The 140,194-nt window shown below is 46.6% G+C and overlaps 12 protein-coding genes and 1 pseudogene across 15 annotated transcripts; 3 read left to right on the plus strand and 10 right to left on the minus strand.

Annotated features, from left to right (window-relative positions):
- Positions 1-52,121: 52,121 nt before the first annotated feature.
- Positions 52,122-52,900, plus strand: LOC136511069 (ethylene-responsive transcription factor CRF3-like; annotated as a pseudogene).
- Positions 52,901-53,452: 552 nt separating this feature from the next.
- LOC136512367 (uncharacterized) lies at positions 53,453-65,286 on the minus strand. Of its 3 annotated transcripts, XM_066506331.1 has the most exons (8): positions 64,900-65,286; positions 61,992-62,169; positions 61,826-61,933; positions 61,056-61,168; positions 57,283-57,496; positions 56,795-57,114; positions 56,002-56,701; positions 53,453-55,760 (listed from the first exon to the last, which is right to left on the minus strand). In XM_066506331.1, exon 8 carries the CDS (start codon positions 55,737-55,739, stop codon positions 53,766-53,768), a length of 1,974 nt encoding a protein of 657 aa, XP_066362428.1. In that variant the 5' UTR covers positions 55,740-55,760; positions 56,002-56,701; positions 56,795-57,114; positions 57,283-57,496; positions 61,056-61,168; positions 61,826-61,933; positions 61,992-62,169; positions 64,900-65,286; the 3' UTR covers positions 53,453-53,765. The 3 variants fall into 3 exon arrangements, 1 of the variants encoding a protein (XP_066362428.1); XR_010773075.1 differs by lacking the exons at positions 53,453-55,760; positions 56,002-56,701; positions 56,795-57,114; ... (2 more) ...; positions 61,826-61,933; positions 61,992-62,169 and adding exons at positions 63,012-63,726; positions 64,415-64,642 and having other exon boundaries at positions 64,900-64,914; XR_010773076.1 differs by lacking the exons at positions 53,453-55,760; positions 56,002-56,701; positions 56,795-57,114; ... (3 more) ...; positions 61,992-62,169; positions 64,900-65,286 and adding exons at positions 63,012-63,726; positions 64,415-64,642; positions 64,819-64,833.
- A 1,109-nt stretch (positions 65,287-66,395) lies between these two features.
- LOC136513749 (uncharacterized) lies at positions 66,396-69,093 on the minus strand. Of its 2 annotated transcripts, XM_066507714.1 has the most exons (4): positions 68,217-69,093; positions 67,905-68,117; positions 67,302-67,358; positions 66,396-67,046 (listed from the first exon to the last, which is right to left on the minus strand). In XM_066507714.1, exons 1-4 carry the CDS (start codon positions 68,352-68,354, stop codon positions 66,720-66,722), a joined length of 735 nt encoding a protein of 244 aa, XP_066363811.1. In that variant the 5' UTR covers positions 68,355-69,093; the 3' UTR covers positions 66,396-66,719. The 2 variants fall into 2 exon arrangements, with proteins under 2 accessions (XP_066363811.1, XP_066363812.1); XM_066507715.1 differs by lacking the exon at positions 67,302-67,358.
- A 142-nt stretch (positions 69,094-69,235) lies between these two features.
- LOC136513748 (vacuolar protein sorting 38-like) lies at positions 69,236-72,870 on the minus strand. The gene is made up of 6 exons (XM_066507713.1): positions 72,168-72,870; positions 71,851-72,057; positions 71,583-71,748; positions 70,679-70,878; positions 69,793-70,020; positions 69,236-69,669 (listed from the first exon to the last, which is right to left on the minus strand). The coding sequence occupies exons 1-6, from the start codon at positions 72,348-72,350 to the stop codon at positions 69,556-69,558; spliced, it is 1,098 nt and encodes a 365-aa protein (XP_066363810.1). The 5' UTR covers positions 72,351-72,870; the 3' UTR covers positions 69,236-69,555.
- A 431-nt stretch (positions 72,871-73,301) lies between these two features.
- LOC136513747 (histone-lysine N-methyltransferase, H3 lysine-9 specific SUVH1-like) lies at positions 73,302-82,578 on the minus strand. Its single transcript, XM_066507712.1, has 3 exons — positions 82,439-82,578; positions 79,315-81,391; positions 73,302-73,654 (listed from the first exon to the last, which is right to left on the minus strand). Exon 2 carries the CDS (start codon positions 81,369-81,371, stop codon positions 79,368-79,370), a length of 2,004 nt encoding a protein of 667 aa, XP_066363809.1. The 5' UTR covers positions 81,372-81,391; positions 82,439-82,578; the 3' UTR covers positions 73,302-73,654; positions 79,315-79,367.
- LOC136511070 (uncharacterized) lies at positions 74,643-75,754 on the plus strand. Its single transcript, XM_066505293.1, has 2 exons — positions 74,643-75,416; positions 75,467-75,754. The coding sequence occupies exons 1-2, from the start codon at positions 74,643-74,645 to the stop codon at positions 75,752-75,754; spliced, it is 1,062 nt and encodes a 353-aa protein (XP_066361390.1).
- LOC136511071 (uncharacterized mitochondrial protein AtMg00810-like) lies at positions 76,330-77,340 on the plus strand. Its single transcript, XM_066505294.1, has one exon. The coding sequence runs from the start codon at positions 76,330-76,332 to the stop codon at positions 77,338-77,340; it is 1,011 nt and encodes a 336-aa protein (XP_066361391.1).
- Positions 82,579-89,764: 7,186 nt separating the features above from the next.
- On the minus strand, positions 89,765-90,918 carry LOC136512866 (uncharacterized). The gene is made up of 3 exons (XM_066506880.1): positions 90,479-90,918; positions 90,231-90,347; positions 89,765-90,137 (listed from the first exon to the last, which is right to left on the minus strand). The coding sequence occupies exons 1-3, from the start codon at positions 90,842-90,844 to the stop codon at positions 90,069-90,071; spliced, it is 552 nt and encodes a 183-aa protein (XP_066362977.1). The 5' UTR covers positions 90,845-90,918; the 3' UTR covers positions 89,765-90,068.
- Positions 90,919-91,030: 112 nt separating this feature from the next.
- LOC136512865 (probable calcium-binding protein CML9) lies at positions 91,031-92,558 on the minus strand. Its single transcript, XM_066506879.1, has 2 exons — positions 91,889-92,558; positions 91,031-91,772 (listed from the first exon to the last, which is right to left on the minus strand). The coding sequence occupies exons 1-2, from the start codon at positions 92,178-92,180 to the stop codon at positions 91,390-91,392; spliced, it is 675 nt and encodes a 224-aa protein (XP_066362976.1). The 5' UTR covers positions 92,181-92,558; the 3' UTR covers positions 91,031-91,389.
- Positions 92,559-94,892: 2,334 nt separating this feature from the next.
- On the minus strand, positions 94,893-97,399 carry LOC136512456 (calmodulin-1). The gene is made up of 2 exons (XM_066506414.1): positions 97,180-97,399; positions 94,893-95,635 (listed from the first exon to the last, which is right to left on the minus strand). Exons 1-2 carry the CDS (start codon positions 97,253-97,255, stop codon positions 95,262-95,264), a joined length of 450 nt encoding a protein of 149 aa, XP_066362511.1. The 5' UTR covers positions 97,256-97,399; the 3' UTR covers positions 94,893-95,261.
- Positions 97,400-101,017: 3,618 nt separating this feature from the next.
- LOC136513932 (non-specific lipid transfer protein GPI-anchored 4-like) lies at positions 101,018-102,749 on the minus strand. Its single transcript, XM_066507908.1, has 2 exons — positions 101,244-102,749; positions 101,018-101,125 (listed from the first exon to the last, which is right to left on the minus strand). Exons 1-2 carry the CDS (start codon positions 101,899-101,901, stop codon positions 101,043-101,045), a joined length of 741 nt encoding a protein of 246 aa, XP_066364005.1. The 5' UTR covers positions 101,902-102,749; the 3' UTR covers positions 101,018-101,042.
- Positions 102,750-103,285: 536 nt separating this feature from the next.
- On the minus strand, positions 103,286-106,477 carry LOC136513933 (SNF1-related protein kinase regulatory subunit beta-1-like). Its single transcript, XM_066507909.1, has 4 exons — positions 105,998-106,477; positions 104,208-104,392; positions 103,947-104,109; positions 103,286-103,778 (listed from the first exon to the last, which is right to left on the minus strand). The coding sequence occupies exons 1-4, from the start codon at positions 106,184-106,186 to the stop codon at positions 103,461-103,463; spliced, it is 855 nt and encodes a 284-aa protein (XP_066364006.1). The 5' UTR covers positions 106,187-106,477; the 3' UTR covers positions 103,286-103,460.
- Positions 106,478-116,604: 10,127 nt separating this feature from the next.
- On the minus strand, positions 116,605-117,879 carry LOC136514244 (leucine-rich repeat protein 1-like). Its single transcript, XM_066508227.1, has 6 exons — positions 117,662-117,879; positions 117,401-117,472; positions 117,141-117,284; positions 116,962-117,033; positions 116,763-116,834; positions 116,605-116,662 (listed from the first exon to the last, which is right to left on the minus strand). Exons 1-6 carry the CDS (start codon positions 117,877-117,879, stop codon positions 116,605-116,607), a joined length of 636 nt encoding a protein of 211 aa, XP_066364324.1.
- Positions 117,880-140,194: the final 22,315 nt, after the last annotated feature.

Raw genomic sequence — 140,194 nt, forward strand, 5'->3', positions numbered from 1 at the left:
CCAAGGCTTGACGGTCGTACTGCTCATCCAGAGCGAGTAGGTATGTGGTCAAGTGCACCATGGTGGGACTGTCCTCTTACACATCTCATCCTTGCAAAGCCTCCATGCCTGCCGATTCTTGTCCAAAGGAGGAAAGAACCGCATGGGGGTACGGGCAATGGGCTCCTCATAGATCTGGTAGAGGTACTGCAAGGCTTTGTGAGCCACAACCTAGTAGGTGTCGACGAAGCGAAACCCGGTTGCAGTCACACTCCAGGCTTCAGTGAGGTCGGGGAACTCCTCACTCTTCCCGATGTAGACGGTAACCTCACACCGCTCAGTGCCATGCTCCTCATACTCATGGCCCTCATACTCAGGGTGATCATTGACTCTGAGCTTTTGTAGGGTGGCATGCAAGATTCTGGGAAAACCCTCAATGTTCAGGCAGTAGGTACTAACCCAGGCTCCTACCATCTCTGGTGGTGGTTGCAAGGAAGGCTAAGCAAAAAGCTAGCTCAAGGAAAAGCTAAGCGAGCTAAAGTGCACCGAGTGGTGGTACCAATGGATAAGCTAGGCTCTACTTATAAAGGCAGAGCGTTCAGTGGTCCTAGCGCGGTTCACTAGGGTTCCTACACGAGATCACTACGGTGGATCGACCAAATTTCGCGTGTTGGAGGCGAGCAACGTGTGATGCCATTACTGACTAGTACGACTGCAGGGCAAGGGTCCGACAAGAGCATAGAAAGGGGTATAGGGAGACATGGGTCAGACCGGCATGAACCACAGGCGAATGCGGAGCACGAAGCCATAGTGCGGACTAACTCTAGAACAGGAACGAGTCATTCATGCACAATACGACGTGCGTGACACCTATGGATGGCGTATCTACCAGCAATACGAGCGCTACAATGCACAATTGGAATATGCATGAATGCATGTCCTATACGTCCTTTCACTATTGCCAACATATAGGGCAACCGTTCTCAGATGTTTGGCACATCGTTCTCTCCCTGTAACTAGTCGATACTATCGAACTATGCTCGAGTCAGTGTACCTGTAGAAACTTGATTAAGTCTACCTAAGCCCGCAGAGTGCCATCTATCCTGGATACATAACCATAGTAATAGGGCTACTTATATAACTTCGCATACAAACGTCCTAACTTTTTGAAAGAAATTTGTTGTCAAATTTTAGTTTAGAAAAGGTTTTCGAAGCCTTATTTCCTCATTTGCGCTCTGATACCACCTGTGGCAGAACCGCCTAATCTAATGCCTCATAGGAGTGCTTGTCTTCCATTAGACACTAAGCACTCGAGGGAGAACACTAAATTACTCGATTCCGTCAGGCACACCCCAGGGGAGAACCCAAAAATCCACATTTTTGCCATCAGGATCACAAATGAGAGAATAAAGCTTACCTCATTCTTAACCATTTCTTACATCACTTTTAATACAACATCAGAGTATAATATTTATTAATATAACAACGGAATGAAATCATGTTATCAGAGTTATAAACAATTTAATTGAACAGCAGAATAGAAACATGTGAACAGAGTTACAGCGGAAATAAACATCTATTAATGACATAATAAAGTATTGATATATATAGACTACGGCAACAGATTATGAAACTTTCATTTATAAAAGTATTTGGTGAGAGTTATAAATAACAACTACGATCGCAGCGTAAAGGAAATCCTCTCTGAGCCCACTAGGAGAAAATCCACACACAAAGGTCAGCTCAAGCCTCCACCTGCTACCTGCAACAGGGGGAATAAAACCCTGAGTACTCAATTGTACTCAGCAAGACTTACCCGACAGGAGAAAAGAAATGACTCCAAGGATATGCAAGGCTATCTGGTTTGTGGGTTGCATTTGCAGGAAGCATTACTAAATGTGTGTCCTTATATTTGATTTTTATTAATAGCCACATTGGTTCATTAACTAACCATTCTATGTAAGCACCTGTGCTACTTTCAAGCAGGTGGTAAGCAATCAGATTTCCTTTGTCCATCTTCCATCTTTCATCTTTCAGTTCTTACTACGATGCTAAACCGTGGACAAGCCGTACCGGATCGTCCGGCGATTCGCGAATCAATGCCCCCAGCTGGGTACCCCAAAAACACATGCCCCGCTTGTACCCCAGGTACAAGCAGGACCAACCCATCACTCTCTTGTCTCGGGTGTCTAGGTCCCCGTCCAAACTGGGACTCTAAGCCCCCGCCCCTGAGTCCTAGACTCAGTGCGGTGCAAGGACCTCAAGTGAACGAGCTAGTTTTAACGATGACCGTACTTAGGCTATATATCCATATTTTCGCATAAGACGTTTTTTTAACAATTCTTTTAGTTATATAAACCAATGGTGTTTCTTTATTTTATCCTATCGTTAATGTTTACTCGCAGTAGGACATTATTATCTAATTAGCAACTAGTTATTTCGAAGCTACAAAATTTATGGTGACTAGCTAATATTGCTAAGGATCTAGTGTAGAAATTTCAGATCCAATGCTATTACCAATTTACCCCGGAAAATCCCTACAAGTTTATATTTTACAATATTAAGTATCCCATTTTAATTATATAGATCCTAAAAACATCATCAAATTATGTGAACGAATTACACTAATAGGTAGGTTATGATTTTAGCCTAACAAAACTAGTCTGACATTTTTATGATTTTTCTACACTTCATTCTCAATTTTAGAAAGGCACTAAATTAACAAAACTAAAACAAAGCAACAAGGCTAGGCCCGGGCGGCCAACTCGGCCCGCAGGCGCGCGCGTGGCCCAACACAGCGCGGCGGCCCAGCAGTTGCGCGCGCGACCCGTTAGCCAGGCGCGGCCCAGCGGTGCGTGGCCCAGGCGCGCTAGCAACCGACCGGCCCACCGCGCGGCAGCGAGCGGCCCGGACACGGCGCCAACAAGCCGGCCCAGCAGCTGGTAAAGCTCAGTGCGCGGCTCGTTTTGCAGAAAACCCCTTATTCAATTTGCTAATCGCCAAACCCTATTTGTACTATTCATTCGAGTCTTGTATTTTTGTAGTAAACATCCTGTGTATTTCTATTTCTTGGATTTCTTACCCTCTTCTACCTTCACAAAGCAGAGCACGACATAGGACATCGACCGGCGGCGGCAATGGCGCATTGGGGCCGGGGACGGCACGACGGTGGTGAACCACCCATCGGCGAACCGCACCAGGACCTACGCGGCCTTGGGCGAACCGCGGCAAGAGCCAAACCGGCCCTCGGTAGTCCGCCCACGTGAGGTGGAGCCGTGCGGACTCGGCGCGCACACGCGGCCCGACGCTCTGTGGACGAAACACGCTCGCGTGCGGTGGAGAAGACGGCACGACGACGACGCAGCAGGCGCTAGGAAGGAACAGCGCGCTCGGCACGGATGGGACGAGGCGCTGTGGCTGCGGAGCTGGGACGGCAGCGGGACCATGGTTCGGCACGGACGCGGAGCTCGGACGCGCTGCAGTTCCGGTGATGGGTGCTCGAGGCTGCAATGGTGCACACGGAGGCGGAGCAGCAACATGGGCTTTGAGCGCGGACGGTGCTCTAGGCGCAGCGTGGAGCTCGCGTGGAGGTGGGGGCGGCACGGACGCCAGCGAGGTGCTGCGGCTGCGGAGCTGGGTTGGCGGCTCCTACGTGGGACCAAGGGGCTGGCGCGACCATTGCGCAGCGAGGTCCACGGCACCGGCGAATAGACCAGGGCCGGGCGCAGCAACACGGCAGGGCTTGCCCTCGCGTGCAGTGTCCGGCACCAGAGCAGCGACGAGTGGAGCGGGGAAAAAAGGCGGTGGCGCTGCTGCTGTTGGGAGCGAGGACATGCGCGCAGCACCGTTGAGCTGTGGCGCGCAGAGGCAGCGAGGGCGCAGCATGGCTCGGGCGATGATGCTGCGGGTCGCAGCGAGGCGGAGTCTCGCGGCGGCAACAACAACAAGGCGGGCCGGGCGAATGACGGTGAGGCAGCCTTGGCAGCTATAAACGAGACAAGCAAAGGTGGACAGAGACGGACATGACTTGACTGCTGCTTGTACACGTATTACTATGTGACTCGTCTCTTTGTGTGTGGGGGGGGGTCCATCATCCTTTCAGGTGCAGTGCAGGGAGTTGAACTTTGATCCTTTCCTGGAGCATGCACGGTAGTTTGGCTCAACAGGCAGTGACAGAGAAATTGTGGGACTGGCCCCATGTTCTGCTTCACAGTTCACAATGGAGAGTGATGACGAGCCAGCGCTGGCTACAGCTTCAGTTAGATGGTGCTCCTGGTTCAAAGCACTCGGTGGTGAATACGAGGAGCAGAGGCAGTCAGACAAGACAGAGACAACGTTGCAGCGGAGAAAAGAAACAAAAGGCAAGCAAGAGAGGAGTCAACTAGCACAGTCCAACAGATAGGGACGTTTACAACTACACAAGGAGTGCGTTAGCCCTTTAATCATTCTTTTTTTTCAGAGTTATCATGTGTGTGTGTATATATATATATAACGGTTTATTTGCAACGCCTAGGCACAGGAAAATTTTAGCAAAGCTCCAATTTAAATTTGATTCAAAAGCTATATATATGTATATCGTTCTATTTATTAATATGTTTTATTTTATTTATAAAAGTGGCTGTTCTTGCTTAATCTAACCGAACAGCCCGCTCGCTAGTATCGTCGTTCGACATTCCCAATTATTTCTACGCACTGCGTAATTTAACTTAAGCGTTTATTCGAGTCCACGAAACTAAACCACACAGGATTCGCTTATCGCTTTCCGTACGTTTTAAATCATAAATCCGATAAACTAATTACGAAAAATTTTCTTAGGCCCTAATCGCGGTGCTAAATAAGATCGTAACACCAGGGTGTTACATGCGTGGCGGTGAAAGGGAGCTGGGCCTCATGCGCGGGATGGGCCAGAGGAAGGAGGGTGCGAGCTGGGTTGCTGCAACTCTGAGTTGGGCCAGTGGCATGAGTGGGCTAGCGAGAGGCTGGCTGGGCCACAGGAAAGGGAGGCTAGTTGGGCTGGATGAAAAGGGGAAAAGAAAATGGGTTTTTCCTTTTTGGCTTAAAGAATTTGGGGAGGAATTCAAAGGGATTTGAGATGGATTCAAAGAGGAAATTTGAGAGGAATTCAATGAGAGGAGGAGAAGGGATTTTTCTCCAATCCTTGCTAGGAAAAAGATAGGAGGTTTTTCCCCATTTCACTAAGTTGATTAGAGAGGAAAAAGGAAAAGGAACTTTTCCATTTATATGAATTAGGTCTCAGGGAATTTGAAAGGGAATTCAAAGGGGAATTCAAGAAGGGATTGAAAGGAATTTCGCTATGGATTTGTGCACCCCAAACTCCAAACAAGACTCAACTCAAAACCAACTCAAGAAAACATGGGCACTCTCCAACAATAATATCTATATGTGTGCACCAATTTATTAGTCATCTCTCCTTGGTTGACTTAGGTTTGACCTAGCGACTACATGTTCCACACATTTGCAGGAAAAAAATTAAAAAGTTCATATTTTTGGTTACACAAAAACCCGGGTTATTACAGTCTACCATCTTATAGGAATCTCATCCCTGAGATTTAGGGGTTGCTACTCTTGAAGGATGGCTCGAGGGGTTCATCTAAGGTGGATGGCTTTTACCGGATGTCCTACATGCATTAACGCATCGGGTTTTGCAAAGAAGCTTTTTTGGGGAAACGTTTTGATTGAAGAGCTTTTTTGGAAAATAGTTTGCATAAAACTTTTTGAATAGAGAGAGTTATTTTTATAAAAGAGGGTGAAGGTACTTTTGCATGATTAGATTGGTTTTCAAAAAAGGTCGTTCCTCAAAAGAGCTTTTGAAACTCATGCAAATAGAGTTCGAAATTCATTTTGAAATCATTTTGTTTGTAAATCAAGGTTTTTGGAAAACATGTTTAACTACCCGTTGAACACATTTTCATGCACCAAAATTTTTGTAAAGCAAGTTCAAATGTCATTTGGGAAAGTTCCTTTTTCTTTAATCAACGGTTTTCTTTTGGAAGTAGTTCTCTTTTTTAAATGAAATCCCTTTTTCTTTGAAAAATGATTTTTCAAAATGGGTGGCGACATTGGAAATAGTTTCATTTCAAAATGAAATCCATTTTGCAAGATAGGGAAGCAACTTGAAATAGTTTCCAATTAAAAACAAAATCCCTTTTGAAGTCGGTTTTTGAATTTTGGGAAAACCAAAAACTTTTATCAATTTGCAAAGCATTTTGAAGAAGCTTTGAAAATAAGTTATCATAAACCACTTTTTGAAAAACACTATTTGAAAGAAGAGCTTTTCTCAAAATTTTCAAGGACACACAAGAAGGGTTTGAAACATCTTTTCAAATAGCATTTTGAAATAGGAGCAAGGTTTTCAAAACGTTTGAAACAGGCCAAGAGTTTTGACGGTGAAGAAGTTAAGGGAAGAATTTTTTTTTTCTGAATCCCACTTTTTAAAAGTATTTTTTTTCAAAAAAGGGTTTGTTTTGGCAAAGTTTTGGGTTTTGAAATCTCTTTGTTAAAACAAGATAGGGTATTTGAATGGAGATTTTTGAAATCCAAACTTCCTTTGTTTTAAGTAAAACTATTTTCAAATGGTTGGGCTAGATGAAAAGGGGAAAAAGAAAATGGATTTTTCCTTTTTGGCTTAAAGAATTTGGGGAGGAATTTAAAGGGATTTGAGATGGATTCAATGAGGAAATTTGAGAGGAATTCAATGAGAGGAGGAGAAGGGATTTTTCTCCAATCCTTGCTAGGGAAAAGATAGGAGGTTTTTCCCTATTTCACTAAGTTGATTAGAGAGGAAAAAGGAAAAGGAACTTTTCCATTTATATGAATTAGGTCTTAGAGAATTTGAAAGGGAATTCAAAGGGGAATTCAAGAAGGGATTGAAAGGAATTTCGCTATAGATTTGTGTACCCCAAACTCCAAACAAGACTCAACTCAAAACCAACTCAAGAACACGGGCACTCTCCTACAATCATATCTATATGTGTGCACCAATTTATTAGTCATCTCTCTTTGGTTGACTTAGGTTTGACCTAGCAACTACATGTTCCACACATTTGCAGGAAAAAATTTAAAAAGTATGTATTTTTGGTTGCACAAAAGCCTGGGTTGTTACATTAAGCATGTAAGTTTTTGTTGACTTGTTATTGTCATGGTGAGCGATATGGTTTTTTAAGTTCAAGTTGTCCCATCTATGGTTTGCAGACTGATTTTGCTTGTGGCACATACATGTTTGAAGAATAGTATGTGGAGTACTTGGTCGCCCAAGGCCATCTTCCTCGCGATTGTAGTTAGATCAGAGGGCGAGACGACATGGCGCTGGAGGTGGTGAAGGCTAAAAATGGCATGGTGAAGGCCTACCAAGGAGTTGAGGCTTGCCAAGATCTGTTGCATAGTGTTGCCATTCATCTGAAAGATTCAGAGGCAATGCTCAAGGCTCTAGTTGCTAGCCACACCACTTTGAACAACAAGATTGATAAGATAGGAGAGTGGATGCTTGTAGTTGTTGCTGCAAACCTTTTCGTTTTAGTGTTAGTTCTATTAGTGTTGTCGGTTAAGTGAAGATGGTAGCAGCCTAACATGTATCCAGCTATTTATAAGACTTTGTTTATGTACCTGTTTCTAGCTAGTTGATAAATGTGCAACTTGCCATATGAGATACATAACTGATGTACATAACAGTGGATAAATGTGCATATCACATTACATAAGTCTGACTTTGACATAACTGATGTCCATAACAAGTGATAAATGTGCATATCACATTACATAACAGTAGGCATTACCGAGTTCATTCCTGCTTCTAGATAAATGTTGCATTACACAAAAGAAGTCATAACTGATATCATAGGTCCATTATCAGTTTCTTCTTGCTCACCCTCTTGTTGGAAACATCTTCTGCAATGGTCATAGTCTTGCTTGTTTCCACTGTAGTAGTCTTCGTTTTCTTGTTGGTCTTCCTTGTCTTGGTTGTGATCAGCTTCTTCATCTTCTTACTCCACGACAAGCCTTCAGGTGCATCCATGAACGCCCTTTTGCAGCTATTAGGAAGTAGAAACAAGGCTAAATATTCAGAACACAAAGAAGTAATAATTCTGAGAAAAATGAAGTCATTGATCATGTTAGGCAGATCTTTTATGTCATCCTGCTTGACAGTGTCTTCCTAATATCTTGTTTTTCCATTATCATTTGCCTTATCCTATCCAACAGTGGGATTACAGGAAGTGACTTCTCATTCCTAATCCAACTATTGAATGTTTTCTACTATGTTGTTAGTAACATAGTCACACTTGCTTGCATGAGAAAACTTCCATCTAGCCCATAAGTGTCTATGGTTGTCTTCTATCCACTTCATAGCCCTTGGTGAAGCTGTCTGCATTATGTTGTAATGATGCTCATGATGTCCTTGGTGGTAAGCCCTGCTTGCTAGCCACAGGTGCTTCTTGAACATAGCCCCTCTATACCTCTTATTGAAATTCTTCACAAGATGCATCATGCACTCTCTATGCTCAACTCCATTGTAGAAAATACAAGTCACTCCCTTGTCAATACCTTTGCCAACATCTATGCAAATTACTAGTCTAGGAGGAGATCCAATGGCAACCTTTAGCTGCTAAAAAATCATGTCCAATTTTTAGCAGATTCAGACTCAAAGACACCATAAGCTACTAGAAAAATCTAGTTGTGTCCATCAACAACTGATGCTAAAGCTAACTGTCCTCTCCACCTTCTAGTTAGAGGTGTTGAGTCAACACCAAGGAAAGGTCTGCACCCATTTAAGAACCCATCAACCCAACTCTTGAAAGCCACAAACATCCTTGTGAACCTCATCTTCTTACCCTCTTTTGCCCAATCAATTTCCACAAAGCTTCCTGGATTCGTTCTCTCCACCTCAGCCTTGAATCTGAAAGCATCTTCAAAATTGTCATCCCATTTACCCTGTATGTCTTTGAGAGCCATCTATTTTCCATCCCACACAACATAGTACGATAGTTGGATGATGTACTTTGTAACACCTCTGGTGTGACGAGCTTGTTTAGCACCGCGATTTAGGCCTAAGTAAAAATTTTCGAAATGAGTTTCTCGGATTTTTATTTAAAACATACTTGAAGCGATAAATGAATCCTATGTAACTCCGTTTTGTGGACTCAAATAAACGCCCAAGTTAAATCACTTAGTGCGTAAAAGTATTTAAAATGTCCGATAACGATTCTAGCAAGTAAATGGCGAATGACTTGTTCTGTTGGATTGAGCATAACAACAATTTTTATAAACCAAATAAAATATAGCTTGTAATTCATACTTAGATAAAAGTTTGACGTATAAGTTTAGTAGATAAAAATGCTATTTTTGGCGTTTGAATCCCAGCAAAATTTCCTAAATCTGAGTTTCGTGTTTTGGTACGATTTGTTGCATCAAAGTGTGTACTTGAGCCTTCGTCGCATTAGTAAGTTGTTTTTGATTCGTTTTTAAATGCGTGCGTGCCGTCGTTCAGCCAGCCGGCTGCTGCCACTATCCTTCACTCTTCCTCTCCTTCGCTAACGTCTTGTCTGAATTTTAATGGAAGCACTTGGCTCTATTGTGTCCACGCTCCCGCTATGCGCCACCATCCAACTGCTGATTCCATCACTTCACCCTATAGCACATTGTATGCTTCTGCTGCCTTTGCTTGCCTGTGTGCCTCTGTGGTTTGTCTTGCCTGCCTCTACTGGCTGTCATGATTGAGTTATGGACTAGCAAGCGAATTGATCGACGGGACGTCTCCCTGCCGCTGCTATCTGCCTCTATGCCGAGGTCGAGCTGCTGCTGCTGTCGTGTACCCTTTGTTTCTTCTTCTATAGCCGAGGAGCCAAGCTTAGCTCGCCCTCCCCGCTCACTCTCTCAGACACTCTCTCTCTGTCGGTTTGTTCCCCATCTCATGCGAGTGCATTCCACGGTTCCACAGCGCTGCTCCTCCCTGTTCCTCCACGTAGCACCATCGTCCCTCCTCCTCTTCTTCCCTGCATCGTGCGCCACTCCATCTCTGCTACAGCGCCATCGCCGTGGTGCTCCAAGCTGGCTGAGACTGTGCTGTTTCCCTGCTCTCTCTTCGTGCCTGCTTCGCCATGGCCACGTCACCGCTACCGCTATGGCCTCTTCCATCGCAGACCACCGCGTGCAAGCGTGCCTCTTCGCCTCGATCCATGTTGTGTACCGCACCGGAGCTGCCGTTTCCCATTCCCTAGAGACAGTCGTGCCACCGAGCCCCTAGAGCATCGTCGCCTTGGCCTACTCCTCGACCACCGCCGCACCTGTCTGACTCCATGACCCGCCCAGCTGGATGCAACCGGTGACGGTTTTCCTGTGGCTCCTCCCATGCCCCGCGTGCCGACGCCTCCATCGCTGCCAGGCCGCACCTTGTGCGCACCACTCTTCTACACCAGCGCTCCCCACTAACATCCGCATCGACCGCCTGCTGCTGATGCCACCGTGGGATACCGCTCCACTGCACCGCCTGTAACACCCTCGGTGTAATATTGTACTATTTTTGCTAAAACACTGCATGAGCATCATACTTGTCTATGGATGTATGTAATATAGGGTATAAAGTAATGTACATAACATGAAACAAATGCTACATTTCATGTCACTTTATATCGCTTAGGGTTCTAAGAAAATTTTTATCGAACAAAAGTGCAATAGAACGCTTATGCGAGATTTTGATATAGTTCATAGTGCAAACTTCATAGGTGACAGTGAATACCCATGGTCGGGTACGAGAGTCACTAGCTAGCTTAGTGGGTAGCTTAGAAACCAAAAGTGACACGAATCCAAACGAAAGACGTAGTCGTTTCTTAAGTCGGAGAGGTGTCGATGATGCAAAGTTTGGGCATTTTTAGAGGAGGATCGGGTTAAGTCATGGCAAGGTGTTTTAGCTTAGATTGATAGCCCTATATACCCTCTGGAGCATAGACCAACTGGTTTGGCATTTGGAGCATCGGGTTCGAGTTTTGAGCCACTTTAAAAAGCATGCATGTCACCTATTTTGAATGGGATCCAGCGCTAGCCGCGGTCACCACCGCTACTTGGCCTGGTGCCGCTGTTGGCCCACCCAGCGTGCACCAACGCACCAGTCACATCCTCACTACCACCCTGTGCAAGCACATCACGCGCGTGGTCCTTGCACCGCTGGCCACGGTCGCCCGCTTCCACACGCTGGCGTGCGGTTCACACCGCTGCTGCTGACGCGCCATGTTTGGGACGCCGCCCACGCCCTGTCTTGCGCTGGCCAGACGTGACATCGGGTCCCATGCTGTAGCTCGGGCAGACGTATCTGCTCGGTACTCACCACACACGCAAGCGCACTACGCCCGGGTCCTGGTAGCTCTACCTCGTCGTCGCGTCACTCGATACCCGGTCATGGTACGCGCCGTCCATCGCCATGCCTGGCACTGCTCCCGTTGACTCACCGTGGATACACACACATGGGATGGCTGCATGCTTCGCCAGCGCGTCTGTGTCCGCTACCACGCTATGCCACGACCTCCCCTACCCTACCAGTCTCTACAGTGACAGCGCCAAACCGGCAAGCCTAACTTTCCCTGCTCCTCTATCATCGGGCCGCGCCGTGATAGCACGCCACGTCGGCCAAAGCAGTGAGCTTGCGTATACCTTGGGATGGAGTGAGTACTCAGCCACACGTCGAAAGCGTCCACTACTGTTGTCGGCCATTGCCAAGCCTTAATTGGACGGTTCTGCCATCGTCGACCATTTTAAGACCTGTAGCAGCGCCGGGAAATTCCTCTTACCCACATCCACGCTGTCTAATTCCTTGGCACTAAAGCTTCGCCCTATTCCACTCTACCATGTGCGCACCCTAGTTCACACTGTTGCGGCCTACCCAGCGCTGCCACCATAGTTGCACCATCGCTGCCGTCGCAAAGCCCGCCGGGTGCATGTGGCCAGGTCCACTTGAGCAGCCTCCGGTCAAGGCACCACAGCCGGTAAGCTCAGGGTGAGTCTCTGTTGCCTATCCGTGAGTTGGTTCGCGCTGTCAATGTTGTGGCTCACGGGAACGCATCTATCGTTGCAGGGGAAGGACCATCACTAGGGAGGGAGCTCAGGACAGTGCCCCTATTCACCATATCGCCTCCAATCGCTGCGCGTTGACATCAAGGTGACCATCGGCTCCTTAGATAGGAAATGGAGGGTCGGGTGGGGCCAGCGTAGCCGCCTAGTGCCTATGCAGTCACGCCGATGCACGCACGGGTGTTGTGGGACATCGCTGGGGTGAAGAAGAGAAAGGAGAGGGTGGTAGATGTAAAACCTGTGACTCAGCATAATAGTCCTCGGGTTAGTTGTGCGAATAGGGGAAATAGCGGGGGCTTCTTCGCTAATGCGCCAGACGCGCGCGGCTCCACTATGGGCCACATCGTGCGACGCAGTGTGGGCCGCACCGGTGGTTGCATGTGCGTGCGGGCGGGAAGTCGGGTTGGGCCGAGCCGATGCTAGCGTGGGCCATGAAATAGAAAGCAATTTCATCTTTCCAGTGAATTTGTTAATGCTTATTCAATTTAGTTTTTAAGCTAAACTTTGATAGTTTATAGTAAATCTTGTAGATGTCCAAAAATAGTGAAACCAAGTTTGTTAGGTTCACAAAAATACCATCTACCTGTTAGTATAATTAGATTACAGTTAGCTGTGACAAGGGTTGGATCATAAATTCAAACTAAAGAGCTTAGTATTATGTAGATTAATATTTGTAGGAATTTTTGTGGTAGATTGGTGATAGGTATAGCTTTGAAAATTTTACAGTAGGCTCACTGGATTATTAGGTGATTGCTGTAAATTTTATAGCCCTAGGGTAGGTTGATAAGTAGAGTAGCTATTATCCTTGCTTTATTGTATATAGCGTAAATCAACATTAGGAGTAAGGATAGCTGTAGTTGCTATAATAATGAATACCATACTTCATACTTGTTATGGGTAGCAATAGATAATTTAGTACCATGGTCGATAGCACTAGCATAGTAGTTAGATAGAGGTATTTTATTTTAAGAGCCGTTGTTGCTAGATTGCTTAGTATTGCATCATTATTTCATGCATGTAGATCACGAGCTAGTAGAATTCGTGCCCGTCGACGAACAGGAGTATGACGAGGTGATCAAGGAGTACGAGGAGGAGATCCTCATGTAGGAGGGAGCCCCAAAGCCTGTTGGTGCTAACATTACTGACCCGTTGCCTGCCCAAGGCAAGCCCCAGTGCATAACCCCTATTTTAATGATCACTGAATATATATATATGGGATGTGCATTTAAGTTACAGACATTTTATGGAAACTACATGCATAAATATATCTACCCATGAGTCCTACTAGTATAGGTCGAGCAGCTGCTATGCTCAGGATATCGGTAGCGTGAGTAACCTGCCGTTACTCATAAATAGGTTATAAAATATGATCACTCATGATAAAATAGTGGAAAGGAAAATGGTGACCGGGTAGGGATATGATTTGGGTATTGGTGGGTGTAAGGGGTTGTGCCCTACGGCCAATAGGGCATAGCTCGGTTACACTTTTCCCCTATCTAAGTCGATTAAGGGCCGGTCGTTGCATAAGGCATCATGGGCAAGTCACAAATCTATTGTCCCGAGCACATACTTGGGTATGGGCGCAGGGAAGACTTATTGCTCTCTTGTCATGGATCTGGCTCTTTTTAGACCGACTGATTGGAGGCGGAGATGGTGGAGGTCCTTGCACCGCACTGAGTCCGGGACTTAGGAGTGGGGGCTTGGAGTCCAAGTTCGGATGAGGACCTGGACACCTAGGACAGGAGGGTGATGGGTTGGTCCAGCTTGTGCCTAGGGTACAAGCGGGGTGTGTGTTTTTGGGGCACCCAGCTAGGCACATTGGTTTGTGAATCGCCATCGAGTCGGAACGACTTGCTTCGTGTTTAGCACCATAGTAAGAACTGAAAGTTAATAGAAGAAGAAATGGAAATTGCTTGCTCAACACTTGCTTGAAAGTCGAACAGGTGCTTATATAGACTGGTTAGATGATAACTCAATATGGCTGATAATAATAACATAAATAAGGACTCACTATTAGTATTGTTTTCTGCCAAAAGAAACCAGCAAACCATAAAGCTTATCATATTCCTTGGAGTTAGGAAATTATTCCCACTAGTCGGATAAGTCTTGCGAGTACATTGTGTGCTCAGGGTTTATTTACCCCTGTTGCAGGTAATGCATGAGAAGTACCCTTGTGTGGAGGATTCTTCTGGTGGGCTCAGCTGGATCCTCGTTTCTATCGCTAGATGTTTATTTTAAATTCCATTGTTTATCATTCCGCACTCTAACATTTGGTATTGTAATAATGTAATTTTAAGAAACTCTAATGTATGAAATGGACAAGTATTGTAACTCGTTCTCATTATTGGATCCTTGGGAAAAATGTGGATCTTTCGGGTTCTCCCTTAGGGTGTGCCCGACGGATACCACCCGCTGTAGATTGCTTTCGGGTGCTTAGTGTCTGGTGGAAGACAAGCACCTCCGTCAGCGTGTTATTTTGGGTGGTTCTATCACACCGCCCCAGCCAAGGCCACGCCTCATCCGATCGGTGCCGTAGGGCTGGCCCTCGCCAGCCACCATGCCGCAGCCCTTGGATGCCGTCAGCCACCGGTCACCGCGCCTGTCCCATGCCTCCTCTGCTTTTGAGGATGAATGGTAAGGATTGAAGTAGAAAAATTGTATAGGTTTTTTATTGCGAAATACATGACCCAAGTGAACAGTGCTGAGGTTCTGCGGGGTGATTTGTTAGAAGCTCGGGGGCCTCATCGCAAATATGCCATCGCCGGACCGCGTGGGCTAGATTGCTGGGATGCAGTCTGCCTTCCACCTAGGCCACCGCGCCTTTGCCACGCGTTGTGCTTCTGCGGGCCGCGTCTGCTGTAGGTCGGTTTGGTGGCCGCTGCCCTTTTAGATTTCTAAAGCAATTGTTAATTTAGTTTCATAAATAAACTTGTAAAATTCATAGTAAATCATAGAAAAATCATAAAAATGCCAAATCAATTTTGTTAGTCTCCTAAAATCATATTCTATTTGTTAGTATAATTTGTTCACCTTGTCTTAAGATGTTTCTAGGGTTGCTCTAATTGATTTCGAATGCTTAATATTATGGAAATGTAAACTTGTAGGAATTTTTGTGGTAAAATGATGATAGTGTTGACTCTGAGAGTTTTATAGTAAATTACTAATGTTATTAGCTGCTCACTGTGATTTTTGTAGCTCTAGAATAATTAGTTTGCTAAATAGATAATGATGCCTATTACGGATAAAGATTAAATTGATAGAGTAGAATAAAGAAACAACTTGGGTTTATATAACTAAAATAATTGTTGGGAAATAACGTCTTACTAGTATTACAGGATCGTGTAGATTGCTATGCTACAGGACTTCGATAGAAGTCGAGTGATGGCTGTCACTCGCGAGAGATAGGAAATATATTATTGAATTATTATCACTTGGAATATATAAAAATGGTGGAAAGGAAAATGGTGATCGGGCAGGGATATGGTTTGGGTATTGGTGGGTGTAAGAGGTTGTGTAGCCGTGGACGTGGGGCATGGCTTCGTTACACTGATTTCCCTATCTGTGTCGATTAAGAACCGGCCATTGCATAAGGCTCTAGGCAAGTCACAGACTTATTATCCCGAGCACATACTTAGGTATGGGCACTTGGAAGACTTGTTGCTCTCTTGTCATGGATCAGGCTCTTTCTGGACCGACTGTTAGGGCTTTGTTTTGGTGGAGGAGGTCCTTGCACCGCACTGAGTCCGGGACTTAGGGGCAGGGGCTTGGAGTCCCAGTTTGGATGGGGACCTAGACACCCAGGACAAGAGGGTGATGGGTTGGTCCTACTTGTGCCTTGAGTACAAGTGGGGCGTGTGTTTTCAGGGTACCCAGCTGGGGGCATTGATTCGTGAATCGTCGGGCGATCCGGTATGACTTGTTTTTGGGCCTAGCACCATTGAAAGGTCCTTGTTTGGTTTTGGTAATTGAGTGACAACTTAGGTGGACTAATTGTGTTTATGTGAGATACACAGGTGATTAGTCCATAGGTACATGTGTGTGAGCAACATATGCCATGAAGGTGAAAATGGCTTGGAGATGTTGCAAAGCTCACACATGCGATGATAAAGGAGCTTAAATGCACATGAGACATGACATTGAGTCATGTGATCAAGGTGGAGAAGATCAAGACAAGACTTGGCTTGATGGATCGGTTGCAAGCGTGAAGGGCAAGTCGAAGGCTTTGGAGTGATGGACCGCGTGGCGGTGAAGCTTGAGCAAGACTTGGCGCCGATGGACGATGGCAACGGTGAAGAGCAAGTAAAGTCAAGATCGATGAACCAATATGATCACGTGATGATATGAAGTGGATCATATCATTGTTGATCGTGTTGGTGCATGTGTTGCATCGACGTTGGAGGAGATGGAATGGAATGCGCAAGGCAAAGGTATAACCTAGGGCATTTCATTTCACTGGTCATAGTTGTGTAGAGAAGTTTATGACCGGGTTTAGGATAGATGGCCATACTATCAAGAGGGGCAAACATGTTTGCATATTGGTCATCTAGTGCCACTTGAGTGATCTAACTTTGCATTGTCGTTAGGATCGAATGGCGTGGCAAGTTGAGTGGCTAACATCCTTTGGGAAATGATTGTGAAAATGCTAACACACATACACATGGTGGTGTACACTTGGTGGTGTTGGTACATTTACAAAGGAGGTGGTGTTTGCCAGTGTCCGATGCAAGCTCGGCAGGATTCGGCGCTTTTAGGAAAATGGAATGCCTATTTTCTATTGCGTTGGATGCAAATTCTTGGTGGTTAGCTCATTGGAGCAAGGGTGAAGAAGTTAGAAGTGAAAACGAGTTGGTCGCGAAGATGCTGGCGTCGGTCAACTGATCGGACGCTGGATCCGAATGCACCAGACACTGGCAGGCTGCGTCCGGTCAGGCTGACGTATGATGACGTAGAAGCTGGAGTGTGACCGGACGCTGGCTGCGTCCGATCAAGTGTGACCGGACGCGTCCGGTCGAGGTCGGTACTTTACTGGAAATGACCGGACGCTGGGGGTTCAGCGTCCGGTCAGTTGAAAGCTGCTGCGTCCGGTCAGGTCAAGTGACCGTTGGAATCGGGACATGTGGCCGTCTGCGGGCGACCGGACGCTGAGGTCCAGCGTCCGGTCAACACGACCGGAGCGTCCGGTTAGCCCGACCGTTGCCCAGTGAAGGGGTAACGGCTAGTTTAGCCCTTGGGGCTATAAATAGAAGTGGCCTTCAGCCATGGCTGGGGTGGAGCACCTTGGGGGACTTTGTGTCCATGCTTGAGAGTGCTTAGGAGCCCTCCATCTCACACATACTTGATAGCGATCATCCAATTGTGTGAGTGAGCGATTCTAGTGCGATTGCATCATGAGGTTACATTGAGTGGCACTAGGTGATCGAGTTGCAAGTCGGTGGTGCTTGTTACTCTTGGAGGTTGCCACCTCCTAGACGGCTTAGTGGTGGTCTCCATCGAAGCACGCAAGAAGCTTGTGCGGCGCTCCAGAGAAGTGCTTGTGAGGGGCATTGTGCTCGCCCCGCGGGAGCCGCGAAGAGCAACTCTAGTAAAGCGTGTCACTGAGCTACCCTCACTCAAGGGGTAGGTTCTTGCGGCGCCCGACGTGCGGGCTTAGCGGGTGATGCTAATTAGCCGCCGAACCACCAAGTGAGCGGTCGACACAACGGGGACTAGCGTGTTGGCAAACACGTGAACCTCGGGAGAAAAATCATCGTGTCAACCTTTGTTCTTCCCGTTGGTTTGCATCCCCGTTACACAAGCTTGCAATTACTTTCATATACATTGAGCTTGTGTTGTTGCTTTAGTAATTAGTTAGTTTGTGTAGCTTGCTAATTATCTTCTTGCTTGTGTAGCATAGAAGTGGCTCCCTTGCGTGGCTAATTTGGTTTTAGTAACCTTGTTAGTCACATTGCTTAGTTTTTGTAGCTAAGTATTTGTGCTCTCTAATTAGGCATTGGTTGCCTTGTTATTGAGCATTGCTAGTGAGCTTTGTTAGCTTTGTGCTTTTGCTTACTAGCATGTGTAGGAGCTCTCTTGTTGCTTAAAATACTAGTGGCGTAGATTTGTGTAACCTTGCTCCTAGAATTGTTTAGGAGAGCTCTAACTAGCTCGGCACCTTTGTTGCATAATTGTTATCTTTGCAAGGTGCTAGTGAACATATATAGTGGGGTATAGTCTTGGCTAGACCAATAGTTTTAATTCCGCATTTATATCGGTTAGCCGACGTGATTAAGTTTAGAAAAGACTATTCACCCCCCCCCCCCCCTCTAGTCCGCCATCTCGACCCTTCAACCGTAGTAAGGACTGAAAGATGAAAGTTGGAAAAAGGAAATCTGATTGCTTACCACCTGCTTGAGAGTAGCACATGTGCTTACATAGAATGGTTAGTTAATGAACCAATACGGCTATTAATAAAAATCGAATATAAGGACGCACGATTAGTAATGCTTTCGGCAAATGCAATAAACCCATAAGCCAGATAGCCTTGCATGTCCTTGGAGTCTTTTCTTTCCTCCTATCGGGTAAGTCTTGCTGAGTACAATTGAGTACTTAGGGTTTTATTGCCCCTGTTGCAGGTGATAGGTGGATGCTAGAGCTGACTCTTGTGTGTGGATTCCTCCTGGTGGGCTCAGAGGGGATTCCTTTACCTTTTGATCGTAGTTTTTATTTATAACTCTTACTAAATGTTTTTATAAAGGAAAGTTTTATAATCTGTTGTCATAGTTTACATATCAATGTTTCATCATGCCATGAATAGATAATTATTTCCACTGTAATTTTGATTACATGTTTATATTCCGCTGTTACATTAAATTGTTCGTAACTCTGATAATATGATTACATTCCGCTGTTATAATAATAACTATTATACTCTGATGTTGTATTAAAAGTGATGTAAGAAGTGGTTAAGAATGGTGTAAGCTTTATTCTCTCATTTGTGATCCTGATGGAAAAATATGGATTTTTGGGTTCTCCCACGGGGTGTGCCTGATGGAACTATGTAATTTAGTGTTCTCCCTTGAGTGTTTAGTGTCTAATGGAAGATGAGTGCTCTTGGGAGGTATTATATTAGGTGGTTTTGCCACTGGTGGTATCAGAGCGCAAATGAGGAAATAAGGCTTCAAAAACCTTTTCTAAACTAAAATTTGACAACCTATTTTTTTCAAAAAAGTTAGGACGTTTGTATGCGAAGTTATATAAGTAGCTCTATTACTATGGTTATGTATCCTAGATAGATGGCACTTTACTGACTTAGGTAGGTTTAATCAATTTTTCTGCAAGTACACTGATCCGAGCATAGTTCGATAGTATCGACTAGCTATAGGGAGAGAACGATATGCCAAAAATCTAAGAACGGTTGCCCTATATGTTGGCAACAGTGAAAGGACATATAGGATGTGCATTCATGAATATCCTATTTGTGCATTATAGTGTCGTATTATTTGTAGATATGCCATCCATGGGGGTCACGCGTGTCGTGTTGTGCACGACTGCCTCATTCCTGTCTGGAGTTAGGTCTGCACTATGGCTTTGTGTTTCACATTCGCCCGTGGTTCATGCCTGTCATGACCCACATCTCCCCGTACCCCTTTTTCTGCGCTCCTGATGGACCCTTGCCCTGCAGTCGTACTAGTCAGTAATGACATCGCACATCGCTCGCCTCGAACGTGTGGAAATTTGGTTGATTCATCATAGTGATTTCACGCGGGAACCCTAGTGGACCGCGCCAGAACCACTGAATGCTCTGCCTTTATAAGCGGAGCCTGGCTTAGCCATTGGTACCACCACTCGGCGACTTTAGCTCACTTAGCTTTTCCTTTGAGCCAGCTTTTTGCTCAGCCTTCCTCACAACCACCGCCAGAAATGGTAGGAGCCTAGGTTAGTAGTTACTGCCTGAACGTTGAGGGTTTCCCTAGAATCCTGCATGCCACCCTACAAAAGCTCAGAGTCAAAGATTGTCCCGAGTATGAGGGCCATGAGTATGAGGAGCATGGCACCGAGCGGTGTGAGGTTACCGTCTACATCGGAAAGAGTGAGGAGTTCCACGACCTCACTGAAGCCTGGAGTGTGACCATAATCGGGTTTAGCTTCATCGACACCTACCAGGTTGTGGCCCGCAAAGCCTTGTAGTACCTCTACCAAATCTATGAGGAGCCCATTGCCCATACCCCCATGAGGTTCTTTCCACCTTTGGACAAGAATCGGTGGGCATGGAGGGCTCGCATGGAGACTTTACAAGGGTAGGATGCGTAAGAGGACAATCCAACCATGGTGCACTTGACCACATACCTGCTTGCTCTAGATGAGCAGTATGACCGGCAAGCCTTTGAACTAAGGATCTACCTCCGGTGGGTGAAGGAAGCCGAGATCTTCAACCAGATGCTCTAGATGCAGCTTGCCAAAGCGCATGCCAGTGCCACAGCTGCTGAGAGCCAGGAGACTGCCATGTCAGAAGCTCTGAAGGAGGCTAAAGACTAGCATGTTCATCAGCTGTGTGTGGCCTATCATGTCACCAGGGCCAAGTGGAGGACGCTGGCTGCTGAAAGATAGGATGCCCCAATCTTGGAAGGGATCCCTATCCATCCACCAGAAAGAAGGAGAACCGGTGTTATAGTGCCGCCAGCACCTTCACCCTTGGAAGTATCAAAAGTAGAGCCCTTGGTTCCTCTCACTCAGCCAGTGCCCCGAGAAGATGCAGATCCATCGCCAGGGCAGTAGAAGAATCCATCGAGCCCGAGAATGAAGATGCATCGTTATAGCCTTATAGGGTAGATTAGTTGTCGTGGGATGCTGTACCCATAGTAGTAGTGTTGTTCGTCGTTGTCTTCGGTATTGTACTCTTGCCGTTGTTCGTCGTCCATAGTTACTGAGATTGTCTGACCATAGGGAATGATGTGTCGTGAATGGGAGACTGGATGCTTGTATGATGTACCCGTGTAAGACCATTGGAATACACATTTTATTTATTTGGATGGGTTTATTGCGTTCATCTACCCTAAGTCTCGTTAGACGTGCTCCAAGTTTTCAAGGGCGATGTTAAGCGGGTTACAAGAGAAGTTGACATTCAGATGCCAGCAAATCAGCCATGATTGGATATTATTAGACACTGTATCGACTAATTGTGGATGTCCCAGCAGAAAACTTGAATCTCTTTAAAACAAATCCATCGTTGGATTTGAATTTCTTGTCCCTTGTTGTGAAGGGAACATTTGTTGTTTGAATTTTCCCTTGCAATACTCCCCTTATTCTGTGGTCTATGACCCCATCGCCTTCATGGCGTGTAAGTTGGTAATAGTTGCCTGGTTAAAAGCTTATGGTGCCGCGATGAAACTGAGGGCTCCTAGTGGAACAGCTACCACATGGTGACGCCGCTCGACACACGCTAGTATCGAGGTTATTGACCAAGTACCTTTACCAAGTTACACCGCCATATCGCTTTTGCTACAAAAAAAATATTCCCCTTTAAAATATTCGGGTGTTCAAACGAGAAATCCAAGAGGAGGTGAGGAAGAATGTATGACATGGTCTCAGTCTACATGAAAGGCGGACGTGGTCGAGTAAAAGAAAGAAAAAGAAGAGCAGTAAAGAAAGTTAGCAGTGGATAGTCGAGAGTAATTGAAAAGTCCAAGTGGATGTCATGTCCCAAGCCATGTGTTTAGTTGACCGCACTTCGCATGCTGGGTCATTTCGCTGCATGCCTTGCGAACGTTGTCTGTATCAGGCCTTTAGCTCCCTGTTCTCGCGTGGTCATAGCATCATGCCGCACTCGTTGTCCATGTGCACTGTGCACTTTTTCTTTTCCCCAGCATTTGGTCGGCTCTTAACTCTCACGCCTCGTCCCTCATACCAGACCCCCCCTTCCCTCTCCTTCCTTTCTTCTTTTGGTAACACGACCGCTCGCACACCTACCTCATCGAGCAGACCCCCCCCCCTCTTCTCCTTTATTTCCCCTCTGCCGCTCACGTAGGAAGCGCACCATGCTCGACCTTATCTCCACAGCATGAACCATCTGTGTATCTCATCCCCGCCGCATCCACATCCGGCGTGTTGCTCCCCACCTTTGTTCGCCTCTATAAGATACCCTTGGTCCTTGCTCTTCTTCTTCACCTCCATTTCCCCCGCATTCGGAGTAGAGCTAAGAGATTCAGTCGTCCTCCGAGGATCTAGGTTCGTCAGTCTGAGGTGATGGTGTAATCTGAGAAGAAGAAAGGATCTGATTTCGAAGAAGTTCCAGTTCACTTGGTTAGTTTGGTCTTAGGGTTCACAATGTTTGAGTTCTAGGAGTCCTGTTTCTAGATCTATTGGTGCAACGCCATGTTTTGGATAATCATTATCTTGTTGTTTCTCCATTGCCCTCGTCTATCTCGCCTTCTGGATTAAGTCTCGGTTCTACCAGGTCGCTCTTAACCATGTATCTCTAAATCTCTGTGTGATTTAGTATTCGAAATCATGCAATCTTTCATGTAATCCCTGATCTACGAAATGTAATTGTGTTTTCCCCTCTTCTGGTTCTTGCTTCGAATCTTGGAAAGAGAATCTTTTTAAGGGGGGTTGGTTGTAACACCTCTGGTGTTACGAGCTCGTTTAGCACCGCGATTTAGGCCTAAGTAAAAATTTTCGAAACGAGTTTCTTGGATTTTTATTTAAAACATACTTGAAGCAATAAGCGAATCCTATGTAACTCAGTTTTGTGGACTCAAATAAACACCCAAGTTAAATCACTTAGTGCATAAAAGTATTTAAAATGTCTGATAACGATTCTAGCAAGTAAATGGCGAATGGCTTGTTCTGTTGGATTGAGCATAAAAACAATTTTTATAAACCAAATAAAATATAGCTTGTAATTCATACTTAGATAAAAGTTTGAAGTACAAATTTAGTAGATAAAAATGTTATTTTTGGCGTTTGAATCCTAGCAAAATTTCCTAAATCTGAGTTTCATGTTTTGGTATGATTTGTTGCATCAAAGTGTGTACTTGGGCCTTCGTCGCATTAGTAAGTTGTTTTTAGTTCGTTTTTAAATGCGTGTGTGTCGTCGTTCCAGCCAGCTGGCTGCTGCCACTGTCCTTCACTCTTCCTCTCGTTCGCTAACGTCTTGTCTAAATTTTAATGGAAGCACTTGGCTCTATCGTGTCCATGCTCCCGCTATGCGCCACCGTCCAACTGCTGATTCCGTCGCTTCATCCTACAGCACATTGTATGCCTCTGCTGCCTTTGCCTACCTTGCGTGCCTCTGTGGTTTGTCTTGCCTTCCTCTGCTAGCTGTCGTGGTTGAGTTATGGACTAGCAAGCAAACTGATCAATAGGATGTCTCCCTGCCACTGCTATCTACATCTATGTCGAGGTCGAACTACTGCTACTGTCGTGTACCCTTCATTTCTTCGTCTATAGCCGAGGAGCCCAACTCAGCTCACCCTCCCCACTCACTCTCTCTCTCCGTCAATTTCTTCCCTATCTCATGCGAGCGCATCCCATAGTTCCGCAGTGCTGCTCCTCCCTGTTCCTCCGCATAGCACTAGCGTCCCTCCTCCTCTTCTTCCCTGCGTCACGCGCCGCTCCATCTTTGCTACAGCACCATCACCGTGGTGCTCCAAGTTGGCTGAGCCCGCGCTGTTTCTCCGCTCTCTCTTCTTGCCTGCTTCACCATGGCCACGTCACTGCTGCCATCGTGGCCTCTTCCATCACCGACCACCATGCGCGAGCGCGCCCCTTTGCCTTGGTCTGCGTTGTGTACCGCGCCGGAGCTGCCGTTTTCCCTTCCCCAGAGACAGCCACGCCACTGAGCCCCTGGAGCACCGTTGCCTTGGCCTGCTCCTTGGCCACCGCCGCACCTGTCTGACTCCACGACCCGCTCAGCTGGATGCCGCTGGTGACGGTTTTCCTGTGGCTCCTCCCGTGCCCCGCATGCCGGCACCTCCACCACCGCCAGGCCACACCTCATGCGCATCGCTCTTCCACACCGGCGCTCCCCGCTGACGTCCGTGTTGGCCGCATGCTGCTGATGCCACCGTAGGATTCTGCTCCATCGCACCGCCCTAGCCAGGGCCACGCATAATTCGGTTGATGCCATAGGGCCGGCCCTCGCCAACCACCGTGTCGCAGCCCCCGGATGCTGTCAGCCGCCGGTTGCCATGCCCGTCCCATGCCTCCTCTGCTTTTGAGGATGAAGGGTAAGGATTGAGGTAGAAAAATTGTACCGGGCTTTTATTGTGAAATACGTGACCCAAGTGAACAGTGCTGAGGTTCTACGGGGTGATTTGTTAGAAGCTCGAGGGCCTCGTCGCAAATATGTCATCACCGAACCGCGTGGGCTGCATTGTTGGGCTACGGTCTGCCTTCCGCCTGGGCCACCGCGCGCTGTGCTTCAACGGGCCGCGTCTGCTGTGGGTCGGTTTGGTGGTCGCTGCCCTTTTAGATTTCTAAAGGAATTGTTAATTTAGTTTATTAAATAAACTTGTAAAATTCATAGTAAATCATAGAAAAATCATAAAAATACCAAACCAATTTTGTTAGTCTTCAAAAATCATGATCTATTTGTTAGTATAATTTGTTCACCTAGTTTTAAGATGTTTCTAGGGTTGCTCTAAGTGATTTAGAATGCTTAATATTATGGAAATGTAAACTTGTAGGAATTTTTGTGGTAAAATGATGATAGTGTTGACTCTAAGAGTTTTACAGTAAATTACTAATGTTATTAGCTGCTCACTGTAATTTTTGTAGCTCTGGAATAATTAGTTTGCTAAATAGATAATGATGCCCTATTGCGGATAAAGATTAAATTGATAGAGTAGAATAAAGAAACAACTTGGGTTTATATAACTAAAATAATTATTGGGAAATAACGTCTTCTTCGACAACATAGATATGTAGCCTAAGTATGGTTGTTGTCAGAACTAGTTTGTTAGCTCGAGTGGCGTAAATCGTATTTTACGAGTCACGGTTGCAGTCGATTAATTATGTTTTTGCATTGCATCGCATTGCATATCGTATAGGTATGATGATGGATCAATGGATCAATTAAAGGATGATTGGAAATCCAAAGATGGTGTAATGGTATTCTCTCTAGGAGATGATACAATGGGTTTTCTATTCAGTTGATGGTGGATGATCTGAAGATGCAGATACTAACTTTTTAATATATCTTACCCAGGCAAACCCCGGTACATAACCCCTACTTTTCTGTAGTTTAAATTATATTTGTGCATTAAGTTTTAAGGAGTTGAATGAAACCCACTTGCATATATATATCTTTATCCTATGAGTCTTACTAGTATCATAGGATCGTGTAGATTGCTATGCTACAAGACTCCAGTAGAAGTCGAGTGATGGTGCCACTCGCGAGAGATAGGAAATATATTATTGAATTATTATCACTTGGAATATATAAAAATGGTGGAAAGGAAAATGGTGACCGGACAGGGATATGGTTTTGGTATTGGTGGGTGTAAGAGGTTGTGTCTCCATGGACGCGGGGCATGGCTTGGTTACACTGATTTCCCTGTCTGCGTCGATTAAGGACCGGCCATTGCATAAGGCTCTAGGAAAGTCACAGACTTATTATCCCAAGCACATACTTGGGTATGGGCGCTTGGAAGACTTGTTGCTCTCTTGTTGTGGATCTGGCTCTTTTCGAACTGACTGTTAGTGTTTTGTTTTGGTGGAGGAGGTCCTTGCACCGCACTGAGTCTAGGACTCAGGAGCGGGGGCTTGGAGTCCTAGTTTGGATGGGAACCTAGACACCTAGGATAGGAGGGTGATGGGTTGGTCCTGCTTGTGCCTTGGGTACAAGTGGGGTGTGTGTTTTTTGATACCCAACTGGGGGCATTGATTCACTAATCGCCAGGTGATCCGGTACGGCTTGTTTTTGGGCCTAGCACCGTAGTAAGGACTAAAACATGAAAGATAGAAAAAGGAAATCTGATTGCTTACCACCTGCTTGAAAAGTAGCACAGGTGCTTACATAGAATGGTTAGTTAATGAACCAATGCGGCTATTAATAAAAATCGAATATAAGGATGCACGCTTAGTAATGCTTCCTACAAATGCAATAAACCCACAAGCCAGATAGTCTTGCATATCCTTGGAGTCTTTTCTTTCCTCCTATTGGGTAAGTCTTGTTGAGTACAATTAAGTACTTAGGGTTTTATTCCCCCTGTTGTAGGTGACAGGTGGATGCTAGAGCTGACTCTTGTATGTGGATTCCTCCTGGTGGGCTCAAAGGGGATTTCTTTACGCTTCGATCGTAGTTTTTATTTATAACACTTACTAAATGTTTTTATAAAGGAAAGTTTTATAATCTGCTATCATAGTTTACATATCAATGTTTCATCATGCCATGAATATATAATTATTTCTGTTGTAATTCTGATTACATGTTTATATTCCGCTATTACATTCAATTGTTCATAACTCTGATAATATGATTACATTCCGCTATTATAATAATAACTATTATACTCTGATGTTGTATTAAAAGTGATGTAAGAAGTGGTTAAGAATGTTGTAAGCTTTGTTCTCTCATTTGTGATCCTGATGGAAAAATGTGGATTTTTTGGTTCTCCCTCGGGGTGTGCCCGACGAAACTGCATAATTTAGTGTTCTCCCTTGAGTGCTTAGTGTCTAATGGAAGACTAGTGCTCCTGGGAGGCATTAGATTAGGCAGTTCTGCCACATACTTCTTCTCTAAATCTTTCTTAAGTTCTGCTACTCCTTTTGTTGGTTCATCCCTCAGGATGTCAATAACCCTGTCCCTCACCTATGCATTGCTAGCCATGTAGTTGTGGTTGAGTTTCGCTATGCTGGCACAAATATGTTTGTCATACATCCTCTTTATCTGCATGAAAAGACGTACACAACATTCATATATCACAAAAAAATACAACATCATACATGTGAGCTAAGAACTGCAAGTTATAGACCTGCCAAGTCCTACCATCCTGCAGTTGAGAAGCATGCATTCTCCACTTGCACCTCTTCTTCTTGCTCTTGGATAACTTGCAGAACCCTATGTACCTTGTGGACTCACTGTAAGGAGCTACAATTTCAAACTCGTAAGCACCGCAAATTGCCTAATAACCCTCTTAAAGGTGTCCCCATCCTCAAATGTGACACCAAGGGCTATAGTGGGGTTCTCAAAGTTAGTTACAAGCTCAGAAACCTCACACCTAGCTTCATCATCAACAAACAAAACATCATGTTCAATAGAGTCATAGTCAATAGGTTCTGCATATTGGACACCATGCTCTTGGTCAGACATGTACTGGTTCTCATCATTTATGCCAACATATTCCTCATCAGCTTCATCCCATGGTTCATCATCATTAACAACCTTTTTGGTGCCCTTTCCCTTCTTTGCTTCAGCAGAGTCAGCATCACTATCTGCCACACTAAGTGACTGAACATCCTACCCATCATCACCACTATGACCGTCATCTCCACCAGCATCACCACTATGAGCATCATCTCCACCAACTAAGGTAGTACCAACATCAACACGTCCGGTATGCCGACCAGACACGTCCGGTATTGACGACCGGAGCGTCCGGTGCTGCGTCCGGTGCAGTGTGACCGGAGCGTCCGATCAACGCACAGTCAGCCCGTTTTTGAGCCAACGGCTCTATTTGACGGGGGCTTCTATTTAAAGCCCCTTGGCCGGCTCAAGCCACAACTCTTGCACATTTTCATTAACATAGCAACCTTGTGAGCTTAGCCAAAGCCCTCCCACTCATCTCCATCATTGATGCATCATCTTTGAGAGATTGGGAGAGAATCCAAGTGCATTGCTTGAGTGATTACATCTAGAGGCACTTGGTATTCGTGTTGCGCTGTGGATTTCGCTTGTTACTCTTGGTGGTTGCCACCACCTAGACGGCTCGGTGCAGCGGTGGAGGATCGGCACGAGTTGGTGATTGTTCGTGTCCATCTCCGGTGATTGTGAGGGGAGTTGTACCTTCCCCGGCGGAGCGTCGAAAGGTAACTCTAGTAAATTGCTCGTGTCATTGAGTTACCTCACTTGTGGGCCGGTTCTTGTGGTGTCCAATTGTGTGGATGAGGTTTGTGAAACACCTCTTAGCCGTCGAACCACCAAGTGTTGGTCGACACAACGAGGACTAGCGTGTTGGCAAGCACGTGAATCTTGGAAGAAAAATCGATTGTCTCTTGTTATTTGTATTCTCCTGGTGATTGGCTTAATCTTCATCTTGTGATTGGTTCATCCCCTACACGGCGGTATAATCACCCTACTCACTTATTTATATTCTTGCAAACTAGTTGATACAAGCTCTTTAGTGTAATTAGAATTGAGAGCTTGCTTTATTTTTACATTCATCTAGTTGAGCTCTTAGTGAGTAGCTACATAGCAAGTTTGGGTGCCTAAGTAATCATTGCAACTAGAATTGTTGGATAGGTGGCTTGCAACCCTTGTAGAGCTAGAGCAAGTTTGCATTACGCTATTTGTCATACTAATCAAATTGCTCTAGTTGATTTGTAGATTTTTAAATAGGCTATTCACCCCCCTCTAGCCATATTAGGACCTTTCAAGTGGTATTAGAGCCGTGGTCACCGTTTGATTGAAGGCTTAACAACCTCAGTGTCAAATTATGGCTTAAGTTGTGTTCAACCATGTGGGGGGCAAACCACCATTTTTTGATGGCACATGCTATGATTATTGGAAGAGAAAGATGAGGATGTATCTTGGTTCAATCAATGATCAAGTATGGGAAGTGACCGAGAATGACCATGCTATCATTGATCCTGATGATCCAACCAACCAAGATAAGATCAACAAGTAATGCAATACAATGGCTCTCAACACCATATACAATGCCATTGATTCCAAGGTGTTTGAGCAAATCAAGGATTGTGAAAGAGCAAATGAGGTGTGGAAGAGATTGGAGGAAACATATGAGGGCACACCGGCGGTGAAGAGTACCAAGTTGTACATCCTCAAGGACAAGTTGACAAGTTTCAAGATGAAGGATGATGAGAGCATTCCGGAGATGTTCCATTGGCTACAAGTAATTATCAATGACTTGAAGGCTTTGGGAGAAAAGATCAAGGATGATGATGTCTCCCATCGATTCTTGATGTGCTTACCTCCAAGATTTGAGATGTTGACATTGCTCATCATAAGAGGAGGATTGAAGGATATTACCCCTAACCAAGTACTAGGTGATGTCATAACACAAGAGACATACCGTGTGGAAAGGGAGAGGGTGACAAGGATGACAAGAAGGAAGAAGAAGACAAGAAGAAGAAAAGCATAGCATTCAAGGCTAGCTCATCATCATCAAAGAACAAGGGCAAGTCCAAGAAAGAATCAAGTGATGATGATGATCTTAGTGATATTGATGATGAAGCTATGGCTCTCTTTGTGCGCAAGATGGGAAAATTCATGAAAAAGAAGGGCTATGGTGTAAGAAAGAGAAGAGATCACACCAAGAAGAAATAGTATGTGAGAAGATGCTACAATTGCAAAAGCCCCGATCATGTAGTAGCAAATTGTCTATACAATAGTGACAACAATGAGGATGAGAAGAAGAAGCACAAGGAGGATAAGAAAGAAAAGAAGGAGAAGAGAATGACCTTCCAAAAGAAGAAGAAGGGTGGAGGCTATGTGGTCACATGGGATAGTGATGGCTCTTCAGATAGTGATAGCTCTAGTGATGATGACAAGAAATCTATCAAGAGAGCACTAGCAAGCATCGCCATCAACAACAAGCCCTCCATCTTCGACACTCTATCAACATGCCTCATGGCAAAACCTACCAAGGTAAAATATGATGTGAGTAATGATGATGAATGTGAAAGTGATGCTTGTAGGAGTGATGATGATGATGAGGAGTACTCCAAGGAGGAGCTTATAGACATGTGTGAGCTCAATGACACTCATGAGAGGCTAATGGAAGCCCATGAGAAGCTTGGTAAAGCTCACTCTAAGCTTGAAAAGGCTCACTCCTCTCTTATTGAGCAAGTCAAAGTGGAGGAAGCCAAGAAGGAGCAAGTGATCATAACATGTGATGTGGGACTAACATGTGATCTTATTGATGAATCTTTTCATGAACCCATTATTGTTGCTCCTACTAACACTTCTTGTAGTACTACTACTTCCACTTCACCCTTGAGTGATGGTCTCACTTGTGATGCCTCACTTATGGTGGAAAATGAAACCCTCAAGAAGGAGGTGAACGAGCTCACTCGTGCCTTAGGCAATGCCTATGGTGGAGAAGCCCACTTGCTAAAGTGCTTGGGTAGCCAAAGATTTTCTTTCAATAAAGAGGGATTACGCTATACCCCCAAGAAAGGCAAGGTGGCCTTTGTCACTCCCAAAGCTAGCTTTGTGAAGGGCAATGGTCGATTTTGCAATAGATGCAAGCAAGTTGGGCATATAGAGCAAAATTGCAAGACTAACAAGAACAAGCTACCTAATGTATCCTTAATTAAATTTGATTCTTGTTACATGCTTTATAAGGGTACCAATTGTGTGAAGGCTAAGTTCATTAGTACACCAATTGTGGATCTAAAGAAGAAGGCCATTTGGGTACCAAAGACCTTGGTAACTAACCTACAAGGACCCAAGCAAGTTTGGGTACCTAAAAGAAATTGATCTTCTTTTGTAGGTCAATTATAAAGTCGGAGGAAGGCATTGGGTGCTTGATACTGGGTGCACACAACACATGACCGGTGATCCAAGAATGTTTAATTCAATCAATGAAAGCAAGAGCAATGGGATTGATAGTATCACATTTGGTGACAATGTTAAAGGCAAGGTCAAAGGGCTTGGTAAGATTGCAATATCCAATGACTTGAGCATTTTCAATGTGCTACTAGTAGAGAGCTTAAACTTCAACTTATTGTCGGTAGCTCAATTGTGTGATCTTGGTTTCAAGTGCATATTTGGTGTGGATGATGTAGAGATCATAAGTGTAGATGGCTCTAACTTAATATTCAAAGGATTTAGATATGAGAATCTATACTTAGTTGATTTCAATGCTAGAGAAGCTCAATTGTCAACATGTTTGATCACTAAGTCTAGCATGGGTTGGTTATGGCATAGAAGGCTTGGTCATGTTGGAATGAAACAATTGAACAAATTGATTAAGCATGACTTAGTTAGAGGCTTGAAAGATGTCACATTTGAGAAGGATAAGCTATGTAGTGCATGTCAAGCCAGAAAGCAAGTTGGTAATACACATCCTAAGAAAAGCATGATGAGTACATCCAAGGCATTTAAGTTGATGCATATGGACTTGTTTGGACCAACCACATACACTAGCATTGGTGAAAACAAATATGGATTTATGATTGTGGATGATTTCACTAGATACACATGGGTGTTCTTTCTTGGTGACAAGAGTGATGTGTTTGCAATATTCAAATCATTTGTCAAGGGCATTCACAATGAGTTTGAAACAACCATCAAGAAAGTTAGAAGTGACAATGGTAGTGAATTCAAGAACACTAGAATTGATGAGTTATGTGATGAATTTAGAATTAGACATCAATTCTCGGCCAAGTATACTCCTCAATCAAATGGGCTAGTTGAAAGAAAGAATAAAACCTTGATTGATATGGCAAGATCAATGTTGAGTGAGTACAATGTGAGTCATTCATTTTGGGCCGAAGCAATCAACATGGCTTGCTACTATAGCAACCGACTCTATTGTCATCCCATAATGGAGAAAACACCTTATGAGCTATTGAATGGAAGAAAGCCCAACATAGCATACTTCCGGGTTTTTTATTGTAAATGCTATATATTGAAGAAAGACACTAGATTGAGCAAGTTTGAAAAGAAATGTGATGAAGGTTTTTTGCTTGGTTACTCCACTACTAGCAAGGCTTATAGAGTTTGGAATTTGGCTAGTGGTACTCTTGAGGAGGTTCATGATGTGGAGTTTGATGAAACAAATGGTTCCCAAGAGGAAGATGAGAATCTAGATGATGTAAGAGGCACTCAATTGGTCAATGCAATGAAGAATATAGACATTGATGAGTTAAGGCCTAGAGAGGTGATTGATATTGAAGATGACAAGAATCAAGTGCTCTCTAACTCAAATGTGCAAGCTAGTGGTTCTCATGATCAAATCCAAGCAAGCACTAGTAATGGAAATGTGCAAGATCAACAAATGGCTAGTTCATCATCTCAACCAAGTGATCAATCAAATGCTAGCAATCAAGTGCAAGTGCTTCAACCAACCAATATTGCAAGAGATCATCCCTTGGACACTATCATTGGTGATATTTCAAGAGGTGTGCAAACAAGATCAAGATTGGCTTCATTTTGTGAGCATTTCTCATTTGTGTCATCCATTGAACCTAAGAAGATAGATTAAGCTTTGAAGGATATTGATTGGATAAATGCTATGCATGAAGAGCTAAACAACTTCACAAGAAACCAAGTATGGGATTTAGTTGAGAGGCCTAAGGATCATAATATGATTGGAACTAAGTGGGTCTTTCGGAACAAGCAAGATCAAGATGAGATAGTAATAAGGAACAAAGCAAGATCAGTGGCTCAATGTTATACTCAAGTTGAAGGTCTTGACTTTGGAGAAACATATGCCCCGGTTACAAGATTGGAAGTAATTAGGATCTTGCTAGCTTATGCTTGTGCCCACAACATCAAGTTGTACCAAATGGATGTGAAAAGTGCATTTCTAAATGGGTACATCAATGAGCTTGTGTATGTTGAGCAACCACCCGGTTTTGAAGATGAGAAGAAACTCAACCATGTCTATAAGTTGAGAAAGGCTTTGTATGGATTGAAACAAGCAACTAGGTATGAGAGATTGAGGGATTTCCTACTCTCTAAGGGATTCAAGATGGGAAAGGTTGACACCACTCTCTTCACCAAGAAGCTTGGAAATGACTTGTTTGTGATGCAAATCTATGTTGATGATATCACCTTTGGATCAACAAATCAAGAATTTTATGAGGAGTTTGGGAAAATGATAGATAATGAGTTTGAAATGTCCATGATTGGAGAACTTAGTTACTTCCTTGGTCTTCAAATCGAGCAAATGAAGAATGGCACATTTGTGAGTCAAGGCAAGTATATCAAGGACATGCTCAAGAAGTTTGAAATAGAGGAGAGTAAAGCTATTAGTACACCAATAGGGACAAGTGGAAGCTTGGATAGTGATGCTAGTGGCAACATAGTGGATCAAAAGATGTATCGGTCTATGATTGGAAGCCTACTCTATGTGACCGCATTAAGGCCGGATGTGATGTTTAGTGTATGTATGTATGCTAGATTTCAAGCCTCACCAAGAGAAAGTCATTTGAAGGCAACTAAGAGAATATTGAGGTACTTGAAGCATACACAATATGTTGGATTATGGTATCCCAAAGGAGCAAGATTTGAGTTGATTGGATATTCGGATTCCGATTATGCGGGATGCAAAGTTGAGAGAAAGAGCACATCAGGCATATGTCAACTATTGGGAAGATCACTTGTGTCTTGGTCATCAAAGAAGCAAAATAGTGTAGCACTTTCAACCGCCGAAGTGGAGTACATTTCGGTCGGTAGTTGTTGTGCTCAATTACTTTGGATGAAGGCTACCTTGAGTGACTTTGGAATCAAGTTCAAGCAAGTGCCATTGCTATGTGACAATGAAAGTGTCGTAAAGCTCACCAACAACCCGGTTCAACACTCAAGAACAAAGCATATAGATGTTCATCATCACTTCATAAGAGATCACCAACAAAAGGGGATATTTGCATAGAGAGTGGGCACTAAAGATCAACTTGCCGACATATTCACCAAGCCACTTGATGAGAAGAGGTTTTGAAAGCTAAGGAATGAATTGAATATACTTGACTTCTCCAATATGTGTTGATGCACCCCCATTATATGACATGTCTCTCCTTCGAGCAATCCAAGGTAAAAGTTGATTGGCATGGCATACATCCTTGCTAAGGACATGATTAGTGCATCTAGACATATTTCACATTTGAATAGGCTTATTCATGAAAATCAAATGAATTTGATGCTTGTATGGTACCACTATTACTTGTATGTTTGAAATGATCTAGTGGTAGCATATGACATGTTTATGGGTTTGCAAACCTAGTGTTTGATTTAGAAAATGAGCTATAAGTGTTTAACTCAACATGGTACAAGATAACCCTTAATTAGAGGTATGAAGAAGCTTGTCCTTGGATTAAACCGATTTAAATATCTTTTGCAAATAATCTAGATTGAACCAAATTGGGAAAATGATCCTCATTTCACATGGTTTCACCCCAACATATCTATAATTTGAGGACACCTTTTGTGCAAATTGTTGACATTAATAATCCTACCATATCTATACTTTAAGCCTTTGTAGTCATTGATGACAAAGGAGGAGAAATAGTGTACAAAGATAGTGAAACAAAGGGGGAGAGATAATATATGACAAACGAAGGGGATCAATTAAAATTTTGAGCATACAAATAAGGGGAGCAAGCTCATAAACTTGTATGGTGCATTTGAATGAGCATTACATATGTTTGCTTGCATGGCATAAGTTCTAATTTCAAATATCCATGCTTGTGTGGTGTATGCTAGTTGTAGGTTTGAATGTTGAAATGAAAAACTAGCATGCATAGGCTAAAGTAACTAGACCTATGTTCACTCTATGGAAACTAGATCCTTGCTTGTAATATTGATCTCATGAGGTATTCTAGTTTTTGGTGTATGTCTAGTTACTAATGGTGCTAAGAATGGTATATTGGTGCACTTCAATTAGTATCACGCTTCAAAGGTCCATCTCTTATACCTTAGCATCATTTGGTAGAAATTGCCTCCTATATTTCCTATCTAAGCATATATGCAAGCTTCAATCCAAACTCTTAGCACATATGTAGGAGGAGCAATTGCTATCATATGGAGTTCATGAAACTTGCACATATCCTTTACACATGGTAAATATGCTTGGACAAGCAACATGGATTCAAATGAACTTTAATTCATATCTTTGTATAAGGATTGTCATCAATTACCAAAAGGGGGAGGTTGAAAGCTCTAGTTTGATTTTGGATAATTGATGAAACCCTAAGTGCTAACCTAGTTTATCAAGATGGTTATGAGATAGGTAGCACTACTCCAAGTGATGAAGCAATGACGAAGATCATGACAATGGTGATGGCATGGTGATGATCAAATGCTCAAACATGGAAAAGAAGAAAGAGAAAAACAAAAGGCTCAAGGCAAAGGTATAAAATATAGGAGCTATTTTATTTTAGTGATCAAGACACTTAGTGAGTGTGATCACATTAAGGATAGATAGCCGTACTATTAAGAGGAGTGAAACTCGTATCGAAATGCGGTTATCAAAGTGTCACTAGATGCTCTAATATGCATTTAGGATCTAGTGGAGTGCTAACATCCTTGAAAATATTTGTGAAAATATGCTAACACATGTGCACAAGGTGATACACTTGGTGGTTGGCACATTTGAGCAAGGGTGAAGGAGATTGAGTCGAAAAGGAGTTAGTCGCGCTGGTTACAGAGTGACCGGACGCGTCCGGTATGTGACCGGACACGTCCGGTATTTTGGCGGCAGACTCTGCGACCGGACGCGTCCGGTCGCCACACCGGACGCGTCCGGTGTGAATCAGAAAAGGCAGCAGACGGCAGAGCAGCCGATCGGACGCTGGCAGCGTCCGGTCCGGTACCACCGGACGCGTCTGGTTGGGCGTGGTTGCTTACTGTACTCCACCGGACGCTGCGGCTCAGCGTCCGGTCATTTGTGACTTTGCGTCCGGTTGTCAGCAGAAGGGGCAGCAACGGCTAAGTTTGATTTGAACTGGACACGTGGCAGTCTGGGGCGACCGGACACGTCCGGTATGTCGACCGGACGCGTCCGGTATTCACGACCGGAGTGTCCGGTGCTGCGTCCGGTGCAGTGTGACCGGAGCGTCCGATCGACGCACAGTCAGCCCGTTTTTGAGCCAACGGCTCTATTTGACGGGGGCTTCTATTTACAGCCCCTTGGCCGGCTCAAGCCACAACTCTTGCACATTTTTATTGACATAGCAACCTTGTGAGCTTAGCCAAAGCCCTCCCACTCATCTCCATCATTGATGCATCATCTTTGAGAGATTGGGAGAGAATCCAAGTGCATTGCTTGAGTGATTACATCTAGAGGCACTTGGTATTCGTGTTGCGCTGCGGATTTCGCTTGTTACTCTTGGTGGTTGCCACCACCTAGACGACTCGGTGCAGCGGTGGAGGATCGGCACGAGTTGGTGATTGTTCGTGTCCGTCTCCGGTGATTGTAAGGGGAGTTGTACCTTCCTCGGCGGAGCGTCGAAAGGTAACTCTAGTAAATTGCTCGTGTCATTGAGTTACCTCACTTGTGGGTCGGTTCTTGCGGTGTCTAATCGTGTGGACGAGGTTTGTGAAACACCTCTTAGCCGCCGAACTACCAAGTGTTGGTCGACACAATAGGGACTAGCGTGTTGACAAGTACGTGAACCTCGGGAGAAAATCGATTGTCTCTTGTCATTTGTATTCTCCCGGTGATTGGCTTAATCTTCATCTTGTGATTGGTTCATCCCCTACACGACGGTATAATCACCCTACTCACTTATTTACATTCTTGCAAACTAGTTAATACAAGCTCTTTAGTGTAATTAGAATTGAGAGCTTGCTTTATTTTTATATTCATCTAGTTGAGCTCTTAGTGAGTAGCTATATAACAAGTTTGGGTGCCTAAGTAATCATTGCAACTAGAATTGTTGGATAGGTGGCTTGTAACCCTTGTAGAGCTAGAGCAAGTTTGCATTACGCTATTTGTCATACTAATCAAATTGCTCTAGTTGATTTGTAGATTTTTAAATAGGCTATTTACCCCCTCCCCTCTAGTCATATTAGGACCTTTCAGGCGGCTGGTGATACAGCTGCCCTTACAGAAGTTCACTACAGGGGCGGCTGATATTACCAGTCACTCCTACAGAGGGCATTGTAGGGGCGGTTGAAAACACCAGTTGGCCCTACAGAGAGCACTGCAGGAGCAGTTAGAAAAACCGCCCCTACGAGAAGGACAGCTGGCGTAGCCACCTTTATAGAGACTCTAGAGCCATTTCTATAGTTAACTTCTGTAGTAGTGCAAGAAGGACAAAGGAAACGCGAGCCGGAGGGTCGAGGGAGCAGGGCTAAGGCGAGACGTGCAGTGACCTGAGACAACTCCCGCAGCAGGTGCGCGTGCCCGTGTGGCGGCTGCGTCCCGTGCGGTCCGCGGAGAGGCGAGAGCATAATGGCATGTTCAGACCGGGGGCGAGGATAGATGAGGCCGACTTGGTGATGGAGCGCTGGACGGCTACGGCGCGCGGATGGATGAAGCCCAGGGGACGGACGGACGACGACCGCGCGGCGTTTTCTACCGGCGATTCGCGGTTAGTAAGAAAATCTACAGAGAGGGCCAACGGATCGGATCCTCTCCCGGCCGGAAGAGCTGCCTGCCTGTTCCTGGCACAAAAGATCTGCGTCCGCTCAAGGAGTGATTAGGCAGGTGAGTTTTTTTTTATACTACTAAAACCACCGACAGAGAGAGTAGAGAGAGGGGTGTCTGTCGTGTTGTTCCTCGCTGCCGTCATCAGCGTAGGTCGTAGGGTAAAAACTTAGAGGTTTTTATTATTAGAGTTGGTAATTACATACGAGCCACTAAAAAAAGTGGAGTTTTTATACGTGCCGCTGTTCTGAACTCTTTTGTTCTTTATGTTACTTACGTCAGATTTAGTTCTAACGGTGTCAAATCGTGGGTGTGAAAAAACAAAAATATCCTCAGGTCTGAATACACAATTAATTTTTTTAGCATGTTAACGACATCATATAAAAAAACTCAAAACTAGAAAGTTGTAGATCTCGATAATATTTATATTTTTTTAAAAAAAATATCTTTCATTTAATTCCATAAAAAATGATTTCATATGATTAATATGTCTTAGAAAAATCACATTTTTATACCGAATCAAATAAAAATAAGTTTTTTATAAATATTGTACATTTTGATGAGATCTATAACTTTCTAGTTTTGAGTTTTTTAATTTGAGATCGTTAAGATACTCAAAAATATTAATTACTTATTCAAACTTAAGAATATTTTTGACTTTTTACGTCCGCAGTTTGACACCGTTAGTGTTAAATCTGACGAAAGTATGTGCTCGGGATAATAAATCTGTGACTTGCCTAGAGCCTTATACAACGGCCGGTCCTTAACCGATACAGACAGGAAAAAAAAATGTAACCAAGCTATGCCCTATTGGCCGCAGGACACAACCTCTTACACCCACCAATACTCAAATCATATCCCTGTCCGGTCACCATTTTTCCTTTCCACCATTTATTATGAGTAATCATAATTATCACCTATTTTCAGTAACGGCAGGTTACTCACGCTACCGAAATCCTTAGCATAGCAGCTACTCAACCTGTACTAGTAGGACTCATAGGTAGATGTATTTATGCATGTAGTTTCCATAAAATATCTAAAACATAAATGCACATCATATATATATTTAGTGGTCAGTAAAAATATGGGTTATACACTAGGGTTTGCCTTGGGTAGACGATGGGTCAACAAAGTCAGCAACAAAAGGCTCTGGGGCTCCCTCCTGCACAAAGATCTTCTCCTCGTACTCCTCAATGACCTCTTCATAATCCCGTTTGTCCACGGGCACGAACTCTACCAACTTGTGATCTACATACATGAAATGCCGATGTAACACTTAGTAATATGACAACCGCAGCTCTTAAAATAAAATACATCTATCGACACGTAAATCATGACGACTAACATTTATGGAGTGAGCAGCCAGCCGGCCAGCCGGCCGAACCCGACGAGGGAGAAACCAAACAACCTGGCCGATGAGAGCTGGCGGCCGCGCGGGCGGCTGACCGTTTCTGCCGCCGGGCACCAGTGACAAAACCAGCCTGGCAAATGCACAATGCTGTGTGGCAGCGACACAGCACGGCCATGAGCCCATGAGCTATCCGGGGGCGATGGAATGGAACAGCTCCATCGGCGGACGCTGCAAGCTGTGGGAGTCTTGTGCGTGCCATCCGATCGCGTCGCGTCGCGATCGCCATCGCCATCGCCCGTGTGTCACCTGTTGTCACTCTGCCTGCCTGTCAGCATGTGTGGCTCTGGTGGTGAGGTCAGCTCGGTCACGCAGGTCGTCATCCGTGCCATGCTTCCTTGTTTTGGTGCCTGCAAACTTTCTGGTCATGCCGCAAAGGTCAGAACCCAGAGCTGCCTGCAAGAGTCTCTTTTCACTGTTGCATTCAAGTTCGGTTGGTGCCTTGTCTGGCCAAATCGAGATGGGATCACATTCAATTTTACAGTACTGCTGCAAACATGGTGCCTGAGGTTTATCCGCACTCGTCCACCTCTATTTTCATCTCTAAAAAGGAATATTCTATCCTAGTCATCGAGATTCTCTACTCTATACTCATTTCTCCCGCACCCGTGTTATCTCTATCACATACTCTATATCCACTTTTTCATATTTTATTCTCCTCTCTCTCCCTTTCTCTCTCACCAACTCTCTCTCTCTCTCCTCGCTACAGTCCATGTAGCGTGCGCACAGTGGTCCTCCAGGAGTAGCGTTCGACCGGCCGGCCGATAACGTAGCGCGTGGTTTCCAGACGAGCGGTGCGGGCTTTAGCGGTGCGGCCGCAGCGTAGCGCATGCTTTAGAGGCGAGCGGTGTGGACAGCCTGAGCCCAGGAGCACCTACTTTCGGGTCGGGCCTGAGGATGGCAGGATTTTGCAGGCGCCGTGGCACTCGGACCGCTAGATATTTGTGCATTGTGTATGACATCCCGGTTCCACTTCTTTGGTTCACGGCAAGGTGGTTGTGTCTTTTGTCTCATACTCCCTCCGTGCCACGTCATTCTCACCTCCCGAAAAAGTAAACAATTTTAACTTTAACCAAATATATAAGAGTATATTAATGTTTATGATGCATAATTAATATCATTGGATGAATCACGAAAACCATTTTCATAAGAAGCTTAGTCAAAATTAAGAATATTTGACCGACACAAACTCTATAGTAACACTCTCTCTCAAACGAAGGGAGCATATTCTACTCCCCAAAGATACAGGATCTCACTTCTTAACAAGTCAACTCATATTAAATTTAACTAAATCTATGAAAAACATTGTTTTATAATACTCCCTCCGTTCTAAATTATAAGTCGCTTTGATTTTTTTGGTACATCCATTTTGCTATGCATCTAGATATAATAATATGTCTAGATACATATGAAAATGGATGAACCAAAAAAATCAAAACGACTTATAATTTGAAACGGATGGAGTATCAACTAAGTATATTAGATTAGTTATGCAAAGTATTTTTTATAGTTAACATAGTTTTAGATGTAAATATGGATGTCTGGAAATCTGGATTATTCAAATTCATACCTACTAAAACTAATGGTCATATTTATGTCCTCTTCTAATATAGATGCTAAATGGACATTTTTTAATTTTTTTATTAGTTTTCTCTATCCATTCTAGTTTCGTATTTAAAAAATGGGTGGATATTTGATATCGTCTGTATCCATAAAAAATAGTGTTAGGTGAAAAATTATCCATGTGATTAATAACTAATTATATTGTATTACTAATACACACCAATTGAAACCATTTTAAAGTAATAACTGACAAAATTAGTAATGATATATAAAGAAACATGTAACTAATTTTTTTGTGCAACTAATGATAGTAATCTAATATGACTAATTGTGTTAATTTCAATCAATATGACAATGATGTATAATATGTATTTTAAATAGTTAACATTCAACTTTTAAAAGTTGTTTCTATGAGTAATTATAGCTCATGTTTTATCTTAAATACTAATGACACACACAAAATTAATATGATTATTAAATTATATAGTTAACATGTTTAATAATATATGTTTATTTTTTGTATGTATAGAGTTTAGTATATTTATGCTTTGATCTCTCATTATATGACTTGATTTGTCTAAAATCGTTGAATGGACAATAAAGTTAAATGGATATCCGAATGCAAGTGTAAATCCGAGCTAGTTTATATTAGTATTCGAGGATATTCAGATCTACAAAAAGGATGCTAAATAGTAACATTCGTATCTGATTCCACCTGATGTTAATACCAATTTTTATAAATTTAGTTAAACTTAAAATTGATTGACTTCTTAAGGTGAGATGCACACTCATTTTAGGATGGAAGGAGTATTGCATTTAAGTTCCGACTAAGTTTGTAGATTTACTCTTTGCTTCCTTTTTAGCTGTAATAAAGGTTTTAATAAAATAATTGAAAATGATATATTAGATATAAGTCTATCACTCAGTTTATTTAAAAAATAATTAATTAGAACTATGCCATCATAAATGTGATGATTATCGCCTTATAGGGCAGGTGCCATTACAATTCACCAAGAACTTGAAATATCGTTTTCAATCTAATCCTATCTTAAAAGTAGAGCCACACAAAAATCTTAACTTTGTTTAGAACTCCTGTTCTCTAGATCATATACACCAGTAGAGAAACGACTTTTGATCCACTTCGAAATTTGGCTTTAGTCCCGGTATTTTTCGCGCCTGGGACTAGAGAAACCTTTAGTCCCGGTTGGTAGCTCCAACCGGGACTAAAGGTCCTAGCCCAACGGCTACTGTGGCAGGCTTTTGCTGTAGGGGACCTTTAGTCCCGGTTGAAGCTACCAACCGGAATTAAAGATTAACTTTTACTCCCGGTTGGTCCCTCCAACCGGGAGTAAAAGTCTACTCCTGGCTGGAGGCTCCGTCCCGGTTGCTCTCTCCAACCGGGACTAAAGGTAAAAAAAGGCTAGCTTGGCCGGATGGCCTGCAATGCAATAGTGGGTGCGTGTCCGGATCGGAGGAGATCGCTGTCGTCAACAGTGGAGAGTAGTAGTGCTCGTCTGTTCGACGTACTACACCGTAGACCGTAGGAGTACAATGATAGGGTGGGTGTCCTGGTAACTAGTTGTACACTCTTGTACACGTACTTACTACTATGGTAAAAAAAATCATAAATGTTTAGCACTCCCGGTAACATCGTCGAGCACATCTGTAGTTGAACCCGTAGATTTACTCTTGGTATGCATGGTACAGGACTTCATCATTTGCGTTTACTACTCCTAATATATATTGTATCTGACACTGACAGGTGACTAGGCTAGCCGAGAGCACACATGAAAACAAACCGTACCGAAGAGTCACTACAGCGCGACAAGAAAATGTCCTTGCAGATAACGCTACAGACGTGCTCAACGATGCATACCAAGACCTTTAGTCCTGGCCGCAAGTGACAACGCCGCGGGCAGCAACGGGACGGGTCCCTACATCTGCACCAAGACCTTTAGTCCTGGCTGGTATTACGAGCCGAGACTAAAGGTATACCTTTAATCCTGGCTGGTATTACCAGCCTAGTCCTGAACGTTTACATGAGCCGGGACTAAAGGTCCCTCCCCTATATAAGGCGGTCGTTTCTTCTTCCTCCTCACTCTTCGTCTTCGTCGCCCATCGCCACTGCAGCACGCCAGTGGAAGTGCTGCCGCACCTTCTCCGCGCCCGAGCCCGACGCCGCAGCGGAGGAGCCGCCCGAGCCGACGCACCGTCGAGGACGAGGAGCCCCGGAGCCGGCGACGAGACCCCCTCCCATCCCGCGGGTCTCATCTTCCCCGAGACCGGCGGGCCCGAGTCCAGCGCCGCCGCTGAGGAGCACGAGCACGTCTACGTCGATTCGGACCCCAAGTTCGGCCACACGGCGCCCCATCCACAAGCTGTCAGCTACCCCCTCGACAACTCCCACGACGTCCCTAACGGTTGAGCCCGATGCCGAGGCGCACCGCGAGCCAGCATCGCCTAATTCGGCGACCGAACCGCGAATCTCCACCGCCCCTACATCTGCACCAAGCCGCCACGGTGACCGTCTTTTCTTCTTATTACCCCTTTTGTAATCGGATGGATGCATGTGCCGAGCCCTCGTGCCGGCAATCTTGTAATGGGATATGGCTCTTCGATTTTTGTTGCACGATTTTGCGCTGAGCCATCGAGTCGGCTCTTGTGCCGGCTGCGCCATGGCCGTGGCGTGCTACTCCACTGTGCCGCAGATCCGTCTTGTTTCTTTGTGTATATGGGTACGCTGGTTGTGGAGCACCGCCATGGCCAAAATGTACCACTGCTGTTTTCGAAACTGGATTGAATACAAACGGATAATACGAATATTATTAGCAGCGTAGAATACGTATTCGAAAACCTATTCGAAAACCAAAACGAATCATCAATTGAAAATATAAACAAAAAAAAGAAAACCTTTAGTCCCGGTTACCAACCGGGACTAAAGGGCCAGCCCACGTGGACAGGCCGGGAGGCCTCTTTAGCCCCGGTTGGTATTACCAACCGGGACTAGTCCCGGATTCGTGCTCTCTGTTGGAAAACCGGGACTGAAGGGGTTTCCCAGCCGGGAGTACAGCTTGTTTCTGTACTAGTGATAGCCATAGATGTTACCACCAGAGGGGGGATGTTAGAGCGAGGTCAATAATAAAGTCAAGTGCTTGGCTATAAGCCAGGTTATACAATACTTGTCTTTTATTTATCTAAAATAAGTTTTTTTATTATTACAAGCTATCATGTCTTACATTCTCTTTTCTAATTCTTTCCACATGCACTTCTATCTAGGCCCACCAAGGTCTATACTTCTATGTCTAGCTTATTGCTCGTATGCTCTCGTTCCCTTCACATCAGCAAAAGATATAATGACTAGCAGCCTGTTCGCTTACTCGTATATGATCGTAGATTATAAACTGGAATAGTATTTTTCTTTCCCATCAAATTAATCAGCAGTAAATAATTCACGATTTATTACGACGAAATGAACATGTTGTAGCTTGAAGTATTGTAATCGCTCTTAGGTGTATAGGCAACACGAGGACGATATACCTTTTCTGTCATCGTGAGATGGGAACAGCAGCAGAAACGCCCGGTGTGGGCAACGTGTGATTTCTGAAGATTTACTCATCAAAATGGTTTATTACATCCGGCGTTTCTGCTGTTTCAAACACCAGTTCCGCGGTTCGGTCAAGTGACCGGACACTAACACATCTTGAAATTTCACACATAGCATGGCACCTGCTGCCATATGATGCCACTGCCCCAACATGTGTACAGTGTTGAATATAAGTGAAATGTCCGCATCTTCCCATCAGCTTAAGTTTTTGATTGAGTTGTTGGTGCATGCAACTTAATATGATATCGGAACCAGAAGTCTTGAGTTCAAATCCGAGTTAGCGCAATTAAAATAAAATAATTACTGCTCGCTTCTATTCCACCCATCGTCAATGCTTCTACTAATTATCTAGCCCCGTTTTCCTAAGATTCCATAGCCAGATTTCGAATATCAAACGTTCGAAGCAAGTAGCAACTGGACGATGCAGCAGTAGTCCTGACTACTGTACGTATGCTCTAAATAAAGGGCGGTCCATTAAACATGCAGGAGTATGTTCTAAATAAACGGTCCATTAAATAGTTTGACCGTTTCAATAAATGGCCAAAAAGAGAGAAAACTGTAAAGAGCATATACGGGATAGAGTAAATGTGATTAGATAGACTAATAATCTATTTAATTCATATAGGGAGGATTTCAGCCATTGGCACCTAAGGGAAGTGGGATTTAGTTCCCTTCCTCAAAATTTCTCACTTGCTACAGTACCTTTTTTTTTTAAGTATAAATACGTATTTACAAAACCATTAAATGATTTAACTCCGTGTAAATATATGATCTAAACGGTAAATAAAGGTGACTGATTGTTTATGTACTCGGTTCCAACGCTACTTGTGTTTGCAATCTCCGAGCCGACGTCGTCATCTTATCTCTGAAACCTGGCTCGGTCAGCTCGGTCTATGTTTCCCCGTGATCTGCTCGTCAGTCCGTCCCTACGAGTAGCTTGGGACCGACCTAATGCAAGGTTTCTATGTCATGGAGCGCCCAGTGGCAGAAGCTATCAAAACTTTTACGCAGAAGTCTCTCAGGATTCTCCGGACCTACACAGACCTTAACCTGTGCAGCACGGCGTTCGGCGTCCATCGTCCATGAATGGTTGGGTCGTCTTTGGCATTTCTATCCACGCTGCAGTGTTCCTCCTTGAACCGTGTGACTTGTTCATGGAAAGTTTTTGAGGCTTTTTCCCTCGTGTCATTATAAAAGATGCACCATTTCTACATACCACTAAAAAGTTCACAGCCATGACGTTAAACTTTCTTGTCCTCCACGCAATTCCGTTCACCTTCTGTTAGATTTCCACTGTTTGGCAGCCCTGACATACGGGCCCAACCAGTGATAATATCCAGAATACCCTGACATACGGGCCCAACCATCCTCAAGCCCAATTTCATAGGTTTCATTTGGGATTTTGAGGTTTTGGGTGGTGGGGATTCTTGGGCTCCCTTTGCTTTTGTTTGACCGTCTTTGACTTGGCAGCGTGTGCTGCTGTCCTTAGTTCACTGGGAGCGGTAGCAGATCTGTGAAGATGAACCCCGACAAAGCCTCCGAATCTATTCGTTTTCGAAAGGTTCATGCTGGTCTCCCGGAAAGTTTTACTTTTTGGGGCGCAATTTTGGTTCTAAGCTGCTGTGGCAGAACCGTCCGAAATAACATACTTACGGAGGCGCTCGTCTTCCACCAGACACTAAGCACTCCGAAAGCAAACTACAGCGGGCGGTATCCGTCGGGCACACCCTAAGGGAGAACCCGAAAGTTCCATATTTTTTCCAAGGGTTCAATAATGAGAACGAGTTACAATACTTAATACATTTCATACATCCATAGTTCTTAGAAATTCATTATTACATTGCCAAATGTCAGAGTGTGGAATATTAAACAGCGGAATGTAAATTAACATCTATCGACAAGAAACAAGAATACGTCTGTGCCCACCAGAAGAATCATTCACACAATGGTACTCCTCAAGCATTACCTGCAACAGGGGTAAATAAACCCTGAGTACACAATGTACTCGCAAGACTTATCCGACTGGTGGGAATAATTTCCCGACTCTAAGGGATATGCAAAATTTTATGGTTTGCTGGGTTTCCTTTTTGCAGAAAGCAATACTAATAGTGAGTCCTTATTTCTGTTATTATTTATAGCCATATTAATTTATTATCTAGTCATTCTATGTAAGGACCTATTCTACTTTGAAGCAAAAGTTGAGCAATCAGTTCTATTTCATCATCTTCCAGCTTTCAGTTCTTACTACGATGCTAAACCGTAGACAAGCCGTACCGGAACGCTGACGATTCACGAATCAATGCCCCCAGCTGGGTACCCCAAAAATACACGCCCCGCTTGCACCCCAGGTACAAGCAGGACCAACCCATCACCCTCCTGTCCTGGGGTCCAGGTCCCCGTCTAAACTTGGACTCCAAGCCCCCACTCCTAAGTCTTGGACTTAGTGCGGTGCAAGGACCTCCACCATCCCCGCCTTCAATCAGTCGGTCCAGAAAGAGCCGGAACCCACGACAAGAGAGCAACAAATCTTCCCTGCGCCCATACCCAAGTATGTGCTCGGAATAATAAATCTGTGACTTGCCTAGAGCCTTATACAACGGTCGGTCCTTAACCGATACAGACAGGGAAAAAGTGTAACCAAGCTATGTCCTGTTGGCCGCAGGACACAACCTCTTACACCCACCAATACCCAAACCATATCCCTGCCCGGTCGCCATTTTTCCTTTCCACCATTTATTATGAGTGATCATAATTATCACCTATTGTCAGTAATGGCAGGTTACTCACGCTACCGAAATCGTGAGCATAGCAGCTACTCAACCTGTACTAGTAGAACCCATAGGTAGATGTATTTATGCATGTAGTTTTCATAAAATACCTAAAACGTAAATGCACGTCATATATATATTTAGGGATCAGTAAAAATATGGGTTATACACTGGGGTTTGCCTTGGGAATGCGGTGGGCCAACAAAGTCAGCACCAAAAGGCTCTGGAACTCCCTCCTGCACGAGAATCTCCTCCTCGTACTCCTCAATGACCTCTTCATAATCCCGTTCGTTCACGGGCACGAACTCTACCAACTTGTGATCTACATGCATAAAATAATGATGTAACACTTAGTAATATGACAACAGGGGCTCTTAAAATAAAATACATCTATCAAGCTACTAACAAACTAAATCGAGTCAAAGTTATCAACACGTAAACCACGACAACTAACATTTAGGGAGTGAGCAGCCAGCCAGCCAGCCGGCCGAACCCGACGAGGGAGAAACCAAACAACCTGGCCGATGAGAGCTGGCGGCCGCGCGGGCGGCTGACCGTTTCTGCCGCCGGGCACCAGTGACAAAACCAGCCTGGCAAATGCAAAATGCTGTGTGGCAGCGACACAGCACGGCCATATAAGCCCATGAGCTATCCGGGGGCGATGGAATGGAACAGCTCCATCGGCGGACGCTGCGAAGCTGTGGGAGTCTTGTGCGTGCCATCCGATCGCGTCGCGATCGCCATCGCCATCGCCATCGCCCGTGTGTCACCTGTTGTCACTCTGCCTGCCTGTCAGCATGTGTGGCTCTGGTGGTGAGGTCAGCTCGGTCACGCAGGTCGTCATCCGTGCCATGCTTCCTTGTTTTGGTGCCTGCAAACTTTCTGGTCATGCCGCAAAGGTCAGAACCCAGAGCTGCCTGCAAGAGTCTCTTTTCACTGTTGCATTCAAGTTCGGTTGGTGCCTTGTCTGGCCAAATCGAGATGGGATCACATTCAATTTTACAGTACTCCTACTGCAAACATGGTGCCAGGGCCCAGGAGCACCTACTTTCGGGTCGAGCCTGAGGATGGCAGGATTTTGCAGGCGCCGTGGCACTCGGACCGCTAGATATTTGTGCATTGCAGTGCATGACATCCCGGTTCTACATCTTTGGTTCACGGCAAGGTGGTTGTCTTTTGTCTCGTACTCCCTCCGTGCCACGTCATTCTCACCTCCCGAAAAGGTAAACAATTTAAACTTTAACCAAATATATAAGAGTATATTAATGTTTATGATGCATAACTAATATCATTGGATGAATCACGAAAACCATTTTCATAAGGAGCTTAGTCAAAATTCAGAATATTTGACCGACACAAACCCTATAATAACACTCTCTCTCAGACGAAGGGAGCATATTCTACTCCCCCAAAGATACAGGATCTCACTTCTTAACAAGTCAGCTCATCTTAAATTTAACTAAATCTATGAAAAAACATTGTTTTATAATACTCCCTCCGTTCTAAATTATAAGTCGCTTTGACTTTTTTGGTACATCCATTTTGCTATGCATCTAGATATAATAATATGTCTAGATACATATGAAAATGGATGAACCAAAAAAGTCAAAGCGACTTATAATTTAAAACGGATGGAGTATCAACTAAGTATATTAGATTAATTATGCAAAGTATTTTTTATAGTTAACATAGTTTTAGATGTAAATATGGATGTCTGGATTATTCAAATTCATACCTACTAAAACTAATGGTCATATTTATGTCCTCTTGTAATGTAGATGCTAAATGGACATTTTTTAATTTTTTTTATTAGTTTTCTCTATCCATTCTAGTTTCATATTTAAAAAATGGGTGGATATTTGATATTGTCTGTATCCATAAAAAATAGTGTTAGGTGAAAAATTATCCATGTGATTAATAACTAATTATATTGTATTACTAATACACACCAATTGAAACCATTTTAAAGTAATAACTGACAAAATTAGTAATGATATATAAAGAAACATGTAACTATTTTTTTTGTGCAACTAATGATAGTAATCTAATATGACTAATTGTGTTAATTTCAATCAATATGACAATGATGTATAATATGTATTTTAAACAGTTAACATTCAACTTTTAAAAGTTGTGTCTATGAGTAATTATAGCTCATGTTTTATCTTAAATACTAATGACACACACATAATTAATATGATTATTAAATTATATAGTTAACATGTTTAATAATATATGTTTATTTTTTGTATGTATAGAGTTTAGTATATTTATACTTTGATCTCTCATTATATGGCTTGATTTGTCTAAAATCGTTGAATGGACAATAAAGTTAAATGGATATCCGAATGCAAGTGTAAATCTGAGCTAGTTTATATTAGTATTCGAGGATATTCAGACCTACAAAAAGCATGCTAAATAGTAACATTCGTATCTGATTCCACCTGATGGTAATACCAATTTTTATAAATTTAGTCAAACTTAAAATTGATTGACTTCTTAAGGTGAGATGCACACTCATTTTAGGATGGAAGGAGTATTGCATTTAAGTTCCGACTAAGTTTGTAGATTTACTCTTTGCTTCCTTTTTAGCTGTAATAAAGGTTTTAATAAAATAATTGAAAATGATATATTGGATATAAGTCTATCACTCAGTTTATTTAAAAAATAATTAATTAGAACTATGCCATCATAAATGTGATGATTATCGCCTTATAGGGCAGGTGCCATTACAATTCACCAAGAACTTGAAATATCGTTTTCAATCTAATCCTATCTTAAAAGTAGAGCCACACAAAAATCTTAACTTTGTTTAGAACTCCTGTTCTCTAGATCATATAGCCATAGATGTTACCACCAGAGGGGGGTGTTAGAGCGAGGTCAATAATAAAGTCAAGTGCTTAGCTATAAACCAAGTTATACAATATTTGTCTTTTATTTATCTAAAATAAGTTTTTTTATTATTACAAGCTATCATGTCTTACGTTCTCTTTTCTAATTGTCTCCACATGCACCCACCAAGGTCTCTACTTCTATGTCTAGCTTATTGCTGGTATGCTCTCGTTCCCTTCACATCAGCAAAAGATATAATGACTAGCTTGAAGTATTGTACTCGCTCTTAGGTGTATAGGCAACACGAGGACGATATACCTTTTCTGTCATCGTGAGATGGGAACAGCAGCAGAAACGCCCGGTGTGGGCAACGTGTGATTTCTGAAGATTTACTCATCAAAATGGTTTATTACATCCGGCGTTTCTGCTGTTTCAAACACCAGTTCCGCAGTTCGGTAAGTGACCGGACACTAACACATCTGGAAATTTCACACATAGCATGGCACCTGCTGTCATATGATGCCATTGCCCCAACATATGTACAGTGTTGAATATAAGTGAATTGTCCACCTTTCCCTACCAGCTTAAGCTTTTTGGATTGAGTTCGTTGGTGCATGCAACTTAATATGGTATCGGAGCCAGAGATCTCGAGTTTAAATCCAGGTTAGCACAATTAAAATAAAATAATTATTGCTCACTTCTATTCCATCCACCATCAATACTTCTACTAATTATCTTGCCCATGGGCCATGCCGCCATGTCCATGGGCATGTTTTCTTTGACCAAGTACCACCACCAGCAGCAGCAGCGGCACCGTTTTCCTAAGATTCCATGGCCAGATTTCGAATATCAAACGTTTGAAGCAAGTAGCAACTGGACGATGCAGCAGTAGTCCTGACTACTGTACGTATGCTCTAAATAAAGGGCGGTCCATTAAACAGGAGTGTGTTCTAAATAAACGGTCCATTAAATAGTTTGACCGTTTCAATAAATGGCCAAAAAGAGAGAAAACTGTAAAGAGCATATACGGGATAGAGTAAATGTGATTAGATAGACTAATAATCTATTTAATTCATATAGGGAGGATTTCAGCCATTAGCACCTAAGGGAAGTGGGATTTAGTTCCCTTCCTCAAAATTTCTCACTTGCTACAGTACTTATTTTTTTTAAGTATAAATACGTATTTACAAAACCATTAAATGATTTAACTCCGTGTAAATATATGATCTAAACGGTAAATAAAGGTGACTGATTGTTTATCGCTTATGATAACATTAATCCTAACAAACTAACCGGGGTGCTAGAATGCCACTCGATCGGATCATGGATGTACTCGGTTCCAACGCTACTTGTGTTTGCAATCTCCGTGCCGACGTCGTCATCTTATCTCTGAAACCTGGCTCGGTCAGCTCGGTCTATGTTTCCCCGTGATCTGCCCGTCAGTCCGTCCCTACGAGTAGCTTGGGACCGACCTAATGCAAGGTTTCTATGTCATGGAGCGCCCAGTGGCAGAAGCTATCAAAACTTTTACGCAGAAGTCTCTCAGGATTCTCCGGACCTTCACAGACCTTAACCTGTGCAGCACGGCGTTCGGCGTCCATCGTCCATGAATGGTTGGGTCGTCTTTGGCATTTATATCCACGCTGCACTGTTCCTCCTTGAACCGTGTGACTTGTGAATGGAAAGTTTCCCAGCGTGCCATTACGAAAGATGTTATAGGACTGTTCGGCTGTTCTTGTCTTGGCTTGTTCAGCTTATTCTTTCTCACATAACACTATTAAATCATCCGAAACCATCCGGTACACAGTGCCCCTGTCTACCAGCCGAACACCCCGATTCTGGTGCCATGACGCTAAACTTTCTTATCCTCCACGCCATTCCGTTCGCCTTTCGTTAGGTTTCCACCGTTTGACAGCCTCGACATAAAGGCCCGACCAGTGATAATGTCCATAATACCCTGCCATACGGATCCTCGAGCCCAATTTCATAGGTTTCATTTCCAATTTTGAGGTTTTGGGTGGTGGGGATTCTTGGGCTCTCTTTGCTTTTGTTTGACCGTCTCTGACTTGGGAGTGTGTGTTGCTGTCGTTAGCTCACTGGGAGCGGTAGCAGATCTATGAAGATCAACCCCTACCCCGTTCGCGTGTCCTTAAACCTGGCTTGATCCGCTTCTTTTTTTATCCGAAACAGTGTTTTCTCTCACAAATTCCTCCAAACCATCCAAATTCCTCCAGAACCATACCATCCGAACGGGGCCACAAAGCCTCCGAATCTATTCGTTTTCAAAAGTTCATGCTGGTCTCCCGGAAAGTTTTACTTTTTGGGGCACAATTTTGGTTCTAGGTTGCTCAATTTGAGCGAGGCTTTTGGGGATTTCTTGGAGGTTCTTGGTTGGACGGTGGATCCGGCCTACGGTGATGTCTTCTGCCGACTCCTTCACCTCCGGCTGGAGCCGCCGCGCGGGGCCGCCCCTTCCCCGCCCGAAGCGTGTCCGCGTCTACTTCGTGGACACCGACGCCATGGCCACCGACGACTCCTCCGGCGACGAGGATGAGCGCGCCAAGCGGCGCGTGCAGGAGGTCATCCACATCGATGTGGAGGCCGCCTCAGCTCCGACGCGGGCGACGCAGGCGCAGGCGCTGGTGCTCCCGAAGAAGCGGCCACTGTCGTCCCAGGCGTCGCTCGTGCGGCACCGCGCCTCGGGGGACGGGTTCCGGCGGGGTTTCCCCGGCGTGCGGCTCCGGCCGTGGGGCAAGTTCGCGGTGGAGATACGCGACCCGTGCCAGCAGAAGCGCCTGTGGCTCGGCACCTTCGACGCCACCGAGGAGGCCGCCACTGCCTACGACGATGCCACGCTCCGCCTTAAGGGCTCCCATGTCATCACCAAGTTCCCCGCCGAGGCGCCTTCTTCCCCCTGGTCGCGAATGAGGCCCCGCCCTCGTAGGGAGACCCCCTGGAAACGACGGAGGGTGCCACGGAAGAAGATGGAGAGGCTCTCGCCCCGGCCCCGGCCGGGGCGCCCACGTTGCTGGATCCGCAGGCGGTGGACGGCCCCACACTGGTCTGCCTGTTCGCGTCGCCAACCTCCGTTCTCCATTACGCCGCCGACGAGGTGCTGGGCGCACCCGCCCTGCCAGCGTTCGAGTTCCTCTATCCTGAGGCATGGCGCCGGAGGGGCAGGGCCGCAGGAGCGTGACGTGCGTGGGGAGGGATTGGGAGAGGGGGCATTTTGTACATTTTACCTGGTCGGGCCCACATGTCAGGGCTAGCGAAAGGTGGAAATCTAACCGAAGACGAACGGAATAACGTGGAGGACAAAAAAAAAGTTTAACGTCGTAGCATCAGGGTCCATATGAACTTTTTAGTGACATATAGAAATAGAGCATCTTTCGTAACGGCCCACGTAGAAAAGCCTCGAAGTTTTTAGCATCTATAGCGATTGCGTGTCGTGCAGTGGCTGGCATGCCATTCCTAGCGGCTAGCGCAGAAGCTACTGAGAAAAATGCCTACGACTAGCATTTTCGTTGGCGCCAGCGCCACGTTGGGAGAAGAATCTCCCCACAAGACAAGGCTTTCCAAGTTCCAATTCCAACTCCACAGCTCTGAGTGCTTGATTAGTTCTCAAAAAGTTTCCCAGAAAGTGCTACAGTAGTTGTCACATCGAATCTTACGATATATGCATAGAGCATTAAATATAGACGAAAAAAAAACTAATTACACAGTTTGGTTAGAAATTGCGAGACGAACGTATACAATGTGCAAACAAAACTGCAAACAGGTGCTGGCTGCAAGTGTTCAGCCTTCTAGCATCTGATCCTTTGTACAGTACTCCGTACGCAACTACACGCAAGAATGTACAGCAAAACAGTATACATGTTTTGTACTGTGCAAACGTACCAAGTATACTAGTACTAGAATACAAACCCCCTGTCAGACGAGTGCAAACAGGAAAAGAAACAACGAAAACATACAAGGGCTACAGCAACCTCGTCTGCTCTTCATCCACAACCATCAAAGTTCGTTGCAGTGGAGTCCAAGGGCTCGTTCATATCCATTCATCATCAGCAGATGATGGCATTCAGAGCCTCATTGTCCACGAAGCCGATCCCGTCCGAGCACTCGTTTCCAGCACACACAGACACAGCGTCGCCATCGCCGCGGTCCTGCTGCCCTAGCAGGCTCGGCGATGATTCGCGCACCCCGCGGATGTAGTTCCGTATGAGGTCGTTGTGCTCCTGATCGCCGACCGAAGAGACCGTGTCGCACTCGGAGACGACCCTCAGCCTTGACGCGCTCCTGTCACTGAACTGCCTCTGGAAGCTGCTCGCGCTCGCTCTCGCTCCGTCAAGGCTGAATTCCTCCAGGGCAAAGCATGGCTTGAACCTGCTGGGTCCGTGTCTCTGACTCTGAGGTGGCCTGCCGAAGCTGAAGCTCTCGTGCCTTCTGAAGACCGCGTCTTGATGCAGCACTGGCATCGGTTCCTGGGGTTCCAGGTTATCGGGTGCAGGGAGGCCACTGTCGTCTGATTGTTCATCAGTAAGGAAATCGAAGGGATTATTGTCTCGTGAATGCAGAATAGGAGGAGCCGAGCCTGGAATTTCCGCATCATCAGCAAAGGGGTTCATCCTTCGTGCTGAAACTGAAATAGGCTGAACTTGGGGACGGAATCGTGATACATCATGATCTGCTATACCGCCCATGCTGTCAGGATCAAATTGTATGTGTTTCCTTGATTTTCTCTTCACCATCAGTGTCTCCAACCGACGGTTCCGTTCGATTTCGGAGTACCCAAGATCCATGACATTCTTCTCGTTGTCAGCTGTCCACAGAAGTGCAGGCTCAGTTCTAGCATCATCCTTCTTCTCCTCACCATCATCTTTGGCCTTGCTATTGTCAGCCACTTCATTGTTAACACTCTGTGGTTGAGAATCCAGAGAAGATATGTTGAAATGATTGTCTGAATCATCAGTAGTAATGGGATCAGGGCAAGAGCAATCAACACCCAAAGGAGGGCCTGTCTCGGTCTCATCAAGCACCGCAGCAGTGACTGTCATAGAAACATGAGGAGAGTGTCTCTCTGCATTATCAGGGTGAAATCCTGATGAACTGTTATCATGGCTGCCAAATGTATTGAATGGCGAGCATAGAGAATGGTCTAATTGGTTGTCCACAACAGAATTAATAGCCTCAATCTTTATATCAGCAAGCTTCTTCCTCCGGCGCACAGAAAAAGCACGACCCCATTTGCATTTACCTGGAGTTCCATCAACAGCCTTATGGTCTGATGAAACATCTGCCACCACACCACTCTGTGCATCTGTAGATACTGTCCCTTGATCATCTGGCTTTGCCACCACTTTAACATCCTCACTGACATTCTCACTTGAAGAGCAAAGGCCTAGGGTGGCCTCTTCCCCGTCAATTGTATTACGATGCACGTCATCGAATGAATTGGCATACTCATCCTTGCTAGAAAATGCACCTTTAGACTCTTTTTCTGCATTATACTTCATGTACTCTTCCGTAGCAGCTTCTTGCTTCAGCGAAGGAACAGAAGTGTGAAAATTTCCGACTCTCTCATCCCCTTGACAAACTTGCTTCAGAAGAGGAACATTTTCATCCAGATCAGCATGCTTGTTCCAGTCCCTTCTGCCAAAACTTGCCTCCCCGGCTATGTTCTTCTTCAATGTAGGCACTGAAAATCTCTGTTGTTCTTCAGTACGAACATTTCTGGACGAGCTCCCAGCTGAACTTTGTTCAGGAGCCTTCCTGTCTTCATGGATCTCCGGTAGGTGTGCGCTCCCATGGCATAGCAGCACAGCAAGGAGAAGGCTGGTGCATATAATCACCGGAGAAGTGGAAAGCAGGAAAGCGAAGAAACCCGGCGTGTACTTGTACAGCAGGTAGAGCAGTAGCACTAGGCTGAATATTGCCCAATGTTCAGAGGCACATCTCCAGCTTGTTCTGATAGAACACCTTAGCGTTTTCTTGATGCTGCACCAAGCATCTTGCTTTGCCTCAACCTCAATGCCCATGGTCTGCCCTCTGTCAGTTGCCTAGACGAATCCAGCACATGGAAACACAGAAGCAACATTAACTCGCTGGATTTGACAGGCTGAACAAGAAATGAAGTAAACAGAACATATTTGCAGCTTATGTGATGCCTAGATAACAGTATATACCAATGTTTAGCTCGGACAGAACATATATAAATGCCAAAGCACAAATAAGAACACAAATGCACATGATCCTTGTTTTCAGATGCACTCAGATAGCATAGCGATCGGCCGATCGTACCTTTAGGTAGCCGGTGATCTGATCGGAGCCCGGGATCTGGAAAAGCGAGAAGCGCCACGCGGGGGCACAGCAAGGCGAGCGTCACCGGCGACGGCGGCAGGCAGGAGCGGGATCAGAAACCCGAGGCACGTCAGGAAGAAAGACCTGAGCCGCGAAAACACGAGGAGGATCGCCGCCTCGGCTGAATCGCCGCCGCCGTCGTCGTCGGTGGCAGAGGGAGCCACCGGGAAGGCCTAGGCCGCCGCACACCGCTGGCGCGCCTCCAGTGCGGCGGGGCGGCAATGGCGATGGCGGGTGGCCGAGCAGAGAGAGAGACGGGAACAGGAGGTCAGGGATACCGACCGAACAGGAAAGGAAAGCTCAAGAGAGAGCGGCGCGCCGGCAAAAGCGATGGCAATTGGCAATCGGGAGGAAGGAGAGGAGAGGACAGTGGGGATCGGCGTGGGTGGGGTTGTTTTCCCGCGTGTTTGGTCTGGACTCGAAGGGGAGGCGTGGCGGTGGGTGGGGTTGGGGGATCTGCCGACCTGATCATCTGATGTGTTGCCCTGCCTGGTTGAGTAGTTGCAGCTGGCTTCTTTTTCGGATCAGGAGGAATTCAGTGGTGGGTGGATCCTGGACGGTGCCGAAAAGCTTCTTTCCGGCGCTCATGTCTCATCCGCCGGTCGTGCGGTGCGGCGGATGATGATGCGCCGTTCGTTTGCTGATAAGCAAACTAAAGTTGACTGATTTGTTACGAGAAAAAAATACTATTCGTTAGCTGAAAAAGTATGACTTATAAGTGAAGCGAACATACATGCACCCGGCTGTAGGAAGGCACGTCAAGAGGCAAGAGCCCTGCCTTTCTCAACCCCAACCATACAAAAAGTCCGCTTTGTGGTTTGCCGCTCTGATCCAGCTGGAGATTAGTGGTGGTAGTATTCTCACGCAACAACGCCAGGCTGGAAAGCCATGCCATTCGGAGGTGCATCATGAATCCCGGTTTTCCGTTTTTCGATACTGGCATTGTGAGAACAATGCCAGAATCTCAGGTCTCGTGTCGGTCACAAAATTGTGATGTCGACAATGGTATTTGCACAATATCTGGTTTGGCTAGGAGAAACACGTAGGAGAAACCTGAAACACACATGTTGTAGACGATTAGGTAGGCGCATGTAAGGCCGTATATGTATACCATTTCATTCCATCGAGAAAAATCTAAAACGGCTACTTCCCGCGCATACAAAAACCTGGCGCAGCTAAAGCCGGCAAAAACCACGCAGAAAAATATGAAGAGCAAAATACCTGCTTACATCTGTATGACACCTCGACAGCATAAGCACTCCAAAATTACATCATCTGCACACATACTCATCAGACTGTATGATCCTAAGAAGCTCTCGCAGGTTACCAAACACGTGCCTTCCAGTTCCAGAGCTCTCCACTCCAATGTATGATCCTAAGAAGCTCTCGCAGGTTACCAAACGCATGCCTTCCAGTTCAGAAGCTGCTCTGGATCCTAATCATCCACATGGAAATGAACGTAACAGTCTCAGTTTGCAGGTGAAAACTTTTTTATTCGGCTTCTGCAGGATAGCCCAAGTACGTAGCCAATGGGTAGCCAAATAGATAACCTGCACAGGAGAAACTATTTTTTTCTTTTCAAAAACAATATCATTCCTGCTGAGGCAAATAGACCAACAAGTCGCAGCTCCTCCTAGCAAGAGTAAAAGCTTGATATCTTTGTTGACACCTCTTAGCCAGCCATTGAACATATGACCTATATTGTGGGGTTTTAAAAGACCTGTCGCAACATGAATAAAAGACCAAATTGAACAAGCAAACCGGCAGTCAAAGAACAAGTGCTTAATTGTCTCTTCTATGTGACAAAAGCAACAAGTTTTACTACCTTGCCAATTACGCTTTACTAGGTTATCCTTTGTCAATATAACTCCTCGTCTTAGGTACCGCAGGAAAATTTTTATTTTCAGTGGGCCTTTCGCTTTCCAAATGAGTTTGTTAATGTTTGGGATATCAGTATGTAATAACGCTTGATAGCGTGACTTCACCGAGAATTTTCCATTTGGATTTAAATTCCAGTGAAACTCATCTTGTTCATGGGCCAACTCTATATTAGCAATACGGGGCAACAAATTGTTCCATGCTACTAATTTGGGACCAATGAGGTCTCTTCGCCAAGATAGGTTTGGTGAAGGACCAGAAAGAACCTCCGCAATGGTAACGTGTTTAGGTCTAGCAATGTTGTAAAGACACGGGTACTGTTCCTGTAAAGACGAATTCCCTAGCCATTTGTCTTCCCAAAAACGTACTTGTGTTCCGTCTTTTACAATGAAGGATCCAAAGCGGAAAAAGTCTCGCTTCACCTTCATAAGACTAGACGAAATGTGAATCACCATTTTTCCATTCCACTTGTATTAATGGTTTCGAGCCTAAATATTTATTACGGAGTAATTGCTGCCAAGTCCCCTCTGTGGTAAGTAACTTGAACAACCATTTACTAAGTAGAGCAATATTTTTAATATGCAGATCATGAATTCCAAGACCTCCTTGGTCTTTGGGCTGACATAATATGCTCCATTTAGCTAAACGATATTTCTTTTTTTGCTCATCTCCTTGCCAGTAAAATCTAGACCGGAAATAATCCAATTTCTTTTGGACTCCTTTTGGCAAGGCAAAGAAGGACATCATATACATTGGTAGGCTGCTAAGCACTGAACCAATTGAAAGATGTTTTCCTTTCCAACTACCCAGTCGCCTCTCAAAACGTTCCTCAACCTTCCTCCACTCAGCATTCCTAAGCTTCCTAAAATGTATAGGAATTCCCAAATACCGAATTGAAAAATCACCAAACTTACAGCCAAAAAGTTCGACGTATTGATCAAGGTGGTCTTGGGCATTTCCGAAACAGAACAATTCACTCTTATGAAAATTGATTTTTAAACCTGATACTTGCTCAAAGGCACTAAGCAGCAGCTTCATGTTTCGGGCTTTCTCAAGGTCATGATCCATAAAAAGAATTGTATCGTCAGCGTATTGTAGAATAGATAATCCACCATCGATGAGATGAGGCACTACTCCACTAATCTGCCCGTCTACTTTGGCCCTATTCATAAGAATAGCTAGCATATGTGCTACAATGTTAAAAAGCAATGGGGATAAAGGATCTCCCTGTTGAAGGCCTTTCCTAGTTTGAAAGAAATGCCCGACATCGTCATTAACATTAATTGCTACACTCCCACCCAAAATGAAAGTTTTAACCCAATTTATCCACTTGGGAGAAAACCCTTTCATTCGTAGTGCTTGAAAGAGAAAGGGCCATTTAACTTTATCATACGCCTTTTCAAAATCTATCTTGAGGACTACCCCACTCTGTTTCTTTCGATGCAACTCATGAACAGTCTCATGCAAGATGACAACACCCTCTAGAATGTTTCGTCCTCGCATAAACGTTGTTTGAGTTGGACTAATAACATGGTCTGCCATTGAATTTAGCCTATTGGCTGCAACTTTTGTGAAAATTTTGAAGCTTGTATTAAGCAGGTAGATCGGCCGATATTGTTGAATCACGTTCGCTTCTTGGACTTTTGGGATAAGGGTAATTACCCCAAAGTTCAAACTAAAAAGCGGTAAATCCCCTGCATATAGGTCATGGAACATTTGCATTAGATCCCCTTTGATGGTATTCCAGAATTTCTGATAAAATTCAGCTGGAAAAACATCTGGACCAGGTGCTTTATTATGTTCCATATCAAAAATCGCTTGCACTTCTTACTCGGTAAAGGGTGTGGTTAGAACGTCATTCTCAGTCTGTGTAACCTGAGGAATATCGAAGATCATGTCCTCCTCCAGAGGAAAGGAACTAACCTTAGGTTCTCCAAAAAGTTCCTTATAAAACCTAGTGATATAGGCTTTTAGGTTTGCCTGACCCTCAACAATGCCATTTGCATGGTCAAGGGAAAAAAATTCTTTTTTTTCTGATGTTTACCGTTGGCGACCATTTGGAAGTATCTAGTGTTGTTATCTCCCAAAAGGACATCTTTTACCTTTGCCCTCTGATAGTACTTGATTTCCTCTTCTCTAAGTAATTTGGTCAGTTAATCCCGAGATTGAGCAAGATTTTCTTGTTCAGGTTCAGTCAAATCCCTGACCTCCGCAGCAATGTCTAGGTCATTAATTATTGATTGAAGTTCGAATATTCTTTGCTTATAAACTCCATTAAAATGGGGAGCCCATCCACGTAAGTGTCTCCGCAAGGCACTGCACTTATTGTTCCAACATTAGACTGAATTCCTACCTTTCACCGGCCTATTCCAGATCTCAATAACTCGATCATTGAAATCCTCATGGGTGAACCAACTTAATTCAAGTTTGAACTGTTTTCCATTCCCCTTAAAGGCCGGTGTTCCCGTATCTAAGAGTAGTTTTGCTTGGGCTTTAAGGAACAATCGTAACAAGATGGGGATCGAACATACTTTTCCCAGCAATCCTGTTGATGTAATCTTCACTGGTGTGGCTCTATTGCAAAAGTGGTGCCTGTTGCTGAATGCAAAAGATCAAGAGTAAAAGACAAGCTGGTGACATTCACAGAGAGAGCTGAACTGGATGCATAACTTCAAACCTCCAACAATGATTATCTCAAATGAGGGCGAGATCTGAGAGCTCTCAGTAATAGTATACCTGTGTTTTGCTCGTTTCTGCTGATCAAATTGTAATCTGGTATCGCCAGAGTCTGTTAAACCGTTTACTGGTTTTCAATATAAGCAGATGAAATCTCTTTTTTTTTATAAAAAAAAATCACCTGAAATTTGGAAGGACCATGATGCTTATGTTTTGACATTCCAAACTGTGACTAATAAATGAAAACCCAATGTTCTAGAATTGATCTTTTCTATGCTGTAGCATAATGTATACCCAAATCCATTCAAGATTGATAGTGCAAAAGTTTATTTGGTGCCTTATCCCTCGGATATCACACAGTAAGAGCAGCTAAGTTGGGATACTTACGTTACACAGAAGAAAAATAGTGAAAATAAAACATACCCAGTAGACAGACTTACTTGTGCTGCGAATCCCAGAACAGCTGCAGACCTCTGAAGCTCCCTGTCACTGTGACTCTTTAGCTTTGTTCCTACTTCATGATTTGCCAGCCAAAAAACGTCAATGCATATACCTGTGCAGATTTCATAACGCTGGGTAAATGTGTTCCATTTGCTCCTGAAAGTGTTCTATTTTCCTCAAATATTTCATGCTCTCCTGAAAGTGTTCTGTATCTCATCATAAATTGATTCAGGTACCATTTTCCCCTGTTAATTTCTCTAGTAGAAAAAAATGATTTGTGGACGTGTTAATCAGTGATATTTAAATAGGAATATCCTAAGCAACCTGTATCAGAACCGAAATGGAGATTTCAATGAATGTGATCAGTTCTCTCAGCCTCAAGTGCAGATAGCAATGCCATCAATCAGATTAGCTATCAGAAATTGAGATCTATACCACCAAAAGCATTTGGTAATGGACTAGAAATGCAATCAGGGAGATGGGGGAAGCTTCAATATTAGGTCATGGACTAGGAAATGTAAACACTGACATTCCAACACTAAATATAGTATTGATCAGTACTACGACACAAGGAAATGATCGTGCTCACTTGACACAGCCAACGGATGGGGTCTATTGGATAAACCAGTCAATCTCATGTATCCTCTGTTAGTGGGGACATGAAGTAAGTCATAGCAATGCCATTCCTTCCAAAAGGACATTCATAAAGTCATGCATATCCTGTTAAACATTATTCTTCAAGAGAGGAGTACGAGTAATGGATTCTGACCATTGGAATCTTGACAACGGCTTCTGCGTGCTGTGCCTGATCATGGAAGACTCGTCACAGGATACAAGGCAGCAACCTGGGCTACCATGCGCTGTTGCTTTTCGCTTCCTGCAATCAGTACAAGCTCCCTTGGGTATAAAATGCAGGCGTGGATTGATGCGGTTACCTCCACTCGCTGCCGCAGCACCCGCCTGAGTTGCTCCTGCAGCCGCTCCTCCCCCCGCTCGACGCCCTCGACCGCCAGCCTACTGGACGGCGGACTCTTCCGCGCGCGCATGCTGAAGCTCCACCATCCGCCTCAGCTCGTCCAGCGCTTCCGCCTACCGAAGGGCCTCCTTCCTCACCTGCACCAGCGCCAAACCACTTGGAAAAAAAAATTCGAGCCACGCCAAGGCAGAAGGAGAAAATTGCTGTTTTACCGTTACAAGAGGTGGGTTTCGCTCTTTTGTCGTCCCGTAAATAACATTCGCCAGTTTGACACCACCAGAATGCCCTGCGACTGGATTATACCGTATTTTGATTATTATTTTTTTGTTTCCATACTTTCGTTCCCGTTTTACCCCTCCCTCCTCGTAAGCTTATCCTCAGCTTATCCCCTCACTCCGGGCGCTCGTCGGCGCCGTCGCCGTCGACGCCAACAGCACCGATGCCGCCGGGGAGGTGTTCTGGAGGCTGCACGCGCTCACTTCGTCTGCCGCCGTCGCCGCGGTGTGATGTGAGAGGCCGGGCTGCTGGACCATCCGACTGAAACTGACCCAGTGCGGTTTGCAGTTCGTCTCCTCATCAGTGTCCTCCTGCTACGGTTCTACCGTGTTTATGTTCAGTCTAGTGACGCTACTGCTTCTCAGCTCTCTTCTCTTGTGAATTGTGATGTCCAACTGCCACTTTGTACAGCTACGCTCTACTCTACTTGTAGTATATTATTATGCTCCATCCATCAAGGAATGTCCATTTGCCTGCACATTTGGATTTCTGGCTGCAATAAACTGTGATGAACTATGGAACATGCATGGACTCCTTTTTGAGTTTAAGGGCGTCGACATCTACTCCACCACATATACCGCAATTAAGGTTACAAAGTGTTTAAAGTGGCGAGTACCAGATTGTTAAATATTCATAATCTTTTTCTATAACCTTGTGAAAGATACGATACAAACTTTGGGACGGAGGAAGTAGAAAGCAAATGTTTGTGGAGGAAAATAGTAAAAAGATCAAAACAAATGCCAATTAAGGTTACAAAGTGTTTAAAGTGGCGAGTACCGGATTGTTACATTGAACTAATAATATATCAGCCATACATTTGCAGCATCGCTCTTGTATATTGCCCTAACCTCACTTAAGGCCGCACATTGCCTCTATGCAGTAACAAGACCATTTGACCAGGTGACAAGCTTGTCCAAAACTCGATTCAGGGAAACTCCTGTTACAATGTGGCAAGGGCAAACAACCAACGCAATAGATAACTACTTCCTTGCTTTCTTGCTCCTGTGTGCATTCTCAGGAGTTGAGGCATCCACCTTGCGTTTCTTGGCTAGTTGCTTCGCTTTTCTTGCAGCCACAGCGGGTCGCTTAGCTTTGCGAGCACTCGCTCCAGTTTCATTAGTTTTGCTCTGCTTCCCTTTGTTGCTGGGCTGCTGGTTCACTTTCACCTTCTTCACAACACCAGATTTGCTTGATCTCAGGCCTTGATACGACAAAGCTGATGCCTTTCGTTTGGCTTTCTCACTGCCTTCATTAGATTTGCTGCCTGGTGTCGAAACCTCCTTGTGTTTTGGTACACGACTCCTTTTCTGGACTTCCGTTTTCTTTGGTGTCGTGTCCACCGGTTTTGCATGAGTGAGCCTCAACAGGCGATCTCTTATCTTCATATCCCGTTTTCTTGCAATAGAATTAGCAGCTTCCTGCATAGCATATATCACAATGTCAAAGGTTCTTGCAACCGATCATATTCAAAACATGCTTCTTATCAGGACAGTTAGGGAGTTATTTAGGTGTAAATATTGTATATTAATCGGATTGTTAACCAAAAAAATGAAATCAGTTTCCTAGTAGCTAAAATAAGAGAAGAAATTATTTAACAAGCGAGCTGTCCCAAGTGAAGACAAACCATGCCCAGTGTTGCAAGCTGCAGCATGGATGATCCAAGGAAAGCTTTGTTTGCATAGAAGCCAGGAGTAAAAAAGGCGGTTTCAAAATTTAAGATCCATGTTTATAATTGATATTTTAGCGCCGATATATAGTTCAGAAAGGAAGCCTTGCTATTGTACTTTCCTTTTTAAATACCACTAGTATAATTCAAGAAGGGGTCATGAGGAGATGGCATTGTTACTAACACTACAGCTTTCCAGAAATGATTTGCAAGATTGCATAGCCAGTCTAAACTCCTTCATGTTAGGGTACACTGTGCCAAGATCTATTCTACGGCGATTTGGGTCATGAACCACTGTCATCTCTCCTGGTAAATAGTCATCAACAACAATTGCTGCCCCAGTTGTATCAATTTACCAAGTATCGCCATTCCATGAAAATTGGTTACTGTGTACAAGGAATGGCACCAGCAGTGACGTGTGCATCCAGCAAAAAAATCACCTGTGCGCAGGGACGGGGGTGGCGTCGGGTAGCCGTAGAGGTGCCCTCTCGCTGCCGTCGGGTGTCCGCGGCCGTGCGGCTCCTTGCCTGTGGCTGCCCGCGGAAGCAGCGCCGCCGTCGGCGGGCGGAGCCGGGGCGACTGGCTGGGTTGCCGTCGGCCGGCGCCGACGGCGGACGCATGGCTTTCTGGTGCGTGACTGAGCAGCCAGGAAGGAGAACGAGTCGATGCTGAGGATAAGCTTACGAGGAGTGAGGGGTAAAACGGGAACGAAAGTATGAAAACAAAAATAATAATAATCAAAATACGGTATAATCCAGTCGCAGGGCATTCCGGCGGTGTGCTTAAGTTTGATAATGGCAAAGTGACGAATGCTATTTGCGGGATTAAAAAGAGCGAAACCCACCCCTCGTAATGGTAAAACAGCAATTTTCTCAGGCAGAAGGGGGTCAAGCCATTTGCCGAAGTGGCACGGACGCACACGCACCTGGAGCGCGGCCTCGATGCAGCGGGCCTGGCCGCCCGTTCCAGCCTCCTCCACGCGACCACCGGCGTCGGTCCCCTCCACCACTGCGCCCGGACCGGTTGCGGGACCGGGGGAGCTCCCACCCAAACTACCGGGCTCATCGCGGCCCTACACTCATATCGAGACAACCCACGACGGCGGCCATGGCTCTCCGGGTCTCGGCTCCTGCCGTTGGAAAAGCGAAAAGCAACGGAGGGGGAGGAGAGGGAATCGAACCGAATCTCGGGGAATCACGGTGCGTTGCGGAGGGAGGGCCGGTGCGCCGCCCTACGGCCTACGTACGCGCAAGCGAACGGCGGATGTGAACGCCGAATACGACGATGCGCGGGTTTGCTGGCCCGTTTGACAGTTTGTCTCGACTCTCGACAACGCAACGCGATGCGGGGGACCGGACGAGCCCACGCCCACGCGCCCAGGCCCTGATCTTGTTTGATCTGAACACAACACAAATGCCACACAGGTCCCAGAAAATGACATCCATCTCTTACAGGGCTTCAGAACACAAAAATGCGGTTCAGTTCAGTACACTGCACAGTCCATGGTCTTGCACACTGAGTCCCTCTTTCGAACAAAAGATTGGCAAAACACAACATATAGGAATCCTTCAAATCCTACGGGATTTCGTAACAAATAAAAGTTTGAGAAGATGCATTTGGAAGCAATTTAGGAAAAACATTGGAAACGAAACAATGAGATTGGTGCTCATGTTTATTTTCATCTAAAATTCCTTTAGGTCCCTTTGATTGTGAGAATTTTTCCTATTTCTTATGTTTTTTTGTGAAATTTCTATAAAATTAATGCACTTGAAATGTGTGTAGAAGGGTCCAATCCATATAATTTCAAAAAAAATTGTTCGGAAGCGTTCTTTTGTTCCAAAGAGCCTCATAGTGATTTTTTCTACAAAAATTGAATCCTTTTTAAAGTTCCTATGTTTTTTCTCCATTTCCAATGGGGCTAAACAATCTTAAAAAAATATGCGTGTCGGTGGGCGGGTGAGGGGAGGGGGGGGGGGGGGGGGGTAATGGAATAAAGGTTCAATCCTATAGTATTTTTTATGATTGCTCTAATATTTATGATGGTAATAAGTACTCTCTCTGTTGTAAATTATAAGATATTTTATCTTTTCTAGATACAGTACTTTTGCTATGTACTTAGATATAGTGTATATCTAAATGTATAGTAAAAACTATGCATATAAAAAAGCTAAAATGTTTTATAATTTAGAATGAAAGGAGTATATATATTTTTATAGTAAATCTATTTGCATATAAATGTAGATACTTCTTTCTACAAGTTTATTAATCAAACTTAGAAAGTTGATTTTATTTAGATCTAGAATGCCACTCTTTTTTAGAATGACACTTGAGGCTGTTTTATAATTTAAATGTTTTTTATGATGTTGCTTAAGTAGCGTGAGAAAAAAAATGCAAATATCTGGAGCGTCCGATTTGAATACTTTAATGTGATTATCAGAGCACTAACAATTAGCCAACGAGGCGATGATACCGAACAGTGCGATCAACTTCATACAGTTAACCGAACCACACAAACACCCATTAATCACTCTCTTCTGAACATACTTCTGTGACCTATACCAGGGTACCACCAATGCTAATGTCTTAATGGTGCAATGCAATGCGCTACTCGCAACATAAATCAGTAGCCAGAATTAGAACTAAACAACTGCAGCAGGGACACGGAGGGAGCGATCACAGTTTCGTCTGGACGATCGAGGTCGAGGCGCACGGGCGGCGGCGGTCGGGGTGCGGGGTGCTGTGGGATCAGGTGGGGGGCATGACGTGGTACCGGTCGTTGACGCGGCGCGCGTAGAGGTAAGCGGCGAGCGCGACGTCGATGGCGGCCACGGTGGTGACCGTCGCGGCGAGGACCGCCACGCGCACCTTGCCCCAGAAGGTGGCGCGACGGAGGCGGCGTGCGGTGGTCGTCGTGGGGGTGAGCTCGGCGCTAGCGGCCTCGGCGAGCGCCGTGAGGAGGCGCTTGGAGCGCGGGCTGAGGCTGGCGGCGGCATGCAGCTCGGACATGACGGACTTGATTTGCTCCGGGAGCGGTGCGTCGCTGTCGGCGGTGGAGTCGGTGGGCGCGGCGACCTGTGGATTCACAAACAGGAGTTGACAGTTTTAAAAACCCATTAATAATCACTCAAAAAGGACAAACACAGAAGATTAACCATTCAAAAAGGACAAAAACAGAAGATAAAGAGTGGCCCAATAAGATCAATGTGATGTGTAAATTAAATCGCCCAACTCACTAGATGGATAACGCATCAAAATCAGATAACGAATCAAGAAATTCGAAACACAAAGGCATTCAAATCAAAGTTTCGAAACTCGTTGGTGGAATACCTCATCACATCGCGCCCAAAATTCCAGCGCCACTCTCCAAAACTCGGAGTTTCGAACCTATAGAAGGAACTGAAATTCAAATGCGGACATTCCAAATCCAAACAGAGACCCCTCAGACGAGGTCCCGCATTGAAAACCCCAGCACGAACTAGACGACTGCCAGATTTGAAAACGAACGCTAGAACTGCATTTCCGTCGGAAACTGGCGTGGCACCAATGAGGACATGTATCAAAAGGTTTCAGGTCGATTTCCCAAATTTGAAACGCCAAAACTGGAGACCAAATTCGTAGCACCGATCAAACGGAAAACCAAAATATGACCCGCCTCCAAAAATCGCATGCAGCACTAACCAATTTTCAGAAGCAATTCGAACTGAAACGAGTTGATATCCCAACCTCGGTGACACAGGACTCACCGGGAGCTATCACCTCATCCAGAGCAGCGAAGATGTTGGAACTCAAATTCAAATGGTACAAGGACCACAGATATTGCAGTAGCACCGATCAAACGGAAACCTAAATACAACCCGCACCCCAAATTCGTATACAGCACTAACGAAACATTCGGAAGCAATTCGAATTGAAACGAGTCGATATCCCAACCTCGGTGACAGAGGAGTCGGCGGAAGCTATCACCGCGTCATCCGGAGCAGCGAAGATGACGGAGGAGGAGGAGGAGTCGCCGGAGACTTCAGGGTCTGGCAGGTCCAGCAGAGGTGCGAGGTCGTTCTCCAGCACGTCATCCAGCGGCGGCGTGGGGGCTGCGGAAGCAGGGAGGGTGGAGTCGCCATCGTAGTCCAGGCACTTGCGCACCACCTGATCAGCACAGGAAAAAGACGAGGCCGAGTTAGTAAGTGAGACACGGGTGCTAAGGCGAGAGGAGGAGGTGTGCGTATTGATCGTTGGGGTTATTACCCTGGTGTTGGAGGCGAGGTCCCGGGGGACGGCGCTGGCGACCACGAGCTTCGCTGCGGAGGAGCGGGCGCCGGCGGTGGAGGAGGAGCGAAGGGAGGAAGGGCGCGGCGTCTGGAAGCCAGCGGTGGGTTTCGTCATGGCGGAGTGCTTTGGAATGGGGCGGGACTCTAGCTTGTGATTTTGACCGGGCCGGTGTGGGGAATTATTTATAGAAGAAGGGGATCAGTACATCGGAGATGGATGGAAGCAGGAGTGCAGGACCCACGTATCTGTTTCTCTTCTTTTGTATCCAGGTATCTTTAACTCTTCTGGGTATTATTATAATCTGGTAAATCGTCATAAACTTGTTGTGGTAAACTACATTATATTCCACGCAATTCTAGCACCATGCTTTCTACGTAAGTTCTAACTGACTCACGCAGAAACTCAACTTTTACCAAAGCACTTCTATTGGTTTGCCAAGTTTCATAAAGCATCCGTTATGTTTTTAGAGAATTTACGCCATTGTCAAAATATGGACTATTTTTTACCTGATACATGCTCCCTGTTTCTCCCACCAGATTCCTTCTTCTTTTTCTTGTTTTTTCTTGTGTCTATTTTCCATTGTTTTCACTTCACGTGCTGGCCCATATCGTGTGGTAAAAAACAGTACATAATGGCTACAATCCAGAGTCAATTTAGTTTTCTTTCCTAGTTTGTGAACTCAAGGTATAAATACTTGTACATTTCATGTACAAAGGGAGTGCTCGGCAGCACTTCTAGTCTAGAGCAATGGCTACCGATCATAGCAAAAACTCATAGCCCAGATCTTAGAAAGTTCAAAAAACAACAGCTAGTGTTGTTAACAGATCCATAGGCAATTGGGGCTGCAATCGGGCCAAAACAGAACAACCTACAAAAGGGTCCGATATCAACTGGGTTACAAAACGTGGTAAAGCGTCTAACTTGTCAGCCACTAGAGCAGAGCATTAATTCACAGCACAACAGAGCACAAACTAAAATGAATATGAGTTGTTGAATTTGAATCCAATTATTGAAAAATGTGACTTATTGGATAATCTAAATATCAGTCACTTGCTTGTTAAGGAGACAGACCCAGTGGTCGTAGGACTTTAGATTGGACCATCTTTCTTGAATGAGATGATGCAAGAAGCCATATGTGTGGGTACATTTCATTTCTCTAGAAAACCCTAATTGCCTATTTCCTGCACATACAAAAAACCTAGCGCAGCGAAAGAGGGCAAGAATCACACGAAAGAAGAGAAAAGAAAAACACCTACTTACATCTGTATAACACCTCTACACCATAAGCACATCAAAACCACATGGACTGGATCCATCATCTGTACACAAACTCATCAGACTGTATGATCCTAAGAAGTTCTCGCAGGTTACCAAACACGTGCCTTCCACAGCTCTCTGCTCCAACATAGTTCAGAAGCTGCTCCGTATCCTAATCATCCACGTGAAAAATGAAAGTAACAGTCTCAGATTTTGCACATCCAAGACTAGATCAAACAGCATTGCATCAGGAAACATAGCAGGTATGGTACAAGATTCACTGGGGAATACACACCTTGTGCAACAAATAAATGGCATAGGAGGCACTAGTGGAGTCGTCTTCTTGGCATTCCAGGAAAAGGGGGTACTCTGTTAGTTCTGATTCGATGTTCCTGGTACTTGCTGAAGCAGCCGATGCTGTATCAGCTGAAGGCAAGCGATCGCTCACATAAGATCGGGATCCTCCAAAGCGCAAGGGATATCGGAGGGGAACATCAAGATAGCAAGCTATGAGCAAGACTGCCTACAAACAAATAAATAAGCAAGTAGTGATTCTGAGTTTCTAACCCTCGTGATGGCATTAAGTATCATAAATAGGCAGAAGCAATTGTACTCCTATCATTGTTTATGCTTTATGGATACTTAATGCTGTGATTTGCAACAGCCCAAAACTTTAGACACAAAACTCAAGTTGTAACATTGCAAAGTAATATATGAAAACTGAATTATCTTAAATTGATCTTTTCTACAATCAGTACTATATTTTATAGCATATTCTGCGTCCAAAGCAATATAAGCAGCCTGTTCGGCTGGCTAGTTCGTATGGTTGCTGGTTCGTGAAGAAGTACTGCTGGCTGGTTTGTGTGAGAGAAAAATACTGTTCTGGCTGAAAATTTACGATCGTTTACGACAAGCCACAGCCAAACGAACAGGCTGAAGGTTTGACAGTGCAAATTATTGTCTTATATTTTCTCCCTTCAGCATGAGCATGACAATAAGATCAACTAAGGCTCCCTTCAGATTGCAGGGGGGGGGTCCAGTTTCCAGCGTTTTTCCTGTAAAAATGAACTGATTCCTGTGAAATTCCTACATGATTCCTATGAAATTCCTGTGTTCCAAAGGTGGCCTTAAGTAGGGATGTTTATACTGCACAGAAGAAATACCTCGTAGGAAAAACTTACATGTGCTGCATATCCCAGAACAGCTGCGGACCTCTGAAGCTCCTTGTTCCTGTAACTTTTTTGCTTCATTTTATGCTTCATAATGTCCCAGCCAAAAAATGTCCAGACACGTGCTTGTGGAGATTTGAGAATGGTGGGTAAATGTGTTCCGTTTCCACCTGAAAACATTCCATTTTCCTCTGGAAGTGTTCCATGCTCCCCTGAAATTGTTCTGTCATCTCATAAAATGGTTTGAAAAGGCGATTTAGGAATCATTACCCTCACTCTAAATTTCTCTTGTAGTATGCATCATGAAGATGTTTAACATAGAACCTTAAATAGGAATGTCCCAAGCAAAATTGTATAAGAACTGAGATGGAATTTTGAATGAGGGGCTCTTTGGAATGCATAACGCAGGAATTAAGGTTGGTTGCTAATTTCAATCCTGATTCCTACATGAATTTATAATTCTAGAAAAATTCAAACAAAACATTTGGATACAACATGAGAATTTAAGGAGAGGGAGAGTTTCCAAGAGGTTGGACCTCACATTAATTTTCTCCAAAATTTCTATGGACTGAGCCATTGCATAGGAATTTTGTATTTTGTAGGATTTTTGGATGTCCAATCATTTGTTCCAAAGGGACACAAAGGAAAAAGTTCCTATAGGACTTATCCGACAAAATTCCTCCACCCAGCAGGAGCTGTGACCCTTCAGTTATCCCAATCTTTGGGGTGCAGAGAGCGATCATAACAGATTGAGGCTGTTGAGTAAAGCCGGTAATACAGCTTATCATGTGTCAAAAGGCAATGAAACTATTTGGCTGCGATGTTTTTTTCTCTCGAAGGGGCATGTGCACTAAAGTCATGCATATACCATAAAACATTGTTCTTGAAGAGAGGCATGGGAGTAATGGATTCTCACCATTAGTATCAGCACAAGGGTTTTCCACATGTCTTGGAAGATCATGGAAGACTTTCACAGGGTACAAACCAGCAACCTGGCTAACCATGCACTGCTGCCTCGTCCTAAGCAGCCTCTGCAGATCCTTAAGTCTGAATTTGTCTCCCGACAACGCCTCCTTGGCTTCCTGAAATCAGCAGACGCCCTAATTTATAAAATGCAGCTACCCACAATGGCTCAACTCAATCTCGCAGCATGTCGCGTCGCGCAGACGGATTGCTTATATTACCTGCAATCGATGGTGCGCGGCGGTGAGGGCCCTCGACAGCGGCAGCACCCGCTCGATCTGCTCCTGCAGCCGCTCCTTCCCCCGCTCCACGCCCTCGAGCGCCCGCCTCCGGCCGACGACGGCCGCCTCCAGACGCGCTTGCTGGAGGTCCACTCTCCGCCTCAGCTCGTCCAGTTCCTCCGCCTGTCGCAGTGCCTCCCTCCTTACCTGCCCGAGCACCAAACCATACGAACAAAAAAAATAATAATAAATCAAACCAGGTCGTGGCAGAAGGGGGCGATTGGCTCAAGCCATTTGCGGGCGTGGCACGGACGCACCTGGAGCGCGGCCTCGATGCGGCGGGCCAGGGTCACCCGTTCCTCAGCCGCGGCCGCGAACTCCGCGGCCTTGCCGCGCAGCTCCCGCCACGCGACCGCCGCCGCCTCCTCCTCCTCCTCCGCCACCACCGCGGCGCCCGGACCGGGCCCGCGCGGGTTCCCCACCCGAACCGCCGGACTCATCGCGGCCCTACAGCCGCAGCGGATGATGACGTGTGGCCGAGGGGAAGAGAACAGGCGGCGGCGGCGGCGGCGGCAGCGCCCATGGCCGGTGACGGCTGCGTCCGTCGAGACCGAGGCTCGCCCCAGCGCCTACTCAGAAAGCGGAACCAGCAGTCGGAAAAGCGAAAAAGCGGTGGCGTCACGGCGCGTTGCGGTCTTGCGGTGGGCGCAAGCGAGCGGTTGGAGGACGTAAATGCGATGCCGATGCGTGGGACGTAGGTTTGCCGGCCGGTTTGAGAATTTGTCTCGGCGACGCAACGCGACGCGGACGCGGGGGACGGGACGGGACGGGACGGCGCTAGGGGCGCAGAGGGCGGGCCGCGGACGAGCTGGCCAGGCCCAGGCCACGCGGGTCCGGGTCCGGGGCCGGACTCGTGTATGCACGAGGACCGCGGATCTCGCAGTTACGGTGTACCAGCCACGTTGGATGGCAGTTCCTGCCAGAATGCTTCTCGTGGCTGGCTGGGGACGATGCACAATCGTCGGCAACCAATCCATGATGATCATGCATGCCAGATCTCCAGGTGATGTGAGAGTGAGAGGGACGCGCGTGCCCGGCTGCGTCGACGCCAACGACAACGCTGCCGTAGGCCGTAGCCCGGAGGTGCGGATTTCCCCCTCGCACATTCGGATATCGCTTTCAGCTCGGAGCGCAAATCTACACGAGCGACCGCTTGACCGTCACAAGAGAAGCCGCGGCGGTACTGGGTCACAGCCAAACCGGAGAAGCATCAGAAGGCAGAAGCTGTCTGCTCCCACGAGGTCACCAGCTGCACCTCTCGCACCAGATTCCATTCGCTGGCGCCCACAAGGAAACCTGGTTCCAAATTGCATCAACTGCATCCTTTGGTCCCTACCTGGGCACTCAGCATACACCTGAACATTTCTGGACATAGGCCACAATGCACCACATGAAAAAGGCAAGGGAAGCGAAAAATTCGAGTCGATAGCAACATGGTCCTAAACCAGGATAATTAACATGATCAGACCCAAGGAGTCACAGCTAACAACCAGGTGTCCAGCGCAAACAGGGCTGATAACAAGTCTACAAATACCGGTGCAATTGGTGGACAAGATTAGCACAAGCAATACATCAATCCACGCCCCCATAAACATCCGAGCAAATGGTGGGAAAACGACCACCATGCAGTGCAGAGCGACAGAAATTCTACAGTTCGACAACAGCTTACTGTCTTCACAGTACACATGGCAATTGGCATAATGTCATATCATCCGGAGACTAAATTTGCTTCCGTAGAAAGGATCTGTAAAAGAAATAATAATACACCACAGAGTAAGATGTCAGACAGATTTCACCCACCAACAAGTTATACGAGTTAAAACTTAAACATAGTAGCGTAATGCTGGGCAAAGAACAGGCAACATGTGCAGCATTTTTCTGAAACGAAGAAAAGAACAGAGTTTAAGCCATCACCCCCCCCCCCCCCCCCCCCCCCCCCCCCCCCCTACATGACCATCTCCAAAATTAACTTATTCAATACAAATATAAAAGCAAAACTGGTGCTGAGGGAAGATAAATGCTTGATTCTGTGCTAAAAGGCGTCATTTCATGAATAACAGCTATACTGAGTCAAAAAAGTAGGACTTCAGGGAGCAACATGTTGTATACAATCAGCATTTGCGGTGTACCATGCAGGGTGGCTTTGTTTCAGGAACAAAATGCAAATGGAAACTTCCAAACTTCTTCTCAGCTTACTCATCATGAAACCTACAGAAATATTCTGACCTACTCCATGTAAGACATAATCTGCTGCTCCCCAAATCTCTCTTTGCTGCAGATTAGGAGATCATGTTGGTCAGCTCGGCTGTCCAGTCTCTGCTGCTATAGTAGTATGGCAATAGGCCACCTCTAGTACAATAGTTGATAGCTACTACATCAACCATGTCTTGGTAGTGGGATGATCTAAACATTGTACTGCTAGTACTAGGAGTAGTTGGGGCTGTACTCAGCCATACTCATTTGTACCTTATAGCTGGTACATGAGTTGTAAATATATCACACTAAGGCAATGCAAAAGGGCAGTTCAGTTGCCACAACCAGAGGCAGAGCCTTGGCCAGCGCTGGAGCTTCTGCATTGTGTGTTTGTGTGTGTTCTTGAGCTCAATCTCTTCTTCTACCTCTAGCCATAGTGAGTGAGTGTGCTGGTAAGCTTACTGCTTACCTGTGCAGGGCAGTGAGAGACCAACAAGTGGTATCGGAGCAGTACAGCGTCGCCAAACTAACCGCCAGTGATGGCGGGTGATGGCTCGGACACGGGCGACGCTGCTGGGGCTGCCCAGCCACTACAGGAGGTCGTCGTGCGCACGGTGCGGGAGGTCAGCGGCACCAGTTGGCCGACGCTGACTCGCACCAACTATAGCGAGTGGGCGATGACCATGAAGGTCAAGCTCAGAGGCCGACGACTCTGGAACGCCATTCACAAGGGCACCGACAACGAAGAAGACGACGTGTCAGCGTTGGAGGCTATCCTCGCTGCTGTGCCAGCGGAGTACAGAGAGCCGTTAGGGGCGAAGAAGACTGCTAAGGAGGTGTGGGAGGCCATTGCAGCGATGCGTGTCGGCTGCGATCACGCAAAAAAGGCGACGGCCCAGCTACTGAAACAGGAGTACGGCAACCTCAAGTTCAAGGATAGTGAGTCGGTGGAGGACTTCTCCCTCCGTCTGCTGTCTCTCATCAGCAAGTTGGGGAGCCACGGCATCACCATCGACAAAGAAGAGGCGGTCTCCAAGTACCTCCACTCCGTACCGGTGAAGTACATCCAGACCGCTCTCTTCATAGAGACGATGCTGGACCTGTCCACCCTCACCATTGAGGATGTGACCGGCCGTCTGCGGGCAGTGGATGAGCGCATGGAGCAGGCCACAGCAACGACGGACAGCGGCAAGCTGTTGCTGACAGAGGAGTGGACTGCCCGGATGAAGGAGAAGAAGTCCGGGGAATCCTCCTCCAACCGCAGTGGCGACGGCAAGCGTCGTGGCAAGGCTCCTTCGTACAAGAAGAAGAAGGTCGACCCCAACGCGGCCATTGGGCAAAGAAGTGCCCAAACCGCAAGCAGGAGAAGAAGGCCAAGGCTCTAAAGGTTGTCAACCTCGACGAACCGCGCGCCCAAGTCCACCTCGGACGTGTGGGTAGCGAGCAGGAGCAGCGGTGGTACCTGGACTCCGGCGCCAGCAACCACATGACAGGCTCCAAGGCAGCCTTCTCTAAGCTCGACGACAACGTGAGCGGCACGGTGAAGGTCCGGTTCAGGCGGGTGGACAACATCGTCGTCGAAGGGGGAGCTCCTGGGTTGGCCAGTCAGTTTCTCGACGACCCAGAGCTGCTCCTTGTTAGTGCAGAGTAGCCACCGACGTTCATAGTGGTTGAACGCGACGCCAATTGGCGCCGGGCGATGTTGGAAGAGATGAAGGCCATCGAGAACAACCACACCTGGGAGTTGGTTGAGCCGCCGGCGGGCTGCAGGCCAATTGGGCTGAAATGGGTCTACAAGGTGAAGTGGGACGAACGCCGCACCATTGTCAAGTACAAGGCTTGGCTTGTTGCCCACAGCTTCGTGCAGTGTGAGGGCATCGACTTCGAGGAAGTCTTTGCTCCGGTGACGCGAATGGAGTCCGTTCACTTGCTGTTGGCCATGGCAGCAGCAAGGATTGGCGCGTCCACCACCTCGACGTCAAGTCTGCGTTCCTCAACGGCGAGCTCGCGGAGATAGTCTTCATCAAACAAGCTCCGGGCTTCGCCGTCAAGGGCGCTGAGCACAAGGTGCTCAAGATGCGCAAGGCGCTCTACGGGCTGCAGCAGGCCCCTATGGCGTGGAACGCCAAGCTCAACGCCACTTTGGGCGAGCTTGGGTTCACCCGCTGCGCCATAGAGCACGCGCTCTACACGCGGTGACGGGGGAAGGAGGAGCTCGTCGTCGGCATGTACATGGATGACTTGATTGTCACCAGTTCGCGCGCAGAGGACATCGATCACTTCAAGTGCGAGATGGCTGCTCGTTTCAAAATGAGCGAACTCGGCGAGCTCTCCTACTACCTCGGCATTGAGGTGAGGCAAGGGAAGGAGCACATCTCCCTAGGTCAGCGCGCCTATGTAGAGAAGTTGCTGGAGCGCGGCGGCATGGCGGAGTGCAAGCCGTGGGAGACTCCGATGGAGGAGCGGCTGAAGCTGAGCAAGCACAGCACTGCTGCGAAGGTGGACGCGACGTGCTACCGAAGCATCGTCGGCGGGCTGCGCTACCTCACTCATACCCGGCCGGACATTGCGTTCGCGGTTGGGTACGTCAGCCGTTTCATGGAAGACCCGCGTGAAGACCACTGGACAACAGTGAAGAGGCTGCAGCGCTACATCAAGGGGTCGCTTGATCAAGCGATCATCTTCCCCAAGCACGGCGGCAAAGGTGGGCTGAGGCTCATGGTCTTCAGCGAGGCACCCCCAAAGACCGAGGAAGGTGAGCCGGAGCTCACTCTTTTCAGCGATGCAGACATGGCGGGCGACATTGATGGTCGACGGAGCACCTCTGGTGTGCTCGTCTTCCTTGGAGCAGGCCCCATTGCTTGGCAGTCGCTGAAGAAAAAGATCGTGGCGCTATCGACATGTGAGGCGGAGTATGCCGCAGCGGCCACGGCGGCGTGCCAGGCTGTCTGGCTGCGCCGGCTGCTGACCGGCGAGGAAGCTCACCAACTAGCTCTGATGGTGGACAATCAGCCCACCATTGCCCTCGCCAAGAACCCTGTCATCCACGACCGGAGCAAGCACATCGACATCAAGTTCCACTTCCTCCGGAACTGCGCCGATGGAGGGCAGATCGTCACCGAGTTTGTCGAGACCGGCAGACAGCTCGCTGACATTCTCACCAAGTCACTCAGGCGCCTGCGGTTCATGGAGCTGAGGAAGATGATTGGCATGGATGAGGTCAAGGTATCGGGTTAGCAGCACAATTTGGGAAAGGAAAAAGTCTACTCCACACCCCCAACTATGGGGGGTGGTCTACATAACCCCCTCAACTATGAAACGATCTGATTTACCCCTGAACTTTCCAAAACCGTCTATTTTACCCCCCAGGCGGGTTTCAATGGCGGTTTTGCTACAGTAACAGGGTTTTGCTACAGTATCAGGGTTTTGTCTTTTTCCTTATTTCCGCTGAATCTTTGAAAAATCATAGTAAATCACAGAAAAATCATAAAATGGAAAATCTAATTTTGTTGGACTCCACATGAGTAGATCTACACAGTGAACATATAATATAGTACGCTTTAGTACAAAGTTTTTGCTGTAGCTTTAGATTAATTGGAAAATCCAATTTTGTCTGTAATTAATTAGAATAATTCATAGCTGCAGCTTCTATGGTCCAATTGTGGTGAAATTTTTATGGTAGGTTAATTATTATATGCTTAAACTATAGTAAAAATTTCGTACTCATTGGACCATGTATAACTTAGTTATAGATAAATTTCAATTAATTACAGACAAAATTAGATTTTCTAATTAATATAAATCTACAGTAAAAGTTTTGTGCTAAAGTGTACCATATTATATGTTCACTGTGTAGATCTACTCATGTGGAGTCCAACAAAATTAGATTTTCCATTTTATGATTTTTCTGTGATTTACTATGATTTTTCAAAGATTCAGCGGAAATAAGAAAAAAAAGACAAAACCATGCCACTGTAGCAAACCCGCCGTTACTGTACCAAAACCGCCGATGAAAACCGTCTGGGGGGTAAAATAGATGGTTTTGGAAAGTTCAGGGGGTAAATCAGACCGTTTCATAGTTGAGGGGGTTATGTAGACCACCCCCCATAGTTGGGAGGGGTGAAGTAGACTTTTTCCATTTGGGAAAGAATTGTAAGACATAATCTGCTGCTCCGCAAATCTCTCTTTGCTGCAGATTAGGAGATCATGCTAGTCAGCTCGGCTGTCCAGTCTCTGCTGCTGTAGCAGTATGGCAATAGGCCACCTCTAGTACAATAGTTGATAGCTAGTACATCAGCCATGCCTTGGTAGTGGGCTGATCTAAACATTGTACTGCTAGTACTAGGAGTAGTTGGGGCTGTACTTAGCCATACTCATTTGTACCTTATAGCTGGTACATGAGTTGTATATATATCACACTAAGGCAATGCAAAAAGGCAGTTCAGTTGCCACAAACAGAGGCAGAGCCTTGGCCAGCGCTGGAGCTTCTGCATTGTGTGTTTGTGTGTGTTCTTGAGCTCAATCTCTTCTTCTACCTTTAGCCATAGTGAATGAGTGTGCTGGTAAGCTTACTGCTTACCTGTGCAGGGCAGCGAGGGACCAACACTCCATTCCAAAATGAGTGCACTTCAAGCTAAAGTGCTTAGTCGATCCATTTTAAGTTTTTTTTTTCAAAAAATTACTAATATTTATCATATGTATCAAATAAGTATCATTAGATTCATCATCGAATACATTTTCATAGTGTACCCATTTGAAATCATGATTTTTGATACTACTATTTGTACCTATTTGAAATCATAATTGCTGATACTACTGTCTATATATTTAGTTAAACTTAAAATAGTTTGACTTCAACCAAATCTAAAGTTGCACTCTTTTTCAGACAGAGTATGATAAATCAAAAGGGCTAAGATACTAGCAAATATTTATATTAAAAAAAAACTCATGTTTTTGTTTCTTTTAACATGCTTTGATTTTCATGCTGATTTTTTTAATAAAGAAAAGAACAAGCCTACAACACTCCATAAACTACAAAATCATATATTTATTTCTAAACATTTCCATGTCTAGTTGGTGCCCAGACTGAAGCCAGATTGCATGATTATACAGTATAATGACAGATTCCACTTTATATCTTGCTCATTTAGTTCATAAAAAGGAAGAAACACATGTGATGAAAAAAATAAACCAATCTGGAAAAGAACCTACCAAGCAGAAAGTGGTTTGCATGATTAACCACAAACAGCAAGTCTCTCAACCCATCAAAATAATCCCCGGCAGTTTTGTGATCCACACATGCAGTTCTTTGTTCTACGAGAACCTGAACCACTAGATTCAGCTCCGGCAACACCATAGTCATAAGTCAGTTCTGTCATGGGTGGAATATGCTTCAGTGCAAAGAACATTATATGTGGGTGTCCATCATCTCCATGATCATATTGAACTGGTTGCCAGAAGACATTGGGTGAGCAACTGTGGTTCATGAAACGGGAGACATTTCCCATGTTTTTTGCACTTATCTTGATAGGCAGTGGCTCAAATTCATCAGCCGATACATACGTGCTATCTTCACCTATCAGTTCAGGTCCACAATTCCATTTTAAAGTCTTCTCACCAGGGCATACAGTTTGAAAAATGTAATCATCTTCACTATCATTCAAATTAACTTTGTGCTCATCAATGACCTCGCCAGCATACTCACATATAAATGAACCAGCACGAACAGGTTCCCAGCAGCGAAGACCCCAGCCTCGATTGGTGGTCCTGAAGACCTCAAAATGTAGCCTGGCCCCTTTTTGGGTCACTCTGTTCCGGCAATTTGTAGAACAGTTGCAAGATTCACCACATTCATAGATCATCGGTTTGCGGCATGACAACAATCCTAATGAACTGTAGGGTAAATCACCTCCATTATGTTGTCCACAAGCACAACTGGCATCACCAGGCAGGCAAACACTCTGGCATCCACAGCCCTGCAACTTTTTCATAGAACTGAGAGGCCTCAAGTATTTGACCTGATTAGTATAGGTGAAATGTCCAGGTCCTTTCTCATGGTCTACCTCATTGACAAGACAAACTGGCACAGTTTCAGCCTTAGATGACAGATCAGCTAGTAGAACACTGCCTCTGGTAGCAGGATTATCTATCCATCTCTGAGTCATCTTCCATAATGCAGCTCCATCACGCTGTCCAGGTTCACGTAGCAGCTTGTACTTGAAGCAATGGATACCAGACCTTGTTTTCTCCTTCCAGGACTCATGAATCTTGTAGAGGCCATCATATATGTAAATTTTCCCAGTTAGGCAAAATGGATCCTTGAAGCCACGTACAACCCTTATCACATTCTTCCTATGCAAACTCCTCTCAAGAGCTAGGTTACCCCTCTCAAGCTTCTGGTCATGCCTCTCTTCAGTATTCCTACTATTTCCCCCTGAACCACTGTACACCAGCACATCTGTGTCATCATCCTCATTCTCATAACCTCCTGCAGAGACGATACATATGGCTACAGAATCCTCATCATTTCCAAACTTAGTAGTCATGTAATCAATGCCTCCCATACTAGGTGCATGCAATCCAATGATACACAGCTCCATCCTGAAATAGAAAATATCCCCTATTTCAACTCCAGGTACAGTTCCTACCCGCTTGCCCGTATTCGCCCTGATGTTACTGGCCATCATGATGGCACCAGCCTTCAGGTCTGCACGTCTGCTAGCGTCCTGTGTTTCATCCATCTGCAGATGTCTTCGCCGGAGTGCCTCAAAGGCCATGTGAACTGCTTCCACAATCTCCCTGGGATTGGATGAAGATGACAGAAAGGCAAGCTCTTTGCCAGCAACAAAATTCTTGTATGTGGGCTTAGGGCGCTTTACCTTACCATTTGAGCCATCACGACCAGAACCAGGAGGACGGCCTCTCCTAGCCTTCCGTTCAGATGCCAAAGCTTGGTTACCTGAGTAAGGGTCATCATAACCATCAAGTGATATGCTTGACCTTGTCTTGTATGCAGAGATAGGGGTGGCATCAATGGCACCATTTGCAGTGGCACTGAAAGTAGTGAACGATCCAAAGGCAGGAAGGTTCCCTGCACCAAACCCTGCTGGAAATTGACCAACCGGAGTGACACAGACCAATGGTGGTGTACTTGATTGATTAACATTGACTCCCATGGGGGCAGGGAACATTGGAGCTAAAGACCTTAATGGCTTGGCATCCAGGAGCACCTGATTAGGATCAGGTATGAAATTCGAGGCCCTATACATCTTAAATGTATAGAAAATTCCTGCCAAAGAAAGCAAAATCTTAGTGAACATAAGACAATGAAAATCCTTAGTGGAGTAAGCAAAGACTCGAACTTGAGTAAATCCTCAAGAGCGTTGGCATAAACAAAATTAATCCTTGAGCTGAATCCCAGGGAAAAAAATGTGTGCTACTGTAATCAGCACATGAGCTTCAAGCACTATTTTACAGTCCGGTATACTTTGTCAACCTACTACTTTGCATAGTTTCTCAGTGCATGATGTGTTGGCAAAGTACTTTTTTAAACCAAATATTTGCCAAATTAAAGAACTTGAAAATTCCAATACAATTGTTGGATTTTTTAGAGCTCCTTACTACAATAGTTATTTTCTATCATAAGTCATTATACTGTGATTGATTATCACAAACTCTATGTAATGTAACACAAAATTATTAGCCATTATGAACACATAACCCACAACCATGCCAAAACCAGAAACGTACAAGCAAACCTCATGCCCTTGTGGCCTTTGAATCCTACCATCCACGCCAACCAAACCAACAAGTGGGAGCAGAGTTCCGATTATAGAACCATTAGTGAATTCAATGTGGTTATGGACTGTGGTCTCCCACTGGTAGGCCTGTTCATGGTTTGGTTCCAAACCATTCAACCCACCAAGCCAACTTGGACCAAACCGCAATACAGGTTTCAAATGGGATGGATTAACCCGTCCAGAAAACCATTGAACCCATCAACATCACTGGCTGCACCATGGGCAAGCTGGCTGGCGCCGGCAACGGACACGCCCACCAAGGCGCTCATGCGCCGCCCGTCCATCGGCCGCACGGTGCTGCTCATCAATAACGCCATGTGGCGTGACCTCACCGCCTTCCAGATCAGTGTCCTTCTGGCACTGCAGTACCGCGGCCTCGACATCTTTGGCATCAATGAGAAGGCCAACGGCACCATGATCTTCAATGTTTTCGTGCATACGCTTGTAACAGGATCAGATCCGATCCGAATAGAAATAGCTAGGGTTTGGGTGCTCGGTTTCGCACAGCAGTAACGGAAGAGAAGGGGTGCGCGTACCTGGTAGTGGGTGCTCGTCGCCGGCGAAGGTCACGAAGATGGAGACCTGAGCACGCAGGGCGGCGGCCGCCCAGTCGTCGCCACCACAGAGCTGGGGAGCACTGGGTCGGAGATGGTGGTCTGTGGAGAACAAAAGATGGCCTCGGTCAAGGTTCCGCTCCGGGGCCACTGCTACTCTTTTATACTAGACCTGAAAAACACGACTATGCCCGGTCCGACCGTAAAAAAGCGGTATTTAGTTAAGCCCACCACGATATTTTCCCACATGATTAACCTATAACTATTATTATTTTTTCATAAAGTTTAACTAACAAGTACTCTCTCCGTCTATGAAAGAACGTAATTATCGCTTTTTAGAAGTCAATCAATTTAAACTTTGACTAAAATTATATAAAAAAATTACTAACATTCATAATACAAAATAAATACCATAAGAATTATTATAGAATATATTTTTATAATAAGTTTACTCAGAGACATAAATGTTAATATTATTTTCTATAAATCCGATCAAACTTAGTTTGATCCATGCATATCCTATAATTAAATTTTTTTTATGGACAGAGGGCCTAACCAATAAAAGTGTTCCATGAGATAAAAAAAATACCTTGTCTAATCCTACCGTCGTCTTGTTTCGCTCCTTCGACGCTTCTCTTTCTCCCCTTCCTATCTACGTTGTCTAGACGCCAACAGCGTTCAAATAGGGTCACTGAGGGCAGCTCCAACAATATTAAAAGAGTTAGCTTAGATTTTATTAAATAAAGAGAGAAAATGATAAGATAGCTCCTCGTGAAGAGCTAAACTCATACACTGTCTTATAATTAATGTGTCTATACTTATAAGTTTTTCTATGCTAATATATTGGTTTTAGTTTTAAAAATTCATATAAGTTAGCAAGTTAATCCTATTATTGAGGTTGCTCGGATGATGTATAAAGCTTTTTTTAGCCTCACCGACCATCCCACCGTGCTTTGCTCGCGTATCGGGCTGACAAAACAAGCTAGGCCGCGTTCGTTTCGCTGAAATTTAGTTTATATTAATACTTATGCTGATTTATTGTGAGAAAAAAAATATTATTCGTTTCCTTGCAAACAAGCCCTGGAGCATATAGTTGGATCAAAAAAGTTTCAGTCGGCGTCCATCTCCTCCGGTGCTGCCTGCGCAGCTGCTTTCGCCTGCTCCAGAAGATCCGACGGGACCTGTATGCCAGGAGAGCAACGAGTTCACCGGCCTGTTCGCTGGTTGGTTTCTAGGCTGGTTTGGGCTGGCTGGTGCTGGTTTATTGTGAGAGAAAAATATTGTTGGCCGACTAATTTAGGCTGACTGAAACCAACAAACGAACAGGCTGCACAACACAGGACGAGGCACGAGCCTTCAAAGATTGCCAGAAGTCCAGAACAACATCAACGGTGGTGGGCTCTTTTCTGTGGACGGTGGACTGGACGCATTACCTTCTGGTGCTGACTGTTTGATTCGTCGCACACCCAGCTCAGCTCCACTCCCAAAAACTTCGTCATATATTCAGTAGATTGCGAACTGATCATAGATCATTTGGTTACTTGGTCATGTATTCTGTAGATTGCGAACTGATCATAGATTAGTTGATTGGATTTCTTGTGGTATAACTTGTCCATCCATATGTCATCGACTTGGCATGAGTGCTCGTATTTTTCTAGATTTATTTCAGGATTTAACGGCGCTATGCATTCAGTGGTAGGTTGACGTTCCCGTCGCCAGCGAGGCATCTGTAGTGACTTCGTGAATCTCGAGATATGTCGGTTCAGTTCTTCGGATGTGCTCATAGAGGTAGTGTTTGCGTACGTGTGTTCATAGGGGTGAGCGTGCGTGCGTATTGTCCTCATAAAAGTAAAGTTTGCGTATGTGTGTTCATAGAGGTGAGTGTACGTGCGGTGTTGCAAACGTACTGTGTAATTTAAAAAATATATATTCCGTTGCATACGGAAGGAACAAGGGTCAAGACATAGTCACAGAGAAGGAGAGACTCGAAACTTGCACGGGTAGATTATGCTGTTGAATTCATTGTGAAGTACCTGTAACATGAAAGTTAAGGTCAGCTTTCAACTAATAAAGAGTTCTCTCTAAGGAATGGATGGTATCTTTTGAGAGGACCGCCACTAGTGCTAGCCCCCTTGAGAGACGACAAATCTAGTACATCACAAGAATCTGTACCAAAAAACAACCCTATGCTAGAGTGCAAGCACTATTGTATTGCCAACATGTACGAGATCTTAGTGGACTCCAAAGAAAGAAAATGTCTCGGACCAAAATTTCCATTAACATGGATACAAAATATTACTATAAACTAGCAATGCAAACTTAGAGTGTTCTATGGGCACATATGTAGTCGTTTCGATTCCCTAAAAGAGGGGAAAAAACTAATCATTAACTAACAACAACTGACATAGGAGTATTTGCTCGAAGTCAAGCAAGGGAGAAAACAAAACTACTGGCATCTTTCACCCTGTTCGCTTGTTGGTTTCAGCCAGCCCAAACCAGCCAGTCAACAGTGTTTTTCTCTCACAACAAACCAGCACCAGCCAGCCCAAATCAGCACAGAAACCAACCAGCGAACAGGCTGTTTGCAGCAAGTCATCACAGAACTGACAAGCTTTCAGTTCGTTTCTTTGCATCAAGTCATTACTGGACTTAAAAGACATGATTCAAGACATAGTACATGTACTGTATATCTTTGCAACTTCAACAACGCCCTCCCAGCAGATTACCTCAGGCAGCTTCAGTTTTTCTATCTCCCTGTAAGCTAATATCCACGACATTCGAATTAATCAAAACCACTTGAATAACACAGGCAATCTGCTAGTGCTAATGATTCAATCATTATGCACATTTAGTCATTGGCCCTGTTTGTTTCGCTGAAATTTAGCTGCTGTTGATGCTGATTTGTTGTGAGAGGAAAACACTATTTCTTCGCTGAAAAGTACTGCTGAAATAGTGTTGAAAAACAAGGCTATTGTCATCAATTTCCATCTCTTCATATCTCCATTAAGGCATTAACGCTGAAGCCCTTAAAGATGCTAGTATATTGACCAGAGAAAATGGTTTGCTACGTGAATTCAGTTGTTCATCCATTTAAAAAAGGGTACTACATGAGGACGACTGACTTGGCCAGGAAGAGGTTAAACTCGACCATAATTCTTGGGCTTGGATGACATGGAGTCATTGTAACCAGTGTGCTTTTTATGGCTTTTCTCCTAGTTTGGTTAGAACTTTGCAGGCTTGGAGCTCGCCCTTGAGAAGATGGTTTATTGGAGTCTTGCAGGGGCTTGTGGCTCGTGCCCATTTCTTCTCTTCTTGCTCTGGAGCCTGTAGGCAACCAGTTGGTATCTGGTTTCTTGGTTGAGGTCATTTTTTTTTTGTAAGTATAAAGTGCGAAAGTTTCTAGATCATTGGGTATGTGGGTGCGTATTGTAAAGGTTCTTGCTTTCCTTATTAATACAAAGATGCGTGGCTCTCCTACATGTTCAGGATTTTTTTATAAAAGTGCAACCTTAATGCCGGTTTGCTGTCGAGCTACACCATGGAGTCAGTTTGTTAACACAATCTTCACCAAAAACCAGTAAAGTATTTCGATTTGTTAGAATTCTTTAATACATTCATGTACAGAACTTTTTTTTTAAATGGAAGCACAGGAGGTGGCAGGCCCGGATACATACTGCCGCAGGCCGGCAGGGGGATTGGGGACCAGGCCACGATAACATCAGCGTTCGAGTTCGGGTCCCTCGGGTTTAACCCCTAAATGCAGGGCAACGGAGTTTGATAACAACAACGTCGAATCAGAACTAGGGTTGCTTCGTCTGTTTTAAAAAAATATAGGCTTTGTTGGGATGTTGTGGTATTAAGGGGGTGTTTGGGACTGCTTCGCTCTCGTTTTTGCAGCTCCGCTCCAGCTCCATATTGCCAAATAACTTCAGCTCAAAAAACTCCACTCAAAAAAAAAAGGTGAAGTTAGGCCTCGTTTGGCATGGCTCTAACTCTGTATGGAGCTGCTCCACTCTAGAACTTCAGGTGGAGCCAGCTCTGGGTGGAGTTGGAACTGTCTGATAGAGGTGTTTGGCTGGGAGGGTGTCCCTAGCTCCAAAAAAGAAGAGTTCGAGGGTAGATTGCCATTCTTACCCTGCTTATGTGGGTCCCACTGTCAGTGACTAATCTATTTTCTTTTTCCCCCTCTTTTCCTCTCCGTTTCTTCTCTGTCAGCGGCGACCACGGGCACGCCGCGCTCGTCTGTCCCCTTCGCCTCCTTCTCCCCCTCCGACAAGCTGGACCGCATCGCCGACTGGACCCGCAACCCGTCGGGCCCCGCGGCGTTTGCCGCCGCTCGGGATGCCGTCTTCGACTTCGCAGGGCTCGATGACTCCATCGGGCTCGCGTCCGCGGATGACTCGTCCTTCCACCTCGTCGACGGCAAGCCGCCGCCGCGGCACCCGCGGTTCGACCCCCGCTGGCGCTTCCAGCAGCGGCCCCAGCTCCCGCAGCACCGCGACGAGGAGGTCGAGGCTCGGCGTCGCGAGGCCGAGAAGGAGCGCGCTCGCCGCGACTGCCACTGGCAGCAGAACCGCCACACGAACCACCAGTTCAACCGCGGCGGGCCCTCCTCCTCGTCCGCCAAGCCGTCCGTTGACATCCAGCCCGAGTGGTCGGTGAAGGAGCAAATCCCTTTCTCCTCCTTCTCCAAGCTCTCGTGACCGAGCCCGAGGATCTCCTCGTCTGTGGCGCAGTCGAGTTCTACGACCGGACCTATGACCGCGTCACTCCCAGGTCGGAGCGTCGCCTCGAGCGCTGGAGAGAGGTAGAGGGCTCGGGGAGGGCAGAGGCGGCGGCGGCGTGCTACTGCGGAGCTCAGGCGTGTTTTTGTAAGGCGAGGCGAGGGGGAGGGCTCGGTCGCAGAGGAGCTCGGCGGCCACCCATGGCGGCGGGGGAGGAAGACGACGGCGCGGGAGGGAGGGAGTCACTGCACGGGGGTCTCGGAGAAATAGAATCGAACCGTTTTTCTGTGTAATCAGTGGCAGTGGTGGGTAATTTCCCACCAACTCCACGAGAAGGTTCATATTGAGTGGTTTTGGAGCTGCGAAAGAGATGCTCCAAAACTCCACCTCCATTTGTACTACAGCTCCATGGAGTCGGCAGCTCCGTAGAGTTTCAGAGTTGGGGTGTTTGGCTGAATTTTTTTATAGAGTTGCTGGAGTTTAGGAGTGGAGCCATACCAAACAGGCCCTTAGATGCCAACTCCACGTTTTCTCTGGAGCACCTCAAGGGATACTCTAGTTTTTAGAGTTTTATATTCACACGTGGAGTTGAGGAGCAATTAGCCATGTTGCCACTTATTAATCACCGGTTCACTCTACCATCTGTTCGACTCCCCTGGCCATGCACGCTCGCTGACTCGCTTCCGTGCTCCAGCAAAGGGGAAAAAGTGAGATCGTTGGCCGGCTGAGCTGGCCTAGGGTCAGCATTCTTATCCCTTTTTCAAATTATTCAATTCTTTATTTCCAACAAGAAAATAAAAAGAAAAACTCCTTAAATGAACAATAGTAGACGCTAACGCATGTGCTGAGTACTACTTAGAATAAAAAACGTAAATAAGGGGTATAATAGACCATCTGTAGGGAAACAACCAATTTCTAGAACTGGAGCTAGGCTCTATGCCAAACGGTACCACCTGCTCCATGAACTCCATAGTGAAGTTGCTCCATGGTAAAGTTGGTGGAGCGGAGTTGCAAAAATAGAATCGGAGAAGTCCCAAACATCCTCTAAGAAACCATAGTATCAAGAAACTACAGTTTTTGAACTGTTGATGTGCAAAACCATGATTTAGAAAAAAAAAAGGGTCTAAAGTGGAGTTTTCTAAAACTCCAAAAGACTATAGCTTCAGCAATAACATGGTACTCAAAACCACAAAGTTTGTTGCACCCAAACACTTCATGACACTCCAAAACCAAAGTATTTCACAGAACGATGATATTTTTTAAAAAAACTCCAAAAAAATAATTTGTATCCAAACAGGGCCACACCTGTAGTTTTTTCTAAGTCAATCCATCTCAAATTAACCAAATATATACAAAAACAATAATATTCATAATATCAAATAATTATAATTAAATAAATTATGAAATATACTCCCTTCGTTCCAAATTTAGTCACTTTGATTTTTTTGGTTCATTCATTTTTCTATGCATCTAGATATATAGTATATGTCTACATACGTAACAAATTCTATGTACAAAAAAAGTGAAAGCAACTTATAATTTAGAACAGATAGTGTATTTTCATAGTATATGTATTTAGAGTCATAAGTGTTGATACTATTTTTCTATAAATTTAGGGAGTGCTTGTATCCAAATGCTAAAATTAGGACATCTTGTGATGATGGGCTAAACATGAGTGGATGAGCTAATTATGGACTAATATGAGCCAGCGAACTGACCACCAATTATCCTCCAATAATTTTTATTACCCATAATTAATTAACTATGTTTAATCCTTTTATTTGGCACCCAAAAACCAGGACTAGTGAGCCAAACACTCAATCAGCATGTTCGCTTTGTCGTAAACGATCGTGGATTATAAGCCAGAATGGTATTTTTCTCTCACACCAAACCAACCAGCAGTAATAATCCACGATCGTTTCAGTCGAAACGAACAGGCTGAACGAGTCAAGTTGAAAATTATGTTAAGAATCTAGACCTCGAATTATGTTCCTTCATGCATGGAGGGTTTGTTTGGTTCGCGATCAGCAAGTTCCTGACGGTTAGGCACTCAACATTGATAGCATGGATTGCTACCTGACCAAGCAACTTTTCTTAGGTGCTGAACCAAAGAGGCCATAAATACCATTTGACTAACGTGGTATGTTGATGTGTATTTTGTAGAGATCTTTATCTTGCGATTCTAAATATATACACAAAAAAAAAAGCCTTCTCAATGCAGCTTTGTCTACGAGACTTTATCATTGGACACCGCTAAAGGAATGCTCACGACCTCCCGGTGCTGCTGTCAAACAAGGCAAAGGGAGTAAAAAGGAATGCTTTTTTATTTCATTTTCAGCTGTTTTTTAATGAACCGGACAGCCAGGTATCGACTATTTTTTAAAAAGAAAAAAGAAACCCAAACTAGGCACTCAACAAAGCATCAAGACCCCAGCAACGCCAACGATAAAACTAGCATATCACGTGCTGACAACAGACACAAAGTTTGCCAGAGTTTTGGCACCCATCCATTTTCACAGCTGAAACTTGAGATGTCAAACGACAGGGTAACAGGGATACATAGTATCGTTGGTATCAAAATAAAGAGCCATACGCACCACTGCCAAAAACATGCTAAAAGCAAGAAGCAACACATAATACGGTTTTGAACCAAAGAAATATAAATATTTTCCACTCATACGATGGCGGTCAAGATATTACTCCATGCATATAGAAAAATTATTACTCGTTATCTGTCGATTCCTTTTTCTCTGATTTCCGCCGCAAATCCATCTGCTCTCTCCAATTCTAGAATACAGTGACATACATAACATGACCCGTCGCTGCGTGTTCTTCTGCACAACGGCACCGGCGAGTGCGCTGGAGTCACCCTCAGAGCTTCACAGGAATCAGTCTCTGCGGTCTTGCTCCTCGGCCTCTCTGTTCGCCGTCTGCACGGCCTTGAACCACAGAAACGCCTGAAAATGTACACGGACACTCTTCAGTCAGCGACAAAGCAGGCGCTGCAATGGGGAGGCAGGCAAGCCCGGCGCATATCTTGGGATACGTACGGAGGTCGGGATGCCGGTGAAGACGAAGAAGCCCAGGATAGGCGCGTACAGGGCGCTGTCGGAGCCGACGATCCCGAACACCGGCCGCTGGTTGGTGTACTCGAAGATGGAGCCGATCTGCGGAGCAGTTCCATTTTCGTCAGTAAAGATTCTGCCGAGACGAGACACGCGCTCGGACGAGCGATGCCGTCGAATGCGCTAACGCATGCAGCGAAAAGGAGAGTGGGGGTTCCACCAAGCGCACGCACCGCGGCGATGGCGGTGATCGCGGACGCGAGCAGGTACGCGTAGAACGGGACCTGCCGGGCCTCCTCCTGTCCCCGCGCGGCCCCGCCCTGGCGCTCCCAGGGCGGCGGCTCGTCCGCGCCGGGCTTGGCCCACGCGGGGACCTTCTCCTCCGCCTCGCCCGGCGGCTTCTGCTTGCCCGACGACGCGGCCAAGGCCGTCCGCAGCCTCCGAGGCGGCGACGGCCTGCCGAGTAGGAGCGAACGGGCGAGACGGGCCTGGGGCCTCACGTTCGGACCGCCCCTACTACGCTCTGAGGAGGTGCACACGGAGGTGGTGACGGCCACCGCTGTGGCCGCCATGGAGACGAGCGCGGCGACGAGTTTCATCCGCTCGGCGCTCTCGAGACGAGAGGTGGTCCGACCGCTGGCGGTCTGGCGGATGGGAAAGTGGATAGGAGGCGATCGGTGACTCGTCGCGCGTTCGTGAGTGGCTAGGACGCGGACGACGTGGCGTGTGGCGGCTGCCAGGCTGGCATTGAGGACGTCTACCGTCTACGAAGGCCGAAATGGGATCGAGAATGTTATCTGCGGCCCGTCCAGCCCACCAGAAAAGCTCTGATGCCAAGCTTTGGTGGGCCATCAGCCTCGGAGTTCCTGAACAAAAGCCCCGGCGCCGGTGCTCTGGGAGACGATGGGTCTACGGCGAACGGAGTTGGTCTTGAAAGCTGTGATCGGAGATATCTTACACAACTGGTGATGTTAACTTCAAGAAATCGGTAGCAACGAGCCACTGCATCTGGTGCCGTGACAATAATTCAGCGGCGCTGCTAGGACGCGTACATGATCAAGAGCAGATCGAGTTGACTTCCTCCTCCCCAACTGAACCGCTCGTGGCCACCGGCGGGCGAAGGATCACCGGGGTCACCGGATCACTACTTGTCCCTGAGCAGCACCTTGACGTAGTGCTTGTACTCGACGCGGCCCTCGGTGGTCGGGTCGGCCTCGCGGAGCATCGCGTCGGCCTCATCCTCCGTGAGCCGGTCGCCGTGGCTCACCATCACCTGCCGCAGCTGCTCCGCGGGGATGGACCCGCTGCGGGCGTCGTCGAACACGTCGAAGCACTCGGCGAGGCGCTCCTCCGACTGCCTGGCGCCCATCTTGCGCGCCGCCACGGCCAGGAACGCCGCGAGGTCGATGGAGCGCAGCGCCTCTGCCTCGTCCACGTTCTGGCCCAGGGAGCGCCGCGCCTCTGCCTCGTCCACGTTCTGGCCCAGGGAGCGCAGCGCCGTCACGAGCTCGCCCGTGGCGATGCGACCTGCATGCCCACCGCCACCGGGAGAGCAACAAAGAAGCACGCGCATGTCAGTTGAGGGCTCGGAGCTATGCTAGGCGCGCGCGGTGGATCGGAGTACGAGGGGGATGGTGACTTGCCGTCCTCGTCGGCGTCGAACTGGTCGAAGATTTCCTTGCACTCGTCGACCTGCTCCGGCGTCAGCTTCTCCGCCATGTTGCTCACCCGAGCTACTCTCTCCACCTTCAACCGCCTCAGCCGCTTCCTCTTGCTGCGGATGCTACGACGATTCTGTCGAGGAAGTGCAAAGCTTTCTCTGATTCTGACTCGATTTCGACAGGTCAAAAGAGTGAACAGCAAATTCCGATCTGGCACTGGCAGTGGCAGGCCACCTTTTCCTTGGTCATCAGAAAATAACGTAACAATGACCATATCATCGGTGCAGCGCACTTAATCAATTTAGTGGCGGCGCCCCAGTTATCTTAACAGCGACGTCTCATCCACCTCTGGAGGCTGGAGCGATCCAATCTGGGTGCAAAGACAGGCCATGCCGCCATGATCCTCACCTAACCATCGCAATTAGCAATAATCAAATCAGATCCATTGTATAGTACGTATTAATTAAAACGAACGCACCAGAACTACAGAAGCCGGAAGAGTAGCACAGGTGATGGTAGCAGTATTATTAGTAGCAGGAGACAGGAGCTGAAATGCTGAATCAAAAGCTTAGCTCTTATTCTCCCGTCATCTGCGAAGGCCAACTGCGCAACTTGGTTCAACAGCCTGGCAGGCCGGCACCATACCTAATTGGCTTTTCCTGCTCATGATTCGTTCATGAATAATTAGCGTGCACGTGCAAGGATGAGGAACTCAAAGATCACCCGCGTTCTCGGTTGCATTATTATCAAGTACTCCGATCCCGACCAGAAGGGGCTCACCAGCAACGAATTCCCATTTTGCGTCCTAGTCGATTCCAATTTGGACGACGGCTCCGAGTCCGAGAGCGCAGCCGGGAGGGGCGTCGGAGACGGCGGCTGGGGGCGTCGCGTCGAGGTCGGCTTTTTAGTTTTGAGTCGGAAGGGACAAGGGCAACGGTGGAATTTCACAGGAACTGTATGAGAATTTCACAGCAATCAGTTCATTTTTATAGAAAAAATACAGGAAAATGAAAAAATTCTCACGTTCCCAACAGCGCCTAAAGCCGTAAAGGTGAGGAGAGGAAACGGTAATCGGGATCGGACGGCTTTCGCTTTAACGTGCTCGGAAAGAGCTCGCAACGCAATTGATTATCGACCAGACCAGCCATATAGATAGACAGCGCGCCGCCCCTCCTCGGGCCTTCCTAAAAAAAACTCTTTCTGCCGTCTCACCCGCGAACTCGTTCACCCGTGAACTCGCCGCCGCGGAGCCCCTTCGTACTTCCGTTAGCGCGCGCTTGGCTGAAGGCTTGATGGGAAGATGTCGTCGAAAGCGAGTTCCGACGCCGTAGATGTGGAGAAAGGTGTCACCGGGCTGAGGAAGGAGGAGGAGGAGGACCCTCGCAAGTCCATGTGTATAATAAAGCTGTTGCTGGATGCATCGGCCTTGCTCTATGTGCTGTTTTTTTGTCGGCTTCATGGCCTGGGCGATTATGGTTTCAAACACCTGGTGGGATCCGTTGCCGGCTCTTTTTATCATGTTGCCGATCTTGGTTTTGACACTCTGGCTGACGACCAAGATGAAGGAGGTGTGCTTTCAGGGACATGACACGGAGGGTACACTGGGAGGCGACGACAGCGATCTTAGTACCAAACTACTAGTATAGCATCTTCTAATGTTAGATCCGTGTTCGCTTCTCTTATAATATGTCTTTTTCAGCTTGTTTTTTTAGTCGGAACAATGTTTTTCGCTCATAACAAATTAGTCGGAACAGTGTTTCGGCTCGTTTTTTCAGCGAAGCGAACGGAGCCAGTGTTGGACCGGTAGTATGCACGGCGCCTACTTTTGATCTAGTATAATACTATACTTGATCGGCGCTTGATGGGTGTGAATTTCATTTTGAACGGTTATATATGTCACGTGTGTAACTTATAACATCTTAAAAAAAATCCAGCAGTGCTTGCGCCCGGACAGGCACGCGCGTTTGGACGCCTGCGCAGCCTACCCGTCAACTAATTTTTCACACCCCGTCACAGTGCCCGTACGCCTCGACGACTTGCCTCACACGCGCACTCCGCCTGTCCGCCTCAATTCGAGGCCATTCGCCCTGCCCCGAGCACACCCCGTCCGCCAATCAGCTCGCCGCGCCCCATTACTCGGCGCCGGTGCCATGCCACTGTCACTCCCCGCATCCCTTACTCTCTGAATGAGAAACACGTGTAACATGAAACACTTAAATACAACATACATATGAAACATCTGGAACATACGCTTGCAACATATGTGTGAAACATATACAACTTGCAACATGAAAACACTTACTGCAACATAAGACTAAAACAGATGAAATATTTTGAACAAATCTCTAAAACACTTGAAACATTCCCCGATCTACTTTTGCAACATCCATATAAAACTATTCCAACATACCTCTGAAACGTCTGAAATACTAAACATACGGTTGTTACATACGCTTTCATCGCAACATCTCCTTGCTAAGGTCACGTGTCGCGACGACCACGATGTCGACAGCAGCCACTGCCTTCTGGTAGGAAGCGACAGCATCGGCAACACCTGTATAGCAACCCAGCAGCACCTCGGCGCACGCGCGTGGGGGGGGGGGGGGGGGGGGGGGGGGGGGCGGCGCAAAGCGAGCTAGGGCGGGGCGCGGCGGAGGATGGAGCGCGGTGCGGGATGGAGAAGCCACATAGCGCAAGATGAGGTGCACAACGGGAAAGACGACAGCAACAAGCGCAAGACACAGCAGCGAGCGAAGAGCGAAAGTGGTATTCGGACGGACACCCACTCTGAACGTTAACGAAAAAAAATTGGCAAATCATACACTATTACGTCCACACATCACCATATGCTGTGATTCCAATTTGGCAAATCATACACTATACCACACATCACCGCTGCAGTGGTCGAGCTTTGTTTGGAATATACAGTAGTTTCACGAACGCGACAGGAATCAGTACGAACTACGAAGCAGAGCTCCGGCCAACATTAACAGAATCCAGACACACCAGATGTCACATAACAAGGCCACATGCCAGCAGAAGCTAACACAACAATGCAATGCAACGCGATAAAAGACTCGCACAAAGGAACCAAAACCCCTGAAAATACGAGCTTCAACAAATCCTAAAAGCTCCAACAGGTGCAACAATGCAAGATAAACATCACAATCAAAAGAAACCAGGTATCTGATGTCGCGCTCCCGTGACTACACCACCTAAAACCGACCACTACTCGACATTACCACCTGCATGATACTGATGCGTACTCAAAGGGACAGGACATGACAAAGTACAGCTTGTGTGCATGATAATACGCTTCAATTCATAGATATACTTATTTCACGGAAACCGCTCCTCACTTGGCCATCATAACCTTCACGAACTCCTCGTAGTTGATCTGGCCGTCGCCATCAACGTCAGCCTCACGGATCATCTCGTCCACCTCCTCGTCAGTCAGCTTCTCGCCGAGGTTGGTCATGACATGGCGGAGCTCAGCAGCCGAGATGAAACCATTCTGGTCCTTGTCGAAGACGCGGAAGGCCTCCTTGAGCTCCTCCTCGGAGTCGGTGTCCTTCATCTTCCTTGCCATCAGGTTCAGGAACTCTGGGAAGTCGATGGTCCCATTGCCATCAGCATCAACCTCATTGATCATGTCCTGCAGCTCTGCCTCAGTAGGGTTCTGGCCAAGGGAGCGCATCACAGTTCCAAGCTCCTTGGTGGTGATGCAGCCTGCAGAGGGTGAATAAATCAAACTTGGATTAGTATTGGAAAAAAACATACAATCTTCTCATCAAGGAGTCCATCAATATCACTTGTTCGTCTTTAAGAAATGCCAAATACGGTAACATATCTGTTAAGATTATGTGCAGCTCATAAAATGCACATTTTGGAGACTTGTATATAAATAACCACCATCGTGACATTACTGGACATGTCACAATGTGACAGTCACTTTCAGCAGCCTAAGGGACATATCAGCTTCACTTTCATGCTCTTATTAAACAAAAACTTACAGTAGCAGGAAAAATTGGTAAACAAACATTGCTCCAAAGAAAAGTCATCTAAACAAGCACAATGTTTCACTACAACAGAAGGATGAAGGTTATGTCAAGCAAGTAACATGAGGAAATAGTAAAGTGGCAGTCATTTTCACAAAATATCAATGATGTTGGTCATCCTCCACTGTCAAATACAAGAAGTAAATTTATGGATCTATATCACATAATATCAAGAACACTTGGGAAAGTAATATAACAGAAACAATGATCCACCTAACAGTGTAACATGAAGAGATTGATGCAGTTCACAGCTTTAATAAACTCAATCATCCTCGCAAAAAAATTTAATAAACTCAATCAGTTTTTTGACACTTCAATGAAGCACCATGCTTGTCTACTACCTGGTAGCGCTAAATTAATTATTTAACAAAACAGTAAAAAGCTTTCAGAGATTAGCGGTGATAGGAAGTGGCTAATAATGAGTGATCCACAATCATGGGTTGGTCTAAGATTACACAATAAGCACTTTACGACCAACTGGAACGCTATCATATACCAAAACATACATTGATGAAACACAAACAAGAGTGCACTTAAAAAAGTTAAAGAAAATGTACAGGAAAAAAAACTAAAACAAAGAATGGCTACTGTTTAACATACTACTAGTAGATAACAACCGGATTAACAACTTCATTTCAAGGCATAGCTCAATTGTTGAATCCACACCCTTATTTCAAAACCAAACAGTCTCAGGTATCTAGCTCCAATATCAAACCATTCCCTAATACTCTACCGGCACTAGACATGTAGATTATGCAACCACGCTGATAAGCTGACTCGCAAAGTTCAACTAACAGATCATGCTACGTTCACTATCATTTGAATTCCAGCCCTACTTAGGTAAGGCAACAAATTCCCGATCCCCAAATCGTTCTCCCGCCGTGAGCACCGCAATTCATAAACAGATTCACGACACCCAAAACCATCATTTTGCTGCTCTCCCACCCTACAGGCAAACTCTTACATAACAAAGAGATGATAGCTGTAAATGAAGAGATAATCAGGAGCCACCGAATGTCCTAATCGAGTCAGAGATCACCAAACCCTAAGCACCACAGCACGCAGCCGACCGGATCTAGAGCCCTACCAGCAAAGGCTCCTACAGAAACCCTACGGTTCGGGCCGGATCGGGCGGGGAGGGAGCTCGATCCCTATCCGGACGCGAGAGATCGAGGAGCCTAGCAGGGAGGAAAAGGGAGGGGACCAGGTGGGTACCGTCGCCATCCTTGTCGAAGAGGCTGAAGGCCTCCTTGAACTCCGCGATCTGGTCGTCGGTGAGCTGGTCCGCCATGGCAGATGGCTGCGGCGAGGGCACGCGACGGGGAAGGGGAGGGGATGGGTGCACGTCGTGCTCGCGTCACTTTGTGGATTGACCTGAGCGGATGGGGAACGAGGTGGCCGGTCGCCCGGTCCGTGGGCCGGATTTATAGGCAGCGGTGAGGCGAGGACGCGACCGCGAGGGGAGGATTCCAAGTTGCAAGTGCGGTTTTTGTATCGGTTCTCCGTCCTTTTTCTCCCTTTCTTTTCCTTTTCTTTTCCTTTCCTTTCTTTCCTTTTTCTTTTCACTTTCCTTTGGCGTTAGGTAACCCACGATTCCATATTCCATTTTACGACTAGATATTATCGGACTAGCGATGCTTGAATTTGTGTTTGGTTGACATGCAATGTTGATGTGGTAATAGTGGTCGTCTCAATTGCGCCCATAGCAAATTAGCCATTTCAAACCTCAAACTTTTCATTTCAAGGCCCCGTTTGGATCTTTAAAATTGAATTTATTTTAATAATCATGATTTAGACACATATTAATTAAACTAATATGGCTGTATACGAATTATATTTATATATTATTATTAACCATATGAAAGAGATACTTATATGTTGTATTTTAACTGTAGGGGAGCAAGTTGAAGAGCGTATTATAAGTTGCAAAGTGAATCATAAAATGGTGATCTATAGAATCAATTTTTATCTCCCACACTATGAATTTGAGATATGCTTATATGTGTACTTTGAAAAGTGATAGAATATCAAATTCTAAACCAAATAGTCTAATTTATTAAGTAGAATTTAATTCCTTCAAATAAAAGGATCAAAAAGCTCATCATCCCTTCCCATTATACGCATAGCTCCATGTTGTCATGTCTCGTTAGTTCTAGCATCACCAGGAGCCGAGGTGGACAATAGCCGTCGCTAGTCGCATCAAGCCAGCGATGCTAGGACACGCACAAGTAAAATGGCTAGGTCTGGTAACCATATGTTGCGCACACGGACGTTTATGAGAACCTATATATACAAGTTGTAAATTACTTGTAGACCAATGTGTTTATTTAAGGAGATTGGGCAACATTTTTTTTTTGTTAAAAGCCTACAACTTACAACATACTCTAAAAGTAAGAAAGACGAGAGCAGAGATAAAAGAATTAGGCCCCGTTCGGCTGGTAGAATTTTGGCTGAAACTGGCTTAAAGGCACTGTTCCGGCTGAATTGTTGTGAGAGAAAAATAATGTTCCGACTAAAAAAAGAAGTCGAATATGGGGTAAGCCGAATAGAACAATCACAATGGATTCTTCCCGTTGATAGTCGAAATGGATTCTTCTTGTTGATAGCCAAAATATAATCCAGAATTTAAGAACTAGAAAATCACGTGTAAACTAAAAGGATTAAGAAGGATTAAATTGGCTAAATTTGCAAAGAAGCCGTAAAAACCGGCCCAGACTGCTTTGGAGGCTTAGTTGAAACAACAGTTAAAACCGGTCCAAGCTGATTTTGGAACCGACATGAGCTTGTTTTGACAACTTGAGTCCAAATCTCAATTTTCTTGCTTGAAACTCCTCCGATCTCGTGAAAAAAATGTAGATTTCGTATGGAATATAAGTTTTTATTAGGATAAGACCACCTCTTCTATTTATATGAGAGCATCACGACCGATGAAGAGATTTGTCTATCCAACTGTCAAAAGAGCTCGAGGATCTGCATAGTAGGGATAATGCTGACTGTCGAGTTAGGGGAAGAGGCAGGATCTGATGACCGAGGACAACCCCCAAACTCCTCCACATCCCATGATCATATCTAAGGGGGATCCATGTCTCATGCGCACATAGGGAGGAGACAACGGTGCGGGACGTATGGATGACCCAAGCTCGAGCCCCCCTACCGATACCGGAGCCTTGGAGCCCCCCTGAATTTTTAGGCAAAGTTCTATCGTGTAGGTGGGGCTGAGACTTAAGATCGAGCAGCAATTGGAGGTACGTTGTTGTCGCACTTTTGTTCAGCCCCCCCCCCCCTTAAAATTTTACCTGGATCCGTCACTGGTTCCGCGGTCTGGCGATAGGGGTACGGTGCCGGGTGTTCTGCATGGCGGAGAACTGCGGCCGAGCGGACCTATGCGGCGTCGGTCTGAAAAGCATCGCCGCCAACCTCGGCGTGGCAAGCCCCGCCGTGGATCTGTCGTGGCTTGCCGGCCCCAAGAGCCGCCAACCTCGACGTGGCGAGCCCCGCGCGTGCATTGTCGTGCGTCCGCGAGAAAGGAGGAAGAGAGCGAGGCCGAGAAGAAATTTGTGGCCGCGGCGATCCAGGACAAGGCCGCGGGTCCTGGGCGGAATCTGGTAAAGGCGGCGAACGATGCAGACGGTCCGAAGAAGGGTCAATTTTTTTATAAGAAAAATAAATATGAGGGGTTAAATGAAAAACACTTTTGAGTATGCCACCTCAACAAAAGAGATGCCACATGGTTGGTATGGACCTGCGGTGCATCACTCAACAAGTTCAGGGGTTCAGAAATATATTTTCAAAGTTCATGGACCCATGTGACACACACTTGCAAGTTCGAGGAGCGCTAATGCATTTAACTCATTTTACAATGTCCCTAATTTGAACCAATATTTGTAATGGTTAATTTTACAATGTCTCTAATTTGAAGTTTTATACTGCAGTGAATATACTAGAACACCTATACCCCTACCCCAATGGCAATATTCCACGGAAATGTTCGATTAGCTAATATTTGTATAATCGATTTTAATTTTGTGATGTCTCTAATTTGAACTATAATATTTGTAATAATGGATTTTAATTTTGCAGTATCTCTAATTTGAACTTTTATACTGCAACTGAAATCTGAATATACTAGAACAATACTCCAATGGCAATTATACTGCACTGAACCAAGCGGTGGGGCTAGGGGGGCTCCAGCCCCCCTACCGCTCGCGAGCAAGCGAAGCCCCGTAGAGCCGTCGTCTGAAATTTCAGCTATAGATGTACAGGTAGGAGGGGCTGAGATTTGTTAAACCTCTTTTCTTACTAAATTATCGTTGTTTAGACCCTCCTAAAATTTTTCCTAGCTTCGTCCCTGCACTGAACTAATATCTCGTGCTCACAGCTAAAGCTCAGAAAACTTGGATCCGAGCCCTGTGGGCCACGGTCCGCGCCAACGGGGAGGTCGCGCGGGAACGGAGGAGGAGGATTCGCCGGATGCCAGGATCAGGATGGGGTGGGGGCGTGGGGCAGCGGGTGAAACAGTGATGGCGTGTCGTATGGCGATTGTCCCCGCTGGAGAGTCGTTCGTTTTGGTTCAGAGTTAAATAACTGTGGAGTATCATATCGAGTAGCTTCTTGAGATGCTCAGTTTGTACAATCTACTGTGCATTGGTCCTGCAACTGCAAACATTTAGTTGAGGCATGCTTACTGACGATCTAAGGAGAACGGGTTGTAAGTCTTCTGAAAAAGAGAGAGAGAGAGAGAAACAATGTCCTATGATAATCTCGGAGCATTCAGCTTTGGCATTATCGCTATTGGTTCTACGGGCGGCGCAAATATACGATCACAGTCAGAAGCAAATAAAAGTCAGGACCAAATAGTGACATCGATGTAACTTTCAAGGCAGAAATTCCTAGACGATTGCAAGCAACTGGAAGTGTGTTTTTTTCACTAGTCCACATTATATTGACCATTGCAAGACTTACATGACTCCACTATCTACTCTCTATAACGACTTTCTGAACTATATCTAATATACGGAGTACGTACCATCTTAAAACTAAGAAGACACACTACCAGCATCTAAACTCGACGAAACCATCTACGGTGACGCTGAAGGAGGTGTAGCAGGCGTCGTCGGCGGCTCTGCTGGCGTAGGAGGCATTATCGGCGGCACCTGTTGCGCTGTCAATCAAATATGAACGAACAAGCATCAGCATCACCAGCAGATTAATCTCCTTGCGACGAAAGGAAGCATACATAAAATCTGTGGAATCTCATAATGCGAGGCATTGTAACTTACAGTTGCACGCGAAGAGCGTTTGGAGCGGCAGCACGGTGCCGCAGGCGAGCGGGAGGATGAGCATGCGGATGGGGTCGACGGGCTTGGGCAAGAACTGGTTCATGTCCCCGTTCATGCCGTGGCAGAGGCAGATGGGCGCGTCGCTGACGACGGACTTGAGCCCGTCGCAGCACTCGCCGGGGGGCGTCAGCACGGTGATGTTGGTCAGGTAGTCCGTGCACGGCAGCATGCCAGCCAGCGGCGTCATGCACTCCTCCGGTTGGGGCTGCCGCGGCGGAGGAGAGAACGACGTCAAGCTGGCACCCAGGTTGCCGGCGCCTTGGAGAGGCGGAGACGACGACCCCGGCGGCGGGAGGAGCGGGATCAGTGGCTGCAACAGGCCGATGACGCCGCCCAGCCCCGGGAAAAGCAGGCCCAGGATGGCGGCCAGTAGGTTTGGCGGTAGGCCAGCGGGGATGCCCGCCGGAGGTGTCGTCGATGGGCGTGCCACGCCGCCGGCTGCTGCTTGGTCGGCCACCTTTTCAGCTGCTTCTTGGCCTGCGGCCGCGGGCTTGAATGCTTGCTGGACGACTTGGACCCTCGCCGCTTCCGAGGGATGCAGCGCCGCCGCCGCCATGGCGAAGGCGAAGAACAGGGCGATGAGCTTGGGCGAAGCCATGTCGAATTGGAGGACGATGCTATGGCGCTTTGCCTAATTTTTTGTGTTGTATTGGATGCATGACCACGTGGGTTTGGCCTTCAATTTATAAGTCTGGGTGGATAGCGTTGAGATAAAGAATCCAAACATTTCTTGTAACGAGATTGGATTCTTAATCTCTAATCCCTTATTACTACTGGTTCTGATTAATTTGTCCTTCAATCAAAGGAGTCCAAGCAGTTTGAGGGCCTGTCTCTGTTTGTCATGTCTGTAAAGAGGAGAAACGATTAAGCCTGCACAGAGTCCTACTGAATCTGATCTTGCGCTCGTAAAAATTGTAATCTTCTTTTTCTAGATAAAGTTGGACGCGATATGGATGGCGTAGTCCAGATAATTCGGAAGTACGACTGTACGAGCCTACGAGGATCATGGGGACCGAGGAGTCCAGAACTGCTGACTGACTAGTTTCGAGTTCAGACATTGCAGATTTCAAGAGTCCGACATTTCTGAAATTGAGAGTCTGGTTGGTGTTCTGTCAAAATCCCTGCTGGCCTCGATAGATAAAATTTGAAAATCCCTGTTGGCCTCGATAGATAAAATGCAAAGTTTGCTGTACTGATATATGACTCGTTTCTTGGACTATCACTATCCTGGACTCTCTTTTTTCCTGCCTTGTACTGTCGTACAAAGCAGAATTGAGCTTTAAAGCTATCCCATTCACCATTCAGCTACGATACGAAGTTATCGGCGTCGGGCCGAGACGACGCAGGCTTCGGATGGCTCGGAAAGGCCTAAACCCAAAGATTTTGTTATTATCATTACCAGGCCCAGGTCAGTCCAACAAGAAACCCTAAAGCTCCTTTTCTTTTCTTTTTTTTTTTAAAAAAAGCAAGTACAAGATTTTTTTCCGAAAAAAGGAAAAACTGCTACGTTAATGGAACACCTAATCCACAGCTCAGGACAAGCAGGTACTGACATCTAGATCCACAGGTATAGACAAGGAACTCTTAAATTTCTCTCGGTTTCAGAAGATCAGGTGGGATTACACACTTCTCTGTCCCACTGTCGCTGTCGAGCTTTTGGACAAATCCAAGCTCGTGATCGCACGACGTTATAAAGCTTGTATGGTGAACATCGACATCACGGGCATCCATCATTTTCTTTACCTGTCCTGGTTAACTACGCCTCCATCAAATCGACACATCAGCTTTATCCAAGAGATACATTTGAGTTGCTGATGTCGTCATTTTCCTTTTTTTTTCTTGGTGTCTCCACATCACAGAACGAAAGATCGGATATCTGCACCCATCACATGCATGACTACAACAATTTCAGGCCACACAAACACAAACATTCAGATTTGCACGAAGCGTGCATGGTCCTCCCTTTCCTTTTCGCAAATACCTCAGGCAACAAGAACTAATTTATTACTTTCGAAAGTGAAAGAAAAATAAAAAAAGATCAGCGAGGAGCTCCTGCATTTCCCTTCTATACAACGCTACAATGTCAGCTACACACACATTATTCACCTCCATCAGTCCCTAGCCACCATTCTGTTCTTCTTCCACTCACAGTACCCATCACCTCTTCAGCGGTTTGTAGAGCACAAAGCTCACATACTTGGATTCAAACCGATGGGTGACGCCGAGGGCGAGCAGCGACTGCGATCCCCACCCTTTCTCAATAAACAGATGGTTGAGGACGACGTGCTGTGGCTTTGAAGCTTGAATGCCAGTGTTATCAGTGTCCCCAAGGACAGACATGAGAAGCTGGGGTGGGAGGGTGGGCGGCTCCTTGGCGAATTCCTCGTCACCCGGGTATTGCAGGTCGTAACTGTGTTCGGGAGATGGGGGTGCTTCAAACTCAGCTACACTGTCGAGGCTTTCTGGAATGTAATCCTGTCCAAAACAAGTATCTTTTCAGATGAAATGGGAACCAGCACTATGGAGAACTTTTCAAACGGCTTAGAGCAAAGTACCCCCCATAATTTGCTTGTCTTTGGCTCTTTGCTGTTTAAATTTTCACAAGTTTGAATGCTGAAACAGAAATATAGCATCCTTACTGACATGGACATCGAGGAGGTTGGCCACTTGCCCTCTTTCATCAGTTGCATGAGGTAGTTCAGGGATGTATCTCAGCTCCCCATCTACAATAATCCGGTAATGATAAACTCCGGATGGCAGAACCAACAAGATGGCGTGATCTTTGCCAGACTTCTCTAATGCCCTCCTGAGGTTACACACCGAGTTTATGAATTTAATACTCAAAATAGGATGAAAATAAGGTGTCTGAAGATGCAAATTCTAATTTTTGGGAAAATCATATACCTCGATGTCCAGTTATCCCATGATCCTTCCAGGAATACCTCATTTCCTCCTTGACTCCATGTAACCAAAGTTGGAATCCCCTTCTCTTGAGAGTGGTGGTTGGTGGATTCGCCGGTGCCATTTGTCGCTGAATGGTTGAAAACGGGAGAAAACTCAGTAGGTCTGTGCAGTGGAGTCACTGGAACCTGCAAGGACCAGTTACATGTCAGTAAGAACAGGACCAGCAACAACGCAAATACATGCAACTAGTTCCAACAGCAAACGAGTTAAGCGACATAAAAATATGCTTAGTTAGAGGTAATAATACTCCTATGAAGATTTCAGAGCAATGCGAAGCATGATCCCTTATCTCCAAGTGTTATAGGATCTGAAATGACCATATTCCCTTTGGAAGTGAAGGGCTAACAATGTACAAAAATTTCCATAGGTCAAGATGGAAGTTGTGAGGTCATATGGTTCACCCGTGTAAGACTATGGTCATGTCTGTCCAATGGTGACGGAAAACTAAACACGATATTAAGATGACTCTGGTAAAAAAAAAAATCACATAGGTCATTCGGCTTCTATACAGTTTGTTACTAAAAACACAAAGAGCAGCAAAGCTATGGCAGCATAGTTGTTAGGACTATGACCTGTTGCAAGATTAAATCTCCTTTTTAAGAACATGTTGCCCACACATGTACAATATCAATGTAAGCAGAAAAAAAAAAGTGACCTAAATGATCCAAGGGCCATCCATTGATCTCATGCAAATTGGAGGTGATGATGAACTGACTCTGTTGCAGGTCTAACTAGTGGTTACATTTAAGCGGAACTGAATGAAATGTACTTGTGGCCAATCACAAGATTCCTCAACAACTGGCCATACTTTTAATCAGATTTCTAAAACATGGCAGATGGCACCTAACATTATTTTCTTTAACGGGGACCATCGAAGAACTATGCAATTCATTCTACCATGTGCATCAAACGCCGGCGAACTTTTTAGCATAGAGTATGTTTTCAAGGAGACGACATGCCCTCGAAAAAAGATCAGGCTTTAAAGATTTTGTTGTAACACGGTGTGTGACTGTGACCACCAAGGAAGAAAAAAAATGATAGAAGCAACAATACTTGCATCAGTTAGTAGTTTGTGTAGCCGGCAGCTAAATATCCAACCAAAGGTTTAAAAAAAAGGTGTAGGAGAATGTGATCTGAGAAAGGAAGGCCAACTTGTCAACTACACCCAACCCAATCCAATATTCAGAACTATCAAATCCATTCGCAAAATCAAGGTGCAGCTAAATGCCTAAATCAATCAACTCGTCTTTACCTGTGGGCTTAGCTGCAATGCCAAAAAAAAGCTTTCAATTTTTTTTTCAGGATGCACTAGTAAAGTGGCGAGGTCCAGCAATACCCTGAACAAGAATAAACACTCTTTGGGAATATCAGAACGGTGGACAGGCTGCAGTTTAGTAGATCTGTAAGCTACAGCTTGTGCCATGCGTTGCTCCAACAGTTTGAAGTTTCCAAGCACCATGTGTATCAATCTGATGACTGAGCGAGAGAAAATGACCCAAAGAAAAAGGCATTCAGTTTCTATGACGAACAAAAAATAAGTCATTCCATAGCAAAACTAAATTTGATCGCCAAGGAGGAGCACGAAACAATCCGAGTATGGGTAACTGAAACGAACGCAATTCAACCGAACCAGGGATCATCAACAACAACTCCAAGTTATGTCTATGTCATTTCTTTTTCTTGCATTTTTTAAGGACTTTTTCTTGCAGTTTCGGGTAATAAATCATCACCTGCGGCGCGAAGAGATAGGGCACGGGCGGTGGACGCTCCAGCATCACGGCGTCTGGAGAAGAGAGCGGCGGCGGTCGCGCGGCGGCGCCTCCCGCCAAGCTGCTGCTTCCGCCGCCGTTGTGAGCAGCCAACTCCGGCGACGCCGCCATGTGGCCGTTCTCCCCCTCCTTGGCGCTCGCGTTCCCCATGCCCGCCCGCCCGGATCGCCGCGCCTCCGCAGCTACTCCCCGCTCCCGCCTTCACCAGTCAAACCCTCGAGGCGGGGAGAGTAGTACACTAGTAGTACTCTACACCCACCTCTCGAACACCGCCCTAATTAAGCAAGTGTTATGGCGAAGCAAGCGACTAGGCGGAGGAGCGGGAGGCCACAAGATTACAGCCCCGCGCGAGAATGCCACGGGGTTTGGGTTGATTCGCGCCGGCGAGGGGCGAGCCACCGGGCGCCCGGAGCTGACAGAGATGGCGCGCGCAGCCACCGTCAGGAAGGGGGACAAAATATAGAGAACGTGGCGAGTCACGTGACCCGCACGCCGCCTCACGCGTGTTTTCTGGAGTTATCCCCCGAGTTTTCTCCGCCGTCGGATCGGGGGGCGTCGGGGCGTCTCGACCGTTGACTTGAGGTGCGTCCGTGCATGCATGCGTCGTGGGTTTCAGATTACCACGTTGCCCCTGGTAGTCTGGTCTCGGATTAGGTCGGCATATTGGTCTATCGCTGGGTGTAGGAAGTCAGCATTTTGGACGGTTTTTTCAAGAAGGATATGTTCTTGGGCGGTGACCGAGAAAACATGTTGATATGGATTGACAGTGACATGGTAATGGAAACCACGTCTAGAGAGCATGGATCAATTTTAAAACTACTATTTCAAGTAATTAATGAGCTTAGCTCGACGGTTTTTCAACATTAGCCCCGTTCGCTGGTCTGAAACTTGGCTGAAACTGGCTGAAAAACACTGCTCCGGCTGAATTGTTGTGAGAGAAAAACACTGTTCCGGCTGAAAAAAGAAACCGAACAAGCCATTTTTAAGAGAAGCGAACGGGGCCATTATCTGAATACCAACGGATTAGTGATTCAGTAAATTAATACTTTAATAAAAAATTATAGCATTATCTCGATTCAATAAAATGGAGGACATTTAGAGTAGCTAACTGCATTATATGTATTACCAATTAATGACCTGTTTGGCTCGTGATAAACGAAGTTTGCCACGTCTAATCTTAAGCAAATTGTGGTAAGCAAAATCAAAGCCAAACTAATGGTAAAAAAAAGTTTAGTAAGAAAATAAATCTATAACCTATGGGATAAAAAAGCAAAGTGTTATGCAGTTATGACGGTAAACCACACATAAGTCTAAATTTATGGTACGTCTGATGATTTATGCGGCTGATAAGTCGGTTGATGCTGATTTGTTGTGAGAAAAAAATATTATATCATGACTGATAAGTTCAAACGAACAGGGTAAAATTCAGAGCGTGGTGCGTTGTGACCATGAACTAAATAGACCCTAAATATTAAGAGTATATGTAAAGTTAGTGTGATGACTCTGACTCATCCAAAGATTACCAAATGGCACGGTCGACCACGCAAAGCTAATTAAAGCATGTGAGAGATGAGGGAAAGGACAATCAACGATGGTAACTTCAAGAGCAAGAGAACGTAGAAATCAGGAGGATTACCACATTGCGCCCTGGCTCGAAGGGAAAGGAAGGGGCAACACGGTAATCCGACGGAAATCCGATTTGAAGAAACTCTTTTTTTGTGTGACTAATTTGAAGAAACTCGAGCCCAGCGCAAAAGAGACCAGCTGCTGTGACGATGATGATTACGGAGTAAAAATAAGCAAGGGGCTCCGTTCGCTTTACCTTATCATCCACACTATCTAGCTTATTTTTTAGTCAAAATAGTACTTTTCTCTTCTAATAATTTAATCAAAACAATGTTTTTAAGCCGGTTCAGTTAAGTCTCCGCGAGCCGAACGGAGCCACGACGACGAATCGATAAGCCCGGAGGGGGGCAGCCGGCACGGCGGGCGAGGATTGGATAGATTGGTAGGCCCGTGCTTATCCACTACCCCCCTCATCCGGTCACCCCCCTGCGCTGTGTGTCTGTGTTTGGCGGGGGCGACCTGAACTGACTGCCCCACTCCGATCCTCTGCGACGCGTGGCCGTGTGGTACCACCTGCCTGCCTCTGCACTCTGCAGAGCTGGCATTGCGCACGGCACGACGCAGGTCACCGCGGGCCAAACGCTGCTGCAGGCCATGGCACTGCGGGACTGCGACTGCGTCGTCGTCTGTGGGCGTATTCAGAGCCGTGCACCTGCAGCTTTGCCTTTGCACCGATACCGTGCTCGACTAGTGGTGACCTGCACAAGGAAGGACACACAAGATGACAAGAATGACGTCTTGTACACTGTTGTTTCCTCCAAGCTAGCGTTTTCTAGTTTCAATCAGTCTTGTACTGTAGTAATTTTCAATGGCACCGCGTTCTGCTTTTTTTTTTTTTTTGCATTGGTCTTGTCTTTCTGAAATATAAAACGGCTATCGGTCTTGGTTTCTCACTCGGAGAAAACAACGCCATGGCCCGTGGCAATCCGCAGTTGCTCGGCAAAGCTCTCCTCGGCGCTGGATACCTGCCGTGCCGATGGCGTCGACGTCGAGTGCAACGAATCCTGGGACGATACACGGTATCTTGGTGCCGTACGTGGGCGACCTGAGGACGCGACGCGCGGCTTCCTTTTCCTTCCTTCTCAGCACCTGATCTCCCGTGGGCCCGTCCGCGCTGCAACCCTGGCGGGCGTCGGCGGGCTTATCCTCTAGCACGGCTATTTTAATGGAGTACAGTGTACAAGACGCCATTCTTGTCATCTTGTGTGTGTGTGGGGACAAGTATTGCAACTGCTACTGTACCAAAATAGACTGGGGGTTGTTTAGTTCCCCCAATTTTCGGAATTCAGCACTATGCAAAAAGAAGATTCTTCGTCACATCAAACTTGCGGTACATGCATGGAGTACTAAATGTTGACGAAATCAAAAATTAATTGCACAGTTTGGTTATACTTTGCGAGACGAACGTTTTGAGCCTAATTAGTCAACAATTGGACAATTATTACCAAATAAAAACAAAACTGCACTGTAACTACAGTGCCGCTACAGTGTTCCTGCCGGCGCCAGTTCGGCGGAACCAGTGGCGGATGCACGATGCGGGATAAGGGTGGCTAAAACAATGGAGATGTTGATTTGCATGAAAATTTAATGGTGAAATCAAGCTTTTGCTACAGTGATTAGGCTTGAAATCAAGACATTAGGGGGGCTGGAGCCCCCCCTTTGGATCCGCCACTGGGCGGAACTAAACGAGGCCTGGAGTATACCAGCGTTGCGATTTACGAAGAGCTCGGGCGCGGCCGCGTCCAGCATCCTTGGGATTGGATGGGCCCGTCAGACGGTGGTGATAATACACATACGCGAGCGCCTGAATATCGTCGCTTCTTTGCCTTATAAATCGTATTTTTTTGGTACTTTCAGCTATGACTTATCAGCCAAGCGAACATAGCATATGCCGTTGTTCAACTGGTTTCTTGTGCTCACAACAGGTTAATCGAAATACCATCAGACGACACCACGGACGGAGCGCAATGGGGGCCAAACTGGGCTCCGGCCCCCCCTTGTCCAAAACAAAATTCTCAAATATTGTTCAGCCCACGAAGCTCAATAGCCGGAGCCCAACAACGAGAGCAGAAATGCAGAATAGCTGAGCTGCCTGACTCGGTGACTCTTCCGCCATCCCGTTCAGGCCTTCACCGCCGTCAGCCCGTCAAGGCCCTCGCCAACAGCCCCCTGGACGCTCGCCTCCGCCGCCGCCTCGAGGACAGGAAGGCCGCCGCTCTCCGCGCCACCGCGCGCGGCACCCGTAACAACAGGTGCAGTCCCCAGTCCGTCGTATTTGCTTCATTAGAAAGGGTAGATAGCATTTGATTTATCTAAGCTGTAGCTGAGTAGCAACGATTGCAGCTTTTGCCTTTTGGTACGGCGGAGATCGGCCGCGGTGGCTTGTGTTTTTGTCAAGTTGCCCCCCCCCCCCCCCCCCCCCCCCCCCGCCCCTGATTTTGATTTTGTGCCGTGCTCCGTCGCTGGACGACACAAGTGCAAGTCTAGGGTAAAGAGGAACAATATATAATAGTTGTGTTTGTACTATACATACAGTTGTGTTTTGTGTAGCCTACCAATCTAGGTTACCCCGCTCGAAGGGCAGATGACCGTGCAAGTCCAACCAGTTTCTCCCTCGAAAGAGCAATTTCGAACAGGCGATCATATGGAGAGAAGGTGTCGCTTTCATAAGCATTCTTAAAAAAATCACAAAAAGCTGCTGTGTGAATAATTAACACTCCTAAATTATAAGATGTTTTTGGCTAATTTATTTAAGATGTTTTTGACTAGTTTTTGCCACATTTTGGTTCCTAAATTATACTCCTAAATTATAAGATCTTTTATTTTTTAGATACGTGATTTTTGCTACGTACCTAAATATACACTATGTCTAGACATAAAAAGTCAAAACGTCTTATATTGGAATGGAGTAGTGATTTTATTTTTTTGAGGGGATGGGACAGAGTAGTGATAATAAAGGAAGAAGTCAATTTTACCTCCCTGAACTATCCTCAAAGTCTAGTTTTCCTCCCTGAACTCGAAAACCGGGTAAACCACCTCTGTTAACTTTTAAAATCATTCATTTTACCTCCCTGACCCGGTTATAGGTGGTTTTATCTTTATCTTTTTTATTTATTTCGGCTAAATTTTTTAAAATCATAGTAAATCATACAAAAATCATAAAATGAAAATTCCAATTTTCTTGGACTCCACATGAGTAGATCTACACACTAAATATATAATATGGTATTCTTTAGTACAAAGTTTTTGCTATAACTTTAGATTTATGCTTTTTCGTAATTAATTCAAATCAACCGTTTCTATGGTCCAATTGTGGTGAAATTTTTATGATGAGCTAATTATTATATGATTGAACTTTAGTAAAAATATCATGCCAATTGGATCATGTATAACTGAGTTATAGATTTATTTTATTTTTATACTTGTTAAATAGTTTTAAAATAGTTAAAAGTGTGTAAAAATATAAATGAGTATGGAAATTTTACTATAGTTAAATCATACAATAATTAGACCACCATAAAAATTTCACCATAATTGGACCATAGAAAATGCAGCTATGAATTAATTACAGAAAAGCATGGATCTAAAGCTACAACAAAAACTTTTTACTAAAGAATACCATATTATATGTTTACTGTGTAGATCTACTCATGTCGAGTCCAACAAAATTAGATTTTCCATTTTATGATTTTTTCTATGATTTACTATGATTTTTCAAATATTCAACCAAAATAAATAAAAAAGAAAAAGACAAAACCGCCTTTGAAAACCACCTATAACCGGGTCAGGGAGGTAAAGTGAATGGTTTTAAAAGCTGAGAGAGGTGGTTTATCCGATTTTCGAGTTTAGAGAGGAAAACTAAACTTTCAGAATAGTTGAGTGAGGTAAAATTGATTTTTTTTCCAATAATAAACTTTCAAAAGGCGATATAGGCTTCGGCCAATCAATAAGTCGGCCTGACTATAGTCGGCCGAGTGAGCCCATAAGAGATAAGGCCCCGGCCCCCGACCTGCGATTTGAGCTTGGCTGGTCCACGCGCTATCGTCCAAAGCCCAGCCCAGTCTATCCCTGGCAAGCCGTAGTACGTACTCGACAACAAAAGGGCCGTCAAGGCATGTTTGCATTGCTTGAGGTTCAGCCTGCTTTTGCCTAGTGCAACATGTATGTACGACTAATGTTGTGCTGGGTAAAGGCGTAAAGCTGCCTAGGAGGCCACCGAAGCAAACATCTGATTCTAAAAAAAACCCAAAGCAAACATCTTTTAATTCCAATGCAATTATGCAAAGCGTCGTGCCGTAACGGATCCCTTCAAAAGGGCACCTTTAGGTTCCAGTAGGTGAATATTATCTTTTTCCTGGGCTCTTCTGAATTCTCTCATTCGTATCGTAGCTGAAGCCTGAAAGGGATATATATAGCTTTAAAACTCAATCTGCTTTGTACAGGACAGAAAAAGAAAAGGCGTCCAGGATAAATGGATAGTCCAAGAAACGAGTCATATCTCGTTACAGCAAGCTTCAATTTTTAGTTTTTCATTACCCACCGACGCCACACAGGGATTCAGATGGGGTGTAGGTCTTAGCCTGACAAGGAGTAGAGCTGGTTAGTCTTAGCCTGCTTCCACCAAACAAATTCATGATTATTTAGTTGTGTGTGCTGTGTTGTCTAAGTCTCACTAGCGTAAGATGTGTGTTTGTTGCTTGGTTTACGTTGCTCAGAGTCACCTCTTCCATGGCTGGGTAAGTTTACCCCTCTGTGGGTGGGCAGCAGGGAAGCAGCAGCGAGCACCTCCACCTCCGCGCGCGTCCTGTCGGAGACCTCGCTGCACCGGTGCGCCGGCGGCGTGGCCTGCGGGTGTGGGTGCGGCAGGAACACAGATTCGTCTGGATTGCGAAGCGAACCAAATTCCGCAGGAACACAGATTCGCAATACCAGAAAAAATTCTCACAAATTCAATGGAAAGTAATCGTGGTGGAAAGGACAAAATCTGTCTCGAATTTGCATTCACGTATGGAGTAGCTCTCGACAAACGAAGACAAATCAAGAAACGGAATCTGCCCACTGGGAAGGAAGTCACGCGAACCACACGGGAGGACGAAGGGACGACCGCCGACCCGCCGCGAACGCCCTTCACCGCGACTACTGACCCCGTCGTGGTCGAGGCCGTGGCCGCGGCCTCCGGCACTGGAGTCATCACCGGGACGACATGGCGCCACCGCGGCGAGCAGCCAAGGGACGGAGCTGCAGCAGATGAGCGGGCACAGCAGGACCAGGGCGGGCCCGCCCGCCGGGCTGCTCGAGTCGCTGGCCCTCGCGCCGTGAAGACGCGCTCCTCCACGCCGCCGCTCAGCACCGTGACGATGCGCTCCTCCACGCCTGCTTCACCTCCTTCAGCGTCACCGTAGATGGTCTCGTCGAGTTCAGATGCTGGCAGATAGACGAGGCTTTTACACGTACGCCATTAAAAAAGTTTGTAATTGCACATAAGTCATTAAAATAATTGACCGCATATGAGTGCCATCGTTCTGAACTTCTTTGCTCTTCAAGCTATTCGGTCGGTGTTCTGTTCGTTTTTCACCGTTATATGTGGGTCTGGTCAGTAAAAGGTCCAAAATACCTCTCTCATCCCTGTCCTTTCTCTCAAACTCTCTCTTCTCGTGCGTGCGGCCGGGGCTAGGCTGGGCGGCCGCGTGGAGCAGCGGCGCCGAGGCGGTCACCTTGAGGATGGTCGAGGCCAGAGCGGCCACCATCAGCAGCACCGCCATCTCCTTCTTCTTGGCCGCGGCGGCGCGGGAGGCACGCCTGCACCTCGCCCGGGCACGGAGCGCGTGGCGGCACAGCGCGGCGGGCACGCCCACGGCCGCGAGCACGAGCGCTGATGGAGGGGATGGCGGCCGCGAGCTCGAGCGCGAGCTCCACTGTCGACCACCCGGCACGCGCGCCGCCGCTCCTCCTCCCGTCGAGGCTCCGAGCATCGGCGCGGCAACGGCGAGCACTGCTCGGCGGCGCCTATGTCCGCGGCGGAGGCCCGCCCAGGCTGCTACCTACGCGGATGACAGCTTCTTCAGGTCGGGGGCGAAGGCGAGGCCATGGAGAAGCTGCTGCTGGGGCGAGGAATCGGACGAATGCACTGTGGTGGTGGCGGATTTTGCGGCGACGGCGGCTGCTGCTCGAGCTGGCACGCGCGTGCGCAGTGTGCAGTGCGAGAGAGAGTGAGAGCTCGCACACGCGCGTGCGCAGTGCCTGGTCGGTCTCACAATAGAGAGAGACATGGTGGAGGCGGTGGAGGCTGTGGTTGCGGCCGGAGTGGAGCCATTCCCGACGGTGGACAAATACGACGTCTCGGGCCTCGGCGCGCACTCCTCTGTGGTGGCGGACCTTGACATGAGGATGAGAGGGGTATTTTAGACCTTTATACTGACCGGACCCACATGTAACGGTGAAAAACGAAAAGAACACCGACGAAAAGTTCAGAACAATGGCACTCGTGCGCGCTTAAGTTTTTTAATGGCTTGTGTGTAATTACAAACTTTTTTAATGGCATACTTATAAAAGTCTCTAGATAGATACACTTCTAGTAGCGTCTTCTTGGTTTTAAGATGGTATTAGGCCGTCTTTGGAACGCAGAAATGGTGAAATGTACAAATAGGAGAACACAGAGGAATATTATAGGAATGTAAGTAGAAAACGAAGAATTCGGAATCATAGGAATCAATCTTGTACATATAGGTGTTTGGATGAACCCTATAGGAAAATATAGGAAACAACAGTGCGTCAGTTCATTAGAGAATAACTATGATTATTATCTCCAATGAACAGCGTTATTTTCCATAGAAAAATAGACAACAATATTTATATATAAAAAAAGCTGCTGCCAACCGTGATCTTGAGCGCTGTGGATCGCGTGGGGCGAGCGAGGACGGACTCGAGCACTCTCGCAGTTCCTCGCCGCCGCCGCCGGAGGACAGATCTGCGATGCGCCGCCGAGATTTGACTACGAGACCGACTTCAACTAAGCGCGCCTGAAGCACCTGCTCCGCGTGATTTGTATGCTGTTCGTTTAGCTGTGGCTTGTCGTAAACCATTGTAAATTTCTAGCTGGAACAATATTTTTCTCTAACACAAACCAGCCAGCAGTACTTCTTCGTGAACCAGCAACGATACGAACAGCCGACCGAAGACACCGTTGGTTCCAAAGGTGCCTTTGCATAGCAGGTTAGAGCTCGATTTGCCTCGATCCTATGCCACTGGAAGAAAAACGAAGAGGTCGAACTGGATGTTTTATTCTGTGGTTTTCCCGTGGCATCAGTTTCGTAGGAAACTTTCCTCCTGATTTGTTGCGTTCGCTTCGCTGAAAACAGCCCAAACAGATTCCGGCTGATCGGCCAGAGGAAAAACACTGTTCGGACAAAAAAAAAAGAAATGCTAAAAAATACGGATTATAAAAAAAACGAACAGTAAGCGATTCCTTTTTCCTTCCAAAGGGGTGAACAGTACTCTTTCCTGTGGGAATCCGAATCCTCCGTTTCTACTAAAAAATCCTTCAATGGAGGCCTTAGATCATATAGTGTAGAAAGTACATGGTGTAGTCAGAGTCAGGTAAGTAGTTCAGTCGCTTGGAATCGTCAATATATAATGGTCAAGGATTTTCTGCCTTAGAGTTAATTACCTCGATGTCATTATGTGGTCGTGACTTTTATTGGCTTGTTACTGTGAACTGTGATCGTATATACTGCCCGTAGAACCAATAGCGATGTTGCCAAAGCTGAATGCTCTGTAATTATAATAGGACAGCGTTTTTCTCCTTTTTTTTTCAGAAGACTCTTAACAGCCCGTTCTCCTTAGACCGTCAGTAAGCTCCCGTCACGTTTGCAGGACCAATGGATAGTACATTGTACAAACAGAGCATCCAAGCTACTTCGTATTTAGCTATAATACAGGGTTAAGTCCAATTTACACCCTCCAACTTACAGCAAAGTTTGGATTTCAACCTCGAACTTCAAAACCGGACAACTTTGACCCTCCAACTCTCGAAAAAGTTCAACTTTGGCGGTTTTGCGGATGAACAGTAACTTTTGATATTTTCGGGAGCGTCAAAATTTATATTATTTTTTCGAGTATCTTAACGTCCTTAAATGAAAAAACTCAAAACTACAAAGTTGTAGATCTCATCGAGGTCTACAATTTATATATAAAAATTATCTTCATCCGACATCGTATTGAAGGGTTTTCTATTTTTTGAAATTTGAGTCTCATCACGCGATAAAATATGGTGCTGAAATTTTATATTATTTTTTCGAGCATCTTACTGTCCTCAAATGAAAAACTCAAAACTACAAAGTTGTAGATCTCATCGAGGTATACAATTTACATATAAAAATTGTCTTCATCCGACATCGTATTGAAGGGTTTTCTATTTTTTGAAATTTGAGTCTCATCACGCGTGAAACAATTTTGTCGCGTGATGAGACTCAAATTTCAAAAAATAGAAAACCTTCGATATGATGTCGGATGAAGATAATTTTTATATATAAATTGTAGACCTCGATAAGATCTCCAACGATGTCCATATAATTTTCTTCCTAGTGCACCATGCACGCGTCGTCGCGCAAGGCTATCAAGATTCAGCCTCTGTACGCAGCACGACACACTACACGGCGGCGCGTCTCTTTCTCAGGGCCAGGCGCGGCAGGCGGAAGATCTCGTCACGGTGCCCGGCTACGGCGACGAACGAAAAGCCCAACCGAGGCGGCGCCCCGTGCTCACGCTGGTTTTTCATCACATCACACAACACAAGCAGCTGCAGTCGAACCTCTCTCTGGTGATCGACGCCAGGGCAGGCTCACAGTACAGCACAGCCCCGCATCCATCTTCGCTCGATGGCTACACTACTCTACTCTACTCTACTCATGACTCCATTATTGTTCATACCGAAGGGCCGCCGCCTAGCAGTTCGCGTCGTACCCGCCCGGTCCCTGCGTCAGTCGCGGGTTGTTGGAAAAGCTGCAACGGAACACGATACAGGCACCGTCAGGATGGAGATCCTCCTAGCATTTCAACAATGCCTGCGACGCCAGTCATGGAGGAAGCTATCCGTTCCTACCTGGTGAGGGGAATGTTCTGGAATGGTCCCGATGTTGGGATCGTGCCGCAGAAGTCGTTGCTTGAGAAATCCCTGCAACGGGAAGGAACAAGAACGGCGTTGTTACCACATGCATGCACGCGACCGACGGTGTGCGTAGAGAACTGGTGAAACAAAACAAAAACACAAAGTGAGATCTGATCTGAGAACATCGGCTTACACGGTTGCAAGGTCGGGCAGTCCAGACAGCTCCCTGGGGATCGGTCCAGTCAGGCGGTTGTGGTCGATACGGCTGCCAAGCCACGTTTAGTTCAGACGTTCAATTTGTTCATGCAGTGCACGTGTTGGGAGGAGGGTGGTACATGAGCTGAGTTTACAAACAGTGAAACAGTGACTTACAAGACCTTCAGGGACTTGAGGTTCCCAAGCGTCGTTGGAAGGGGTCCTGAGAGGTCGTTGTTGTACAGGTCCATACTGACCAGGTTCTTCAACTTGCCGAACTCTGACGGGATCGGACCCTGCAGACTATTGGCGCTCATTTCCCTGCTCGATCAGGTGCCAAAAGTGACGGAGAGTCAGATGGAATAGCAGACATGGATATAAAGCAGGACAGGAAAATTTCAGTTCAGAGTCCATGTGGATCGGAACGAAGAGCGTACATGTACTGCAGCTGCTCCAGTTTCCCCAGCTCCGGCGGCAGAGGACCGGACAATCTCATGTTAGCAAGCTCGCTGTCCATCGAGAAAAGAAATCATCACGTTCTTAAAATTCAATAAATAGAAAAATAAATCTGTGTTTTGTCGTGTAGCCGAACACAGGCGTTTCTCCGCCTCGTGGGCCGTATGCTAGCGTGGCCCGATCCATATACACAAGGAGAAAAAACCCACCAGCCCATCCAGCAAGAGAGATCACAAACTCACATACGATCCACGTGGTTGTCGTCGTTGCACGTCACGTGCAACCACGTGCACGGGTTCACCAGGCTCGGGTCCCAGCTCGCGAGCACGCCATCGGGGTCCTTCACGCTGTGACGCAGGGCCATCAGCGCGTCTCCTTCCTCGTTGGACGCCACGACCACCGCCACGAGGACGGCGATCCACACGCCCGCCGCCACCGGGGACATGCTTCTGGTAGCCATAAACGCTGCCACACGGTGTGGGAGCGAAGTGCTAGGGTGCGACTGTGGTGCTCTGTGCCTCGAGCTGTGATCTTGGGTGGTTTTTAAGGAGGGACGGAGGAAGGCTTAGAGCCCGGGTAGATGGCTGTGTGTTACTCTGTGCTTTGGTCTCACTGAGCTGGTTCGTTGCTGGATCATGAAGAAGTACTGCTGGCTGGTTTGGTGTGAGAGAAATACTGTTCTTCTTAGAAATTTACGAACATTTATGAGGAAATAATCCCAGTCGAACAGGCTATGGAGCCAGGGTGGTGGGTGGCTTCAGCTACCACTCTCTAAGGTAGATGCTATACGTACCGAGAAACATGCCCAAGTAAATGGTATATTTTTTTTCGTTGCGTCACTGACACTGGGCCTTTGACTAAGGTTACAGTCCACAGATAGGTTGCCGATACGACATGGTCAAATTAAATGTACCTCTTGTTAACATTGGTAGTGTCTTTCTTTCATGCAGTCAAAGTGGAATCTTAAAGCTTAAGTGTTGGCTGGCTTCCGTTACTACTATAGCGGGCTTTGCATACCGAGAGCATGCAAAGAGTAGGTGGTACAGTTTTCCGCTGCATCACTCACTGACAGTGGGCCTTTGGCTAGGATTGTAGTCCATCGGTAGGTTACAGATGGCTATACGACAAAATTATACGCTCTGTCAATATTTATAGCGTCTTTCTTTCCATGCCATCGAAGACCCACCTGTTTCCGTCAAAAATTGCGGGCGACAGTTATACTCCACCGTAGTGCATGACAACCTATACATACCAAAACATGTATCATTCAACTTAGGAATGACGTTGCCAATTAATTGGTTTGGAAGAACAACATAAATGACTAATTTTTTGTGATGCAAATGTATGTATTTACAGAAATGTGTTTATGACAACTAAACGGGCGGGCTAAAAGCGTGTATGCTACTTATAATTTTATAACTAGCGAAAAATTTGCCTCTCTTGATCTCCTCTAAGGAACTGGGATGTTGTCTATATCATTCATGTACATGCTTGTAAGTTGTAACCCTCGGCTTTCTTCGATATAACTACTGCCTTATTCCAAATACTCCCTCCGCCCGCAAAAGAATGCAATTATGGAAATTATCGGGGACCAATACTAGGGTACCCGAAGAGGAGGAGCTAATAACCATCAACATTGATTCATCCGAGCAGTCAAGAACGCGACTACAGCTCCAACCGACCCCTAGGTGCCCAAGCTCCGCCTCGCCCGGCCTCTGGGGGCGGGTTCCGCCTCGCCCGGCCTCTGAGGGTGGGCTCCGCCTTGCCCGACTCCACCTCACCCGACCCTTGGGTTTGCGCTCCGCCTCGCCCGACACCGAGGCCACGGGCTCTGCCTCGCCCGACACCGAGGCCGCGGGCTTCGCCTCTCCCGACCCTTGGGTTTGCGCTTCGACTCGCCCGACCTCTGAGGGCGGGTTCCGCCTCGCCCGACACCGAGGCCGCGGGCTCTGCCTCGCTCGACCTCTGGGGGCAGGATCCGCCTCGCTCGATCCTTGGGTTTGCGCTCTTCCTCGCCCGACCTCTGAGGGCAGGCTCTGCCTCACCTGACACCGAGGTCGCGGGCTCTGCCTCGCCCGAACTCTGAGGGCTGGGTTCGCCTCGTCCGACACCGAGGCCACGGGCTCCGCCTCGCCCGATCTTTGAGGGCTGGCTTCGCCTCGCTCGGCCTCTGGGTGGGGACTCCGTCTCGACTGACCCCGAGGCCGGGGATCCATCTCGCCCGACGAAGACCCATACCGTCGCCAACCACTCCAGGTCCAAGCGAATGGGCCTGGGTCAAAGCTCTGACACTAGGGAGGTGACCGGCACGCCTGATATAACCCGTGGACATGACGGACCATACCTAGGGATTCACATCTAAAACAGCATCGGGCGTACCGGTATTGTTCTGCCTAACCCTCGTACAAGCACTAACGGGCGCGTCAGTTCACCACGACGTTCGCTAGGATAGAGTGGAGTGCCATGACTGGGAGACGATGCCTGCGCATGGCGCCAATGACGGATAGGGCCACGAGGTGGAGCTGTCCCTGTTGACGTCTACAGGGTCGGTGGGACCCACGTGAAGGAAAAGAAGGACTCGACGATCCAAGAGGACTTCTTCTCCTTCTCATCCTCCTCTTTCCCCTCCACTGTAACCCGTGCTTTTCCTTAGCCTATAAAAGGGAAAGTAGGGCCTCCCATGGCGGGGGACTGACATCGCAACACATCGCATCAATTGGGACTCGAATCCATGGAACCCCGAACAGACCAGAACACACAAGCACATAGCCGGGAAGCGACCGAGCTCTTGGCACCGGCTCGCTCCTCTCACTAGAGACTTGGGACCTATCCCTCTCTCGACTGTTTGTAACCCCTACTATAAACTTTCAGTGCTAGTAACATGAGCAACAGCAACAAACTGGACGTAGGGACATTCTATCCAAACCAGTATAAACCTCGTGTCCTCTTAGCACACCATCCAAACTAGACGCGTAATATTAGAAATTTACTAGCCGGTGGCAACTCAAAACACCGACAGTTGGCACGCTAGGTAGGGGCCTTTTGCATGTCTCGATATCCACACCAGGCCTTGGATGGCTAGTCACAACCTCAGCTGAGTCCTAGGTGCGTATGTGCGCTTCGGGGATCTGGACTTCATCGTCACGACGGAGAGAGAGTTGGCGATGGCTCCCACCATCGTTTGACCTCTCCACTCCGCCACCCTCGACATGATCATCGAGGCGCTTGAGGAGCTACAACTGCACTCACCAGAGGCCCATGCCCCCGGAAGCGACCAGCCCCTCGACTTTGACTACGGGAGGTTAGAGCGCTAGCTCGATGCCTTCCTAGGACCTTGACCGTCCTAGGAGGACCTGCACCACCTCACCTTCTCGTTCGCCAATGTCATGGCGTAGCTTGCTGGAGGGGAACCGCTCTCTCTGGAATACCTCATCCAGAGCGTCCCGACAGCGCTCCCGTTCGGTCTCCGCAACGCCGTAGAAACCGATGGCCACCTTGTGGCGCAACGCGTGCCTCCTTTCCCCGTGAATGACGAGTTTGTAGGGATGACCGAATATGTCGCAGAGTCTTTCCACGACCTCCTCGTGGAAGAAACAGAGTCGCCCTCCGCCTCTGACTCCAGTAGGGGGAGCCATCACCCCTCTCGTGAGTGTTTTATGGCTGGTATCCCTGAGGGATACGTCGAAAGCATCCACGAGGAGGAGGCTATCCTGACAAATGACCTCGATGATGAGGTCGAGGGGGATACAGGGGCTCCACCCCGCTTACGGATGGAGCAGCTAAAGGCCCGGCACCAAGAGCTAGAGGAAGCACAAAGTTCCTCATCCCAACATAGGCTAGTCGATGATGCCAAAGCCAACCCATGCTAGATTTTGCCACTAAACAAGTCTCAAGCTTAGCTTTACTTTGGTTGAAATTAACTAAGTAAAGCTTGTTCTTTAATTGACCCGTAAAGACAATAGAGGAATCCTTCCTTCTAAAGACTTCCACACCCGTATCCAAAAAGAGACAATTGTAGTCCATCTCACACAATTGAGAAACAGACAACAAATTGTAACTCAACGAATCAAAATGTAATACATCTGTAATTAAATGCTCAAGGGTTATAGCAACTTTACCGAGACCAATCACATCCCCCTTTGAATTGTCTCCAAAGACAATATTTTTATTTGAGTGTGTCATCGGGGAATATGATGAGAAAATACTCCTTTCTCCGGTCATATGATTTGTACATCCACTATCAAGCACCCAACTTGATCCACCGAAGGAGTATACCTATAAAATAGATTTAGTTGCTTGATTTAGGTCCCTAATTTGACTTCTTCTTGTGGTCTAATATCACCTTGTAGGAAAGGATCCACCATGTGAAGCAATCAAGCAATTGCTTCTTCTTCTTCTTGAAGTGTTGTAGGAAAGGAGGATCCACCATGTGCAACTTAAGGAACCTCCACCTCAGTGACTTCTTCTTCTTGTGGTCTAATATCACCAATAGCCAATTGCTTGATTGCTTCACATGGTGGATCCACCTTTCCTACAACACTTGAATCAACTTGCTCCAATTGAGAGCCATTAGATTCATAAAATGTTTCATCTACCGCTATTTCAACTCTCTAAGAGGTTTTGTTGAAAACACGATAGACATGCTCATTTGATCCATAACAAAGAAGAAAACCTTCATCAACCTTAGGTGCAAACTTAGAGGTTTTTGGTTTCTTATTAAGTATGAAACACTTGCACCCAAACACTCTAAAGTATGACACCTTTGGTTTGTTACCGGTTAGAAGCTCATACGAAGTTTTCTTCAACTTCTTGTGTAGGTAGAGGTGGTTGATGGCATGGCAAGCGACGTTGATGGCTTCGCACCAAAAGAGGTCTGGCATCTTGTACACATCTAGCATTATCCTTACCATGTCAATTAGTGTACGATTGTTTGTCTCTACTACACCATTTTGTTGAGGGGTGTATAGAGTTGAAAACTCATGTTTGATGCCCTCTTCATCAAGAAACTCCTTAACTTGGGTGTTCTTGAATTCGGTCCCATTGTCGCTTCTCATTTTCTTGCTGGGGAGATCGAACTCCTTTTGAGCTCTTCTAACAAAAGTTTTCACTTTGTCTCTAACTTGACACTTATCAAACAAGAAAAATACCCAAGTGAAACGGGAATAATCATCAACAATAACAAGACCATATTTGTTACCCCCGATACTTAGGTAGGCGACCGGTCCAAAGAGATCCATGTGTATGAGCCCCAATAGTTGCATCGTGGTAATGATGCTCTTTGGTGGGTGAGGTACGCCAACTTGCTTTCTAGCTTGACAAGCGCTATATATCCTATCTTTCTCAAAGTGAACATTTGTTAGCCCTAGGATGTGTTCATATTTTAGAAGTATGGCCAAGTTCCTCATCCCAACATGGGCTAGTCGACGATGCCAAAGCCAACCCATGCTAGATTTTGCCACTAAACAAGTCTCAAGCTTAGCTTTACTTTGGTTGAAATTAACTAAGTAAAGCTTGTTCTTTAATTGACCCGTAAAGACAATAGAGGAATCCTCCCTTTTAAAGACTTCCACACCCTTATCCAAAAAGAGACAATCGTAGCCCATCTCACACAATTAAGAAACGGACAACAAATTGTAACTCAACGAATCAACATATAATACATGTGTAATGGAATGCTCAAGGGTTATATCAACTTTACCGAGACCAATCACATCCCCCTTTGAATTATCTCCAATGACAATATTTTTATTTGAGTGTGTCATCAAGGAATATGATAAGAACATACTCCTTTCTCTGGTCATATGATTTGTACATCCACTATCAAGCACCCAACTTGATCCAGCGGAGGAGTATGCCTGCAAAATAGATTTAGTTGCTTGATTTAGGTCCCCAATTTAACTTGGGGCCTTGCATGTTAGTCACAAGAAATTTTGAAACCCAAATAGAAGTATTCCTATATGTGTTGGCTTCCTTTTCAACATATTTGGCAACCACTTTTCCACTGCTGTTGGTCCTTAAAAGAAAACACAAAGTCAAGCTTTGTCGAGTTGGATGAAACTTTGGTTGATAGGCATGCTTGTTCATAGTGCCCCACACTGATTTCTTTGGCTTCTACTGGAACACCTTCTTCTTTGGCTTAGTTTGATCAGGGACAGAATTGGTAGCCTTCCCATTTTTGCGGGGAGCGACATAGCCGGCCTTCACCGTGGCACTACTGCTGTCTGTGCAGGCTGATCTGTACCAACTCTTTACTTCCTCTCAAACTTGACACACTCATAGCCATTTATGATCTTTCTTCCATTTGTCTTGGCTCCTGCAGTGTGCCCAAGCCCATGCTTGATTGAGGGGTGTCTCTCTTGCTTGAATTGAGGCACTTTTGGTTTATTTGTCTTCTTATCACTTACTTGAGCCTTACCACTCAAGCAGCCCTTGCCAATGATCTCATTGAGTCTAGCAATTTCTTTTCTCATTACCTCCATGTTTGCAAGGTTAGTGGAATAAGCATTCAAATTAATATTATAACATTTTCCACAACCTTGACTAGTGGAGGTAGTAGAGGCATCCTTTGCCTTAGAGGGATGTGAGTTCCTGTCCCAAAGAATGTTATATTGCAGCTCAAGTTCTTTATGCTTTTCATCTAAGTCACAATACCTTTTCTTGAGAGCAATATTTTCTTTCTTTATGATAGCATGGTCCCCTTGTTCTTTGGCTAAGGCCTCGCGCAAGGATTCCACCTCACTTCTCTCTAATGCAAGAGCTTCTTTTCTAGAAATGTAGAGATCCTCTTGTTGGATAAGAGTCTCTTCTCTAGATTCTAGCTCGGCTTGGACACTCTCTAAATCCTCTATTAGCTTACTGATGAATAGTTTGGTCTTTCCATCTAAATTTTTAGTTATCATGTTTATTTCTTCATCACTAGATTCATTATCTTTAGAGCTATCACTAATATCATTACTAGAGATATCACTAGGAGGTGGAGGTGGAAGAGCTTTGGCATTGGATTTAGGTTTTACCTTCTCACCCTTTGCCATAAGACAAATGTGAGAGGAATAGTAGTCATCATCGGACATGTTGGTGAAGAGTCTTGGTGAAGAAGATGGCTCATGGATAGCAATGGTTGCAACTTTCTCATCTTCTTCACTTGAGCTTTCTTTAGTTGAGTCCCATTCATGCCCAATGTGAGCCTCTCCCATGTACTTCTTGCTCTTTCTACGGTCGGCCTTCTCCTCTTTCTTGTCCTTCTTGTATTTGTTGTTCTTGATCTCATATGGACACTTGGCAATTAAGTGATCGGTGCTTCCACAATTGTAGCATGTCCTCTTTTTCTTGTTTGGGAAGCTTCTCTTAACTACCTTGTAGCCTTGCTTCTTTAGCCCCTTGTGATACATCCTCATAAAGAGAGCAACATCATCCACTTTCTCGTATTGGTCATCATCATGTTCACTCTCACTAGAGGATGAGGTGGTCTCTACTCTTTCTTGAACTTGCTTGTTTGCCTTGGGTTTGCTAGTTGAAGCTTGCTTGTTGATCTTGGACTTGCTAGTAGAGCCTTGCTTGCTTGATTTGTTGGCCTTGAGAGCTACATCCTTGTTGATCTTGATGCCTCCTAGCTTTGCTTGCAATTCTCCAAGCTTCTTCCTCTCATTTGCTTCTTCTCTTTGCATATCAAAGGTCAAGATCCTCCCAAGTACATCATTTGGTGTGAAGTACTCAAACTTCTTCTTGTCTCTAATTAAAGTAACTATGGTCTTATTTCTAGGTGAATAAGCTTCCAACATAATCTTGACAACTTTATGATCATCTAGCTCATCACAACCATAGCCTCTAATATTGCCCACCATTGTCATCAACCTATCGAACATCTCTTGTAGCCCTTCTCCATCCAAGATAACAAATCGGTTGAGCTTGGACATCAATAAATCAATTCGTGCCTTTCTCACTTTGTTAACTCCTTCATGTGCAAGATGCAAAGTATCCCAAATTTGCTTAGCAACATCCACACCAATCACTCTATTGTACTCATCACCATCCAAGGCACTAAGTAGCACAGTAGTAGCTTGACCGTTGAGGTGGATGATTCTCATTTCTTCCATGGTTGGATTCTTGGGATCAACAGGTGGCTCAAATCCATTGCAAACAACCTCCCAAATTCCAGGATGAAGACCTATAAGATAGGCTCTCATCAAGTGTTTTCATCTAGCAAAGTTAGTCCCATCGAAATGAGGTAACTTGCCCGCGGGCACATTGATGAAAGACTTACGATCATGGTTAGTCATAGACATAGAAGAATAGTTAAAGGATACAGCGGCATATTTATTGCTGTCATTCTTCTTGCCCTTTCCTTTCTTATCCTTCTTGCTATGTACTTGGTAGGACTCATCATCATCACCATCTTTGGAGCTGCTAGATAGCTCACTTGAAGATGCATTGGAGGCTTTTGCTTCTTGTTCCTTCTTCTTTCTTGCTTCTCTTCTTTTTCTTCTAGCTTCTCTCTTGAGTCTTCTTTCTTCTTTTCTTGCTTTCTTCTCTTCTAACCGTTGCTGCTCCTTATTCTCCTCTCTTGCCTCTCTTTTCTCTTTTCTAGCTGCTCTTTTTCCTCTTCTTTCTTCTTCATTTTGAGCTTTTTTGGCATCGGTTGCCTCCAGCTACGGGAGCGTGGAGTTGCTCGCTGTAGAGGCGCTAAGCTCACTGCTGTCGGTGCATGCAACCCAACATCCTCCAGATCGACATTGATGGGCTTCACGACACTGGATTCTCCTCCGAGCTCCATACCTCACACAGTGAAGCGCACATGAGGTAACCTGGCTCTGATACTACTTGTAGGATCTCTGGTACGCCTAGAGGGGGTGAATAGGACTATAAAAATTCAACTTAAACTAAAATCAAATTCACCCGCGGCACTGCCGCTCTGTGAGCGTGGCACTGCCACACCTACAGGAGAGATTAGTTCATAGTTCAAAATCTACCCAACAAAATTTAGATAGGGTAAATTTCTTAGCTTCCTGTAGGGGGGTAGATCACAGATTGACAGCTGAAAGTGGTGGGAACACCACACATAAGTAGATCGGCCTCAATTGTAGAAATCACCTCAACAACAACAAGAACATAAGTGAAGCAACACAAGCACAAGATGACACAAGGATTTATCCTGGGGTTCAGCTCACCACCAAGGCTTGCCTATGTCTACATTATTGAGGTATACCACTAAGGCTTATGGATTTACACCCCTACCTTGTTCTCAAGTCAAAGGAGTGAACTCTTGAGATGAGGGGTGATTTTACTCATAGCAAGAGATGGTTACAAATCTCCCAGGGCTCCCACATAAGTTAGCAAGCTCCACGGGTGACACTCTAGCCGACTAGGAGCCAAGCTCCAAGAGTAATAAACACAACCACCGGCTAAGACGGTAAACCAAGTGCTTTTTAGAGTTTATGAATCAATAGAGATGCTCTCTTATCAAGTTGTGGACCCTTATCCCTCAAGGATTAATGGGGAAATCAATGAATTTGCTTGGAGGCTTGAGGTCAATAATAGTGTCGGTGTTTCGAATAAGCACCGGCAAGTAAATTTATATTTATGCGTGTTAGGCCCGGATGGTGCGCTAAAGGACATAAGATTTATACTGGTTTGAGCTGAATGTCCCTACGTCCAGTCTGTTGCTGCTTGTGTTATTAGCACCAAAAAATGGTTCGTAGTAGGGGGTATAAATGGTCGAGAGAGGGACTGGTCCCAAGTCTCTGATGGAAGGGTCGAAAGGATGCCAAGAGCCTGGTAGCAGCTTGACTGTGTGTGATGTGTGTTGTGTTGTCCGTCAAAAGTTGGTCCCTCTAGTGGGGAGCCCTGCCCTCCCTTTTATAGACCAAGGGGGGAGCAGGGGCAACAGATGGGAGAAAGAAGAAAATACCAAGGGTATAGAAGGTCCTTCGAAGGAGTCGGGTCTTCCTTTTTTCCTGTGCCTGCCCTATATAACATGGCAGACCGTGTCAGAAGCGGCATGCTTGTTGATCTTCGTAGGCCGTGCCCTAGCCTCTTTTAGCAAGTGGGTGCATCCCGTCCCACCCCTATGGGTGGTGTGTCGAATGGGGTTGTTGATCTCCGACCCAGGGGGAGTGGATGGCATGGTGACTGCTCGTTTGTCACTGTAGAAGACGGGAGTCCCCGCTTGGAATGTAGTGGTTGTCGTATGTCCACGTCGGGTTCTTCGCTCGGAGGCTGAAGGCGGCGCCTACAATATTGTAGGGCAAAGAGCACGCGCCCGCAACACTATTCAGGCTCTGCCATGCCTAGAAGGGTCTAAGTGCCCGTCTCATCATGCCCTGATGGTACTTTCCTGCTGGGGCGCAGGGCATGGTCCTTGATGCCGCGGTTGACCCGAACGTCTTGTCTTACCCTGTGCGTATCATCATGAGGGAGCGGGGAGTGGTGGTTAGGTGAGGTGGAGCCATCCTTAGGATATCAGGCGAGGCAAGGCAGGGTAGATCCCTCGGGAGGTCGGGCGAGGCGGAGTCTAGCCCTTAGCCCTCGGGTGAGGCAGAGCCATCCTCCAGCCGTCGGGTGAGGCGAAGCTGGCCCACGGGCATCGGGCGAGGTGGAGCTGGCCCATGGGCGTCGGGCGAGGTGGAACCAAATTCCTGTCGTTCAGGCAAGAAGCGCAGTAGTGCTCTTGTCCGTTCGGGGGTTTTTAACGTTCGATGGTTATTATTTCCACCTCCTTGGGTACCCCCGGTATTAGGTCCCCGACAGTAGCCCCTGAGCCCTCGGGTAATTCGGACAGAATCGCCTAGGGGTGTTTTAATTTTGTCAGAGTTATCTACCAGAGGGTGCGCACGAGCGCACCCGGTGGGTGTAGCCCCCGAGCCCCTGGGTGATTCGAGTAGAGTCACCCAGGGGTAGTATCGGACCCTCCGTGGGTAAGGCCGTAAGACTTGGTTTTTTGTTAACTGGGTATTTTTAAGGGAATCATGGTATTCCGTTCGTGGGAATTTTATTCAGTGCTGGCCTGGCTAGAACCCGACTGTGGATCAAGGCCCTAGTGATGCTTGTGTCCCTGGGTTCTGGTTGCTTACAGGCCCATCCCCTATTGGGTTGGTCGTCGAGACCGTTGCTGTTAGGCTAGAGAAAGAGCTTACCGAAGTGCGAGGGATCCTTCGGATCCAGAGCGACGAGCACGACCTTCTACAAGCCGCTGTTGAGCTGGTCATCGATGCCCTGAGGGTGGCGCAACCAGTGGAAACTAGCTCGCTCGTGGCTCATACCGCATGTATCACGACACGGGTGGGCCAACTTGAGGAGGACACCTTTCACGCCGGGATCACCCAAGCCTTTGCTGTCGCCCGTTCCCATTATGATTGGGAGATTAACCTAGAGGTAATGAGCCATGGCTTTGCGCCTGTCAATGATGACAATGAGCTGGACAAGATGGAAAAGGCAGTGGCTCCCCTCGCGCGGAACCTAGCGAATAGGCTAAAAGAAGAGGTTCTCCCTTCGCGGAAGTAGTTAGTTTGATAAACACTTATATGTAATATGTGAACAAGTGTCAGTACTTTTATGTCCTGGAAACGGTTTCGTAATTTTTGTTCTGTTTGTTTGATCTTACCTTCTTCTCTTTTTGCGATGAAAAAAGATTTAGACAATCGACCCTTCCGTTTATTAAGATTGTAGGGCCCGAGGTTTTTTAGGGGAAATTTTGATTGTGCTGGTGAGCAAAATTACCATAGCTATCTGGGCATGGGCTTTTTGCGGTCTTATCAGTCTGTTCCCCGAACCTTGCCACCAGTCTTGATGCGAGGAGGAGGTCTAATGTAATGTTTTTTTTCAAAAAAAGGAGGTACCCATATCTTTATCAGCCCCCGAGTGAGATCCGACCCCTTGCGGTTGCTGGGGTCGGATATTACTAGAGACCGAAGCGAGGGAGGTGAACTTACGTTTGTATTTACTTGTACCCCTTACCTAGAACTTTGATGATCGCAGCGTGATCGTGTGTTCGGTCTTATCGCTGGTCCGGCCTTCCCCAAGCCCTCGTGCATGGTGGGGATTCAGTTAAGGGCTGGTTCATTTGTGATCGTCGTCCCATCAATGGTTTTTCGCAACCGGAGGGGTTAAGGCGACGTCTCTTGCCTCGATGGCTCGAGTGACGTGCTTTATGAGCTCACTAATGGGGAGTTTCAGATGGAATCTGATCCCATTTGCTTCGCGGCAGGGTCGGTGAAGCCCTCAGGTGGCGTTCCGTTACTCCTTGGCCCGCCTTCCAATAGATTCCCCCTCAATGGGGTTTCTATGGGCTCGGCTAGAGGCTGGATTGAACAAGAAGGTTGAGATGACCCTATTCGCCTTAATGCGGGTCGGGCAAAGGCCGTTGAGGCTCATCTGTGTTTTCTCCCCTAGCTCTTGTTTGACGCGAGGCGGCCCCGGACCCTTCACTGGTCAGCCTTTGAACCTCGGTCTCTCGATCTTGGATCGAGCGGCTTGAGCCCTCGAGCTCTTTAGGATCTATTAAGGGTCAGCCGTGTTTTCACGCGCTACCCCGTCCTCGGTTTCCATGATCAGAGGGTCTGAGTTGACGACACTTGCCTCGATGGCTTGAGTGTCGTGCTCAATGAGCTCGCTAACGGGTATGTTCGTGTGGAATCCGGATCCATCATTCGCTGACGGGGTCGGTAGAGCCCTCATATGGCATTCCACTACTTCTTAACCCGCCTCTCGGCAGATGCCTAAGCCATTCGCTGGGCTCAGGTGGCCCGTTGGCCTCTTCTCGACGGAGATTCTATGGGTATGGCTCGAGGTTAGAATCGAACGAGAAAGGTCGAGATGTCCCTGTCCGCTTCTAAACAGGGTTGGGCGAGGCCGCTGGGGCTCATTTTGGTTTTTCTCCCCTAGCTCTGTTTGACACGAGGCGGCCTTGAGCCCTTCGCAGACTGGCCTTCGAACCCCAGTCAGGCGTCGCTCATATTGAATGAGGCAGCTGCCGCTTCGTGACGCGACACGAAGTGTTGAGATGCAAGGATTTGCATATGCAACGTTTGGATGTTTGGATTTAGCATATAGTTTAATCAAAATGAAAGCAGGGGTCGGTAACATTACCTTGGTGGTATGAGCCATGGGAAGCTCCTATCGGACATGTCCGTGATAGGCTCGGGCCTGACGTTTGCGATGAGGCCGGTGTAACCTGCATAAGTATCGCTATTTTTGTTTTCATCTCTTGGCGGCGATCCGAGCCGCTCGATTGATTTTTAAGTGATCTGTCAGCTTCCCCCCTGAAAGGGGGCTCTATAGGTGGACCCCTCCAAACTCCTTTCGGGAAGGCGGGAGCTAAGGCTAGTAATGTGAGGAACTATGAATGCGATTATGCTGGTGAACAAAAGACACCGTAGCCGTCGGGGCGTAGGGTCTGGTGGTTCGTCCAGTTGTATTCAACGTTTTATTCCCACACGCCGTGCTTTTGGTTTCTCAAACATAAGGAGGGGTCGGGCTAAGAGGGTGTTTAAACAAATAGGTGCCCTCGGCAGCCCCCGAGCGATGTCCGTGCCCATGCCATTACTGGGGTCGGAGGCTCGGTAAAGAATTTAACACTCAAAGTAAGTAAACAGGGGTGCTTATCTTTTAATTGGTCATTCGTTCATTGTTTTGCCTGGGCCACTCGATCGACCTAGGAGGCCCGTTGGGTTCCCCCTAGAGGGAGGTTCCATCGTTGGGTTGTTCCATGGTCCTGCTGGGGAAGCGGAGAGTTGCCTACAGGTGAGCGTGCCCCGGTTCTCATGCCTGGGGCACATTAGTGGTGGGCCATGCTCGGGTGACGTTCTGACTTACCAGGTGGTGTCCCATCGATCAGAGCACGTCCTGTCGTTTCTGGTGCATCCCCTCAGATTTCTGTCAGCATTGATTTTGCATTTGTATTGAATAGGGGAAGGCAGAGAGTTTTTTGTCCCAACCTTTTGCCTTTCCTTCGCTACTGTGCCCCTTCTTTAAATAGGGAGGGGGAGAGGAGTTCTTGTCCCATTCCCTAGCCAGCCTCTGAGCCGCTACCACTTCTTCCTTTCCACCGAATGCGGCGGTTCCTGAGTAAGAGAGGGTGATGCGAGGGAGAGAACAACTCATAGATCTGCTTGTGAATCCGGAGCGCAATGTTGAGCTAGAGGTCATCCCACGTAGATGAGATGGTGCGAGCCGCCCTTGCTATGGAGGGACCACCGCCACCGATGAAAGTGGGGCACTAGAGGGTGCCGAGCATTGTCAACCTTGCTGTTGTTCGTTGCGGCCTTTCTTTGGCGGGAAGCACCCCCTGCCCAGATGCCATTGTCGGGGTTGGAGCTAATGACGATGGCATAGTCCCTGAATGCCCCGGTGGAGGGGCACCGCATTCGCCGCCACGGTGCTCGGCGTTGCAGATGACGGTGCCTTCGAAGATCCAGTGGAGCGGTGGGACGTCACCGATGGAGAGCGTGGTGCGGTGGCCACAGTAGACAAACTGGCCCGTGTACATGCCCAGACGTTGCCGATGGAGAGCGTGGCACGACGACCATAGTAGTACTTATAGTAAAGCTAAGCAGAGATGCTCAATGTTCTAGGCATTGGTGAAGACCTCGTCGTTGATGGTTTTCAACTTGTAGGCACCTGGGTAGAGTACTTCCGCGACAACGTATGGCCCCTCCCAAGGCAGGGAGACCTTGTGGCGGTCCTTGTTGCTCTACACGAGGTGGAGGACAAGGTCCCCAACATTGAAGGCTCGGTCACGCACCCATCGGCTATGGTACCGTCGCAACGCCTGCTGGTACTTGGCCAAATGGAGGAGGGCGATGTCGCGGGCTTCGTCTAGCTGGTCCATGGCATCTTGGTGGGATGCCTCAGCCCCCTGTTCATTGTATGCTTTGATTCTTAGCGCTCCATAGTCAAGGTCCATTGGGAGAATGACCTCGGAACCATAGACCATGAAGAAAGGTGTGTAGCCGATGGCCCGGCTGGGAGTTGTCCTTAGGCTCTAGAGCATTGTCGGGAGCTCGGTGACCCAGCACGCACCAAACTTGTTCAACTGGTTGAAGATCCTAGGCTTGAGGCCCTATAGGAGCATGCCATTTGTGCACTCGACCTACCCATTCATCCGGGGGTGCGCGACGACCGCTCAATCGATTCGAATGTGTTGTTTATCGTAGAATCAAATGAATTTCCTACCGGTGAATTGCGTGCCATTGTCTATGATGATGGAGTTTGGTACTCCAAAGTGGTGGATGATGTCGAGGAAGAACAACACAACTTGCTCGGATTTGATCATGGAGATCGGTCGAGCTTCGATCCATTTCGTAAACTTGTCTATGGTGATAAGTAGGTGGGTGAAGCCCCCGGGCGCCTTTTTGAGTGGCCCAACTAGGTCGAGACCCCTGACCATGAAGGGCCATGTGATGGGGATCATCTGGAGCGCCTGGGCCGGGAGGTGAGTCTACCGAGCGTAGTACTGACACCCTTTGTAGGTGCGTACAATTTGCTCGGCGTCGACTACTGCGGTGGGCCAGTAGAAGCCCTGTCGGAATGTGTTTCCAACCAAGGTGCTCGGTGCGACATGGTGACTGCAGACCCCACCGTGGATGTCACTCAGTAAAAGTCTTCCCTGTTCACCGGGGATGCAGAGCTGCAGGATCCTGATGTGGCTCCGTTTGTAGAGTTTGCCTTCTACAAGAACGAAGGACTTGGCGCGACGTGCGAGCCGTTGGGCTTCTGTCTTGTCTATCGGTAGTGTGTCGCGGAGGAGGTAGTCGAGGTAAAGTGTTCTCTAGTCGTTGAGAGGGTCGGGCTCTGCTGCTGGATCCTCTTCAAGCTCCATGACCTCGGGGTCGGGCGGAGCAGTCGGCGGGTCAGCCCCCGGGGCCGGATCAGATGGCCATCGTCGGCCTATTTCGACCCCTCGTAGTGTACCGAGGGCTTGTGTTGATCGCTAGCGAAGACACCCATCGGCACTGGCTCTCGGCCGGATGCTGCTTTCGTGAGCGCATCGGCTGCTTCATTGAGGCGCATTGGGATGTGATTGAGTTCGAGGCCATCAAATCTATCCTCCAGCCATCGGACTTCTTGGTAGTATGCCACCATCTTAGCGTCATGGCAGCTTGACTCCTTCATGACCTGGTTGACAACTAGCTAGGAGTCACCCCTGATGTCGAGGCATTGGATGCCCAGCTCGATGGCAATTCATAGGCCATTGATGAGCGCTTCGTATTCGGCGATATAGTTTGATGAGGGGAAATGGAGCCAAACCATGTACCTCATGCGGACCCCGAGGGGTGATACGAATACTAGTCCCACGCCGGTGCCCTTTTTCATCAGCGATCCATCGAAGTACATCGTCCAATACTCTTAATCGATGACTGTTGATGGCATCTGGACCTCAGTCCACTCCGCGATGAAGTCAGCCAGCACCTAGGATTTGATCACCGTTCGGGGGGCATAAGTAATGCCTTGATCCATCAGCTCAAGTGCCCATTTTGCAGTTCTTCCTGTGGCATCCTGGCTATGGATGACCTTGCCGAGGGGGAATGATGTCACGACTGTCATAGGGTGTGACTCGAAGTAGCGGCGTAGCTTCCTCTTGATGATGAGGATGGTGTAGAGGAGTTTCTAGATTTGGGAGTAGCGGGTTTTGGAGTCAGATAGTACCTCACTGATGAAATATACAGGGTGCTGCACCTTGAAGGCGTGCCCCTCTTCTTCCCGCTCTACTACTAAGGCGGCGCTGACCACTTGCGTGGTGGCCGCTATGTACAACAGGAGGGATTCTCCGTTGCTTGGAGGAATCAGGACCAGGGGTTTTGTTAGAAGTAGCTTGACCATGTCAAGCGCCTCCTGGGCCTTGGCTGTCCACTCGAACCGGTCGGCTTTCTTCAGGAGTCGATAAAGGGGGAGTCCTCATTCACCGAGGCATGAAATGAATCGGCTAAGGGCGGCGAGGCACCCTACGATCCGCTGAACCCCTTTATGTTCTGGATCGGGCCCATCCTTGTGATGGCTGAGATTTTCTCTAGGTTGGCTTCGATGCCGCACTCAGAGACAATGAAGCCGAGCAGCATGCCCCTCGGGACCCTGAAAACATACTTTTCGGGATTGAGTTTGATGCCATTTGCCCGGAGTTTCGCAAAGGTTCGTTCAAGGTCGGCGACAAGGTGGTCAACCCGTTTGGACTTAACTACGATGTCATCGACGTAGGCCTCAACGGTCCGCTCGATGAGGTCCCTAAAGCAGTTGAGCATACAGCACTAGTAAGTTGCACCGGCGTTTTTTAGAACGAATGGCATTGAAATGTAGCAGAACGATCCGAAGGGGGTGATAAAAGACGTCGTGAGCTGGTCGGACTCTTTCATCATGATCTGGTGGTAGCCGGAGTATGCGTCAAGGAAGCAAAGGGTTTTGCACCCTGAGGTAGAATCGACTATTTGGTCTATGCGTGGCAAAGGAAACAGGTCCTTTGGGCACGCCTTGTTGAGGCCCATGTAGTCAACACACATCATCCATTTCCTGCTCTTCTTTCGCACAAGAATAGGATTTGCTAACCACTTTGGGTGGTGTCCTTCTCTGATGAACCCAGCGGCCAATAGTTTTGCTATCTCTTCATCGATGGCCCTGCGCTTTTCCTCATTGAAGCAGCGTAGGCGTTGCTTCACCGGCTTAGAGCCTGGGTGGATTTTCAAGGTATGCTCGGCGACCTCCCTCGGGATGCCTAGCATATCTAAGGGTTTCCACACAAAGATGTCTTTGTTATCACGGAGGAAGTCGACGAGCGCGCTTTCCTATTCGAAGGAGAGTGTGGTACCAATGCATACCTTTTTAGCCTCGGAGCTATTGGGGTCCACGAGGACCTCCTTGGAGCCCTTTGCCGATTCGAACGACCCAGTCGATTTCTTTGCATCGGGCGCTTCTTTGGTGACCTCCCCCCTGAGGGTGGCGAGCTCTTCAGAGGCGACAACTACTATAGCGTGGCCGCAGCATTCGACTTTGGACTCGTAAGCGCACCGGAAAGAGGTGCCGACGGTGATGACCCTGCGAGGACCTGGCATCTTCAGCTTGAGGTATATATAGTTGGGGACGGCCATGAACTTCGCGTAACATGGACGTCCCAGGATGGCATGGAAGGTTCCAGGGAACCCTACCACGTCGAAGGTGAGGGTTTTAGTCCTGTAATTGGACTGATCCCCAAAAGTGATGGGCAGATCGATCTGTCCTAGTGGTATGGCCTATCTGCTAGGCACAACTCCGTGGAAAGGTGCTCGAATGGGGCGGAGGTTCGTTCGGTCGACGCCCATCTCGTCGAGCGTCTTGGTGTACATGATGTTGAGGCCGCTGCCTCCGTCCATCAGTACTTTCGTGAGTCGCTTTGGGCCGACGATTGGGTTGACGACAAGCGGGTACCTTCCTGGGTGTGGGATGGCATCTGGATGGTAAGTCCTGTCGAAGGTTATGGTGGATTCTGACCACTAGAGGAAAGCAGGCATGGCCAATCCGGTCGTATAGACCTCGCGGTGTGTGATCTTCTGGTGTCATTTAGAGTCGTAAGCTATTGATCCTCCAAAGATCATGAGGGCACCATTCAGAGTCAGGAAGGCATCGTCCTCCTCCTTGGCATCGTCCGTAGCGGGGGGCGGATCCTTCCCCTGTTCCCCTTTGTTGGAGCTTCCATACAAGAATTTGCGTATGAGGCCACAATCCTTGTACAGATGCTTGGCCGGGAAAGCATGGTTTGGGCATGGCCCCTTGAGCATTTTCTCAAAGTGGTTCGGAGTGCCCTTCATGTGCTTCAGGCCACCCTTGTGGTCGGCAGTAGCCACAAGCGAGTTGTCGCGCCGTTGCTTCTTGTTCTTTCTTTTGGCGGGACGGTTGGAGGCGCCTTCACCGGTGCCCTCGTCCCGCCTCGCCTTGCCGTTGGAACGGTCGAAGATGGCTCTGACTGCCTCCTCTCCTAAGGCATGGCTAGTGGCGATGTCCAGGAGTTCCTTGGTGGTCCATGGGCCCCTACGCCCTAGCTTGTGAACCAAAGACTCATAGGTTGTCCCGGATAGGAAGGCTCCTATCATGTCAGCGTCGGCGATATTAGGGAGCTCGTTGCACTACCGAGAGAAGCGCCAGATGTACCCGCGGAGGGTTTCATCGGCCTTCTAGCAACAGTTCTTGAGGTCCCATAGGTTTCCCGGGCATTTGTGCGTGCCCTAGAAGTTCCCCACGAAGATCTCCATCAGATCCGCCCAACTTTGAATGGCGTTGGACGGTAGGTGCTCCAACCACGCTCGTGCCGAATCGGCCAAGAATAGCGGGAGATTGTGAATAATGAAATCGTCATCACTCTCACCACCGGCTTGACAGGCAAGCCGATAGTCTTTGAGCCAAAGCCTGGGGTTTGTTTCCCAGAATATTTAGGGATATTTGTAGGCGGTTGGTATCTTGGTGGGAAAGCAGCGTTGAGGATGTGTCGGCCAAAGGCCTGAGGGCCTAGCAGCCCGGGGCTTGGGCTTCGGTCCTCGCCGCTATCATAGTGGGCTCCTTCTCTCGTGTCGCTGTGGGTGCGCCTGCAGGCGTCGATGGTGCTACGCACGTCGTGGTTGTGGCTGAGACGTTGATATATCGGGACAACGGTGTGCTGCCTGCCGCCTGGTGGTGTCTGGTGAATGGACGCGTCCTTGGTGGGACGTACTGAGGGCGTGCACTACTTGGCGTCGGGCTTGTGTTGCTGAGACAATGAGCTTTCCGCCTGCTGCGCTGCCGCACGCTCGAGTAACGTATGAATTTCTCTGTGGGCTTAGCGATCCTTGGACGTTGCGGCCTCTGGGAGGCCGTGAAGCAAGGCTGTCACAGCGGTGATGTTCTGGCTCACCCGAGCAAAGTGAGGGAGGGTCCTATCATCATTGAGGATCCTCTAGTGTACATCGTGGGCCGTGGTGTGTGCGCACCCACCGTTTTCGTGGCGTTCGATCTCGCGATTGATGTCCGCGTACTCCCGCACGAGCCCTTGTCCGGCCTCATCGATCTCCAGCTTCCGGGCTCTTAGCTGCTCCATCCTCAAGCGAGATGGGGCCATTGCCTCCCCTCCAGACCTACTGTCAGGGTTACTTGTTGGGGTAGCCTCCTCCCTGGAGACGCTTTCGATGTGCCCCTCGGGGGTTTGTGCCATGAAGCATTCCCGGGAAGGGTGATGGCTCCCCCTGCTGGAGTCAAAGCTGGAGGACGATCCTGGCTCCTCCGTGAGGAGCTTGTGGAGAGTCTCTGTGTTGTGTTCAATTGCCCCACAAACTCGCTGTCCATGGGTGGCTGAACCATGTGTAGTGCCAGAAGGTGGCCAGCGGTCGCTGCAGCGTTGCGGAGGCTGAACGGAAACGCTGTTGAGGCACGCCGTGTGGAGTGTTCCGGAGAGAGGGTGATGTGGCACGGGGCCTCCCTAGACGACTGAGGTCCAAGGGAGATGCTGGGCTAGCCCTCAAGCCTCCGGTAGCTAAAGTTGACGGAGGGGAGAGACTGGATGGCCGTGTGGGCAAGCGCCAACTCTCCTCCTAGTGTGACGATGAAATCTAGGTCACCGAAACACACGTGCGTGCTTGGGACCCAGCTAATTGCGTGGTTAGCCATCCGAGGCCTAATTTGGAACGCGCAAAGTCCCCTACCTAGCGCGCCAACTATCGGTGTTTCGAATAAGCACCGGGAAGTAAATTTATATTTATGCGCATTAGGCCCAGATGGTGCGCTAAAGGACACAAGATTTATACTGGTTTGGGCTAAATGTCTCTACGTCCAGTCTGTTGCTGCTCGTGTTATTAGCACTAAAAAATGTTTCATAGTAGGGGGTACAAACGGTCAAGAGAGGGACTGGTCCCAAGTCTCTGATGGAAGGGTCGAAAGGATGCCAAGAGCCTGGTAGCAGCTTGACTGTGTGCGATGTGTGTTGTGTTGTCCGTCAAAAGTCGGTCCCTCTAGTGGGGAGCCGTTAGCCCTCGGGCGAGGCGGAGTCTAGCCCTTAGCCCTCGGGCGAGGCGGAGCCGAGCCCTCAGCCCTCAGGCAAGGCGGAGCCATCCTCCAGCCGTCAGGTGAGGCGGAGCTAGCCCACAGGCGTCGGGCGAGGCGGAGCTAGCCCACGGGCGTCGGGCGAGGTGGAACCAAATTCCCATCATTCGGGCAAGAAGCGCAGCAGTGCTCTTGTTCGTTCGGGAGTTTTTAGCGTTCGATGGTTATTATTTACACCTCCTTAGGTACCCCGGTATTAGGTCCCCGACAAATAGAGTGAGAGAGAGAGCTCCTGCTCTATTTTGAGTGTGCTAAAGTAAGGAAGAAGGGAGCAGGTTGGTTCATTTGTTTTTCCAATATCAATACCTGTTGTTGGGAAAGAAAGGGAAAGATATATATACCCCCCAGGCCCTAATGGTCACTTAAATCACAGATAGCTGTTGGGGAGAAAGAGAAAAGGTATATATATCCCCAGCTCCCAATGAACATTTCACCCAAGAGGTCGAGCGAGACGAGGTCACCACCAAAGGGTCGAGCGAGCCAGAGCCCATGACCAAAGGGTCAGACAAGGCGAAGCCCGCGACCAAAGGGTCAGGTGAGCCAGAACCCATGACCCAAAGAGTCGGGCGAGACAGAGCCCGTGACCAAAAGGTCGGGCGAGACGAGGCCGCCACCAAACGGTCAGGCGAGATGAAGCCCGTGATCAAAGGGTCAGGCGAGGTAGAGCCCATGACCCAAAGGGTCGGGCGAGGCAGAGCCCATGACCTAGGGGTCGGGCGAACCAGAGCCCACACCCAAGGTGTCGGCCGAGTCGGAGCTCGCACCCCGCAAGATAGTAAGGAAAATAGTGAAGTGTAGACTGTCTTGACTGTGAATCTAAGGATGCATGTGCTTGTTTGAGCACTTGATAGCACAGATTAGCTTAAGCATTGTGCCCCCCTTTATAGTATAGCTTTTGCTATACTCAAATTCAATATATAAAATAATTTAAACCTTCTTTGAGTTTGAAGCCATCTATATTTGTGGTTGGGGGCTCCTCCGTTTCGTGTAGCATCCTCGAATATAAATTCCCTGTTTGTTGTAACAACCCAAAACTCCACACACCAAAAATCACAACTACAAAATTTTTGTTGTTACCCTATGCAATGTTGAGTGACATCTGTAGGAGCCAACCCTAGGTGTTGCATTAGATGTAACCCAACTAGACATTTTCATGAGCTTGGCATGTCATTTGTTAATTATGTTTATTTAAATCCTAACAAATAAAATGTAGCATACATTGTTAACTCAAATGGTGATTTGGATTTCCAATTGCTTTATGTAATGCTTAACAACTCCTTTAAAGTAATAAACCATAAAGTAATTATTAATCAAACCAAAGAATAAATGCTTAAAGAGAAAACTATTTCTATTTTGTATAACAAAACTACACCTATTTTTGTTATACAAGATAGCTAAATAAAGTTCCTAATATGTATAAGAGTGTTGTGGGCCTCACATCTAATAATCCAATGGATGAGGTACACTAGATTTGAATTCAAACTCCAAACCAAATTTGAATTCAAATAAAGAAAAAGAAAAAGAAAACAGAAAAAGAAAAGAAGAAAGCCTGCAGCCGGCTCGGCCTGCTTGGCCCGCTAGCCAGCCCAGCCTACGCGCGGCAGCACCAGGCCTAGCAAGTCGGCCCAAACACGCTGCTCACACCCACGCGCCCTTCTGCTTCCCCTTGCTGCCGCTGCCACCCGGACCCCACGCGTCAGCACAGTGTCTTCTTCCTCCCCATGCCGACACCTCCTCCGACCGAGTCCTGACAA

This window comes from Miscanthus floridulus, chromosome 16 (assembly GCF_019320115.1).
Source record: "Miscanthus floridulus cultivar M001 chromosome 16, ASM1932011v1, whole genome shotgun sequence".
Taxonomy (NCBI): domain Eukaryota; kingdom Viridiplantae; phylum Streptophyta; class Magnoliopsida; order Poales; family Poaceae; genus Miscanthus; species Miscanthus floridulus.

What these genes read in the sequence shown, in the direction of transcription:
- LOC136512456 (XM_066506414.1), bottom strand. Translation starts at nt 97,255, where the DNA reads ATGGCGGACCAGCTCACCGACGACCAGATCGCGGAGTTCAAGGAGGCC. An exon ending in CTTCGACAAGGATGGCGACG is followed by an intron (nt 95,636 to 97,179) that starts GTACCCACCTGG and finishes CACCCTCTGCAG; the next exon opens with GCTGCATCACCACCAAGGAG.
- LOC136512866 (XM_066506880.1), bottom strand. Translation starts at nt 90,844, where the DNA reads ATGAAACTCGTCGCCGCGCTCGTCTCCATGGCGGCCACAGCGGTGGCC. An exon ending in CGATCACCGCCATCGCCGCG is followed by an intron (nt 90,348 to 90,478) that starts GTGCGTGCGCTT and finishes ACTGCTCCGCAG; the next exon opens with ATCGGCTCCATCTTCGAGTA. An exon ending in TCACCGGCATCCCGACCTCC is followed by an intron (nt 90,138 to 90,230) that starts GTACGTATCCCA and finishes GTACATTTTCAG; the next exon opens with GCGTTTCTGTGGTTCAAGGC.
- LOC136511070 (XM_066505293.1), top strand. Translation starts at nt 74,643, where the DNA reads ATGGCGGGTGATGGCTCGGACACGGGCGACGCTGCTGGGGCTGCCCAG. An exon ending in CTTCGTACAAGAAGAAGAAG is followed by an intron (nt 75,417 to 75,466) that starts GTCGACCCCAAC and finishes AACCGCAAGCAG; the next exon opens with GAGAAGAAGGCCAAGGCTCT.
- LOC136513932 (XM_066507908.1), bottom strand. Translation starts at nt 101,901, where the DNA reads ATGGCTTCGCCCAAGCTCATCGCCCTGTTCTTCGCCTTCGCCATGGCG. An exon ending in AACGCTCTTCGCGTGCAACT is followed by an intron (nt 101,126 to 101,243) that starts GTAAGTTACAAT and finishes TTTGATTGACAG; the next exon opens with CGCAACAGGTGCCGCCGATA.
- LOC136513747 (XM_066507712.1), bottom strand. Translation starts at nt 81,371, where the DNA reads ATGTATAGGGCCTCGAATTTCATACCTGATCCTAATCAGGTGCTCCTG.
- LOC136513933 (XM_066507909.1), bottom strand. Translation starts at nt 106,186, where the DNA reads ATGGGGAACGCGAGCGCCAAGGAGGGGGAGAACGGCCACATGGCGGCG. An exon ending in CCTATCTCTTCGCGCCGCAG is followed by an intron (nt 104,393 to 105,997) that starts GTGATGATTTAT and finishes TGGTCCTTGCAG; the next exon opens with GTTCCAGTGACTCCACTGCA. An exon ending in CCAACCTCCTCGATGTCCAT is followed by an intron (nt 103,779 to 103,946) that starts GTCAGTAAGGAT and finishes TGTTTTGGACAG; the next exon opens with GATTACATTCCAGAAAGCCT.
- LOC136512865 (XM_066506879.1), bottom strand. Translation starts at nt 92,180, where the DNA reads ATGGTCATTGTTACGTTATTTTCTGATGACCAAGGAAAAGGTGGCCTG. An exon ending in GTTCGACGCCGACGAGGACG is followed by an intron (nt 91,773 to 91,888) that starts GCAAGTCACCAT and finishes GTGGGCATGCAG; the next exon opens with GTCGCATCGCCACGGGCGAG.
- LOC136511071 (XM_066505294.1), top strand. Translation starts at nt 76,330, where the DNA reads ATGTACATGGATGACTTGATTGTCACCAGTTCGCGCGCAGAGGACATC.
- LOC136512367 (XM_066506331.1), bottom strand. Translation starts at nt 55,739, where the DNA reads ATGGGCATTGAGGTTGAGGCAAAGCAAGATGCTTGGTGCAGCATCAAG.
- LOC136513749 (XM_066507714.1), bottom strand. Translation starts at nt 68,354, where the DNA reads ATGACGAAACCCACCGCTGGCTTCCAGACGCCGCGCCCTTCCTCCCTT. An exon ending in ACCTCGCCTCCAACACCAGG is followed by an intron (nt 68,118 to 68,216) that starts GTAATAACCCCA and finishes TGTGCTGATCAG; the next exon opens with GTGGTGCGCAAGTGCCTGGA. An exon ending in CCGACTCCTCTGTCACCGAG is followed by an intron (nt 67,359 to 67,904) that starts GTTGGGATATCG and finishes TTCCTTCTATAG; the next exon opens with GTTCGAAACTCCGAGTTTTG.
- LOC136513748 (XM_066507713.1), bottom strand. Translation starts at nt 72,350, where the DNA reads ATGAGTCCGGCGGTTCGGGTGGGGAACCCGCGCGGGCCCGGTCCGGGC. An exon ending in GCATCGAGGCCGCGCTCCAG is followed by an intron (nt 72,058 to 72,167) that starts GTGCGTCCGTGC and finishes GTGCTCGGGCAG; the next exon opens with GTAAGGAGGGAGGCACTGCG. An exon ending in CCCTTGTGCTGATACTAATG is followed by an intron (nt 70,879 to 71,582) that starts GTGAGAATCCAT and finishes GAACAATTTCAG; the next exon opens with GGGAGCATGGAACACTTCCA.
- LOC136514244 (XM_066508227.1), bottom strand. Translation starts at nt 117,879, where the DNA reads ATGGCTACCAGAAGCATGTCCCCGGTGGCGGCGGGCGTGTGGATCGCC. An exon ending in CTCAAGTCCCTGAAGGTCTT is followed by an intron (nt 117,034 to 117,140) that starts GTAAGTCACTGT and finishes GTGGCTTGGCAG; the next exon opens with CCGTATCGACCACAACCGCC. An exon ending in CTGCCCGACCTTGCAACCGT is followed by an intron (nt 116,835 to 116,961) that starts GTAAGCCGATGT and finishes TTCCCGTTGCAG; the next exon opens with GGATTTCTCAAGCAACGACT.